This window comes from Eptesicus fuscus, chromosome 11 (genome assembly GCF_027574615.1).
Source record: "Eptesicus fuscus isolate TK198812 chromosome 11, DD_ASM_mEF_20220401, whole genome shotgun sequence".
Taxonomy (NCBI): domain Eukaryota; kingdom Metazoa; phylum Chordata; class Mammalia; order Chiroptera; family Vespertilionidae; genus Eptesicus; species Eptesicus fuscus.
In genome coordinates, this window is record NC_072483.1 from 64,116,642 (window position 1) to 64,240,771 (window position 124,130).

The following is a 124,130-nucleotide window of genomic DNA, read 5'->3' on the forward strand; positions in this document are numbered from 1 at the left end:
GAGGACTAACCCAGGAGAGGACAGAGGCATACATTATCAGTTTGAAAAGGACAGAAGTCATCAGAGGAGTGAATTCCAGGAAAGAAGGGGCCTGGATGACACAGACATTTATGAAACTGTCTGTCTATAGTCCATCTGTCTTTTGGAAATAGCACATCCCTTTGGGAGAAACCTCTTCCCACATCCCAACTCTAACTATTGGGTTCTAGTAGGAGCTACCTCTGCTACTGTTTGCCAGCCTAGCCAAGGGTCAGTAATACAATCTCCAGCTGATTAGAGATTATATTAGTTCCCCAGCACTTTTTGAATGGGAAATAAGGGAAGAGAGCTTTTGTTCCAGGTGAGGGGTTGGAAACATGTGTGTCTGGAGTGGGCAGAGCCATGATTTCTGTACTGCAGAAAAACACAGTTGGGGAGACTAAAGCTGATTTTTTTATTTTATTTTATTTATTTATTTATTTATTTATTTTTAAAAATATATTTTATTGATTTTTTACAGAGAGGAAGGGAGAGGGATAGAAAGCTAGAAACATTGATGAGAGAGAAACATCGATCAGCTGCCTCCCGCACACCCCCTACTGGGGATGTGCCCACAACCAAGGTACATGCCCTTGACCGGAATCGAACCTGGGACCTTCCAGTCCGCAGGCTGACGCTCTATCCACTGAGCCAAACCGGTTTTGGTGTAAAGCTGATTTAAAAAAAATATATTTTTATTGATTTCAGAGAGGGAAAGAGAGATAGAAACATCAATGATGAGAGAGAATCACTGATCGGCTGCTCCCTGGATTGGAAGACTAAATATTGTTATGAACTAAATATGTCATTTCTTCCTAAATTAACCTATACATTCAGGGAAATTCCAGGAGAAATCCTAGTTGGTTATTTTATGATAATAAAATTCTGAATTATGATTCTGAAATTTGTATGGGAAATTCAAATGATTTAGAATAGCCGAGGCAATACTGAATAAGAACAAAGTTGGAGGACTTATACTATCTGATTTCAAGATTTACTATATAGAGCTATAGTAAGTAAGACAGTCTGATGGTGGTGCAAGAGTAGACAAAATAGACAGATGGAACAGAAAAGAGAGTCAAGAAACTGTCCTCACATATATGGGACCTGGATTTATGACAAAAACTTCATGGCAAGTCAGTAAGGGACAAATGCTTTTTTTTCAGTGAGTGATGTAGGTCAAATGAACATTCCTATGGGAAGATTAATCTTGACCCCCTACTTCAAACAATATACATTAATTAATTTGAGATGGATCCTAGTCCTAAATCTGAAAGTTAAAACTGTAAGCGTGACAGGATGGAAATCTTGACTGTAGTGGTGATAACACGTCTGTACGAACTTGTTAAAAGTTTGCCTACTTTGTGACATTCATCCAGCTATATCTTTGTTTTTATGTCTTTTAATCTATGAATTACACTTCACAATAAAATTTATTTATAAAGCAAAACAAAAGTGTTAGAGCATGAAAATGATTGAATTCTTCTGTATTAAATTACACTTTGATAAGAAAATATAAAAACAAAGTAGTAAGGCTATTGGGCTGTTGGGAGGCTAGCTACCCTGACATATATCAGCCACCAACCCCAACTCTATGAACTGTACATCATGCAACCTGTGTCCCCCTGTGAAATTCATTCCAACCCAAGGACATCACGGGAGGAAGTGGAAAGTTCAGTAGGCAGGAAGAAGTCGGAATCGTTGATGAGTATCTGACTCTATTTAGCTTCAAGATTTGATGAGCATGCAGAAGAGAATGGAAAGCCCCGGTGCCTCTGGTCCCCAGGTTTTAGGCAGGAAACTTCATTCTGAGTAAAAACCAGAATGCCAGTGTGAATCATGTATTGAAGGGACGAGCAGGAAGAAAACATTTTTTTTTTCTCCTAATGCCAACTCCAACCTGCTCTTTGAAATGAGCTTGTCTTTTCCTGCTATCTTGCTTTGGGTTTCCCCAGGAACAGACCCGGAGACACAAATTTGAGTGCAAGCAGTTTATATAGAGGCAATCTTAGGTTGCATAGGTAGGAAGTGAGGTAGGAAAGGGAACAGGAGTCCAAATTCCAAGAAACCCAAAACAGTAATTCCAAAGAATATATGCCCTCCTTTGTTTATTGCAGCAATATTTACAATAGCCAAGTTATGGAAGCAACCCAAGTGCTCATCAATAGATGAGTGGATAAAGAAGCTGTGGTACATATACACAATGGAATACTACTCGGCCATAAAAAGAATGAAATCTTACCTTTCGTGACAGCATGGATGGACTAAGTCAGTCAGAGAAAGGCAAATAGCATATGATTTCACATATATGTGGACTCTAAAGAACAAAACAAACCAAGTAGAAATAGACTCACCCAGTCGATGTGACTCAGTGGTTGAGCATCGACCTATGATTCAGGAGATCACAATTCGATTCCCAGTTCAATTCCTGGTCAGGACACAAGCCTGGGTTGTGGGCTCAATCCCTGGTGGGGAGAGTGCAGGAGGCAGCTGACTGATGATTCTCTCTTATCATTGATGTTTCTATCTCTCTTTCTCCCTCTTCTTTCCTCTCTCTGAAATCAATAGAAAACTAACATATATATATATATATATATATTACTCATAGATACAGAGAACAGTTTGACAGTTTTCAGAGGGGAGAGGGGTTGGGGGACTGGGTGAAGGATTAAGCAGTACAAATTGGTAGTTGCAGAACAGCCACAGAGATATAAATTACAGCTTAGGGAATATAGTCAATAAAATCATAAAAACTATGTATGGGGCCAGATGGGCCCTGAAAAGATTGGGGACCACTCTAACCACCATACGGTACAGGAATTTAATATAGAATAATATTGAATGTAAATGTAACTGAAAAATTACACACACACACACACACACACACACACACACACACACATATATGAGTGTGTTTCAGACATCATGGAACTATCTCCCCTGGGGGCTAGGAAGCTGCGGTACTTAACCACAGCCTCCTGTCCCTCATTGGTAGAGAGAGGACTGCTTCCCCACACTTGAGCACTTTCGGTTTGCCTTGCTCAAGGGTTGTGCACCATCTCTAGTCAGATAAAAGCCCTTAGCCAGAGTCGCAGGTACCCTCAAAACACAGCCTTCCTCATAACATCAGTGCCTAGGGGTATGGGGACAACATAACTGCTTAGAATCTGGGAGGGCTCAGTTTTCCAGGCTGTTAGTCACAAGAAAAGACTCCTTGTAACAATGGGAAAATGTTTGATGTTTTGTTCTACTTAAATCCTCTCCCCTGCTTCAGCTGGGGCCTTCCTTCACACTGGATACCAGTAGGAAAATAATCTGATTGGTTTTCTTTGTGACTCAATCTTTTTCCTCCTTTACTATTTGCTCTTTTTGGTCTCTGCAGGGCTAGACTGGGCAGGGGAGGGGAGGTAAGCGGCAGGAAAGGCTTTGCTTGCTGATTGAGTTGTAATTTAATCCTGGTGTTTTCAGCACGGGGAAGAGGCACAGTTGGTGCGTTATTTTCTCTGGGAGCATTTTTTTTTTTTGGGGGGGGGGGCGTGTATGTGTGGGGGGGCGGGAATGAGGCGGGAGGCTCTTCAGGGATTCTACCATTGCTGGGTATCTTGCACCTACAGCTGCCTTGAAGTGGGCAATGTCTCCTCCTGCTGGCAGACTGATACCAGTGCAGGGCTTCCTCTTCTGCTTTGGTTCAGTCTCCTGCTGGACTTCCATGTAGATCTCTTGGGCAGAGTCTTTCTCAAGAAGACCTGTCTGGCTTCCTTCAGCAAGCCCACTTCTGGCCAATGGGGTGTACACATCTGTCTCTGTCCCATCAAGCTCTCAAAGAGTAGGCCATTCCCACTGTAGTCATGCCATCTCCTGCAGCTGCCAGAGTCCTACAACTCACAGCCTTCACATTTTGTGGGTGTGGTTCCAGCCTTGTGTCCTTCATCTCTAATCCCCAAGGGGTTCTCTTCAAGCTCCTCTCACTGGCTTGAGATGGTGCAAACTGCCTTCTGATAACAGCTTGTCATCTAGGAAGCTTTGGGTCGAAGGAATGCAAAATCCAAGTTCAACTGGCTTAAACTATAGCACCTCTAACTGTAGGATTGGTGTGTTTTGGGGCAGACTGGTCTAGTGGTTTAAAGATATCTCTACGGACCCAGCATCTTTGCATTTCTCTGCTTTGTTGCTTGATGTATTGGCTGTCTCTGAAGATGGTGGTTGCCAGATGCAATCCAGGCTGCATATTTTCTGGTTTACATCTATTGGTTTGCATCCTTCTCTGTAGATCACTCTGTTCAACTGTTATAAACAAGAGTCCTGAGAGTCACTCTGATTGGCTAAGCTTAAGATACTTGTCCATCCCTGAACCAATGATTTATGGGTGAGGGGATGGAAGATGTTAATTGACTAAGCCAGTCAGGGTCCAACCCAGTACTGGAGGCAGGTCACTTCCTCTGCAGTACAGGTATCTCCTGTTTTCTGAAAGTTTGTATTGTGCCACTTCACTACACTAACCTGAAATGTTCTCTTATAATGCTCTTTACTCATATGCATTTGGGGGCTTTAGCTGGACTTTCTGTTCTGTTTCATGGGTCAGTCCATTTCTGCTGATGCCAAACTGTTTTAATTACTGATGCTTTATAACATATTTTTAGATACAGTAAGTCTAATCCCCCTATTACTTTTCTTTAAAACAAATTTCTGGGTAACTTATGTATTTATTTTAAATATATAATTGCTAATGACTCAAATATATAAATAAAAATATAACAAGCACCCAGTTTAAAAAATTAAACATTACCATAAATTCTTAACTGGGCAAGTCTTGGTGGGTAGTCATACTCCAGGCCTATAACTTCTTTAGTGAAAGGTTTAAGCCAGTCCCATCTTTCACTGGAAAGAGACTGGCCTGGAGCAGGTTTTCCTCATGCCGGCCTATAGTGTATGGGTCTTGATTTCATGCAGGAAAGATTTCACAACACCAGTCCAGGTGACTCTGAGAGTACATTTATGAAAGCTGGGGACAGTGAAACAAAGGAAGGACTTAGGATATAAGAAGCAACAAGAGAGAGCCTAAGTGGAGCTGGTTGTCCTGTAGAAACATTATAGAAAAGAAGTGAGCCACACAGGACTGTGTGGACTCACTGAAGAGTAAAAGTCACAATGACAGAAGTGAGCCAAGGCAGGCCTTCTTTTTAGCTCATTGAAAAGTTATGCCTTAGCTGGTTTGGCTCAGTGGACAGAGAACCTGTCTGTGGACTGAAGGGTCCCAGGTTTGATTCTGGTCAAGGGCATGTACCTCGGTTGCAGGCTCCTCCCTGGCCCAGGCCCTGGTCAGGGTGTATGCAGGAGGCAACCAATTGATGTATTTTTCTCACATCAATATTTCTCGCTGTCTTTCCCTCTCTCTTCCACTCTCTCTCTAAAAATCAATGGAAAAATATCTTTGGGTAAGGATTAAAAAAAGAAAAGTTAGAAAAAGGAGGCCTTGGAGACAGGCCTAGGGGGTTAGCCCAGGGTGAGCTGCCATTTCCCACTGCTCCCCTGGTCACAAATCTCACAGGGCCCCTTAGAGTTTAGGAGAAAGAGAACAAAAGTACATGCCCGAGAAAAGGAAGAGTGTGGGCATGCTCCAAAGAGAACATCTGCTGACTTCCTTTATCTTGAGGGTTTTTATCTGTTTTCTAAAGATGGCAATTTTAGAGAAGGCCTCAGGTCAGGATCTCAATAAGCTATCAGCTTTCCAGGTGTGCCGTTCAATATGCTGATTTATCAAAATGAGTGTATAAAAGGATCTGGGTCATTCTCCGGTCAGTTTCACCTTCAAAGAGTGTCACGGAAGAGGGACCAGGACCAAGGTAGTCTGCCCCTACACTGTCTGGAATGTATAAACCGTTTGCTCCTAAGTGTCCTTGGTTCGGGAAGAGAAGGCCTTGTGATTTATTAGCTGGCTGACTAGTTTGTTCAGCTATCTGTCTGTTTCCTCATTCCACTTGCCAAGAAATATTCCTAGCTTCTTACTATCCTGCCTCATGTCCATTGTTCTTGTGCCTCTAGGACCGTGGTCGGCAAACTGCGGCTAGCGAGCCACATGTGGCTCTTTGGCCCCTTGAGTGTGGCTCTTCCAGAAAATACCACAGCCTGGGCGAGTCTATTTTGAAGAAGTAGTGTTAGAAGAAGTTCAAATTTAAAATATTTGTCTCTCAAAATAAATTTCAGTCATTGTACTGTTGATATTTGGCTCTGTTGACTAATGAGTTTGCCGACCACTGATCTAGGATAACACATCTTTGAAATACCAGAAGTAATATCCTCAAAGCGGGTCATCAGTCAGCAAGAGAGCACATAATTTTATTAACTATCCAATGCATAACTTGCTTCCTTCCATCTCCATGTACGCTCCTTCCTTAATTTCAAATGCATAAAATAAGCTGCAAAACTGTTGTTCTTCAGAGCGTTTGAGAGTTTGCTTCCTGGTAATGTTGTCAATTTGGCTCAAATAAATACTTATAAAAATTCTCTCCAGGTTGGATGTTTCTTACATGCACAATGGCATCTGCCCCCTGCCGGGCCACTGCCTTTGCCCTATGTTGTGGTTTCCTACGATCGTGCTGACAACATGGCTCAAACCGGCAAAGTGCACAGGATACTTAATGCATTTCGCATTGAGAGGTTTTATCTGATGTTCTTTTTTTTTATGGCAAGATACCCTTTTTACCCAAAATGTAGACACAGTCATATTTCAGAAGTCTCTCTGCTGTGTAAGCTGGCGAGGACATGGATCAAAGCCTCTAAAGGTGAGTGACTGCAGAGGACAGCAGTGATGACAGGGAGCATCAGGCACAAGGGAGACGGCAGGGAAACAAATAAGAACAGTGTAGAGGGCACAGATAGGGCGTTTAGCAGAAGAAAGTCCAAGAGGAGCAAGAGAGAGAGGCTGAGATTAAAGGGAGGCAAGGAGAAGCTGGGACAGAATGAATGAACCTGGGAAAGGAGAGACAGTGGTCTGTGCCTTCCCTGCTCAGTTGAGTTCCCAGGCCCCGTGGGAACTGGCTGGGCTGCAAGCAGGAGGACTTGGAAATTCTGAGCAGTACTGCCCCCAGGGACAACCCAAGCAGGGTGGATTCAGAGAGCACAGGGCACTGCCATCTCCCCCCACATCCATCCTCCAGCTTCTCAGTGTTCCCAGCAGGACGGAGCTCCAGGGGTCCATTCCCTCAGGAGCAGGCCCTTTGTTGGTGTTTTCTTCCTCCCCTGTCCCACATGTGTGTCCTCGTCCGTCTCTCAAGTAAATGCCCTGTCCCCAAGTCCTTGCCTCATTCCCAAGTAGGGGATGCAAAACCTTACCTCTACCCACCTTATGTTTTAAGCTGGGGCTTTTTCAGAACAGATTAACAAGAGCAAAACCATTGTTAACTCAGGCAGTGCACAGCATCCTGTGGGTAACTCAAGCAGGTGGCTTAGAATCCTGGTTCATTAACATCTTCAACAAAGAACAAAGATCTGCAGAGAAATGACAGGACTAAGGAAAGCAGTTTTCAACTTCCAAGGATGGCTACAGCGGGAAGGTAAATGTAGAGGAGGCAAATGGTGGAGGAAGGTGGTTTGCAGGTTCCTCTGGTGCAGATAAGAGTCTGGGCTGATAAGAGCCTGTTTCCAGTACAAGGAGAATTTATATCCTGCCTGTAGGCAAAAAAGGGGAGGGTAAAGAGCACTTTTCCTATGTTTGCTACTTTTTCATTATCTTCAACTCAAATTAATTTTTTATGTCAAAGAGATACAAGAATTCCGAGCAAATCACCTAAAATGGGCCTCTGTGATACGTGGATAATTTTGAGTTCAAGACAACCGAGACCTAAGACCCCCCACCCCCTTTAACTACCTGGAAGAATTTAAATTAGGGGCCTTGCCCATAATAATAGTGATTACCAGAAGTGACTTTTTATGACCTATACTGGGGGTGGGGCAAACTACTAACTTCTAAATATTTGCTCTTCTTATCAACCTGCAATGACCTTCCTCCCCTCTGAAGTCCCAAAGGCATCTTACCTCATCCTTAGCTCAGAGTGTCATATATACCTTGTGAACAAAAAAGGGGTTTTATGGAAAATCACCTCACAGGGTCATCTGATCATAAATTCCTGCCTGGGCAGGTCACGGTTGGTAGTCATGCCCCAGGCATATAACATTTTTAGTAAAAACGTTATCTTTGCCTTAATTTCAAGCACATAAAAGAAATGGCAAACTGTTATTCCTGGAAACATTTTTCCTCAGTCTGTTGAGATCTTGCTTCCAGGTGTACCCTCTTTTTGGTTCAAATACATTTTTATAATTTTTTTTTAATGTTCTTATGTCAACACTCATTTTCTCTGTCTCAGAACCTCTCATGTACCTAGGGTCTCTGTCTCATGTATGTGGGGTTCCCATCTGTATGTATGTAATTAAATTTGGTTATTTTCTCTTGTTCATTTGTCTCATGTACATTTAATTATTAGACCGACTGAAAGGACCTAGGATGGCAGAGGAAAGTTTTTGCCTTCTCCAAAGTCGGTGCTGTGAGCAGGCTATTCACCGGCTGGGCGCTGCTCACCCCCCAGCTGCTCCAGGAGAAAGGTCCTGGGACCACCAATGTGAGCAGGCAAAGATCGGAATTCTTACCAGGTCAGACTCCCGGGTCTCTACCCGCAGAGTTCGGTGGAGTCAGAGTGATGAGAGTCCTTTCTTTACCTTTTAAAATTTAGGTTATATGGATAACAAGGGGTTCTGTAATAAAGCTGACAGGAAGTGCAGTGATGGGAAGTCACCTCTCAGGGTGATCTGATCATAAATTCCTAACTGGGCAGCTCATAGTGGGTAGTCATGCCCCAGGCACATAACTTTTTTTTTAGTGAAATGTTTACCTCTGCCTTGAGCAAGCCCTGTCCATTGTTCTTGTGCATCTAGGTTAACACACCTTGGAAATGCCAGAGTAATCCTCTTTTTGAAGCTTCAAGAGAGCAATTAAAATATGTTTTCTCTTTGTTCTGACTAATTTTATAGTTGGCATTTTTTCTAATTGTGCATACACAAGATTAATTTAGGAGTATCAAAGAATTCTCCTGTTGGCCATCTTATATTAATAGGAGGCTGACTGCCCTGGGGTTTGTCGGCCTCAGAGGCACAATTCCCTGTGCTAATTTTAGTTTTTCCTTTGAGATCTGTAAAGCCTGAACAGACTTCTAGAGAAAACCAGCCTTTATGTGCATGACTCTGGAAGAGCCAAATGTGGTGGAAATTCCTAGGGGACTGCTTCATGTCCTAGAGGAAACTTTTCCTTAGGCAACTCCTCAAAGATTCCTAGTCATCTAAAAAGACCCCAGCAAGGGCCAGCAAGAGCTTATGCTTCGATGCCACCAGAACCACGATGCTTTCCAAGGCATGGGCCCCTCTTTGGGGGTGCCCTGCCCTTCACATAGAACTCTTTCCGAGGAGGCCACTGGCTTCTAGAATTGGCTGTGTTACCTCACTGGATGCCCCACAGCACCCATCTCCACTACTCCGGATTCTGGCCTCTGAAACAACTATCGTCACCCCATTGGTGATTCGGACTGGGAACACAAGTGTTCTTCCTTTTGGGGAGCTAGAGTTTTCTTTCTCATTTAACCAGCAACGATTTTGTTCAGACCCTCAGTAAGTGATCCAATTAAAAAACTGAAATTAAAAGCAGCCACCCTCTGGGAGAGGCCACGCGCCCCTGGGTCCGGGTGAGGCCATGTGTCCCTGGATCCGGGTGAGGCCTCGCGCACCTAGGTCCGGGTGAGGCCACACGCCCCTGGGTCTGGGAGAGGCCACGCGCCCCCGGGTCCGGGTGAGGCCATGTGTCCCTGGATCTGGGTGAGGTCTCGCGCACCTAGGTCTGGGTGAGGCCACGCGCCCCTGGGTCTGGGAGAGGCCACGCGCCCCTGGGTCTGGGTGAGGCCACGTGCCCCTGAGTCCGGGTGAAGCCGTGCCCCTGGGTCCGGCCGAGACCAAACCAGAAGGAGTCGGACCTCCGTTACCACCATTTGTCCACCATCCAGAGCTGAGGGGTCAGTGCTGACATGTACACATAAGGAACTGGTGGTCATTGAAATTGGGTCTCTAAAGAACTGTTGGTCCAGAAAGAAACTCACTACAGACTGATTCATTTGCCTGTCAGCATAACTATTATTGCTCGTCTCACATTCAGTTCTTATAAGTATATCTCTAGTGACACATGATCTCGCTCATCTAGGGGAAATGATGAACAACATAGACTGATGAACAAGAAAAGAACCAGAAACAAGGAGGCATCGATCGGACTATCGGGCCTCAGAGGGAGGATAGGGGAGGTTGGGGGGAGTGGGGAGAGATCAACCAAAGGACTTGTGTGCATGCATATGAGCATATCCAACGGTTAAGTTCAACAGGGGGTTGGGGCATCCGTGGGGAGGGGTGTGGGATGGGAATGGGGGGATGAGGACAAATATGTGACACCTTAATCAATAAAGAAATTAAAAAAAAAATAAAAGCAGCCACCCATTTTTATTGTCCTTTCCCTTTCTCAACCCTTACGCACCTCCGGGATTTTCTACCCAATGTGAAGCAGGGAGCCGGTGGGGGCACAATGGGCCCATGCTGGTACCTGACACTGGGTTACCAAGCTGGTCCTGGGTGGGTTGACTCTGCCAAGTAAATGCTGATTTTGTTTTTCTCTGTCTGTCTGGTATCTCTCCTTTTGTCTTGTTATGTCCTAAGAAACATCCGAGACTGTAAGAAAGTTTTATAATATTTTGTTTGAGCCCAATTGACAGCAATGCAGGGAATCAAAATCTCAGATGCTCCCAAGAATGACAGTTTGTAGTTCTTTTACACATTTGGAATTAAGGAGGGGATGTAAGGAAGCTTAAACGAAGGTGGAAGAAAGCCAGGTGAGAACTGGATTAACAGGATAGTTAACTGGATTATGTGTTCTCTTGAGGATAGTTATGCTTCAGGGGTCTGATTATTCTGGCATTTCAAAGGTGTTTTTACCAAGATGCAAAGAACAATAGATAGGGCTTGTTTAAACAAAGATAAAACTTTTGCTAAAAAAATTATAGGCCTGGGGTGGGACTACCTACCATAACCTGGACAGTTAGGAATTTATGATCAGATCCTTTGTAAGGTTACTTCTATTGGACTTGTCAGATTTATTACAGAATCATTTTTTTTTTTTTTTGGTCCACAATTAGCAGGAAAAAATATTTGGAAAACTAGTTTCTTGGCCTTAATGATTCTTGGTTATTTGGTATGAGTACTCATGGGTTTTGCTAATTTTGTTTTTCTCTTGTTTCTGTCTGGTATCTATGCTTTTGTTTTGTTATGGCCTGAGAGCATGGTCTTTATGATCAAAATCATTGATAAAGTTCTAATGGGACTGTAGTTAAGAATTTAAGAGTTGATGGAATTAAGATAAAAATTTACAGGTGAATTGTTATACTCTGGATAGGCTTTATAGGAAGTGATTGCATCTCTTTTACTTGATTGTAATGTGGAGTAGACATGTGTCTAACTGAGAAACGTTCCCTTGACTAATACTGTAAACAGAAAATATAAATGCACTCTTCAAGCAATATTAATTAGATATGCTAAAGAAAAAGCTTAAATAGCTTCATTGAAAGATAAAAAGTATCTAAAACAGAAGACTGCAAAACTGATTTACAGGTGATTTTCCTTGTATATCTTTTACTCCTTGGTCCAAGGCCAACTTAAGGGCAACAATTAAAGGATTTCTTCAACCCAGGGAGGAATCTGCCTCCTCCCCAAAGTGAAAATAAAACTATATACCCAGAGAAAAAGAATCAAATGAGGGATTGTGTAGTTAGACAGGTAGGTTAAACTATAATATCATTAAATGACAATCCAATTTTAAGAGCAATTTTCCCTATTTTACAAATTTTTGCAAAACCAGAAATGTGGCTCTAGAAGTAGTTCAAATCCTCCCCCTTCCATCTTTATCATTCCCAATTCCTAAGACTAACGAAAATAAATAAATAAATAAAAGGAGACAAGGGTTATTTTGAAAGCACAAACTGCTTCTCTGGCTCCAAATCCCTCTTGCCAAGAACACATACAAATTCTACTTGTCTTCTCCACAAATCCTAATATATAAAAACCCAGGGTCTGTAACCTCCAAAACGACCAAAGGCTCAAACGACCAGAAATCAGTCCTGCAGTCAGTGCTGCAGACACAGCAACCCAGCACTGACTGCTGAGGGGGCTGCAGATCAGGCCCGGAGAGAGGCCTGGAGAGAGAAGCAGGGTCTGATCCATAACCTCCATGGAAACTATTGATCAGCCTTTGCCTCTCTCTTTCTCTCCAGGCCTGGCCAGCAGCCACGCCTCTCTTTCTTTCTAGGCCTCCATGGGGACTGCTGACCAGCCCCGCCTCTCTGATCAGGCCCAGAGATAGGCCTGGAGATGCTGACTGGCATAGAAACCAATCAATCAGAACCAAATCTGGGTGGAGTGCAAGGAGCCAATGGCTGCCTAGGAGGCGGAGCTTTTGATGCTGACTGGCATAGTAACTGACCAATCAGAACCTAATCTGGTTGAACTTCGAAGGCAGAAACTAAGGTGGGGGCTGAGGAGGGGTTTTAAGGGCAACAGCTGTTTCTTGTAAGGTGTAATAAAGCGGTTCAATTTTTTAATGACCAGTTTGGCAGTATAGTGCTTATGGCTGGCTATCAGTCCAGATATAGGGATTATGTATTTTTGTCTGCCAAGAGCATCTCCTCCTGCTGAAAAAAATTTCCCCCCCATTTAAGCAATCCTATCCTATATAATCTATTTATAGGGTAATATGCTAATTAGGCCAGGTTGACCAGCCATCTTCTGGACATCTGACTTCCTTCTGGACAAAGCCATGGTGGTGGGGGCTGAGGCAGAGGCAGTTAGGGGCGATCAGGGCATCAGAGGAGGGCGGCTGGGGGCAAGATCAGGCCAGCAGGGGAGAGCAGTTAGGGGTGATTATGCAGGCAGGCAGAGAGGTTAGGGGCAATCAGGCAGGCAGGCAGAGGCAGTTAGGGGTGATCAGGCAGGTAGGCAGGTGAGCGGTTAGGAGCCAGCAGTCCCAGATTGCAAGAGGGTTGTCCCACTGCTGGTTTAGGCCAGACCCACAGTTGGACATCCCCCAAGAGGTCTCTGATTGGAGAGGATGCAGGCTGGGCTGAGGGAACTCCCCCCTCCCCCCATACAAATTTCGTGCGCTGGGCCACTAGTATTAATATGAAAAAGCCTTAGCCATCTGAGTGGATAAACAACTTATTGCTCATCTCATGGCAGCAATTTTTATTTAATTTTTTAAAATATGTTTTTTAAGTTGAGTTTAGAGAGAGGGGGAGAGGGAGAGAGAGAAACATCAATATCGATTGGTTGCCTCCTGCACACACCCCAACTAGGCATGGGAATCAAAAGGGAGGATGCTCAACCAACTGAACCACAACTGCCCAGGGCTCACGCAGCAATTTTATTTATTACTAGTAGCCCTGTGCATGAATCCGTGCGCCAGTAGCTCTCTGGGGGACCTCGCTGCTCTACACCTGCTGCCCAGAGGTTCTCCATGGTCCAGAGGCCCAGCCATGCTCTGGCCTGGCCAGAGGCCTATCTGTGGCTGGGTGGAACGCTTGCCTTGTCGCTGTGGCGACAAGGCAAGCATTCCACCAGGCCACTCATGCTGTTTGCTTTCAGGACTGGGGGACTCCAGCGGAGCTGAGAGGACTGGGTGCTGCCATCTTGTGGCTATGGGTGACACCATCTTTGTGACCGAGTGATGGTTAATTTGCATATTACCCTTTTACTAGATAAGATTTATTTATATATATTTTTATTGATTTTGGAGAGGAAGGGAGAGAGAGAGGAACATCACTGATGAGAGAGAATTATTGATCAGCTGCCTCCTGCATGCCCCTCACTGGGGATCGAGTCTGCAACTCGGGCATGTGCCTTTGACCAGAACTGAATCCAGAATCCTTCAGTTTGCTTGCTGCTGCTCTATCCACTGAGCCAAACAAGCTAGAGCAATGGCAGCAATTTTAAAATGAAGGCCAGGAGGTCTCTGTGTCTGTCTGTCTGTAGTTTCATGTGTGTTGTATAGTATTTTATACTGCTGGATAATAATGCTAACTTGCTAAAAAGCTTTATTTAATTAGGTTAAATATAAGCGCATATAAAAATATTCTAAAAAAATATGACAGAAACTAACCTAAATGCTTTTCAGGACCATGTGATCTAGGAAAATATATGATATTAAAGCTGGTTTTGTTATCAGAGAAAAACATGTAGGAGTGGGGTTCTTAGAACAAAATTCCTCTTATTCTGAGAACAGGGATTTTCTGAGACTAACATGGGAGGATACGATATGGTAGACAGCTTTATTTCCATGGAATTATACTCCTGGGTTTCCAAAGTCCCATTTCCCTTAGTCCAGTCATAGAAGTGTAGCTGGGGTTTCAGTAGGGCTAAAATCAGAGTCAGTGTACAGAGTTTCTGTTCCATGTTGCAGCTGGGTCCAGTACAGCATCAGGCTAACTACAGTCATTCATCCATTGTGTGTGTGTGGGGGGTGGGGGAAGGGGGAGGGAGGTCTGCATGGCTGTGGGCCACCTGGGAGAATGGCAGGAAGCCAAGTGTGAGCCATGAGCCAAGTGTGCCAAGAGGAACCAAGGGAGTAAACTTCTTTGTTCAGGGATTATATATCCCAAATTTCTGAGTACTTGCAGTGGTCATGCTCATTCTGGCTAACTGTCTCTATCTCCAGGTGTGACTGACAAACAAATACCTTCCCTATGTCATCCCAACTTTACTGAGCATGCGTCTATCTTCTCTTTGTTGGATCCCTCCCCCAGTGTTTTGCAGGGAACATGGCCATAATGTCTGGATCTTCCCTTTGCTCCTTTCCTATCCTACCTAATAATAGACAAATATGCAAATTGACCGTACCTTCGCTATGCCTGCGATTGGCCAGGAGGCGCGGGGGGGGGTGGGACTCGGGGTGGCCGGGGTGGCCGATTGGGCCAGCGGGACACTGAACTTGCGGCGCCAGTGGTGGCTTGAGCTCAGCGTCTGCGCCATGGCTGTGCTGTGGCATAGAAGGGGCCTCTGGGGCAGCGAGCTCACGTCCCACTGTGGACCATCAAAAGCGGGGAGCTGGGTGCCTGTCCGCTCAGGCACCAGGCCTTTCAGAAGCCTCCGGCTTCTGAAAGGCCTGGTGCACCAGCGGACAGGCATCCAGCTCCCCCGCGATCGAAAGCAAAAGTGTGGGAGCTGGGTGCCTGTCCGCGCAGGCACCAGGCCTTTCAGAAGCCTTCGCCATGCCGGAGGCTTCTGAAAGGCCTGGTGCACCAGCGGACAGGCACCCAGCTCCCACGCTTTTGCTTTTGATCGCTGGTGCACCAGGCCTTTCAGAAGCCTCCCCCGTGATCGAAAACGAAAGCGTGTAGGGGACCCTACACGTGCATGATTCAATCATGCACTGGGCCTCTAGTTATTAATAACTAGGGGCCCAGTCCATGAATTTGTGCACCTTGAAAGGAGCTGTGGACTGCAAGGCTGCGGTGGGCACAGGGTTGGGTCTTGGCCCATCCTCTGCGCCCCACACAGCCCCTCCTGCTGCTGTTCAAGCTGCCTTGCAGGAAGCACTCACAGAGAATCTGGAGGGGCAAGCCAGTGGAAGCCAACAGGCTCTGCACTCTGGGGAGGCTGTCCAGGTGCCACCTCACTGCCCTGCAACTTCAGGGCACTCCAGGCTGTGGGGGCAGATGCTTTGACCTTGGGGAGACCTAGGCCCAGTGAGGACCTCAGGTACCCAGGAAATGGGACAGCTCAGAAAAGGGCTAGAAAGAGGCAAACACACAGGGCCTGCCTCACAATTTGAACTACAACTTCTCTAGGTCATAAACCCATTTATGGGCATATGAACTGCCAAACAGGACAACCATATCATGCACCAGTTGTTTATATTATTTCACGCTTAATTGTAAGCAAATATGGTACTTCCAATCTTAATTTTGAACTATTTGGTTAGAGGTTTGAGAAGAGAGTTCTCTTTCTCCCCAGGAAGGGACAACAGGATGAATTCAGAGGGGGAAAGGGGGCAAAATACTTCTACAGGGGACTTGCAATATCAACATTCTGCCACCAGGGGGCAGTGTAGACCATTGTAGAACCTGGAGAGGGGCCTGGGTACAGAGAGAAGCAAACGTTAAAATGCAAATTTGAAATGAAGTTTCACTTGCTAAAATTAGGATAAAAAATAACCCGGTAGTAGAGTCAGTACTTCTGATGGAAACTGATTCTTACTGAAGGTTGTTGGATCCGGTTGCGGGAGGACCCCCTGCCATTAGATTCCTGATTGGGGTGGTCTGTGAGGTAGGGGCTGCGGGGAGGGACATGCGGGAGGCTCTTGAAGGGTCTCGGGGCAGCGGCTATTTACTATCTGGCTCAAAAGCATGTTCATACTTTAATAATAGTATGGCTTTAGTACAGAGAGCGTTGTGCTTGAGGTCAACGACAAGGGGCAGGGTGCTTTGGGAAAGTGGCTGGGCTCTCAGCCAGCTGCTGCTGCCAGCAGCTGACTTCCCGAAAGAGCCCTTGTGCAAGCAAGAGGAGGCCACCCGGTTTTTGTCCAGTGTTTACTGTGGCAACCCACCTCTGCCTGACCTTTGTGTTACCCAACTGCTGCCTGCGGCTTCAGGGGGCCAGCCCCGTCCGGGAAGGGACTGGGACAGATCAGGTTTCCTATCTTTGGGGGAAGAGTGAGGAGCTAGGAACAGGACATCCCGCTCAGTTTGAATCTCTTCACTTTTGTTTTTTGTTAAACTATTCGGTTTAAGAGCCAAACCAGGATGGGGTTGAATTTAGGGCGGGGAGGAGCAGAGCCAGGGAAGCCTGGCTTCAAGCAGACATGTTAGGTCTGCTTGCCGCTGGGTCTTGGCGCGCAGTCGGAACCTGCAGATTAAGTTCAGATGAGGCTCCGAAAAGTTTCTGATATTCTTCATGACATGAGTTTTGTACAAGACCACATTCACCACTAAGCTGAGAGTCCCCCCCGCACCCTTTTACTTTGTGTACTTACCTTTTGGATATGTATTTAGAAGGGAAATTGCTAGGTCATATGGTAGTTCTGTTTAATTTTTTGAGGAGCTACCAAGCTGTTTTCCACAGTGGTTGTACCTCTTAACATACCCACCAACAGTGTATGAGGATTCCAATTTCTCCACATTATCACCGATACAGGTTACTTTTCTTTTTAAAAATATGTTTTTATTGATTTAGAGAGAGAGAGAGAGAGAGAGAGAGAGGAAGGAAGAGGGAGAGAGAGAGAAACATCAATTCGCTGTTTTCTGCATACCCCCTACGGGGATCCAGCCCAGAAACCCCCAGCATGTGCCCTGACATCTTGGTGCACTCAACAAACTGAGCCACACCAGCTAGGGCAATACTTGTTGAAAGATGAGACAGAGGGCCCAAAACCAGGACTGCAGGCTTTATTAGAGGAGAAGGACCCTGCCGGGCTGTCTTGCAGGGGAGAGTAGCAGCACGTGCAAGGTGAACACGCCTTTTGAGGGGAGGAATGGGAAGGGATGGGGCTTAGGGTACTCGGCACGTGCTGATTGGTGGTTTCATATAAGGCACATGATTAGGCACTTAGGTACTTAGGAATCGAGGGCTGAGGGTATTTGGCAGGTGCTGATTGGTGGTTCAATGTATAGTCCATATAAGGTGCCTGGTTAGGTGCTCAGGAATGTCCAGGCCGCAGGTGCAGTTTACATCACACTCCGTCCATCAGTTGGGGGAAGGGAGGATCTATCATTTGTTCCTTTTGAGTGTGTGGGTTTGTTTAAAAAATCTGAAACAAATTTTTATTATAGCCATCCTGTGGGAATGAAGTGATATCTCATTGTGGTTTTGATTTCCATTTCCATCATGAGTCATGATGTTGAGCATCTTTTCATGTGCTTACTGGCTTATTCGCATATCTTCTTTGGAAAAATGTTTCCTCAAATCCTTTGCCCATTTTTGAATAGAGTTGTTTGTTGTTTTGGGAGTTCTTTGTAGACTCTGAATATTAATCCCCTATCAGATATGTGAATTGCAAGTATTTTCTCTCATTGTGTAAGTTGTCTTTTTACTTTCTTGAAAGTGTCTTTTGCTGTACAAAATTTTAAATTTTGATGAAGTTCAAGTTATCCAATTTTTCTTTTGCTGTCTGTGCGGATTTTCCCCAATGTTTTCTTCTAAAGGTTTTATAGCTTTGCATCTTCATGTTAGGTCTGTGATCAATGTTAAGTTAATTTTTGTATATGGGGTGAGGTATGGGCCCAAATGTATTCTTTTGCATGTGGACATTCAGTTTTTTTCGGCATCATGTGTTGAAAAGATTATCCTTTTTTCATGGAATGGTCTTGGCACCCTTGTTGAAAATCAATTGACTATATACATGAAGGTTTATTGCTGGTCTTTCTATTCTATTTCATTGATCCATATTTCTGTCCTTTTGCCAGTACTATACTGTTTTAAATACTGTAGTTTTGTACCACATTTAAAGTTGGGAAGTGTGGGTCTTCCAACTTTCTTCTTTTTAAAGATTGTTTTGGCTATTCAGGGTCCCTTGCAATTCCATAGGAATTTGAGGACCAGCTTTTCCATTATTTGTGAAAAAGGCTGTTGGAATTTTGATAGGGATTGTGATGATTTTGTAGAGTGCTTTGAGTAGCAGTGACTTCTTAACAATGTACGTCTTCCAATCCATGAACATGGGATGTCTTTCTATTCACTTAGGCCTTCTTTAATTTCTTTCAAGGATGTTTTATAGTTTTCAGTATGCAAACCTTTCATGTCTTGGGTAGATTTACTCCTAAGTATTTACTTCTTTTAGATGCTATTGTAGATGGAATTGCTTTCTTTTTATTCTTTTTTTTTTTAATTGTTGAAGAATATCTCTGTGCTGGGGATCAGCTGAAGGAGAAAGCTTAAGTTCTTTTCCTATTTTTTTTTGAGCCTGCATCTGTCTATGGGCATGTGCAATGATTTTCTAAATTGCCTTTTGTGTGTGTGGTTGACATTGAATGTCTAATCTTACATGTCTGGCTTCCAAAAGGGGAGAAAGGGAAAAAATAAAAAAAATAATAAAACAAAGAAATCCAGGTGCAGCTCCTTTTGTTGTGGAGCGAACGCGAGTGAACAACCACTGGAGCCCAGACCAAATTAAAATTTAGGGAGCCTTTATTAGCTGGGCTGGGCGACCGGGCGACTGCTCTGCCATTCTTCACGCAGGGAGTCCAGAGAGAAGCAGTGACCCTTTGTGTAGGACCACTTTTTAAAAAAAATTTAATAAATCTTTATTGTTCAGATTATTACAATTGTTTCTCCTTTTTCCCCCCCATACCTCCCCTCCACCCAGTTCCCACCTCCCTTCTGCCCTTACCTCCCGCCCTGCTGTCCTTATCCATAGGTGTATGATTTTGTCTAGTCTCTTCCCGTACCCCCCACACAGACACCCCTTTCCCTGAGAATTATCAATCCACTCCGATTCTATGCCCCTGATTCTATTATGTTCACCAGTTTATTCTGTTCTTCAGATTTTTAATTCACTTGACTTTTAGATTCACTTGTTGATAGATATGTATTTGTTGTTCATAATTTTTATCTTTACTTTTTTTCTTATTTTTCCTCTTTTTAAAGAATACCTTTCAGCATTTCATATAATACTGGTTTGGTGGTGATGAATTCCTTTAGCTTTTTCTTATCTGATCTGTGAAGCTCTTTATCTGCCCTTCAGTTCTGAATGATAACTTTGCTGGGTAGAGTAGTCTTGGTTGTAGTTTCTTGCTATTCATCACTTTGAATATTTCTTGCCACTCCCATTTGGCCTGCATAGTTTCTGTTGAGAAATCAGCTGATAATCGTATGGGTGCTCTCTTGTAAGTAACTAACTGTTTTTTTCTTGCTGCTTGTAATATTCTTTCTTTGTCTTTTGCCCTTGGCATTTTAATTATGATGTGTCTTGGTGTGGTCCTCTTTGGATTCCTTTTGTTTGGGGTTCTGTGTGCTTCCTGGACTTGTAAGTCTATTTCTTTCACCAGGTGGGGGAAGTTTTTGGTCATTATTTCTTCAAATAGGTTTTCAGCGTCATGCTCTCTCTCTTCTTCTGGCACCCCCATAATTCCAATGTTGGTACGCTTGAAGTTGTCCCAGAGGCTTCTTACACTATCTTCAACTTTCTGAATTCTCTTCTCTTCTTGCTTCTCTGGAGGAGTGTCCTTTGTCTCTTTGCATTCCAAATCTTTGACTTGATTCTTGCATTCCTCTAGTCTGCTGTTGGGTCTCTGTATAATATTTTTTATTTCAGTCAGTGTACGTTTAATTTTTAGTTGGTCCTTTTTCATATCCTTGAGGGTCTCTTTAAATTTATTGGCCTTTTCCATGAAATTCTTGAAAAACCTTATAACCATGGTTTTGAACTCTATGTCCATTCATTTGTTCTCCTCCATTTCTTTTGTTTGGGATCTGTTTCCTTGCCTCCTCATTTTCACTGCTTCCCTGAGTTGGTAGAGTAGCTTTGTGTACTAGGTGTCCTATTGGTTCAATGGGTCAGCCTCCCAGTTACCTGAGGTGGACACTCTTGGTGCACCCCTTTGTGGACTGTGTGTACAGCTTTGTTGTAGTTAAGCCCTGATTGTTGTTGGTGTCACTGGGAGGAATTGACCTCCAGGCCAATTGGCTGTAAGGACCCGCTGTGTCTATAAAGGAGGAATTGCTGTGCTGGAGACACGTTTATGGGGCGGGACTTGTTCCAGCAGGGCTTTGGTGCTCACTGAGTCTGCCTCTTGAATGTGTTCCTTATGAGAGTGGTTGAAATCTGGTGTCGTTTCACACCGACCATTAGATACCCTAATTTCTGGATCTCCAATGGGGTGCAGGTCAGCTACTGTCTGAGGCCACCCAGTAGGAGCTACAGCAAGAACTACAGTTTTCTCCTTTTTGCTTGGGCTTTGGCGGTTTTGGAGCAGTTTGACTGGAGTTGCAGTTTATTTAGTTAATCTTCCACAGAACAGGCCATTTATATGCAAAAGCTTCTGTGTGGAGCCTGGGCGGGTTTGTAGAATGTGCAGGGCAGGGTCTCAGGGCATCACTAGGCTAGGGCGTGGCAAACGGCAATGGCTGCCGTCAGCTGTCTCTGCCTTTCCGCGTCTCCAAGTCCCCGCATCCCGTGCTCCAGCGTAGTAAACAATGATTGCTTGGCGCACCTCTGCAAAAAAGTCACTCTCACTTTCTGAGTTGATGGCTGAGAGTCCAGCTTCTCCCCGTAGGTGTCTGGGTCCCCTGCGTGTCCCCAGAAACTGGATTTCAGAGTGATTGGGAGCTTATCTCCTTTCGGGTTGGAAAAAAAGCCGCGTGCCCCGTTGCCTGCCACTAGCCCAATTCGCGCGCCTCCGTACCTCAGCTTTTCTGCGTTTGTTCTCCTTTCTTTTTCCTTCTTAGTTGTAAATCTACCACTCAGCCAACTTTCCCGTGGTTCTGGGTATTGTTGTGCGCGGTGGCAGTTTAGTTGTTTAACTTTGCTGCCATCTTGGTTCCTCCTGTGTAGGACCACTTTTTTTTTTTTTCAATTAAAAACATACTTTAAACCGACAATGAAGTAATCAACAAAATTGACAGCTGAGTTTAAATATGAATTACACAGTGCCCCAGTTATAAATATAACTAAACTTTAACTATATTTTCTCACATTTCAAATAGATAATACCATAAACTTATTCAATGTAGAGAATCATTATCATTTGTTATTAAGAAACACTTTGGGCCATATATAAATTTAAAAGTGAAAACATACAAGCATTTGGATTAGCATCATTAAATTGACACTCATGTAGAAAAGATTAAATGTTAACAATTCAATCCTACACTTTATTCCTATTTCACTTAAAAATTCAAAATATGGTAGAAGGTATAACTCAACTCCACATACCAAATGTTAAACATTTTTAAACAAGATTCTTCTTATAAAGTTAATCAAAATTGCCCATATTTGGTCATGCTGAAACTGAAAATATTAGTAATAGCTAATAGTTACTGAGTGCTTCCTGTTTACGTGACACTATCCTAAGAGCTTTTATGTAAAATTTTACAACAGATGAAGAACATACTATATTAGATACATTTTATAAGCAAGAAAACTTCAGGCATTAAAAATTAACAAGTCACAAGGTCACATAATTAACAAGTAGCAAAGCTGAGGCTCAAACACCAAAAACATCCCCTCCTTTTTATTTTTTTTGTGTGTGTGTGTTGTTTTTTTTTGAAAATGTTGAAGTAATGCAACTTATCCAGCCACTGAATAGGCTGGCTAGAACTGGCACAAACTCCACATTACTCTTGCATACACTGTCCCCCCTGCCTGGCCATGAGCAGAGTCAAGCAAGGTCTATGGGTATGCCCTGTATAGGACCACTTTTAAGCACATTAACCACATCCTGTTTTTGCAGAACAAGCAACCCAAGACAAAACAGTTTTCCCCAAGCAACGTCAGAGTCATGCCCTTGACGACCATGTTATTCACAGGGTCATCCTGATCTTCAGAAAGCTGACAGTGATCTATGAAAGAAGGCCCACATGCTGGGAAGGGGCCATGAGACTGTATCTCAAGGCCTGGCTTAGTGTCAGCACTGACAACTCTATCTGGGGCATAGTCCATGGCCTCTCAAAAATTCCCACTCTCCAACACTTTAAATCCCCAGAAAACCACCTCAGCCAGTGGGATCGCAATAATGGCTGCCTATCTTTGTGCCTGCACCTCAGAGGTGGAAAGCAGTGAGCAGCAATCAGAAAACAGAGCCCTAATGTTTGGGGGACTGGTTCCTTATTGTCCACTTGGCTCTAGCAAGCCATATCAGGAATTCAAACTCAGCTGCCTGCCACTAGGATGGGGGTGGGAGTGGGGGCGGGGGGAGTAGGTAACCAGTTCAGTACTAAAGGCTGAAATTAGCCAAAAATCAATCACACTTTACCAGTCACGCTTTCTCCTGGAAGTTAAAAGCATTCCAACAGAGTTCCAAAATTGTGACTTCAGACACTTTCTGCGAGTAGAGTTGTTGCCTAAATGGAGAGACAGATTCCTGGTGTTTCCCATTTGGCCATTTTCTGTGATGTCCCCTCCCATTATTAAGCCTTGATATCTAACACCTCTTGATCTCCAATTGTCCTTTGAGCTTTGTGCTCTGGCACACCAATGGTGAATCAGTGTTGGACCTGTATAGGGAGGTTTCATTTATAACGGGCACCTCCCTGAGCAAAGACTATAGCTACATATCTCAGGTGGTTTTTGTGGGGACTCAAGGGGGCCCCACAATAACACCTTATATGTGCTTGATTTTAGAGCCATTTAAGAGAGAGATAAGAAGTCAGGTAGTTGGAGATCATAACATCTGTCTTATTATTAATCAAAATGACAATGGAGGAAACCCGCCCTGGCCAGGCAAGGCCAGCTCTTACAATGACTGTACTTGAAGCATCAGTCCAGAGGCCTACTCTGTACCCCCAGGCTGGCTCCTCTTAGCATGTGTTCCTTCTTCAGAAACATCTAAGAACTTACCTCTCATGGGGAGGAGAAGGGTGCAGGGAGAAACCAGGAGTGTCACACTGATTGATGTCCCCCCGTCCCCCTTCATTGTCCTGGGCAGAAAACATCAGGAGCTGGGAATGAATGTTCCCACCTGAAGTTTTCAGGCACCTGCTCTTTGCTTTCAATTCTCATTCACAGGAGAAAACCTGTGGGCAGTGCTGCTGCCACTGACTTCTGTCTTTGAATTCAGACCCAGGAAGTCTTTTCCTCTGAATGATAAACTGCTGTCTCAGCTCACACTCACCCCTCAATACAGAATCCTGAACTGAAGGCATTTTTGGTGAAGCTTACAGAGACGGTTACCTCAGTGGTGCTATCCCCAGCTTTGAATCTTCCTCTGCTTCGGAGTGTTTGAGGCTTTGAATAATATACTCTGTTTCTGTGGGGTCAGAAGTGTCACATGTCAGTCTTGTTATTACATACTTCCTTCAAATTGATCCAGCAGAATTTTTCTTAGTTAGTTCTGCCTTTGTCTTCTATATGAGGGTCTGATGGGATCAAAGCATCTTTTTCTTTCCCACTCTTCATGACTTGACCGCTAGACCAATACTTACCTCTTGTTATTTCTTCTAAAGCCTTTTTTCTTCACAAACTGAATTCTGAAGATTAAAAAAAATTGAAGTATAATTGACATATAACATTATATTAGTTTCAGGTCTACAACATAATACTTTGACATTTGTATACACTGTGAAATGATGACCACATAATCTTAACATTTAATTTTCTAATTCTATTTGTTTCCTTAGGATGTTTTCAGCAATTCAGCACAAAGAGACAATATCCCATGAAATTCTTTTGACGCACTTCAAGAAAAATAAGGTGGAGATAGCAAATGCAATAACAAAGCCATTTCCTTTCCTTGAGAGCCTCAGAGACCACTCCCTCATCACTGAAGAGCTCTATAATGTAAGAGAAGTGAATTATATCTCTTCATGGTACCCCAGCCTCACATTAATTTATGTTTGGCGTCCTGGATTAAAAATCTAGCCCTTTATAGTTTTCATGGGATGTGGGAAACTACCCGTTGTCTTCACTATCAGAGAAGTGTGGATAGGGATCCTGGAATGCTGGTGACCCTTAAAGCTCTGGCAAAGGTCAGAGCTATGCACCCACTGTTTAGTCAGACAATGGTAGCTGAAGCAATTTCCCCACCAGATAGTCATATAAATCCTTACTGATAAGATAGTCTGCCTGTTACTGGAATTGCCTGTCTAAGGGCTATGGGTGTATTCCAAACCTGAATAAAAGGGATGGCAAGGCCAGAGCAAAGCGGAGTCCTTCCTTGGGCTTCCACCTGGCCCCTAATTTCCAAATTATTATTTCTTGTCTTGTCTCTTTCATCTGCACGCGGCCTCCTCCAGAGCCTGAACCTGAACCCTGAACCACGCGGGATGTAGGACACTGGCAATGGGAAGACTCTATTAAATTAATCATCCTGTAAGGTTGAGAGTGACAGGGCAAGAAGATATCACTAACTACACTTCTATTCTAATTGAAGCCCTTCTCTCCTTTTTAAAAAATGTATCTTTATTGTTGAGAGTATTACAGATGTCCCCTTTTACCCATTGACCCTCTCCACCCTCCCAGGCCTCCACCACACTATTATCTGTGCCCATGAAGCCCTTCTTGTCTGTGGGGCATGTTGGGGTATGTATGTGGGGTTGAGGGTAATGGTGAAATGGTTGGATTGAAACTGATATGCTTTGCAGATGCATAGCAATTTACACAAGATAGCAAAATGAAAGAAAATTAAAATAATTGAAAGAATTGGGACAGTATCCCATTATCACATCCACTTATTTTAAGTGAAATCCACAGGGAATTTGTGCCATTATAAATCAAATTTTGGTCTTGTTGTTGTCTCCTCCAAAGTGTTTAAACTTTATTAGGTGGTTTGGGAGTCTTGAAATTCAAGCAAATTTGATTAGTGGATCCTCTTGGAGACAGAGAAGGAATTTAACTCTTCACCGTGTGATTGTGCTTTGTGCATCTCCCTGCATCCTAAAGTCTTATCAGGACTTCTCATACCCGCAGTTGCTGTGCAAAGATCCATTCTTGAAACAAACAGTCTAGGCAGGATGAAATTACGAAAGTCAAGAGGAAGGCTCCATTTGTGATTTTAAGCAATTGATCAAATATATTAGAAGTTCTAAAATATGACAAGAAAATTATAATCTACACTGAACAAGTAGACTGATTCCTATGCAATTACTTCCTTGATGGTTGTTAACTTTAAAACAATCACTATATATATTTTTTCTCCATTGTGCTCTTTAAAAGGATTCTCAAGAAGCCTGTAAAGACTTGGTTCCTGTAGGAAGAGTGGTGTATCATATTCTCTGCCACCTTGAGAAGATGTTTGATCGGTCACTTCTACAAGCTCTGTTCAGCAGGGTTCATCTGAAGGAGTACCCTGATTTGATTCAGGTTCATAGAAGCTTCAAAAATGGTAATCAATTTTCTTCCCTCCCTTTTGGGGTCCAAGTCTACTTTTCATTCATTCATTAACTCAGTCACTCATTTAGCAAGTATTTATGAAATGCTTATCGTGTCCCAGGACCTATGCTAGCCACTATGAATGGAAGTAATTGTGGACAAAACTGCCATGTAAAATAACCTGCCAAGTGACTACTGTGCTAGGGCTTAATTTGGGTTTAATAATGTTCTTTTTTCTTCTTCGGGAATAACTAGCTCTCTTACCGAGAAAATTCCTCTGTTCTTCTCTAAGGTTTGTACAGTTCACAGAGACATTCCACTTATAGCATTTATATTGAGAATGCTTTTACTCCTCTCTGATCATCTTGTTGGGTGGTTAATTACTTTAGTAACTTTTCCAGTTTCACCACCATCCTTAAAACCCAAGACTCATCACTGTAGAATTTCAGTGTTGTTTTCCCCCATTCTTCAATGCCCCAGGGAGAGGGATAAGCAACACCAAGTCAGGAACCACTGAGATTCACTGACCCAAGGGCCAGAAGTCCCCCCATTCAAAGACATGGATTCATGGCTGACCCAGATATGTAATTATGAGGTGGTGTCCCTAATTACCTACCTGCAACCTCTAATTAATTTTTTCCCTCTGTTCAGTGATCGAAGACAAACATTTTTCCTGGGAATGTGATAGAGAAGAGACACACGAAATGCCCAGCACTCAGCCAAGCTGTGAACGAGGTAATTATGAGAAGACACAAACTTTGCTTTCTTATGACTAAGAAGAAAAATAGATAAAGGAATCAAAAGGAGATGGTGGTGCTGGGATACCAGGGGAACATGGGGTGAGTAGACATGTGTTACTTTGAGTCGATTCCAAAATGACCTGATTCTGTGTGGAATCTAAGGGTATTAGTAACCTGGAGGGTGGACTAAGATCTCAAGTATAAATTATGAGTTTCCATAGGAGACCGTCAGTGTGAAGCTGTGAAGGGCTAAGAACTATGGGCCCATAGTCAACATCAACCTTGAGGATGGAAGAAGGGACAGATTTAAATGTGGGGGATGTTATTTAAGAACAGAAATATGCAAGAAGAAAGGCTGTCATATAGAAAAAAGAGGAAGTCGTAGGGGTGTGGGAAAAGGGATGTGGGCACTTTGAGAGAGAGAGAGAGAGAGAGAGAGAGAGAGAGAGAGAGAGAGAGGAAATGAAAGACAGCAAGAAGGGATAAAAATAACATTATTGAGAGCTCATTTGATTGAACGTCTATCTGGTAGTTGTGGATTTAGTGCTCACAGCTGCATTTAAAGGTTAGTATATATATTTTCTTTTTATTTTATTATTTTTATATATTTTTATATTTCTTTATTGATTAAGGTATCACATATTTGTCCTCATCCCCCCATTCCAATCCCAAACCCCTCCCCATGCATACCCCACCCCCCTGTTGTCCGTGACCACTGGTTAGACTTATATGCATGCATACAAGTCCTTTGGTTGATCTCTCCTCCTTACCCTCACCCTCTCCTACCTTCCCTCTGAGGTTTGACAGTCTGATCGATGCTTCCCTGTCTCTGGGTCTGTTTTTGTTCATCAGTTTAAGTTGTTCATCATTTCCCCTAGATGAGTGAGATCATGTGATACTAGAAATCCTATCTAATAATAGACAAATATGCACATTGACCATACCTCTGACACACCACAAGCCACGCCCACCACCCAATCAGAGCGAGTATGCAAATTAACCCAAACCAAGATGGCTACAGCCACAGAGAGCGAGGTTTCCTAGGTAACAGAGGAAGCCAAGCTTTCCGCCTGCCCTTGCCAGGCCTAAGCCTCCACTCAAGCTACAAAGTTTCAATTATAGAAGGTAAACAAATTCAAACAAATGGCGGCAGAATGGAGCTTGAGAGAGCAGGCCAGGGTTGCCGCCGGCAACAGGGGAAGCAAAGCTTTCTGCACACCCTGGCTGGGCCCACCCGCTTAAGGCAACAAAGTTTCAATTATAACCCCAACAGAAATGGCTGCTGGCCTCAGAGGGAGCCCCAGGCTTGGCTCCGCTCCAGGCTACAAAGTTTCAATTGTAGAAGGAAAATAAATTCCAGATACCAGGGCCTCCACTTGGGTTGCTAGGGGGCGTGGCCGGCCTGCAAACCACCACAGGCCCCTCGCCAAGGCTGCCCCACACCCCAAGGGAACCCCCACCTGATCCGGGATGCCCTTCAGGGCAAACCAGCTGGCCCCCACCCCTGTACCAGGCCTCTATCCTATCTAATAAAAGAGTAATATGCAGATTGACCATCACTGCAACACACAATATAGCTGCCCCCATGTGGTCAAAGATCCTGCCCCATGTGGACACAAGATGGCCACCACAAGATGGCCAGCAGGAGAGGGCAGTTGGGAGGCACCCGGCCTGCAAGGGAGGGCAGTTGAGAGGGACCAAGCCTGCAAGGGAGGGCAGTTGGAGGTGATTAACCCTGCAGGAGAGGGCAGTTAGGGGTGACCAGGCCAGCAGAGGAGGGAAGTTGGGGGAAAATAGGCTGGCAGCAGAGTGGTTAGGGGGTGATCAGGCTGGCAGGCAGAAGCGGTTAGGGGCAATCAGGAAGGCAGGCAGGCAAGCAGTTGGGAGCCAGCAGTCCTGGATTGTGAGAGGGATGTCTGACTGCCCGTTTAGGGATCTGACTGCCCACCGGGATCGGGCCTAAACGAGCAGTCGGACATCCCTCGAGGGGTCCCATATTGGAGAGGGTACAGGCTGGGCTGAGGGACAACCCCCCTCCGTGCACGAATTTCGTGCACCGGGCCTCTAGTACACTTATAAGAACCGAAAATGAGACAAGCAATAATGGTTATGCTGAGAGGCAAATAAATCAGTCTGTAGTGAGTTTCTTTCTGGGCCAACAGTTCTTTTGAGTCCCAGTTTCAATGTCAAACATTTCCTTATGTGTACATGTCAGCAATGATATTTCAGTTCTGGATGGTGGACAAATGGTGGTAATGCAGGTCCGACCCTGTCTGGTTTGGTCCTGGGCAACCTGCAGTGATGCACAGCTGCTGACTGCTAGTATGGCAAGGTGTCGTCAGCATCTTCCATCTCTGTACTGTTCTTCTGTCTTCATGGCTGGAGCAGTCCTGTAAAAAACAAACAAACAAACAAAAAGGTTAATATCACTTACGTGCCTATTATGCACATAAGAAAACTAAAATCTCAAGAGACCATGTATGTGATTGGCCTGGGTTCAAATAAGCAAGGATGAACCCAGGCATTCTGAACCCAGAGCCTCTGTTCTTCTTTCCTTTTTAAATGGAGGTAAAAGTCACATAACATAAAATCAACCACTTAAAAGTGTGCAACATTGTGCAAGCATAACCTCTATCTAGTTCCAAAATAATTTGATCCCCTCAAAAGGAAACCCATATCCTTTAAGCTGTCACTTCCCATTGCCCTCTTCCCACTGCCAGAAGACAGTGATAAAAATAAAAAGTGTATCTTTTGTTTCTGTGGGTTAAGTGGGGAAAATCACAAAGACAGAGAGAACAGGAAGGGAGCCTGACATATAGGTGGGGAGGTGCAGGGGAGGATACCTGGGAAGGAAAATAGAGATATCAAGGACTGAGCTGGAGAGCATCACCAGAAAGAAGAAGACAAAATCAGGGACAGGAGAAGCCAGGGAGACAGAGGCCAGTGGCAGCCAGAAGCAGAGATACCTTCCTAGATAGAAGCAGCAATGCCTGGAGATTGGACCCTGGTAGAAAATTGAAAAAGGAAGAGAAAGAGGTAAAAAGGGGGCTTGGTTGGATTTGAGGTGGCGTTCTTGGAGCGGTAGTATTTCTTTTATTTTTTTTTTCTGTTTTCTTTTTCTTTTTAAATTTTATTTTATTGTTTAAAGTATTACAAATAGTAGTACATATATCTCCTTTTTTCCCCCCATTGACCTTCCCCCAGCCTCCCCTACCCCTGTTGCATGCCCTCATCTAACTCCCCTCCAGTGTCTTGTGTCCATTGGTTGTGCTTAAATGCATGCATACAAGTCCTTTGGTTGATCCCTTTCCTCCCCTCCCCAAAACTCCCCAGCCTTCCCGCTGTAATTTGACAGTCTGTTTGATGCTTTGCTGTCTCTGTATCTATCTTTTTGTTCATCAGGTTATAATGTCCTTTATTTTCCATAAATGAGTGAGATCATGTGGTATTTTTCTTTCATTGCCTGGCTTATTTCACTTAGCATAATGCTCTCCAGTTCCATCCATGCTGTTGCAAATGGTAAGAATTCCTTCTTTTTTTATAGCAGCGTAGTATTCCATTGTGTAGATGTACCATGGTTTTCTAATCCACTCAACTGCTGATGGGCATTTAGGCTGTTTCCAAATCTTAGCTATGGTGAATTGTGCTGCTATGAACATACGGGTGCATATATCCTTTCTGATTGGTGTTTCTAGTTTCTTGGGATATAGTCATAGAAGTGGGATTACTGGGTCAAATGGGAGTTCCATTTTTAGTTTTTTGAGGAAACTCCATACTGTTCTCCACAGTGGCTGCACCAGTCTGCATTCCCACCAGCAGTGCACGAGGGTTCCTTTTCCTCTGCATCTTCGCCAACACTTGTCATTTGTTGATTTGTTGATGATAGCCATTCTGACAAGTGTGAGATGGTACCGCATTGTCGTTTTGATTTGACTCTCTCAGATAATTAGTGACTTTGAGCATGTTTTCATATGTCTCTTGGCCTTCCTTCTGTCTTCTTTCGAAAAGTATCTATTTAGGTCTGTTGCCCATTTTTTTAAATTGGATTATTTATCTTCCTTTTATTAAGTTGTATGAGTTCCCTGTAAATGTTGGAGATTAAACCTTTATCGGTGATAACATTAACAAATATGTTCTCCCATACAGTGGGCTTTCTTGTTGTTTTGTTGATGGTTTCTTTTGCTGTGCAAAAGCTTTTTATTTTGATGTAGTCCCATTTATTTTCTCTTTAGTTTCCATTGCCCTAGGAGCGGTATCGGTGAAGAAATTGCTTCAGCATATGTCTGAGATTTCGCTGCCTGTGGATTCCTCTAGTATTTTTATGGTTTCCCATCTTATGTTTAACTCCTGTATCCATTTTGAGTTTATTTTTGTGTATGGTGTAAGTTGGTGGTCTAGTTTCATTTTTTTGCATGTATCTGTCCAATTTTCCCAACACCATTTATTGAAGAGACTGCATTGTATGCTCTTGCCTCCTTTGTCAAATATTAATTGAGCATAGTGGTTTAGGTTGATTTCTGGGTTCTCTATTCTATTCCATTGGTCTATATGTCTGTTCTTGTGCCAGTACCAGGCTGTTTTGAGAACAGTGGCTTTGTAATACAGCTTGAAATCTGGTATTGAGATCCCACCTACTTTGTTCTTCTTTCTCAGGATTGCTGCAGCTATTAAGGGTCTTTTTTTTATTCCAGATGAATTTTTGGAGAGTTCTTTCTAGGTCTGTGAAATATGCCGTTGGTATTTTAATGGAGAGTGCATTGAATCTATAGATTGCTTTGGGTAGTATGGATATTTTAATGATGTTGATTCTACCAATTCATGAACATGGTATGTTCTTCCATCTGTTTATGTCTTCCTCTATCTCCTTTTTCAGTGTCCTGTAGTTTTCTGAGTAGAGGTCATTTACCTCCTTAGTTAGGATTATTCCTAGGTATCTTAATTTTTTTGGTGCGATGGTAAATGGGATTGATTTTTTAGTCTCTCTTTCTGTAAGTTCACTATTGGTGTATAGAAACACCATAGATTTCTTGGTGTTAATTTTGTATCCTGCTACATTGCCGAATTCATTTATTAAGTCTAGTAATTTTTAAATTACTTTATTGATTAAGGTATCACATAGTTGTCCTCATCCCCTCCATTCCCATCCCAAATCCCTCCCCACAGATGTCCCCACCCCCCTGTTGTCCGTGATCACTGGTTAGGCTCATATGCAAGCACACAAGTCCTTTGGTTGATCTCTCTCTCTTATTCCCACCCTCCCCCACCTTCCCTCTGAGGTCTGACAGTCTGATCGATGCTGTTCTTGTTCATCAGTCTATGTTGTTCATCATTTCCCCTAGATGAGTGAGCTCATGTGATCCTAGGAATACACTTATAGGAACCGAAAATGAGACAAGCAATAATGGATATGCTGAGAGGCAAATGAATCAGTCTATAGTGAGTTTCTTTCTGGGCCAACAGTTCTTTTTTTTTTTTTTTTTTTAATTTCTTTATTCATTAAGGTGTCACATATTTGTCCTCATCCCCCCATTCCCATCCCACCCCTCTCCCCACGCATGCCCCAATCCCCTGTTGAACTTAACCGTTGGATAGGCTTATATGCATGCATACAGGTCCTTTGGTTGAACTCTCACCCTCCCCCCACCCTCCCCCTACCCTCCCCTATCCTCCCTCTGAGGCCCAATAGTCCGATCGATGCCTGCTTGCTTCTGGTTCTGTTCTTGTTCCTCAGTCTATGTTGTTCATCATTTCCTCTAGATGAACGAGATCATATGTCACTAGATATATACTAATAAGAACTGAATGTGAGATGAGCAATAATATTTATGCTGACAGGCAAATGAATCAATCTGTAGCGAGCTTCCCCCTGGACCAACAGTTCTTTTGAGACCCAATTTCGATGTCCAGTAGTTCCTTATGTGTACATGTCAACACTGACCCCTCAGCTCTGGATGGTGGACAAATGGTGGTAACGGAGGTCTGACTCCCTCTGGTTTGGTCTCGGCTGAACCCAGGGGCACGGCGTCACCCGGACTAAGGGGCACGTGGCCTCACCCATACCCAAGGGGCGCGTGGTCTCACCCGGGCCTGGGACCCAGCCTCACCCGGATGGATCCAGGGGCGCACGGCCTCACCCGGACCCAGGATCTGGCTTCACCCGTACCCAGGGACGCTTGGCCTCTCCCAGACCCAGGGGCACGTGGCCTCACCCGGGCTTAGTTGCACAAGGCCTCACCTGGATCCAGGGACACATGGTCTCTCCCGGACCCAGGGACGCTTGGCCTCTCCCAGACCCAGGGCCACTTGGGCTCACCCGGGCCTAGGTGCACGAGGCCTCACCCAGATCCAGGGACACATGGTCTCACCCTGACCCAGGGACGCTTAGCCTCTCCCAGACCCAGGGGCACGTGGCCTCACCCGGGCCTAGGTGCACGAGACCTCATCCGGATCCAGGGACACATGGTCTCACCCGGACCCAGGGACGCTTGGCCTCTCCCAGACCCAGGGCCACTTGGGCTCACCCGGGCCTAGGTGCACGAGGCCTCACCCAGATCCTGGGACACATGGTCTCACCCGGACCCAGGGACGCTTGGCCTCTCCCAGACCCAGGGCCACTTGGGCTCACCCGGGCCTAGGTGCACGAGGCCTCATCCGGATCCAGGGACGCATGGTCTCACCCGGACCCAGGGACGCTTGGCCTCTCCCAGACCCAGGGCCACTTGGGCTCACCCGGGCCTAGGTGCACGAGGCCTCATCCGGGTCCAGGGACACATGGTCTCACCCGGACCCAGGGACGCTTGGCCTCTCCCAGACCCAGGGCCACTTGGGCTCACCCGGGCCTAGGTGCACGAGGCCTCACCCGGATCCAGGGACACATGGTCTCACCCGGACCCAGGGACGCTTGGCCTCTCCCCGACCCAGGGCCACTTGGGCTCACCCGGGCCTAGGTGCACGAGGCCTCACCCGGATCCAGGGACACATGGTCTCACCCGGACCCAGGGACGCTTGGCCTCTCCCCGACCCAGGACCACTTGGGCTCACCCGGGCCTAGGTGCACGCGGCCTCACCCGGATCCAGGGACACATGGTCTCGCCTGGACCCAGGGGTGTGTGGGCTCTCCCAGACCCAGGGGCGCTTGGCCTCGCCCGGGCACGGGATCCAGCGTCATCTGGGTCCAGGGGCACTTGGCCTCACCCGGACCCGGAGTCCGGCCTCACCTGGACCCAGGGGCATGTGGCCTCACCTAGACCCAGGGACTTGAGGCCTCACTTATACCCAGAGGCGTGTGACCACACCCGAGCCCAGAGGCGCGCAACCCCGCCCGCACCCGGGTCTCAGCGGGGCCCCGTCTTCCCGATCCCAATTCCTGCCGGTCAATCCCCCCTCAGCAATTCCCCTGGCCATCCTTCCAGAGCTCCAGTATGGCTGCTGCAGAACTCGTCGGGCGGCGGCTCGGCGAAGCTCCGGTGCACCCGGTGCATGGCGGTGGGCCGGTCTGACATCGCTGCGTCGGCCCTTGGGTCTGCATCGGTGGCCGGTCGCCGAGCATGCGCACCTGGCCGCTTCCGGTGCGTTGAGATTCTTGACGGACTCAGAGGTCAGCAAGCGCGGAGTCTCCCACCCCATGTCTCATAGGGGCTCGTCTGTCCGTGCTTGGCTGCCAGTGGAGCTGTCCCCTCAGCCGGAGACTGCCGGGGGAACTGCGCCGAGCACGTTCCAGGCCGCTGTTGTATCGCCTGAGCCATAGTTCTTTTGTGTCGCCTGAGCCGTAGTTCTTAAAGTGTGGTCTTTGGGTCACCGGCATCAGCATCATCCCACATACCCCTCTTTTATTCTAGTTGTAGAGCATCTACTCAGCCAGCCCTATGGTGGTCTTGGATGGTGTCTGCTCTGCTCTCTTGTCGTAGTCTCAAAGTTGTTGTGGTAGGCAACAATCAGGCTTCCGCCCTATGCCTCCATCTTGGTCCTCCTTTGTATAGTTAAGTCTTGATTGTTGTTGGTGTCACTGGGGGGGCTCTCTTTGTCTATAAAGGAAGAGTTGCTGTGCAGGAGACATGTTTATGGGCCGGGTCTTGGTGCAGCAAAGCTTTGGCGCTCACTGAATATTCCCGTTGAATGTGTCCCTTATGCACGTGGTTGAAATCTGGTGTCATCTCCCACAGACCACTAGATGCCCTCGTTTCTGGGTCTCCAATGGGGTGTAGATCAGCTACTGCCTTAGGCACTCAGCAAGGATTACAGCAAAAACTGTAGTTTCTTCCTCCTGTCTGAGTGGCCCTGGAGCAGTCCGACTAGAACAGCAGATCATCTGGTCCGCTGCCAGAGGGCAGGCCACCCACATGTATAAGCCGTTGCTTGGGGCGCAGGTGTGCCTGCAAGACTTGCGGGGCAGGTCTTCAAAATGTGCGGGGCGGGTCCCAGGGTGGGGCGGGGTCTCAGGGCGCCAACAGGCCATGGTGCGGCGAGCCGCGATGGCTGTGAGTCTGGTCCTTCTGCCTTTCACGTATCTAAGTCCCCTCGTTCCGCACTCCAGCGCAGCAAACACTGATTGCTGGGCGCACCTCTGCAAGAGTCCCGCCTCTCCCCGCAGGCATCTGGGTCTCCCGGGGTTCGCCAGAAGATGGGTTTCAGGGTGATGGAGAGCTAATCTCCCTTAGGTTTGGAACAAAAGCCCCTTTCCCCCGCCACCAGCCAGACCCATGCACCTCCACACCTCATCCCCTCCGATTTCGCTGGGTGCGAGGCAACAGAACAGCCTTTAACCTCCGCCGCCATCTTTTTCAAACTTCTCAATTTGTACTTCTTAATCCCTTCATTTCAGTCAACTCTACTGAAGTCTAGTGCCGCCGGGAGGTGCACGGAAAGGGCGCCCGGGCCTCCGTCCGGTGCGCGGTGCGCGCGTCCCGCGGAACCAGGCGCGCGAGGGCTGCGCGGCTGGGACGGGCGCTGGGCGGCCGCCGAGCTCCAGGCACCGCCATCGCCGCGTTCCGGACGTCGCCGCCGCGGCGTCCCCCCAATTTATACTTCTTAATCCCTTGAATTCAGTCAACTCTACTGAAGTCTAGCGCCGCCGGGAGGTACATGGAGAGGGCGCCCGGGCCTCCGTCCGGTGTGCGGGGCGCGCGGCCCGCGGAACCAGGTGCGCGGGGGCTGCGCGGCGGGGACGGGTGCTGGGAGGCCGCCGGGCTCCGGGCGCCGCAGCTGCGGCGGCGTCCCCAGCGTCCGGGGCCGGGCGGCCTGCGGGGGCGGCGGAGTTGCGAAAGTGAGTGAGTTTCCCAGGGTTTCGCCCGGAATGGGGTTCAGTGCAATCGGAGCCGGTGCTCAGCGCACTCCGGAGCCTTTATCTCCTTCCTGCCAGTGAACGCCGGCCAGGTCATCAGCCGCCCCCTCCTCTCCGGTTCCATCCTCCCCGCAGGCGCGTGTGCTCGTGTCTCCGCCCGTTTCTCCATACCTCAGGCTTTTACGGCTTCCCCGACTGTCCCCGTGGCCTTCTCCTTCCCCCCAGCTGTGGGCATTTCAGTCCACCAACTTTCCTGTGGTTCTGGACGATGTCCGTTCTGACCTCTAGTTGTATTTTTGAAATTGTTGTGCCCGGCTGCAGGTTAGGTGTTTAACCTATGCCGCCATCTTGGTTTCTCTCTGAATGTGTTTACTTAGTCCCAACAGTTCTTTTGAGTCCCAGTTTCAATGTCAAACACTTCCTTATGTGTACATGTCAGCAATGATATTTCAGTTCTGGATGGTGGACAAATGGTGGTAATGCATGTCCGACCCTCTCTGGTTTGGTCCTGGGCAACCTGCAGTGATGCACAGCTGCTGACTGCTAGTATGGCAAGGCATCATCAGCGTCTTCCATCTCTGGACTGTTTCTCTTCTGTCTTCATGGCTGGAGCACTCCTGTCAATTTCTCTCTGTTGCAGGAATCCACATGGTCTTGGAGTTATTTTCTGAAAATATACAAACATATTCTCCACCAAAAATTAATAAAGGAATCTTTTTCTATAAATTTGACTTGCGATCCTTTTTCATTTTTTGCCCAAACGATTTCCTTTGGCTTGTTTTGACACCATGTATGTTTTACATGGGTGTCTTGCTGTTAGCGTTACAAATGAAAGTTAATTTTCTAAAGTAAAAATTTTCTAGATGTAATTTACTTACAGGATATTTTTCTTTACATGATATTCTTCTACTATCCCCCATTTTTTGATTTAAATATTAGGAGGCTTTTGGAAATTTTATACTGTAATCTTGATAGCTTTTAAATTTTAATTTTTTGCACTAAAATGTGACTGCTTTAGGTTCATTACATGTTATGCAATTTTACCATGAGATGAACTACCAATAAAAATTTTAGTTTTTACTGTCAAATTTAATACTCTAACAACCATCTTATTTTACCCTGTAAATATTAGTGGAAAGGATTATTTGCCTTCTTGAGTAGGCCCTGAGCATTCCTGGTGCTAGGCTGGGTTTAGATATTAAAAACCCCAGTTCCCCGCATCATGGGTACAAGACATCTCAATCAAGTCTTGTTGCAGTGAGAGGGCATCTGCTGTTGGCCAAGTCTCTGTCTGTTACCTGGGTCCCGATTTGAGCTGTGCATGGGAAGCTAAGCAGCCATGGGGGCAGGAGACCTCCCTCAGCAGGGGTGAGGGTTCAGGCCCCTGCAAAGTTGGGGGGGGGTGAAGGTCTGTGTCCCACCTCTGTTGACCCCCAAGTTCTCTCCTGATGGCCCCTTTGCAACTGTGCCTGTCTTAGGTTGTTCCTTTCCTAAGGAATCTTACCCATCTCTGGCTAACCAGCCATCCTCTGGGGCCAAGCAGGGTGATATGAGGTTCAGTTCTGTCTCCTTGGTAGCCTACGCCCCCGTGGCCTCCACGCCCAGCACCTGCCTTGGGATCCCCTTGCCTGCTGGCAGGGCCCCAGCACTGATCACATATCTTGTGAAACCCAGGTTTCTTCTTCAGGGAGGGCCCAGCTCACTCCACTGGGCAAGAGACAGATCCATGGTACCAACCATTACGAGGCTTCAACCTCAGCATGAACAGAAAGCTCAGTCAACAGCTGTGGACAATTAGATTGTGAGAAGATGGTCCCTCTTGGCCAAAAGGGCAAGAGGGGCCAATATAGAATGCTCAGGTGCCTTCCCAGGGGGCCCTCTACATAGTGGAAGGGATTAAATCCTTTCATGTCCTTTTCAAATTGCTGCCAGACATTCAAAGAATTAGTTTGTAAGTTTGTTTGGGATAATTGTATATTATGCTGTTGTAACTCTAAAATGTCTAGAGATGTGTTACCTTTATCTCCAATCACCAAAAAGATGATTTTTTAAATTGATACCCAAGGGTGTGAGGTACCATTATAGGTAATGGGGATAACACAAATCTGGGAAAAATTATAATGACATTGTAGAATAATATTATGTAAGGATATTCTTTGCTCTAGGCAATGGCAATTCCATTTCAAACTGGCTGCCAATTTCTTTTTGTATAGACAAGATCTTAGTTACATTTACTACACCTTTCCCAGGAGCAAGTAGTGATAGTCCCTTTCTTTGGTATCCACACAAGCCAAAAACCTCTCTTTAATTTTATACACAAAGGAGCAATGGTTTGATTTTGTGTCATACAAAAGGTAAGCTGGGTGGAGACCCCTGTGTAATTATTCTAATAATTTTTTGATGGAGTCTTTCGGGATTTTTATGTACAACATCATGTCATCTGTGAATAAGAACAGTTTTACTTCTTCTTTTCCAATTTGGATGCCTTTTATTTCTTCTTGTCTAATCGCAATGGCTAATACTTCCAGTACTATGTCGAACAGGAGTGGTGAGAGTGGGCATCCCTGTCTTGTTCCTGTTCTTAGGGGAAATGGTTTTAGTTTTTGCCCATTGAGTATGATGTTGGCTTTGGGTTTGTCATATATGGCTTTTATTATGTTGAGGTATGATCCTTCTATTCCCACCTTGCTGAGAATTTTTATCAAAAAAGGGTGTTGGATTTTGTCAAATGCTTTTTCTGCATTAATTGATATGACTATGTGGTTTTTATCTCTCAATTTGTTTATGTGATGTATCACGTTTATTGATTTGTGGATATTGTACCATCCTTGCATCCCTGGGATAAATCCTACTTGGTCATAGTGTATGATCTTTCTGATGTACTGCTGGATCTGATTTGCCAGAATTTTGTTGAGGATTTTGGCATCTATGTTCATGAGGGATATTGGCCTGTAATTCTCTTTCATTGTGTTGTCTTTTTCTGGTTTTGGTATTAGGGTGATGCTGGCTTCATAGAATGAGCTTGGAAGTGTTCCTTCCTCTTGAATTTTTTGGAATAGTCTGAGGAGGCTAGGTTTTAGTTCTTCCTTGAATGTTTGGTAAAATCCCCTGTGAAGACGTCTGGCCCTGGGCTTTTGTTTGCTGGAAGCTTTTTGATGACTGCTTCAATTTCTTTCATAGTTATAGGCTTATTGAGCTTTTTAGATTCTTCCTGATTGAGTTTTGGACGGTTGTATTTTTCTAGGAATATGTCCATGTCCTCCAGGTTGTCCATTTTGTTGGAATAGAGTTGTTCATAGTATTTTTTAACAATCCTTTGTATTTCTGTGGGGTCTGTTGTTATTTCTCCTCTTTCATTTCTGATTTTGTTTATTTGGGTCCTCTCTCTTTGCTTCTTGGTGAGCCTGGCTAGAGGTTCATCAATCTTGTTTATCCTTTCAAAGAACCAGCTCTTAGTTTTGTTGATCTTTTGTATTGTTTTTTTTTTTTTTTTTGTCTCTATGTCGTTTATCTCCACTCTGATCTTTATTATTCCCTTCCTTCTTCTTACACTGGGCTTTTCTTTTTGCTCTCTTTCTAGCTCTTTGAGTTGTAGGGTTAGGTAATTTATTACCATTGTTTCTTGTTTTTTTGCAGGAGGCTTGTAGAGCTATGAACTTCCCTCTCAAGACTGCTTTCGCTGTGTCCCATAGATTTTGGATTGTTGTGTTTTCATTATCGTTTGTTGCCATGATGTTTTTTATTTCTTCTTTGATCTCTCTGGTAACACAGTCCTTTTTTAATAGCATGCTATTTAGTCTCCAGGTGTTTGTTTTTTTTGGATTGTTTTTATTGTAGTTGATTTCCAGTTTTATGCCATTGTGATCTGAGAAAATGTTTGATATGATTTCTATCTCCTTGAATTTGAAGAGACTTTGCCTGTGACCCAATATATGGTCTATCTTTGAAAATGACCCATGTGCACTTGAGAAGAATGAATATTCTGTGGCTTTGGGTGAAATGTTCTGAAGATGTCAATTAATTCCACCTGATCTAGTGAGTCATTTAGCATTGATGTTTCTTTGCTGATTTTTTTGTTTAGAGGATTTGTCCAATGATGACAGTGGGATACTAAACTCCCCTACTCTGATTGTATTGCTCCCTTGATATCCTCCATGAGTTTTTTTTTTTTTTATGTATTTGGGTGCTCTTGTATTGGCTGAGTATATGTTTACCAGAGTTATTTCTTCTTGTTGGATTGCTCCCTTTAGTATTATGAAGTGGTCTTCCTTATCTCCTTTTATGTCCTTCACTTTGAGATCTAATTTGTCAGATATAAGTATTGCTACCCCAGCTTTTTTTTTTCTTTTCCATTCGCCTGAAAAACATTTTTCCATCCCTTCACTATCAGTCTGTGTGCATCTTTTTTCTGAAGTGGGTTTCTTGTAGACAGCAGATATATGGGTCAAGTTTTCTTATCCACTCAGTTACCCTATGTCTTTTGGTTGGGGCATTTAATCCATTTACATTTAAAGTTATTATAGATAGGTACTTGTTTGTTGCCATTTTTATTCTTTACCCCTGTGTTCCTTCTTTGCTTCCTATTTCTTCTTTTTATAGCAGGTCCTTTAGCATTTCTTGCATTGCTGGTTTGGTGGTAATAAACTCCCTTAGTCCTTTTTTGTCTGTGAAGCTCCTGATTTCACCTTCAATTTTGATTGGTAGCTTTGCTGGGTATAGTATTCTTGGATTCAGACCCTTCCTTTGCATGACTTTGTATATATCATTCCATTCCCTTCTGGCCTGATGTGTTTCTGTTGAGAAATCAGTCGCTAGTCTGATGGGGGTTCCTTTGTAGGTAACTTTCTGTCTCTCTCTGGCCTCTTTTAAGATTCTTACTTTGTCATTGGTGTTTGCCAATTTAATTACAATGTGCCTTGGTGTCAGTCTTTTGGGGTTCATTTTGTTTGGGACTCTGAGCTTCTTGGATTTGTGTGAGTTTTTTCTTCCCTATATCAGGGATGTTTTCTGTCATTATTTCTTCAAACAGGTTTTCTATTCCTTGCTCAGTTTCTTCTCCTTTTGGCACCCCTATTATGCAGATAATGCTTCATTTCGTGTTGTCCCAAAGTTCCCTTAGTTTCTCCTTGTGCTTTTTAATTTAATTTTTTTTCTAGAAGCTGCTCTGCTTGGGTATTTTTTCCTACCTTGTCTTCTAGCTCACTGATGTGGTCCTTTGCTTCTTCTAGTATACTGTTGATGCTTTCTATTGAGTTCCTTATAGCAGCGATGTCATTTTTCATTTCTTCTTGGTTCTTTTCATTTCCTCTTGGTTCTTACACATATTGTTGAATTTTTCTTCCATTCTTTTCAGCCACCTTATGACCATTTATCTGAATTCTTTCTCTGACAGGTTGCTTGCCTCCATTTCATTTACTTCCTTTTCTGGTGATGCCTCCTTTTCTTTCATATGTGGGCTGTTTCTTTGTCTCCCCATGATCTCTTTTCTCTGGGTGTCTGGTTATGTAGTTCTCTCTCCTTTTGCTAGGCAAAATCTGACCTTTCCGTGAGAGGGTGCAGAGCTCCTCTGAATCCGTGTGTTCACGCTGCTTGGGGACCAGTGTTCCTGGGTTTGCAGCTGTTCGCTGGGAGTTGTTGTTGTAGATTCCCAGGGTTTTTAGGCTTTTGATAACATCCACTCTCCCCTTCAAGATGGCATGGTCTCCGCATCAGAGCCGGTTGCTCTGGAAGGGATTTCAGCAGCAGTGGAGGCTGCCCGGTCAGGGGAACCCTGTCTGGCAATCCCCAATAGTCCCTTGGAGTATAGCTGTCTCTCAATGCACAAATAAACACTCCCCATGCAATCACACACTTTCCTTTCGTTCTCTCACTCACGCACTATCTTGCAGTCTGCCTTCCTGTCAGCAGCCATCTTCAACTCCCCGGGGCACTATTTCTTTACAAGGTGCAGCTGACTTTAGTTTCAATCTCAGAGCTCAGTATAGTCACACCTTAACCTTTTTCCTGGCCACTGGCCCTAGTCTCTCCTTTCCTTTGATATCTCTTAAGTGCATGGTAAATCCAAAGCTCTTGGATTACAAAAAGAGAGTCATAAGAGTTGCTCAGCTTACTGCTGAATGGTGAACAAGGTAACTGTGATTGATTACTGGTTAAGTCATGTGGAGGGAGGAGGGGCCACACACACACACACACACACACACACACACACACACACACACGTGGGTGCCCAGTCTCTGGCTACTTTCCAAGGTGTGAGGGAAGCAAGCAGGCTGAGAGATGTGAGAGGCTTAGGGCACAATTTTTTTTTTTTAAGTTAAGGAGATTGTTTTATTCAGGCTATTGCAATAAGGAGAACATCCTAATATATAAAAACCCTGGGTCATAATGACCAGTAATGACCGAGGCTTGACCAACTGGAAGTCAGTCCTGCAGTCAGCGCTGGGTTGCCGTGGCAACCCAGCATTGACTGCTTCCACTGCAAGTGCAGTGCCCAGCACTGACTACTGAGGGGGCTGTGAATCAGGACCAGAGAGAGGCCTGAAGTGAGAAGCAGGGACTGATCCATTGCCTCTGAAGCAGCTTTTGATCAGCACTTGCCTCTCTCTTTCTCTCCCAGGCTGGCCAGCAGCCTTGCCTCCATTTCTCTCCAGGCCTCCACCAGGGCTGCTGATCAGCCCTTCCTTTCTGATCAGGTCCCATTGAGAGGCCCAGAAACGCTGACTGGCATAGGAACCGACCAATCAGAACAAAATGTGGGTGCTGTGAAGAACCAATGGCTGCCTAGGAGGTGAAGCTTTTGACATTGATTGGCATAGGAACTGATGAATCAGAACCAAATGTGGGTGCTGTGAAGAACCAATGGCTGCCTAGGAAGTGGAGCTTTTTATTTTTTTAAAAATTTCTTTATTGGTTATGGTATCACATAATTGTCCTCATCCCCCTATTCCCATCCTGAACCCCTCCCCACATATGCCCCCCACCCCCCTGTTGTCCATGACCACTGGCTAGGCTTATATGCATGCATACAAGTCCCTCGGTTGATCTCTCCCACTTTCCCCCACCTTCCCCCGCCTTCACTCCGAGGCTTGACAGTCTGGTCAATGCTTCCCTGTCTCCAGGTCTGTTTTTGTTCTTCAGCTTATGTTGTTCATTATTTCCCCTAGATGTGTGAGATCATGTGATACTAGAAATACACTGATAAGAACCGAAAATGAGGCAAGCCATAATGGTTATTTGCTGGGAGGCAAATGAATCAGTCTGTAGTGAGTTTCTTTCTGGGCCAACAGTTCTTTTGAGTCCCAATTTCAATGTCAAACATTTCCTTATGTGAATATGTCAGCAATGATATTTTAGTTCTGGGTGGTGGACAAATGGTAGTGATGCAGGTCTGACCGTCTCTGGTTTGGTCCTGGGCATCCTTCAGCGGCGCACAATTGCTGTCTGCTAGTATGGCAAGGTGTTTTCAGCATCTTCCATCTCTGCACTGTTTCTCTTCTGTCTTCATGGCTGGAGCAGTCCTGTCAATTCCTCTCTATTGCAGGAATCCACATGGTCTTGGAGTTATTTTCTGTATGTTCTCAGAGCACTTTGTACTGGCTGTTGGATGACACTCACACTTCATTGTGATAATGCAATTAGTTTGTGCCATCCATACTGTGATTTTGAGCCAGGGATCTCATCTGTCTTGTACTTGCTGTGTCCTCTGACCTGAGAATGGTGACTGGCACATAATAAGAGCTCAATTAAGTCCAGCCAGTGTGGCTCAGTGTTGAGTCTTGACCTATGAACCAGGAAGTCATGGTTCAATTCCCATTAGAGCACATGCCCGGGTTGCAGGCTCGATCCCCAGTGGGGTGTGCAGGAGGCTGTCAATCAATGGTTCTCTCTCATTGATGTTTCTCTCTCTCTCCCTCTCCCTTCCTCTCTTAAATCAATAAAAAAAATGCTCAATTAACATTTTTCAGGAAAGTCCTCATATTTCTGTGCTCTAAAGGGGATCATGTGTTTTAGCAAGCATTACATTACTAATATATTTACAGAAAAACTTTACAAAATAGTTCTCAAAATTATATATATATATATATATATACATATATATATATATATATATATATATAATTACATATATATATATGTAATAAGCTACCTTTGTGGAAAAGAACCTAACCTATGAATAAACACAAATCCAGCCAAGATTATTATCAGTTAGTGAGTGAGAATAGCAGGTAAAGGGAAAAGAGAAAAACCAAAAGGTAGATTTAAGGTAAAAAGAAAAGCACTTGAGAAATGGAGAGAGAAAGACACAAATACAGAGGTAGGCAGTAGGTGAGAGGTGAGATTCCTCATGAGAGTGAGCCTCTCAAGGGACACGGGGAGAGAGGGAAGAAAGGGAGCTACAAGGCTCTTTGAGGGAGACAGATGAAGATTCTTCATTTTTTTAAATTTTTATTTTTTATAAATCTTTATTGTTCAGATGATTATTACAGGTGTTCCTCTTCCCCCCCCCCCATAGCTCCCCTCCACCTGATTCCCCACCCCACCCCATACCCTTACCCCCCCGCCCCGCCACTGTCTTCATCCATAGGTGTAAGATTTTTGTCCAATCTCTTCCTGCACCCCTCAGACCCCCTTCCCCCTGAGAATTGTCTGCCGCCTCCCTTTCTATGTCCCTGATTCTATTATATTCACCAGCCCATTCTGTTCTTCAGATTTTTTTATTCACTTGATTTTTAGATTCACTTGTTGGTAGTGAAGATTCTTCATGACTCATTATTTATTTTAGGGGCAGAGCTATCCACACATGAAAATCTAGTGCAATCTTGTGCTGTGGGTCTGATGGATATGCAGAAGACAATTTCATCTTGTTCCCTCGAGATGAACAAAGGAGGCCAGCAAGCAAGGCCAGCATGTGACCAAGCACCTGAAATAATTGGTAAGGCTGGCTAAGGGAGTCTGTCATGTGATGGCACTGTGTATGTCACAGCGGATATGACAGGAGGTGGTCGAGGGAGCACGGGGGTGGAGTGGGGTGAGGTGGTGATGGTGCAAGAGAGGGAGACTGGTGCTCAGTGCAGGGAGCTTCTACCAGTGAGAGTGACTGAAGCACCATTAGCCTTCAGGCCACAGGATTCCCTGGGAAGACAGACCGTCTGGTGCAGGGACATTCCTATCTAGAAGTTCTGCAAGCTGCTGGGTCTCTCCTGGAGTCCCTTTATTATAGGGTTTTCTGCTGCCTCATGGACCCCACCTGGAGACACCTCAGGGGTTTTGTTCCTTTGTGCAGTGATTAGCAGTGAATCCAGTGGGCAGGAAGTGCCTCCAGAAGCCCAGAGATCAGCACGGAGATGTGGACCTGGTGAGGAGTGTGAGGATGGCTTGCCTGGGCCTGCAGAGCATCTGGCATCTGAATTCAGAGCTCCTGTTTCTTGATGTGTTTTACTTTTTTTTTTTAAACAATGTTTTTTTAAATTGATTTCAGAGAGAAGAAGAGAGAGAGTATCATTAGTGAGAGAGAAACATCAATCGACTGCCTCCTACATACCATCCCTACTGGAGATTGAGCCCATAACCCAGACATGTACTCTGACTGGGAATCAAACCAGCAACCTTCTGGTGCATGGGCCGACCCTCAACCACCCGAGCCACTCCAGCTGGGCTTGATACATTTTATTTTGAGTGCACTCCACAGACCATGGTTCACTTAACCATGGGAACCCATTCTTGGGAAATGTGGGAGGCAAGGCTCTGTTTATTGCACATGTGTTGTATGTTGACATCAGAATAGAAACAAGATAGCATGCCTATAATAAAAAAATATGTATTTGGCCTTTGTTTCTAGTTCCTGGCACAGAGTTCTCCAAAACCCAAAGTTCACTCCTACAAGTGTTCTCTGTTGTTTTCAGTACCAAATAAGTCAGGACTTGCTAGCTTGTGTGGTGACAATAAACAGTCTCAGTTCCACTGTCTTACACAAATAAGTTTACTTCTTGCTTACTCAAAGCCCACAGTGCACCTGGGAGCCCCTCTGAGGTGCTAGTAAATACATGTACTGGGCTGTTTCAGTCTCGGGGCTCTGTCCTCTCAAAACCAGGCTCCCATAATCAACGTGCTTGGAGAATTCTCACTGCTCTCCTATGAATTAGTTTGCAAATGACACATGCCACCTCTGATCATAGCCCATTGGTAAGTGTATTAGTCACTCAGCCAGTCCTAATGCAAGGGAATGGAAAAATTTGGAGGATATATGCAATATTTGGTGAACAATACCGTCTCTGCTACAAATAATAAATGATAGACTGGAAAAACCACCAATTCTAGATAATGATGCATCACTGAATCCCCCTAACCCAACAAAGCACACAAAAAGAAGTTAAAAGGGGGAAAAAAAACCCCCAGTCAGAATTTAGACTGTAAACCTAAGTAAAAAATATAAATTGATTAGGAGCTAAAGGATTGAAAATAGACTATGCTACAAGAAAGAGCTTCAAGGATAAAATATTTTGCTTGGTCTGTGATGGAATTTATCCATTTTTCTAGATAACTGTAGTCCCAGAAAGAAAATGTATTCTCTGGCAGGATCTCTGAGCATTTTACCTATTTAGGTGACCATCCTTTTACAGTCATAACATCAGTAAAGGGAGACAGAGCTCCAGACATGTTTATTTTTGAATCATCCCTAAATCCATCAATTATAATAAGAAATGTTTTTGATTAAATCGACTATGAGGTAGAAATTGCATTTAACACCTAACCTCTTCTGTTAGGTCATTATGGCATTTCAGGCCTCTAGAATGAGCTGAGGATTCTTGTTCAATAATCCTTTAAGGATATGGGTATTTTCCTTTTCCCAGAGCACCATTAACTTGGAAAATAAACATTGGTCTCTTTGGGAAGGGCTAGGAAACATATCAACCTTGGTTTTTATGGCCTTCATTTGTTTCCATTTCCATCAACTAGATCAGTGATGGCGAACCTATGACACGCGTGTCACACTGACACGTGTAGCCATTTCTAATGAGGATGAAACATTTGCTGCTCCTGAGGATGAAACATTTGCAAAATAATGTTTTTTCCTCAAAGTGACACACTACCTGAGTTATGCTCAGTTTTTTGGCGAAGTTTGACACACCAAGCTCAAAAGGTTGCCCATCACTGAACTAGACGAATAGACAATGAGAATTGCTGCCTTTTGCTTGAGTTAACATTTTAAATACAGAATCCCTACTATGTGTAGCCACGATGACACATTCATTTGTTTCAGACATGATTTTGAACATTTGACATTCATAAATTCATTTAATCTTCATAATTTTCTATTCCAATAACAAAATATTATTATTGAATGGTGACATGGTGTATTGGGGACTCAAATTTGGAGCAAGCTGGAGACAATAATTTCTGAGGCTGGAGACAATAGTTTCCATTTATTTATTTATTTATTTATTTTTGGGGAGAGTGGAAGAGAGAGAGAAAGACAGAGAGAAACATAGATGTGAGAGAAACACATTGATTGGTTGCCTCCTTCATGAGCCCTGACCAGGGCCTGGGCCAGGGAGCAGCCTGCAACTGAGGTACGTGCCCTTGACTGGAATTGAACCTTGGACCTGTTGGTCTGCAGAGGTACTTTTCTGAATGGTATAGTGTATATTCTGAACCAGCTACCAATATGTGGTATTCTTTTTCCTATAACTGGAATATTTTGGGTCTGAGAACCTGTCAAGCAAAGCTAAAAGATTTGACTGGTAAAGAAATGATACACTCTTTTACTATTCAGACAGTTTGATACTTACATAGACAACAAAAGGAAGAAAAGCAAAGGTACCAGCTTCACATGTCCTCTGTACCATAGGATTGTACCCAAACAAAGGGATTGTGGATGCCTTATGGTGCAACATGAGTGATGGTTCATGTTGCAGCCAGCAGTTGTATAGCCTACAGCTGTGCCCTAAATAAAGAATCAGAAGGCCTCAGACCTCATCAGAACTTGGAACGAAAGGAGAGAGTCATGATAGCGTCTGGAAGATAAGGCGATGAATGGAAAATGGCTTTGTAGCAGCTCCTCACAAGTCTCCCACGCTCTCCATGTTTTGGAAAAATCACTGGGCATTCTTCCAAGGCCTAAAGCAGAGCAGCTGCATTTAAGTCTTGCCTATGTGGGCCGTGTGGAGACATGCAAGGTCACCAGGATGTCATGGCAGAGCCATTCCCCAACAGAACCAAGAACCATCAGAGGTTTTAGTGCGTGAGGAATGCTTTTATCAGCTGTACCAATTAGGATTCTGACTCTATGAATTAAATGTTGGAAACAGTATGGTATACTATGTGCTTCCTGATGCCATGGGGTAAAGGCAAAAAGGTATTCATTACGGTAATCAGTAACCAAAATATATAAATAACACTGGCTTTACCAAAATATAGAAATAACAGTAGTTTTCTATAACAGGCAACAATAAGTAAGAAACTGTAATGGGAAAAAGGTCACTTTCATAATAATAAGAAATAGTATAAAATACCTGACAGTAAAAAGAAAAAGCAAGAAATGAGTAAGTTCTATGTCAGGAGGAGGAGAGGAGAGAAAACTTTACCTAACAAAATAATAAATAATTTAAATAAATGGAAACAGATGATATAGTTCTTTATAGAAAGACTCAATATTGTTATTGTAAATTTCACTCCAATTTATTTAATAAGAGATCTGGACAAAGCAATTTTACATTTTCTTTAGAAAAATAAATGAGCTGAAATAATGACAAAATAAGTTTGAAAAAAGAAGTGTGATATGATTGTTTTTGCATATCATTAGGCAGAATGGTTAGCAGGACCACGGGCATTTGACCATGTAATATTGGAGGCTCTGAAGGGGGAAACAGAAATGGACAAAAATCACAAAGTAATGGGCTTGGACTGAGAACTGTTCTTGCTGATTTACTGAATTCCAAAAATGTATTTGAATTTTCTTTCAAACATGGCCTCTACTTGTATTCCCAGCATAATGAATTTGTGGTCCTGAAAAAGCAAAGAGAAAAACAATATTAGCCATTGCCAATGAGCTTAGACTCCCAAAGTTTCAGGTAGCCAAGATCTTCATTTTAGGTCACCCCCAAATGTCAAGTGAGTCTTTATCCAGTTAAGAATAGCTAATGTTCTCTGATAGCTTGATCATTTTTTCTTTATCTGGAAGACAGAGAAACAAAAATAGTACTATACTGCAGCCTAATTCTTCACCAGAAATTGATTGATTGATTTAATTTGACAAAATAGAAGTTATTTGAGTTTTGAGCAAAGCCCATATTATTTGCAACAATATAGTGGTATGGAAATGTCTACAGTAAATTTATTGTGCCTTCTTCTCCCTTCTTTCTCGCCCCTTGAGGCAATCCTTGTTAACGTGTGTGTGTGTGTGTGTGTGTGTGTGTGTGTGTGTGTGTGTGAATCCTCACCTGAAGCTATTTTTTCCACTCGAGTATATTTTCCCATTTATTTATTTATTTATTTTTGGGGAGAGTGGAAGAGAGAGGGAAAGACAGAGAGAAACATCGATGTGAGAGAAACACATTGATTGGTTGCCTCCTTCATGAGCCCTGACCAGGGCCTGGGCCAGGGAGCAGCCTGCAACTGAGGTACGTGCCCTTGACTGGAATTGAACCTTGGACCTGTTGGTCCGCAGGCTGACGCTGTATCCACTGAGCCAAACAGGCTAGGGCCTTGTTAACTTTTTGACACAGCACTAGGAGATTTGGATGTAAAAATATCCAAGGTTTTGAAATTTGAGAAATTTGATTTGGTATCTTCCTTTACAGAAGACAAACACTGGTTGCCTTTAAAAAGCACTCTGTTTCCTGTGGAAGGGACTAGATCTGCAGTCTACTGTTCTCTGGGAGAAAATTGGCTATCTAGCAGTGAGCAGACTCTGAGGTCCTAGGACAGTGTTTGCAATGACACCTCTGGTTGATTATTATATTTTCACCTCTGTAGACCACAGGGCTTTTAGAATCCTTCTAGAATTTTTACTTGTGTGTGCTTGCCACATGATGAGGGGAGTTGTAACATTTACCTGATATAAGAAGAGGAAAGGCAAAGTGACTTAATCGAAAGAAAAAGGGATGCAGGGACAGCCACTTACCTTGTAAACTGACCTGTGGTTCTGAAAGATGAGGCGCATGTCCTGCACAAACTCCTTCACTTTGAGGTACAACTTGGAAGCCAGCTTTTCTCTGATTTTGTTTAACCACATGCACTTCTTTAGGCTCTGAGGTGGCTTTTTACTCTGTGGATGAAAGTGTCAAAGGGCAGGCTATTGGCATGATTCCAAGTCTACTTTCTATAGACTCTCACTGCTATGACTGTTTATGTCCCCTCCGCCTCCCCCAACTCAGATGTTGAAATTCTAACCCCCAATGTGATGGTATTAGGAGATGGGGCCTTTGGGAGATAATTAGGTCAGGAGGGTGGAGTGCTCATGAATAGGATTAATGCCCTTTATAAGGGGACCCCAGAGAGCTCTTTCCCTGTTTCTACCATGTGAGGACACAACATGAAGTTGTCAGTCTGCAACCTGGAAGAGGGCTTTCATCAGAATCTGACCATGTTGGTACTCAGATCTTGGACTTCCGGCCTCCAGAACTGTGAGAAACAAATTTCTGTTGTTGAAGCCACCCAGTCTGTGGTACTTTGTTATAGCAGCCTAAGCTGCTAAGGGCTGACTAAGTTGACTGAGATATCTATCAACAAGGCAATGACAATGACAACCTATTGCAGTCATTACACAAATTTGACAAATGTCAGTTTGGGACTTTGTTGCTGTTACTTACATAATATGGTTTTGGGGTAAAAAAGGAGCTTTTTGACCAGGCACAGACATTCAAGAGGAGTAACTCACATTTCTGCAAAAGATATAAGAGATCTTAAGTGAAAAGCAGCTTGGAGAGAATGAATTGCTATGCATGTTCAGGAAGAATGCACAACACCCAAACCCATGGACTCGGAAACAAACACAGAACGGGGATTTCCTTTGGATACACATTTTGGTGTTAGGTGTGATCAAAGCACAGAGAAAAAAGCACAGCAGCTTGCCTCTGGGCACCATTCCTCCAGCCCCTGCAAGACTGATTCTTTTCTCAATTCAACAGAAAGGAGGAGGCTTCAGCTTCCTGTTGCAACTCACCAACTGCTCCTCATGCAGCATTTTCCTTTCTAGGACTTCCGATTCCACAGGACATGGTTGACTTTTTGGGCACCTTTCCTGAATAACCTTTATCTGGCACAAGATGCAACTCCATGGGTTCCTGAGAGGCAGGACATGAAGTGAGCAGGGGCAGGTTCTCTGGGAAGCAGCCATTGTTCCTGCAGCTGTTGAAGTCCTCAAAACGGCCACCTTGAAGCCAACTTTTCTCTTGGAAACCCTTCCACACTAGAGTCCCATTTAGACTCAATTGCCAAAGACACCCCTCTGCTGAGTTAGGTGCCATAGTGGGTGATGGACTCTCATTCACTTCAAAACTTAGGGTTCCCAATTGAGCCACTGTAAGTATGGTAATGATCCCTGTCTGCCACAGTTGAGTATTGGCAACCAGTACCATAAAGACCAAAGTATTGGGCCTTGATGAACCATCAGGCCATAGGAAAAGTCAGAAACCAGCTGTTGTCTCTCAATTTTGCTGAATAAGCACAGAGTACAAGCGATGAGCATCCTCCCCAGTGGCATGGCCATATCTATACCTAGAATCTGTGCTGCAGAGACTTCTTGGGAAGGAACCCTACACACAGAGTGTCAGATATTCTATTTGCCTCTAGAGCCCTCTCTCCCAGGTTCTCTGTGCTGGGAGGATCTCCACAATCAGGTGGATACAATGATTCATCTTAGAGATATCATTTAGCTTCTCCCCTGGGCCACTTCAGTCCTTTCTCAGAGGCCCCTTACAAATTAATAGGTACAAACTGTCAGTTATAAAAACAGTCATGGGGATGTAAAGTATAGCATAGGGAAAAGAGTAACATTATGTTAACTATGTATGGTGCCAAATGGGTACTCGACTTAGTTAGGATATGAATAGGTAAATTATATAAATGTCTATTTACTATGTTATACACCTAAAACTAATAATATAATGTTGCATGTCAATTGTAATTGGAAAAAAAAAGAGGCCCATTACACAGTGTCCATGGTTCAGGGATGGGGACTATCTGTGGGTTCAACAAAAAAGTGCATCTACCTTCTGCCTCTGCAGACTGCCTGACTGACTAGAGAGGTTTATGCCAAATCCCTGAGGTGGCACCACTGCCTGGGAGCTACCTGAGAGCAGCTGGGTTACGTTAGATTCTTCCCATTATGGAGGGCAATGCTCTGTCCTCATGGGGATACACACATTCCAGGTAGACATCCTCTGCCCACACCACCACTTATAGATGCCTTACCAATATCCATGTTAGCCTGCGTACCATCACCTCTGACCAAGGATGCATTTTACAGCAAAGGGAATGCAGCAGTGGACTCACCCTGAGGATCCATGAGTCTTATTATGGACCCTGTCACCCAGTGTCAGCTGATCTGGTAGACCGTGGGGATGGCTTTCAGAGGACTCATCAGAGCCCCAGCTTTCAGCTTTGAGATGTTCCCAAGGCAGGTGGTATATGCTTCCAACCAGCAGCTAATGTATGGTATCATCATCCCATCAAAGAGCATGGGTTAGGGAACAAAGCAGGGGAGGTGGTGGTGACACCTCTTTCTATTCCACCTAAAAACCACTTGAGGAATTTTCACTTCCCATGAATCTACTGCTGCCAGCACAGTTAAATAGCTCTGGATCATATTTCTGGATCCTGATACTTAAGGACCCTGCTCCCTCTGCATCAAGACACATACAACCAGATAAACTTTGTAGGCTGAGTGTGGGCGGTGGGAAGAGCTCTACCACAAGAAGGAAGGGCAAGAGGGGCCAAGTGTCACTAACCTGTCAGGATCGATATGTTGGATGTGGCATGTCTCATGAAAGGATCTTGAACAAGTATCACAGCAAAATAGCGTTCCTCCTTTATGGCATACCTCACATATATTTGAGTTTTCTGGCTAGAAAGGGAGATAATGTAGATATCACTGGGATCAGTGAGATTCCAGAAGGACAACATCATTGGACTCTAGAACACACAGATTTTGCTTGTACCAAGGTGAAACTTGTAATATTAAAGAATAATACTGAGCAGAGATTTTAGAAGAAGACATTCTGGTCTGCAGTGAGGTTCAGGAGGAAGTGGCTGTATTCAGTCAGAAAGTTTTCCTTATGGAGACAGAGATTCGGCTAGCAACAAAAAGGGTGAATTAAAGATAACCTGAGAAATTCATTATTCTTCTGGAAAAATATGGTTCAGAAATACAGTGTCTTATCTGGTTGTCTACATTGCATCATGTAAATTGCCTCATCAAAGAGTGACTTACAGAGAATTTAATATGATGGAATAAACTCCTGAGATATCACTGCACCTCATTTTCTCAACCATAAGTTCCCCATGAGTTTAAAGGCCAGGGAAGGTATTACTGGACTATGGATTCTGTGCTTGGAGGGCCCCTGGGCTTGTGACAGTACCTCTGGGTTGGAGAGACCCTGGGCATAGATGACCAGGTAAATGTCAGGCTATACCGAGCTCTTTAGCTCTGGGAGGCTGGGGAAGATGCCTCAACTCAGCTTGGCATGAAAGGTGTGGAGGTGCCATCTCTGAATGGCCAGGGAGTATGATAATGACAACCACTGGGTCCATGGATGATCTGGTGCTTTGTTCTATATAAGAAAGATGGAGGAATCCACAAAACTGAATGATGCTGGGTCTTCCACAATTTTAATATGCAGGTCCTTCAGCCAGATTTACTTTCATTTAGTGAAGTCAATAATTTGATAGTGTTTGCATCTAAGTATTGTGAAATGAAAAAACACACACTGAAGATGGTAGAAATTATAGACAAAAATAAGAATTGGTCAAGGAATGAGTCCATTGGAAGGTGAGAAAAATCATGTTTTTCATTGTGTGTGTGTGTGGATGGTAATCTATGTGGCAATAACATGTGAATCTTTACATATTAAATTTCTATGTATGAGGGTCATGTGTCTGTGATGGAGAAATGTCCAGAAGTTTTTGGCTCCACCTGAGTAGAAAGATAACTGTTTGAGGAGAACTCTGTGGTGGGGGAATGTCTCATTCAATGTGTTGGTAACAGCTCTACATTTAGATGAAAATATCTTTTCTACACAATGGGTTAGAAGGAGGAATTAACATTCTCCTGTGACAGTGTAGGTATAAAATAATGCACAGACTTGAGGACTGGCTCACTCAGTGATAGGTGGTTTGAGATGCTGGCGGGTGATGAGGAAGTGGGGAGGTGACAGGAAGTGCCATTCCACTTCTTCCTTCTAGAAACACTATGCTTTGTTCTCTGACTCTCTACTTCCTTGGATTCCCGCCCCCCCCCTCTCTAAAACTCTGCCTCTTCTTGAAGGCTCTTCACTTAGAATGTTGGAATTCCTTGGGGCTCTGTCCTACATCCCCCACTCCTTCACTGCTCCCATGACCATGCTTACCTTACTTATCTTAGACTTTAAAACCTGTGTCTCTGGTCTCCTTCCCAGGCCCTAAACCTCCACACTCTATTTTCCATAATCTCCAGATAGAAGTCTTTCATCAAGTCTAAAATCCACCCTGTCCCTAACTATATTCCTTGTCTTCATGTCTGTAATCTGCTCCTCTTTTAGCTCCCATCTCACCAAAGAACCCATAATTCACCCAGGAACCCAGAAGTGAACATGGATTCTGCTTTTTTCCCATACCTAGATATCCAATCCATCAACAGTGTTGCAGATCCCAATTTTTAAATATCTCATCTCATTCTCAGTGCTTCTGTGAGTTCCACTGCTATAAGAATGTAGAGACCTTAATCACAATACCATCTTATTAGAAAAAAAAAAAAAGGTCTGCTACTAAAGTTACAAATCATAACAGTCCGAATATCATCTCTGGGTCCAATGAGCTTAGGTGAATTGGGCTATACCCCAGTTTGTAAATTCTCTGCATTTATAAATTTAATATAAGAAGAGACACAAAAGCCACATGCATGAGGAAATTCTAAGCTGCAATGTGTCTCTTGCCCATGTTCTCCCTTACAATAGGAAAACTTATATAATGCCTCATTAGGGACATCCTTGGGCACATCCCCACATGTGTCTTGCTGGCTCTGTCATGGGGCCATGTAACTGTTTATCCTTTTTGTCATAACAAATGAGACTCATGGATGCTGATCACTATTGTTAGGCTTTTGGGTCAAGGTTTCTGAACCTTAGGTATCGTTGGAATGAATTGATGTCCTTCCAGTCTGGAACAATGACTGCCTCAGCTTTTACCTCCAGCCCGGAGCAGAGAGCATGGACAAACTACCCAGTTTGATCCAAGGCATAATGACCTGAGAGGTGACAATGTCACCACCTGCCTCTCTGAGTGTCCTAGGAACCCCCCCCCCCCATTAGTTATTTTCCCATGTTACACAATGAAGTGGATCCATAAAGGATTCTCTTGCCCTGAGTACATTTCTCTGCAGGACTCATGACAGGATGTACACCTTGAACTTACCAGCCTGGTGAGGCCTGTTCCTTTTGTTTGATGTATGAAACCATCTTATCACTGCCTGCACCATGGAGTGGATGTTTGAGATTTTCCTTCTCTTCCCTTCTGCTTTCTTTAAAATTCTGCTATCTTCTCGAATTTGCTCCCTACTCCTAATCTTCAGGCCAGCCTTGCCTATTTCTACTCCAAGACCCATCTCTAGAGACCCCAGTGGTTTAGAGCTCTGCCTCTCATACTAATAGGAAAACAGGATGGTTTCCACCAAACAAATGGAAAGGATGCTTTCATATTGAGACACCCAACTCCAGAACCATCTACCTGGTGTGGGTATTGCATCTGCTGTTCTCTGCTCATCACACATAGTGACATGTTCTAACTGAGTGTGAGCATGCTTCAGGGAAAGACGACAATGACAGAGATAATGTACTGAAAAGGCCTGGATTATTTTTGGGTTACAGGTGGCAGTACTTACATATGGGTCAGTAATGTTATCACTGTGAGACTCTGGTATTATCTATAGAAAATAGAATAAGATTGAGTGACAATATTGAATACAAGTTTTCATTAACCACACATTTGAGCATACTTTTTATACAAAGGATTAATGCTTTCCCTTTACAGCTGCTTTTGTGAGTCTATATTTCTAATTGGAGAATAAAAAACATTAAATTATGTGTCAGTGATGGTTTTGCCCAATGCAAATTCCATTCTGTGGAACTTAGACCCAAGGTGGCTTTAAGCCCTGTAGGGAGGGAGGCTGGCCCTGGTTTTCACAGATGGAGTTGGAGCTTAAATGAGAGGCTTGTACTGAGAACTCATCCACAGCCCCCAGTGACCATAGGGCCCAGAGTCCTGGGTGCCATACAAATGTTTTTTCAGACTCCACAGCATTCTGCAGCTCTCCTGGGACACAGCTCTAAAGATAAATGGGTACAAAGTCCCAGTTCTGCATCTTTTCTTGAAGGTGAGTACCTCTCCACTTTTTCCTGAATCCCAAGGGCTTGCATTGACCTTGGGTATCTGTGAAATGACTGGGCCTCCTTTCAGCCTGGGGCAATGACTACCTCAGCTGGGGCAGAGAGGCTATAGAGAAACCACCCAGTGGACCCAAGGCATAATGACCAAAGAGGTGGCCATGTAACTGCCTGCATCTCTGGGTGTCCTAGAACCTCACCCCACCCCATGAGTTATTCTCCATGTTAGACAATAAAGTTGAAACAATCATATAAGGTCAGCTCTGACTCATTATCTATTTTAAAGGCTTATTCTCACCTCTATCTCTTATGTTTTAATGCTTAAAGAAGTTCTGGTCTAGATTGATGACAGAGAAACATCTATCAGCCACCTCTTGCACACCCCATACTGGGGATGTGCCTGCAACCAAGGTACATGCCCTTGACTAGAATCAAACCTGGGACCCTTCAGTCCACAAGCAGACACTCTATCCACTGAGCCAAACCAGTTTGGGCCAATATATATATTTTACACGCAATTTAAAAAATAATGAGAGAAAAAACCAAGATGGCAGCATAGGTAAACACCTAAACTTGCTACCTCGCACAACAACTTCAAAACCACAACTAAAAGACAAAACGGACATCATCCAGAACCACAGGAAGGCTGGCTGAGTGGAAATTCTACAACTAAAAGGGAAGAGAAAAGCACACTGAGACTCAGAGGAGCTGTGGAAGTAAAGTGCAGAGGTATGGAGGTGCGCACGCAGAGAGGGCTGGCAACTGAGTACACAGCTGGCTTTTTCAATCCGGAGGGAGAAACAAGCTCACGATTGCTCTGAACTTCAGTTCTGGGTGAGACTCTGGGGACCCAGACACATATGGGGAGAAACTGGACTGTCTGGCATCGGGCAGAACTCTAGGGAAGCTTTCTCTTAGAGGTGCTTGCAGTGATTACCAAGGGACACTGAGACCCGAGGGCCTCTTGGGGTAGGGCTAATAGGAAGCCATTGCTGTTTGCTCCACCCTGAGACTCCACCCCATCCAAGCTGTGCGAAGAGGCTTTTGCAAATGAATGGCCTGGTCCTTTGAAATTTAAACTTACCTAACAAAATGCATCTGAGTCAGTGAGACCAGAACATCCAAAAGAAGGCCCAAGACCCCACAGCAGCCTGCATTGCTTCACAGCTAGGCCTCATCTGGGCACCTCCAAAACCCAAACAAAGAAGAGGAATCTGCAGATCTCTCCGTAGCTCCTGCTGGGTGGCCTCAGGCAGAGGCTAAATTAGCACCTCCTTGGGGATCCAAGAGCCAGTGTACCCAGGGGTAAGAGTAGGACCATCCAGATTATAACTCCTCAGATCCATAGGGACACACTCAGGGGGCAGGCTCAGTGAGTGCCAAAGCCCCACTGAAGCAAGCATTGCCTCATAAGGGTGTCTCCAGCACAGAAATTCTCCCATCATAGACACAGCTGATCCTCACAGCCAATTGGCCTGGAGTTCAATTCCTCCCAGTGATACCAACAACAATCAAGGCTTAACTACAACAAGACTGTGCACACAGCCCACAAAGGGATGCACCAAGAGTGTCCACCTCAGGTAACTGGGGAAGCTGAGCCACTGGGCCCTATAGGACACCTAGCACACAAAGCCACTCTACCAACACAGGGAAGCAGCCGAAATGCGAAGACAAAGAAACAGGTCACAAATGAAAGAAATGGAGGAAAGCAAATGACTGGATATAGAGTTCAAAACCACGGTTATAAGGTTTTTCAAGAATTTTCTAGAAAAGGCCAATAAATTTAGTGAGACCATTGAGGATATGGAAAAGGACCAACTAGAAATTAAGCATACACTGACTGAAATAAAAAAAAATATACAGATTTCCAACAGCAGACTAGAGGATCCCAAAAATCAAGTAAAAGATTTGAAATACAAAGAAGCAAAAAACACCCAACCAGAAAAGCAAAATTTAGAAAAAAGAATCCAAAAATATGAAGATAGTGTAAGGAGCCTCTGGGACAACTTCAAGTGTATCAACATCTGAATTATGGGGGTGCCAGAAGAAGAGAGAGCAAGATACTGAAAACCTATTTGAAGAAATAATGACAAAAAACTTCCCCCACCTGGTGAAAGAAATAGACTTACAAGTCCAGGAAGCATAGAGAACCCCAAAGAAAAGGAATCCAAAGAGGACCACATCAAGACACATCATAACTAAAATGCCAAGACCAAAAGACAAAGAGAGAATCTTTTTTTTTTTTAAACCAAAGCTCCATTTTCTTTATTTTTTTTTAAAAAATATATTTTATTGATTTTTTTACAGAGAGTAATGGAGAGGAATAGAGAGCTAGAAACATCGATGAGAGAGAAACATCGATCAGCTGCCTCCTGCACACCTCCCACTGGGGATGTGCCCACAACCAATGCATGTGCCCTTGACCAGAATCGAACATGGGACCCTTCAGTCCGCAGGCTGACGCTCTAACCACTGAGCCAAACCCTTTTCGACCAAAGAGAGAATCTTAAAAGCAGCAAGAGAAATACAGTTAGTTACCTACAAGGTAATACCCATACGATTGTCAGCTGATTTCTCAACAGAAACTATGCAGGTCAGAAGGGAGTGGCAAGAAATATTCAAAGTGATGAATAGCAAGAACCTACAACCAAGATTACTCTACCCAGCAAAGCTATCATTCAGAATTGAAGGGCAGATAAAGAGCTTCACAGATAAGAAAAAGCTAAAGGAGTTCATCACCACCAAACCAGTATTATACAAAATGCTGAAAGGTATTCTTTATGAAGAGGAAGAAGAAGAAAAAGGTAAAGATAAAAATTATGAACAACAAATACATATCTATCAACAAGTGAATCTAAAAATCAAGTGAATAAAAAATCTGATGAACACAATAAACTGGTGAATATAATAGAATCAGGGGCATAGAAAGGGAGTGGACTGACAATTCTCGGGGGGAAAGGGGTGTGGGGGTGTGGGAAGAGACTGGACAAAAACCGTACACCTATGAATGAGGGGGGGGGTGTAAGGGCAGAGGGTGGGGTGGGAACCGGGTGGAGGGGAGGTATGGGGGAAAAAAAGAGGGACAATTGTAATTATCTGAACAATAAAGATTTATATATAAAAAAAGAAGTTCTGGTCTAGATACTGTAATGTTTGAAAGCAGCAAATGCAAAAATCCCCATGTTATAAAATCAAACTTTACTAGAATTAATGAAGTTAGGAGCTATAGAATAAGGCCAGAGCAATGGAAAATCAACAATATGATAGGTGAGATATAGGCAGAAAGTCATGCGATAATTACCTTTCTTCTTCTTGGTGGGTCTGGTAGAATTTTTTTCTGAAAGAGAAATGAGATTAATGCTATGAGGATTCTTTGTGTCCTCTTTGTACTTCTGTACTTTTTCTACTGTTTTGAGCTTGGTATTTCCAGCTGCTTCCCAGATATGTTACTATGCTACTTTATTGGTCCCCAAAGCCTAAGATGGCCTCCTCTGCCCCCCCCCATCCCCCTATTTAAATTACTTTCTTGTGACCATATTACACAGTGGCAACTACTAGTGACAGAGTCAAGACTACAATTACTGTCTACCTTCAAAGAGAGAAGAGTTCATGCACTTAGAGGATTACACTGTGATAAACTGGCCAATATGGGAGTGGAATGTTAGTTAGTAATAGCATGCATTGTGACCTGTGCAAGGGAAGTCATGATGGTTTTCTGAACATCGATAAAGCTTGGAGTTTGTGAACTATGACACTCCATCCTTAATGGAAGCCCTTTGTCATTAGAATACCTGAATCAGGCATTTCAGGGGATATCCACCGCAGCGTACACTCATCTTCCAATTCTTGGACCTTTCGTGGTTTCCTTCAATTTCAAATTCCTTGAGGGTGAGCTGCTTCCCATTCTCTGTCCTTATACACTTTGCCGAGATTCCTGTGAGACCAGGCAAGACAGGCTGAGCTCCCTTTGTTGCCAGTGAGTGCCCCTGACTGTGAAAACCCCTAAAGGGGTCCTCAAACTTTTTAAACAGGGGGCCAGTTCACTGTCCCTCAGACCGTTGGAGGGCCGGACTATAGTTTTAAAAAAATTATGAACAAATTCCTATGCACACTGCACATATCTTATTTTGAAGTAAAAATACAAAACGGCAAACACACCCGCATGTGGCCTGCGGGCCGTAGTTTGAGGACGCCTGCCTAGAACTTGGCCTCCTATCACCCATTTGGGGCTTAGAATCAGCAACACAGGAGAGCTGAGTTCCCTCTCAGGGGCCCCACAACAACCTGAAGAGCGGTGATGGAAGGGACTTCCTACCTTGTGTGCACACTTTCTTTGACTGTGCAATGAGAAGGGCAATAATTATTACTAACATTTGCTTTTACAAAGCATTTAATTATATTCAAAAGAGAGAGGGAAAAAAAGAATAACTCTAAAAAAAAAAAAAAAAAAAGAAGAAGACCAGGATTCTTTCCCTTCCCTTCTCTGAGACTCAGGATAGAGCCAGGCTGAATTTCAGAGAAGACAGATGAGGGCACACAGGCGGCCATGTGGCAGCTGTCACCACAGCCATGTCTGTCTAGTCTTGCCCAATGATGATCATCCAGTTAATGGAAGCAATTATTTCTCATATTTTGGACTCATGGCTATTTTATGCGGAAAGTAATTATGGAAATGTTATGTAGTAGAAAAAGTTAAATTACTCACATGCAATATAGTCATAGGGCACACATTTATACTTGTTGGTGCCTAAAGAATTCTATTTTGGGAGGGGGAATCAATTGTGGCTGCTAAACATTTGTGCTGTACTTCAACAATCATAATTTGTAAATTATTTTATACCTGTTATTTCATTTTTTCTCATAATAATATGGTAAAGCAAGTTTTATTACTATTCCCATTTTGTAGAGGAGGAAGTTTAGGATGAGAGAGAAGAATAGCTTGGTCCAGTTGCAACAGACACTCTTGGTATAGCTGAAACTTGAAGCCAGGTATCCTGATTCTAAAACCTGTGCTCCTGGCTAGCATAAGGTGGTATAGGTGTCGAGATGCTGTGCAGAAAAGACCTAACAGAGAAAACCTGAGACAACTGTCTTCTAGAAATGTCTGCTTCCAAGGCTGCTCCTTGGCTGACATCTGAAAGTCTGGATTTTGGAAGGGGTCCCACCGTTCCCATGTGGCATGTGCTGAACACTTGCTTTCCTTCTGGAAGTCTGGAATTTTGGCAGATGCGAGGTAAAGTGTACCTATGTGGCTAACTCCTGGTAAGAACCCTGTGACTCCTAGGCTCAGGGCAGCTTCCCTGAGAGACAACATCTCACATGTGCTGTTATGATTTGTTGCTGGAGAATTAAATGTGTCCTGTATGACTCCACTGGGAGAGGACCCTTGGAAACTGGCACCTATTTTCTTTAGACTTTGTCCTATATGCGTTTTTCCTTTGCTGATTTTGCTTTGTATCAACTTAATAAATCACAGCAATGAATTAGATTATATGCTGAGTCCTGTGAGCCCTCTTAGTAAATCACCAAACCTTGGGATGGTCGTGGAGACCCTGACACAGGTGTCTAGCCCCTGAACAAAATAATATCCACATGGGTGGTTTCTAGTTGAAAAGTGTAGAAGACCAGGAAACTTACCTTGTTTCATTTTCTCTTTATATAACATCCCCTTTGCTGGGCCACAGGTCACGGGAAGTATAGGGAGTTTAAAGTTTATATGTTTATCTCTGGGAATTCTTGGACCTGCAAGGAAGCATTATTATTATTATTATTATTATTATTATTTTCATTCCACCTTCTTCTAACTGTGCCCTCTTCCTTCTGACCCATCTTGAGAGCCTTCTTTTATAAATCAAAATGTATTAGAGGGAGTTTCCCCATGATCAACGTTTTTCTTTTATGGCAGGTTAGACACACAATGATTATATCATCCTCCACTTCTGTTCTCTGAAATCCTGCGTAACAGCCTCATGTGAAGGACCTGAATTCCCAAGCTTGTTGGCCACAACTACCTATTGCACAATGATTTTTCTCCTGTTTTTTAAGGAAGATTTCTAGCCATATTATTACTTTGAATTATGTGGATGGAAAAAACCCCCTCAATTTTTAGAGTTGTCTCCCCATCTGAGGCCCCGCTGGGGGAACAGAGAACAGGATGACAATGGGGAACTTAGCAGGAACAGTCTGCCCTCCCTCCTTGCTCTCTGCCTTGTTTCACTTCTCTTTCATGTGAACGTTCTGTATGGCTTTCACTCTGTGATTCAGGGCCGGGTGCTCTAGAAGAAACTGCAGGTCCCCCAGGAAGAGGTCCGCTGTACATCCTTGGGGTGGGGCACTGGCTCTGATTCTGCTGAAGTAGGGGTTGAAAGTCTTTTAAAAAATATATTTTTATTGATTTCAGAGAAGAAGGGAGAGGGAGAGAGAGAGGAACATCACTGATGAAAGAGAATCATTGATAGGCTGCCTCCTGCATGTTCACCACTGAGGATCGAGCTGGCAACCTGGGCATGTACCCTGCCCAGGAATCGAACCGTGACCTCTGGTTCATAGGTCGGCGCTCAACCACTGTGCCACATCAGCCAGGCTGAAAGTCTTAAAATGAACTTTAGTAGCAGCAGCACCTACTCCTGTCCTTCTGGCCAACATTGAGGGGGATCCATGAAAGATATACACAGGCTTCTGTCTGGGACGGGGAGGGTAGGTTGTCCCTGGTCCTTTCAGAGTCAGTTCTTTTAAAGCTGGAGAGGGCCTAGGAGGCCACTCAGTTGAGTTCATCTGCCACTCACCCATTTACAGAGGAGGAAATTGAGGCAAAAAGAAGAAATGACAAGCCAAAATTACATAATCAAAGGAATGTTAGAAATTAGGACACAATTCTTATATTACCACTCAGGGCCCCCCTTGGTGGGCAACCGATGGGTCTCTATGTGATCAAGAGAAGGGTCAACTAAACAGCATGTTAGTCACACACTTCATATTTTTCTCCTTAAAAGTTATCAGTGTAGTGAAGGGAGCCCTTCATAAGCCCAAGGAGGCTTGTGCTCTCTCACAGGTCAACTGATCAACATTAATAAAGTGGGTGTTATCAGCAACCTGTTGTATTGTTGAAATTGCCAAGGCCGATGACTACCCTGACGTTTGTTACAGGCTCTATAAGCCAATTAAGAAATTGATTGGTCACTCAAAAAACAGAGCATGAAATAAAAATTTAGATGCTTAATTACTAAAAGATATTAATCACTTCTTTTTACCTCTTTTTCTGCTTCTTTTCAAAGGCCTGGTGTTGACTGCTTTTGTCCCTATGGGAGAAAAATAACATAAATGTCTCTTGTTTATAAAATTGCATTGCAAATAGTAGTGTTTTAGAAAAACAACCCAGCTGTATTTCCAACTAGAAGGTTAGCAGTTCAGCAGAGCTGGCCCTGCCATGGCCCCTGGGTCCTGGGTTCTGTTTGTGGATTCATTACCAAGTTACTTGTTTGCAGTGTTATCTTTCAATCCCTGATGCATTTTGGAATTGACTAAATCTGATATATTCCTCAACAGTTAGTATAATTACATAAAGTGATTAGGGAAATAGGTTTGTTACTTAAAGCAAAGAATATAGCCCGAGAATTTAGGTGTTTAGTAATTGAAAATGTATCTTTAAAATTTTTGCCTTTTAGTTTGCTTCTTTTCCTTGGGACTCTGTTATTCAGAGACTGGATTCTATCTCTGCCTCTGTTTCTCACTGAAAAAAATAAAAACAAACACTGAAAAATCACATTGTATATAATAGTGCTTTTTAAACATTCCATTTTACTGTAACTTTTGAAGAGCCCAACATATAAAGAAAAATATATAACCCATAGCCTTATATTTACCAAGCCTTAAATGTTTAAGCAAGTTTAATTTTAGATTTCATTTTCTTTACCCTCTCATTAATCCTAATTTATTTATACTCACATTAATTAAAAAAGGAATTTAAGACAGAGTTTAATTTGCATCTCAAGGAACACTGAGAATAATAATAATGAGAGCTAATAGTGAACACATGCTTATTATGTGCCATACATGAATATATGGTGACAGAAATACTCAGAAGAAATGGGCAGGTTCTTCCTACCTGTTTGATGAAAGAGAAACATATTATGTGATTTAGGCCACTGTATTTTGGGGTCTCTTTTTTACAACAATTCAATATGTACTCTAAATAATCCATTAACAATGAAGCCCATAGGCTATTTCGGGGCTATGGCAAAAACAGGATCTGGCAGGAAGACTAGGTCTGTAGTAAACAGGATCTGGCAGGAAGACTAGGTCTGTAGTAAGGTGTGAATCCTCACATTTGTTCTTACCTTTTTGGAGACTGTTTTTTTTACTTATGTGCTTTCTATTTTTTCCTTTAAACAGAAAATAAAATAATCATTTAGAATTATAGAGATTTACAAGCTTTATATATCAGTAACCTTCAAATATTTTATTTTTGTCTATCTTTTTGTTGTTATTGTTGTTGTTTGTTTGTTTTTGTTAATCCTCACCAAAATTTAGAGGATACTTTACCACTGGTTTTTGGATAGAGTGGAAGGGAGGGGAGAGACAAAGAGAGAGAAACATTGATGTGAGAGAGACACATTGATTGGTTGCCTTCCGCACTAGCCCAGACTGGGTATGGAGCCTGCAACCAAGGTACATGCCCTTGACCAGAAGTGAACCCAAGATCCTTCAGTCCACGGGGTGATGCTCTGCCAAATTGGCTAGGGCTATTTTGTCTTCACTCAACTTTTGTGGGGCTAAATCTCCAGGTACCAATACACCATCTTGGTTGCGATCACACTGAAAACAATAATAGCAAAAAAAACCACCTATCTTTACACAGTACCAGTTGTTTTTAGTATGCTTTTGCATAGTCATATGAGGTTTTCTTATTCACAATAAGGAAAATATAAGAGCAGCTGAAATCAGGAAGAAGCTGACAGCAAATAAAAGGGAGTGTCAAGGAGATCAAGGAACAACAGATCTCAGACATCACCAGCAAAGTGTACATCCTGTAATTCAGAGGCTTGCCTTGAAAGCTAGCAGAGGTTGGTTCCTGAGATTTAAGGAAGGAAGCAATCTCCATAACAAAGCAGTGCAAGGTGAAGCAACAAATGCTGATGTAGAAGCTGCAGGAAGTTATCCAGAAGATCTAAGCTAAGATAATGAATGAAGGTGACTACACTAAACAACAGATTTTTCAATATAGAAAAAACAGCTCTATATTGAAAAAAGATTTCATGTAGAACTTTCATAGCTGGAGAAGAGAAGTCAGTGTCTGGCTTCAAAGGATAGGCTGACTCTCCTGTGAGGGACTAGTGCAGCTGTGACTTTAAGCTGAAGCCAGTGCTCATTTATCATCCTGAAAATACCAAGGCCCTTAAGAATTATGCTAAATATACTCTGCCTGTGCTCTATAAATGCAACAAAATAGCCTGGATGACAGCATATTTGGGTATAACATGGTTTACTGAATATTCTAAGCCTACCATTGAGGCCTACTGCTCAGAAAAAAAAAAATTCCCTTAAAAATATTACTGTTCATCAATAAGGCACTTAGTCACCTAAGAGCTCTGATGGAGATGTACAATGACATTAATGTTGCTTTTCATGCCTCTTAAGACAATATCTATTTTGCAGTCCATGGATTAAGGAGTAATTTTGACTTCCAAGTTTTATTATTTAAGAAATATATTTCATAAGACTATAGCTGCCATAGATAATTATTCCTCTGGTGAAATAATTATCTATGGCAGCTATAGAAAAGTAAATCTTCAGCATTATAGATGCCATTAGGAATATTCTTGATTCATGGGAAGAGATCAAAATATCAACATTAACAGGGAATTTGGAAGAAGTTGACTCCAACCATCATGGTTGACTTTGAGGGGTTCAAGACTTCAATGAAGGAAGTAATTGTAGATGTGGTTGAAATAGCAAGAGAACTAGAAATAGAAGTGGAATCTGGAGATGTGACTGAATTGTTGCAATCTCATGATAATTTTTGTTGTTGTTAATCCTCACTTGAGGTTATTTTTCTATTGATTTTTTTTTTAAAGAGAGAGAGTGGAAGGGAGTGGGAGAGATAGAGAAGAAACATTGATATGAGAGAGACACATTGATTGGTTGCCTCCTGCACACACAACAACCAGGTCTGGGGAACCTACAATCAAGGTACGTGCCCTTGACCAGAATCAAACCTGGGACCCTTCAGTCCACAGGCCGATGCTCTAACCATTGAACAAACTGGCTAGGGCTCATGATAAATTTTTAACAGATGAGGAACTGCTTCTTATGGATGAGCAAAGAAAGTGGTTCCTTGAGATGGAATCTACTCCTGGGGAAGAAGCTGTGAAAATTTTTGAATTATAATAAAAGGTTTCGATAGTAAAAGAAATTAGTTGATAAGGCAGTGGCAAAGTTTAAGAGGATTGAATCCAATTTCGAAAGAAGTCCTACTGTGGGTAAAATGGCATTAATCATATCCTATAGAGAAATTATTTATAAAAGGAAGACTTAATAATTTCAGCAAACTTCATGGTTGTCTTATTTTTTAAAATTGCTACAGTCATCTGAGCCTTCTGTAACCACTACCCTATTCAGTTAGCAGCCACCAATATTGAGGCAACATCCTCCACTAGCAAAAAGATTATGACTCTCTGAAGGCTCAGATAATGGGTAACATTTTTTAGCAATAAAATATTATTAAAAAAATATATTTTGCCCTAGCTGGTTTGGCTCAGTGGACAGAGCGTCAGCCTGCAGACTGAAAGGTCCTGGGCTTGATTTTGATCAAGGGCATATACCCTGGTTGTGGGCTTGATCTCCAGTGGGGAGCATGCAGAAGGCAGCCTGTCAATGATTCTCTCTCGTCAGAAGGCAGCCTGTCAATGATTCTATCTCCCTCTCCTTCTTCCTTCATCTCTGAAATCAATAAAAATATATTTTAAAAAATTTACTTCCAGTGAGTCATCAAGATGGCGGGACCCCTGGATCAACTTTCTTTTCTGTAAATCCTTCAATTGAGGGACAAAAACTAGTAGATAGACAGGTAAAGGCACTGTGCGATCAAAGAGGTGATTCAAACCATGATGTAATAGTGGAGGGAATATTTAAAGATTCCCATCTCACATATACACAAAGAAGCAAAACTCAGCGATTATAGATGCACACATGAAAAATGATCAAATATTTCAAACACACTAGAATTAAATATAGAATAATGCTTTTTAAATCTTCAGCTAGAAATGGCTGTTGTAAATATGATAGTATTAAAGAGGAAAAGATGAGAAATTTGACTACCTACAAATTTATAACTTCTCTCAGGCAAGATTATATTAATAAATAAAAAACAAAAACACGTGGGACAACATATCATCAACATTTATAACCAATATTTAATACATATCATATAAGAATTTCTGTATTCATTCAGCATAGTAAGAAGACAAACACCATAACAGAAAGCACTGACATAACATTCCATGACAAAGAGTTCTACGAAGAAGTAAAACAAATAAAAAATGTTCAACTGCACTAAAAATGAAAATAGTGCATGTTAAAGCCCTTAAATAAGACTTTTTATAGCTATTAAAGTATTAAATGTTTTTATTGTCTACTAGAGGCCCAGTGCATGAAAACTCATGCACTGGAGGGGAGGTCCCTCAGCCCTGCCTGCCCCCTCTCACAGTCCAGGAGCCCTCAGGGGTGGGAGGTGACCCGGTGATCAGGAGAAGGCGATGCCCCATCACACCTCTGCTGCTGCCACTGCCGGCAGCACAAGCTTCAGCCAGCCCTGGTTACCTGAGCCTTAGGCGGTTCTGGGCTGCTGGGCAGCCACCATCCAAGGCTTGCCTGCACCTAGGACTGGCCCTGGGTGGCTGGGGGTATGAGGGGACTGGGGGACTCTGGATGCAGGTGCGTGGAGCAGCTGGGGGTGGGCCCAGCCTTGCTGTGCACCTGCCGCCCCAGCAGGGCTGAGGGGACTGGGCGTCACCATTTTGTGGCTGTGGCCACCACTATCTTTGAGGGTGTGACAGTCAATTAGCATATTCTCTCCTTCCTTATTGGCTGTGGGCGCTGCCATCTTTGTGATTATGTGAGGGTCAATTAGCATATTCCATCTTTATTAGATAGGATGTATTACATATTAATTTTAAAAAGCAGGAAAAGGAAAGGTATGCATAGAATTAACCTATTTAGGTAAATAAAACTATATTCCAAAGTCTACTAATACATGCATAGAGAAATTCTGGAAAGACATACACCAATGTTTATAAAACACATATACTTCAAAATCAGAATAAAAACCAACATGAAGATATGAGCATTTTGAAAAAAAATGTTACTTTAAAGGCATTGTTTTTTTGCTTTATGAAAGTTATAGAAAATAATGATAATAAATGTTAGCATTAAAAACCAGTTAATTTGTAACATAAAAATCAAGTAAATTCTTATTCACTCTTACTTCTTTTCCCACTGTGTTTTTCCAAAATAGAACTGCTTCCAATATCCATAGTATCTAGAAAGTAACAGGTGGTAGTCAGAAAACTATAATTTATAAATAAAAATTACAAATGTACAAAAAAATTAGAAATCTTATGACAATTCACATTGTGGAAGGCTTGAGTTTATAAGGATGTCTGAGTATCTAAATGAATTAAACATACAAATTGATATCTAAAGTGTTGATTTCTCTGAGGCTTTGAAAAAAACCCTCTTCACTACTTATATGCATCAGTTTCCTCATTTATGAAATGGGTAGATAGGAAAATTATCCTGTTCAGGCTTTAGATTAAAAAAACACATGTTTTTTATTGATTTTAGAGAGAGAGGAAGGCAGAAGGATAGAGATATAAGCATTGATGAGGGAGAGACATCGATCGGCTGCCTCTTGCACACTCCTGGACTGGGGATTAAGCCTGTAATTGGACTTGTGATGGAACCTGGGACCTCATGGTTCATTGATCGATGCTTAACCAGCCACTCCAACTAGACAAATAACAAAAGTTAATGAGAAGTCACTATATAAATCAACAGTATGCTGGAAGGCAGCCTTTAAAACTATATGTTGGTCTTAAGAATAGTTATCTGAGGTATTTTTCCTGACAAGTAACAGGACCATTTATTTGTCTTTTGAGGTTTTTTTTTCAAGGTTGTGACCAAGTGACACTATTATCTAGCAACAGAACACTTGGATTTCTTTGCTCCATGAATAAGGGTGGAAGTAACTATATAAATCCAACACTTTGCTATTGATACACTAATATAGTACGCAAGATACTGTGTTTTTAAAAAAATCAGTGTATTTCTACTATATCAATCCATGTAAAATCAACAGGACCCATTTGGTAATCATGATCTGCTGCCTTCTTGCTGTTCTCAAAATGGTCAAGTCAAGCAAATATAGAGAATGAGATTCTGACATGGACTGGACCCCTTCCTTATCAAAGTGTCCTCAGCATCAAGGAGAGCAGGAAACAGGTACTCTGACTTCAGACTCCTGACATCCTGCAGCCTGAGTTCTGTGACTCTCACCTTCATAACTGACCTACTCCCTGCTGGTGAGATACCTCATGTTGTCCTTGAGCCCTGATCACCTACCACTGACATACCAAGGGTCTGTAGTATCTGCTGAATCACCACCACCCCAAGTCCTTGTGTGGCCTTACCCATCACGTCAGATGCTTGGCTACATTTATTTTTTTATTTATATTTTATTTTTTAATAAATCTTTATTGTTCAGATTATTACAGATTTTCCTCTTTTTTCCCCCCATAACTCCCTTCCACCTGGTTCCCACCCCACCCTCTGCCCTTATGCCCCCCCCCCACTGTCCTGATCCATTGGTGTATGATTTTTGTCCAGTCTCTTCCTGCACACCCCGACACACCTTCTTCCCCCCTAGAATTGTCAGTCCACTCCCTTTCTATGCCCCTGATTCTGTTATATTCACCAGTTTATTCTGTTCATCAGATTTTTTATTCATTTGATTTTTAGATTCACTTGATGATAGATAGGTATATGATGTCACTTTGTTGTTCATAGTTTTTATCTTTACCTTTTTCTTCTTCTTCATCTTCTTAAAGAATACTCTTTAGCATTTCATATAATACTGGTTTGGCAGTAATGAACTCCTTTAGCTTTTTCTTATCTGTGAAGCTCTTTATCTGACCTTCAATTCTGAATGATAGCTTTGCTGGGTAGAGTAATTTTGGTTGTAGGTTCATGCTATTCATCACTTTGAATATTTCTTGCTACTCCCTTTTGGCCTGCATAGTTTCTGTTGAGAAATCAGCTGACAATCGTATGGGTACTCTCTTGTAGGTAACTAACTGCTTTTCTCTTGCTGCTTTTAAGATTCTCTCTTGGTCTTTTGCCCTTGGCATTTTAAATATGATGTGTCTTGGTGTGGTGCTCTTTGGATTCCTCTTGTTTGGGGTTCTCTGCACTTCCTGGCCTTGTAAGTCTATTTCTTTCACCAGGTAGGGGAAGTTTTCTGTCATTATTTCTTCAAATAGGTTTTTAATATCTTGCTCTCTCTCTTCTTCTGGCACCCCCTTAATTCGGATGTTGGTATGCTTGAAGTTGTTCCAGAGGCTCCTTACACTATCTTCATATTTTTGGATTCTTTTTTTCTTTTTGCTTTTACAGGTGGGTGTTTTTTGCTTCTTTGTATTTCAAATCTTTTACTTGATTCTTGGGATCCTCTAGTCTGCTGTTAGATCTCTGTATAATATTTTTTTTTATTTCAGTCAGTGTAGCTTAATTTTTAGTTGGTCCTTTTTCATATCCTTGAGGGCCTCACTAAATTTCTCGGAGGTTTCTAGAAAATTCTTGAAAAACCTTATAACTGTGGTTTTGAACTCTATATCCAGTCATTTGCTTTCCTCCATTTCTTTCATTTGTGACCTGTTTCTTTGTCTCCACATTTTGGCTGCTTCCCTGTGTTGGTAGAGTGGCTTTGTGTGCTAGCTGTCCTATAGGGTCCAGTGGCTCAGCTTCCCCAGTTACCTGAGGTGGACACTCTTGGTGCACCCCTTTGTGGGCTGTGTGCACAGTCTTGTTGTAGTTAAGCCTTGATTGTTGTTGGTATCACTGGGAGGAATTGACCTCCAGGCCAATTGGCTGTGAGGATCAGCTGTGTCTATGATGGGAGAACTTCTGTGCTGGAGACACCCTTATGAGGCAATGCTTGCTTCAGTGGGGCTTTGGCACTCACTGAGTCTGCCCCCTGAGTGTGTCCCTTATGGATCTGAGGAGTTGTAATCTGGATGGTCTCACTCTGACCACTGGGTACACTGGCTCTTGGATCTCCAAGGAGGTGCAAAGTCAGCCACTGCCGGAGGTCACCCAGCAGGAGCTACAGAGAGATCTACAGATTCCTCCTCTTTGTTTGGGGTTTGGAGGTGCCCAGATGAGGCCCAGCTGTGAAGTAATGCAAGCTGCTGTCCAGCCTTGGGCCTTCTTTTGGAGGCTCTGGGGCTCTCTGACCCAGTTGCAGTTTGTTTGGTTTTAGATTGCAAAAGGCCAGCCCATTCATATTCAAAAGTCTATGCGCACAGCTTGGGTGGGTTGTTAATTGGGTGGGGCAGGGTCTCAGGGAATCACCAAGGTGGAGCAAACAGCAATGGCTGACTGTCAGCCCTGCCCTGAAAAGGGTCTCTGTGTCCTGCGGCACCATGCAGGAACAATGATCGCTGCAAGCACCTCTGAGAGAAAGTCGCCCTTGTGTTCTGGCCCGATGCCAGACAGTCCAGTTTCTCCCTGTATGAGTCTGGGTCCCCAGAGTCTCACCCAGAATTGGAGTTCAGAGCAGTTGGGAACTTGTATCTCCCACTTGATTGAAAAAGACAACAGCATACTCAGTTGCCAGTCCCTTTCCGCACATGCTTCTGTACCTCCGCACATCACTTCCATACCTCTGCACCTCCTCCCAGTCTCAGTGTGCTTTTCTCTTTCCTTCTAGTTGTATAAATTCCACTCAGCCAGCCTTCCCGTGGTTCTGGATGATATTCATTTTGTCTTTTAGTTGTAGTTTTGAAGTGGTTGTGCATGGCAGCAAGTTCAGGTGTTTTCCTATGCAGCCATCTTGGTTCCCGCTTGGCTACATTTAGACCTTGCTTCTTGGTCTCTTGGCACAACACTTGGTGAACACATGACACAGGAACACTTCTGGTTTCCAAGTCCTTGGAGCTTTGTTCCTATGTTATGATTTGTAAAAAACTTTAATTTGCAATTTTAATTTGCGCCCCTGACCTGGAATCATCCTCCTTTCCCCCTACATCAAAGGATGGCTCTATCTCTGAAATCTCTTTACCTATTGTTTTTCTTCATTATCTCTGTCCCTTCCTTTCAATCTGTTTTTTTTTCTCTATTTTCTTTGCCCCAAATCTGCATCTTTGGCTTACTATTTTTTCTTTATGTGCTTCTCCCATCCATTCCTCAATGACATTTTTTACAAACATTTGTATTTATTTAATTTATTATTAATTATTTATTTTTTAGGTTTTGTTTTTATTCAAGAGTATACTCACAGGCGGTGCTTAAAAATCAGGCTTTTAAAATAAAGGCCAAAACTGAAAAAAAAAATTTTGCAAATGTGACACTGATAAAAGGATGATTGTCATAATTTAAACCCTAAAATGTCCTGTGGAGTCAAAGGCTTTATACACAGAATGTGTTAGATCATTTAAAATAAACGATCAAAAGAGCACAGATATGGGCAAATTTGTCAATGAAGATAAACATCAGTTTCAGCCTTCCGGAGTATGAAAACCAGCAATTAGTTCATCCTGTGACAGAATACACACTGTGCTTCACATTTTGGACTTTAAAGATTCTTTCTCCAGCAACAAATCAGCATATCTTTGCTGAAGTTCCTTTTCTCTTTCCTGTTGTCGCTGTACATCTTCTTTAAGACACTCTAGCCTCTGGGGAATCGCAGAATCTTCATGTTTCTTGAGTTCTTCAAAAGTGCGTAACTCTAAGTAAGCCTGTTCAATTTGGTCCCATAAGTCATTCAATTGTTTCATGAGCCCCATAGCTCGAGACTGGGAACCACCAAGCAAAATTTTCATCTTCTTTTCCATCTTTGCAGCTCTCTTGGCTTCTGTCATCATGTGACCCCTGTTTATCTCAAGCCTCTTTTCAAGTGACTCAATTCTGTCCTTTTTGCTTGCTAGGTTGGCCCATGTGTAGCGGTTCTGCCTGGGGAGATACAAAACTTGACTGTAGCATTCTTCCCACACCTGATTATAAGCTTCACTTGAGAGTTCTCCATGGCTCATACCTTGTTTTACCACTTCCATCTCCTGTACCAGAACATCTTGGGCCTTTTTCAGCTCTTCTTTAGCGAACTTTTCATAAGGGTTATGTTCCAGATAGACAATGTGCTCTGAATTATTGGTAGCAAATCTTACAGGTTTTCCTTTTTTACTTCCAGATGGTTCATAAGGGTGATGTAGAAGGTCATAATGAAGCATTGTGATCATTTCTTTTTTGATTAGTTCTTCACTTTTCTGTAAATCTATTAATGGTGGTTCTACATTTAAGGGTCTTAGAATAGTTTCATTTACTTCTGATGGTCTTGGAAGATCTTTCTGGACAGCTTTATGCATTCGCTTCATTTCCTTTACATGCTCTGCATCTTGTATGGCCTGCTTTCGTCCATCCACGTCAGCAGCATCTTCAATGTATGTATCATCTATTTCATGCTCTTCCAGCTCCTTCTCAGCATTTTCTGGTAGAACAATTTCAAAGTCATTCTTAGGGGCAGGAAGACCCATCAACCCTAAACGGAGGTGTTCACGAGACTCTCTTTCCATCTGCTTCACATAAGAGGGATCATTGTAGTCTGCCATTCCACCCTCTGGACTAATGTTTAACTTGTCTGGAAGAGGAGTTCTACCCGGGGTGGAATTAACAACTGGTTTGGGAGTTGTCTCACTCTGGGGAGTCAGCCCTTCCGATCCATGAGAGGAAGTCCTGAATGGGGTTGAAAGAACTGTGTTTGGAGTCTGTACAACCTGCCGCTGTGGAGTCACACCTGAGAAGTCACTGACGTGCAAAGATGTGTTAAGTCCACCTTTTAATGGGGTGTCCACATTGGTCAGGGCCATGAGGTTCTGGGCTTCCTGCAGAATTCTGTCCTGAGAAGCTGGCGTTTGTGGTGTTCTAAGGGCGATGCTGTTGTTGGTGACATTGTACTCAGACAAAAGAGTACTGGAAGCCGAGTTTGTTATGCCAGATGCCTCAGCTGTTTGATGTGCAATTTCACTTGCTTGGCCTACTTTCACAACTTCCTGGAGTTCTGCATCTGAAATCTGAGGGGCAGGAAGTACTAGTTTGCTTCTCTTTTTAGTAAATTCAGAAACACCACTTGTTTGAAGAATAGCTGATGGTAAATCAGATTCTTTTTTCCTTTTCAAATGCTGCTTGTCTTTTTTTCTATCTCTTCCTTCTTTTTCAGATCTTAGCTCACCATCAAGATCCTGTTGTCTTAACTTCCTGAAATCTGCATCAAGAGCCTTGTAGTTTTCCTCTGAAGTATCATAGAAACCAAGAGCAGGCTTTTTTTCAAATGGGATTTCAGCATTATAATCAACTCCTCTCTTCTTTTTTCTCTTCTTCTGAATTTCTATGCCAGCTGCTCGAAGTTCTCTTCTCTTTTGGCGGGCAGCAAGACGCCTTGCTTCTTCCAATTGTTTCTCTCTTGCTTTCCTCTTGGCCTTCTTTCCCTGAGTATTAGCCAGGCGGGCTCTAGCTTCAGAAAGTATCTCAGGTTCATCCTCGTCCATATCAATTGGATCAGGCCGTGCTGGTTTTGTTTCTGGATTTGGGTCTGTTTCTCCAGGTTTAAGTTTTCGTGGATCATCTGTTGTTTCCTCTTCATTGTCTCTTTGGGCCGCTTTATCCAGAAGAAATTCATAGTGTTCCAAGCACTGGGCAGCTGTTCTTCCAATGATTGGAGCGATGGTTCTCCACTGAGTTGGCATCAACTTGGCCAAGTGTAAGAGTTTTTCCTCTTCTTCTCTGGACCATTCTGTTTTCTTAATGCTTGGATCAAGCCACTCATACCATCTGGCTTTGCATTGCTTTGCTGATTTTCTATGCAGCAGTGAGGCAATCCTAGACCACTGGTTTTTCCCATATTTCATTACCACTGCTTTAAGAATTTCATCCTCGGTATTCTGCCATATGCCCCCTTTAATCATAATTCGAGGCATCTTGGTGGCCAGGTGTCTTGGCGAGTGGCCTAGAGGAGCTTCTGAGAAGTAGCAACGTTGCTGCGGCCACGAGACTCCAAGTTTCCACTTTCTCCAGGCGCGACCTTCTGTTACACAAAAGCCATTTGTATTTATTTTTATGTGATGTTATTTTTCCCCCAGAAATACTGTTACATTTATATGTCTATACACATATATGTATAATTAAATTATTAAAATAGTTTTTGTAAACATTCCATATAGATGCTCTAATAAACTAACTTTGGCCAGACAAATTTCCAAATGTTGGAATACAGAGACTAAACAATTATTTTCATTCACTAAACACATTTGTTAAACTTCTGTTATGTGCCAGGTGCTGAGATGGACACTGATAACAATGTAGGACATATGACTACTGAAGTGTCAGTGCTTGTCAACTTAAGAGCAACCATGACATTGAAACATAAAGAAGTGAATATATTGAAAGTTGAAGAATGTTAGAACACAGATCACACAGAGTACTCTAGAAGGAGGGGAGGGTACAGCAGGAAAAACTAGTGCATTTGAGATAAGGGACCCCTTCCAGAGTATGTATAATGGAAGCAGGAGTTAGCCAGATTATGGAGGAAAGGGACCAAGATAATTGCCCCACGTGGATGGAGAAGCATGTGCAAAGGTCTACATTCAGTGAATACAAGTAACCAAGAGAAGCTTAAGGATGTTTGAACATGAAGTAGGAAAGTTAGTGGCAATGATAACGATGGAGAAAGAGGCAGGAGCCTCAAGGTAGGTGACTTTGGGGGCCACACAAAGGAGATTTAACTTAATCCTAAAGGAAAGTGAAGGACAATGGATTTTATGTAGAGAGCAGCATGGACATATTTGCATTTTTGAAAGACCAATTTAGCTAAATAACTTAGAATATGTTTGGTGTGAACAAAATTAGAAGCAGGAGGACAAGCAGGAGCCTGTCACTCTAGTTCCAGTGAGAAGTGATAATAGACATTGATTAAAGTGATAGCTTGGTGATGGAGATGCATGGACAACCTGGAGACATTTAAAAGGAAGAATTAATAGAGTTAGGTTACAGAGGGCTATACTGATGACTCTGAGAATATGAACTTGAAAGAACTGGTAAATTAATAGTGTGTTTTAGAGCTGGAGAATACTGGGAGCAGGTGTTGGCTTTAGAGAAAAAGATGATGTGCTCAGTTTTAGAAGAGTTGAGTTTCAAATGGAAAGACATCTAAGAGGAGAAGGCTAAGGCCTTTAAGACCTTGACCAGAGGTCTTGCTGATAGTTGGATCAATGAGTTTAGAAGACAGGTCTGGACTGGAGATATATAGGAACCATTAGGTTGTGGATGGTGATTAAAGCCATAAGAATGAGTGAAATGCCTGGTGACATCTCTAATAGTCTGGGTGAGTTACACGGATCATTTTGATACCTGGAGACACCTTACTCTGAAAACTCACTGCTGGTGTGAACTACTCCTTGTGCAGACATTGCTTTTGTTTTATGGTCATCTCAGATCCCACAATTTCTCCATCTCTCTCTCCCTTTCCCACTGCCTCCATCTTCTCTACCATTTCTCTCTTATTTTAACTCTTTCTCTACAGTTCTTTTTGTGCCTCATCTAATTCCTCTCCATTGATTACTCCCTATATACATCTCCTTCCCATCTATTTTTCTATGCTTCTGCCTCTGGATATGGTTTCACTATTGAAGTAATCCTCTTTCCACTGTCACTTCCCTTTGTTTTTCTTTGCTTCTTTGCTTCCTTCTCTGTCTTATGTTGATCTTTTTGCTGTTTTTATAATTGCAAACTTTGTCTTTACATTTTCTTCATCGATGTTCAGCTTAGTCTTACAAATTACTAATTTTATCATCACTGACTTCACTATTGACCACTATTTCTTTTGCCAGTTTCCTCTGATCTGTCAGTCATAAACTTTATTACCATACTAGAGACCCAATGCACAAAATTTGTACAAGAGTAGGCCTTCCTTCCCCCGACTGCCAGCACCAGCTTCCCTCTGGCACCCAGGACCAGGGCTTCCCTGGCACCCCGGCTTCATCCGGAAGTTCATCTGGAAGGTTGTCCGGTCTAATTAGCATATTACACTTCTATTATTATAGATTTCTGGTAAACTTTGAGACATATCTTTGAAGTCATCCTACTCCGCCCCATAAAACCCACAACTGGTGATATTTGGATCCCATGTCCACTTAGAAAACCTTGAAAATTACTCATATACCTTTTCATTTGATGACTTCAGCCTACCTTTTCCATTCTCCTCACATTATCTACTCATTGACCCCTCCCTCCATTCAGGAGCCCTGCTCCTCTTTCTCTTTGGTTCCCTCAAAGTGGAGGATGTAGTCCTAATCTGTGCTCAAGTCTGTCTGTATATTAGTGTGTGTTCATTTGTGTGCACATGTGAGGCAATGTTTTGGGGGAGAGGTAGGGAAAAGAAGGAAGAGCTTTTCCTCTGTGCAGACAGGAAAACAAAGATAACTGATAAGTAGTATCACAATTGGCTTCTCCACCACAGTCTATCAGGCTGGCATCTCTTCTGACTCTCTTCCTCTATTCATTTGAAGACAGGACACTGGACACTGAAGGGAAGTAAGAAAATGACACGTAGTACATGATGACCAGGAACACACTTCAATGTGGTTATGCTGAATTATGTTCACAGCTCAGATGAGCTAGGGAAAAGTACGCCTACTCCAATGACTACACCTCACATACAACAGATACCTGTTTCTTTTTCTATCTAGCCATACCTCATTTTCTTATTACTTCTCAGTTTTTTTGCTCATTGCTCTGCCTTACACTTTCTGTCTCCATCCTGTTGATTTTGTGAGTTTCTCTGTCCTTGATTTCTCTTTTTAAACCAATGATACTGTTAATCTCTGTTTATTTTTATTTCTCTGTCCATTCTTTTTAGTTTTATTATTCTAGGTGTTTTGTATACCATAGAGCTAGTTCTATTTTTACCTCTCTGATTCTTTATGATTTTCATATTTTTGTCTACATCAAGATATTAATATATTAATATCCATACCGATAGTTGTTTGCTAAATAAGTTTTCTTGTATCAGGCACTGATACATTTCCTTGTGATTATGCCAGGTCCCTTGTACCTCCTCTTTGGACTTCGATCATTGAAATAGCCCTTATTTTCCTGCCTGTTACATGCAACACTCATCCTTTTTGACCCTTATAAATTTGTACATCAATTTCCTTATCCTAAAATGGGGATAGAAAGAATTAGCCTGCCTAGCCCTAGCTAGTTTGGCTCAGTGGATAGAGCATCGGCCCACAGACTGAAGGGATCTGGTTCAATTCTGGTACCTTGGCGTGGGAGACAACCAATCCATGTGTCTCTCTCACATCGATGTTTCTTTCTCTCTGTCTCTTCCTCTCTCTCTAAAAACCAATGGAAAAGTACCCTCAGCTGAAGATTAATAACAACAGAAGAATTAGTCTGACTAAGTCTTAAGGATTTTGTGATGACAAAGTAAAATCTCATTTGCCAAAGTACTTTAAAATAACACCATATAATCCAATTACAATGTGATGGAAATCTTTAAAAACTATTCTAAAGGTTGAGAGTGGTTGATCTGAAACTTTTTATTTCTGTCTATTATTACATAGCAGGGCAAGTTCTCTTTTACCGTTACAAATGACATTAATGTGAACCAATGTAAATCTAAGATCTTAGTATTGGTGGGTATCACAGTAGGTATTTAAAAAGATGTTATCATTTTGCTATTTATTTCTTCTAAAACAGCAATGTATAATTATATATGTTTATTCAATAGGGCTCATCCTGTTAAACATGACTTTGTAATAATTTCCTGCCTCCTCCTATTTTCTAAAATGCTGAAAGGAGTTGCCAGGATTAACTGGATATAAGTTCTTCAAGATGCTCAGAGCAAAATGCATCTGGAATCAGTAGCTTTAATTTCAGATTCCTGACATTCGCAGACCAAGGCTTGGCATCTTAATCTTCGTTACCTGACCCATTTCTGAGGTCTGAACTAGAAGTTTCCTGAGGCTCTTCTCCGTTACTCAATTCTGAAGAGTCACCACTGCTGATCCCTGCAGAAAAAAATAAAATTCCATAACAGTCTCAGTCTGCGTCCTAGGAACCAATCCAGCATGGAATCTTCAAAAGAAAAATTGGAAAAAGAAAGCTGTGTAAGAGGGGTAGGAACATTCCTACTGGCAGGCCACCCTGTGGCTCCATCTGACCTGTTGGTTAAGGTTGTTCCTGGAACCATCCCCAAGGTCAGGGACGACTTTGCCATGGAAGGCACTTCTTTTTGTCATCATTTCTTACATTTCTTAACCTTCCACTTATCTGTACATCTAATTCTACTCTGTTTTATCCAGGGGAACCATGTAAGCAACATTTTCTAGAAGTCAGAGCCTCCATCAGCTGGTTCTTAATGATCATGTGGGCAGAGTATCCCTCCACCATAGAACTACTTTGTCCTTTATTTGAGTGAAGAATATAAACTTGCATTGCTCATAATGCCATTGAACTTTTATACCAATTAGCTCCGTCCACCCAATGCAAAATGTATCATGTATATCACCTAAAATCCTAATAGTTTTTTTAAATGTAAAGGATATAACAAAAAATTGGCTGAAGCTTTTGTAGCAAAGAAAGCAATTTGTTACATCAAGAATTTTGATTGTTCTTACGTCTTTTCTTATTGCTCATCTTCCAAGCAGATTGGTTTCCAATATCTGGAGAATCTAGGAGGTAAGGGGAAACACAACTAGTACTCCATAATGGAAAGAGTTAAATCTTATGACTCCTCACATTGTAGAAGGTTTTGGAACATAAAGACGGGATGATTTTTATTTCCGTTTCTTCCCATCTAAAGGAAAGAGAGCAATACCAAATGGAGAAAAGACCCACGTGCAAAATCAATGTTAGAAAACCAACATTTTTTCATAGGCTGGCAGCTAACTAATTTGGCAGTGAATCTGGACTTAGCTGCCATGAGTCTATGTAAACTATTTATCACACTTGTGATTTCCCATAATTGTGAAGCTATTTCAAAAAATATCACTCTGTAGGCTAATATTGGGGGTCATCTGACAAAAGTTATAAATGGGATTTGATGGCAATAGCCAGAAGCTGTTCCTTCTGTCAATAGAGAGTATGGCCAGAGTCCATTGAGGTTTGAACAAGTTTATGACAAAACTGAACAGTAGCGGACTGTCCCACTTTCTCTGCTCTGTGCAGAATAGCTGGTGAGTATGAGAACATCACAATGTGATCCACCACACTTGGGGGTCACATGTCTGAGAACATGGAATAAGATGAACTGCCATCCAACAAGAGCCATCCTTTTTGGTTAAGCCAGAATTATAATGTTTCCTTTCTTTGCAGTTTTTAAAGTGGCCACATGAGACCAAGGCAGGAGTGGGCTCCCTGGGCCACGGTGTGTGCTCAGAGAAACGGGAACCCTGAGCTCAGACTCATGATGTTCTGGAGCCCAGCAATGGCAGGCCTCACCCTCCTCATCAGGACCACTCCTCGCTGTATAACTCCTGATTGCTGGGGGCGTCTCGTCTGCACCGAACTCAGAAGCCTCTTCATGATTTCTCCCTGCAGAAGGAACAAATGTCCCTTTGAAGGTCTCAGTGTATGAAAAGGAACCTAGAGAGGAAAACCTGGGAAGCTCTGAAAACCCAGGGCTAGAATGACCCTCCCTGAAACCTCCATGACCTGCCTTTTGCATTCATGTGACCTGTAGGTCAGTATTTTATCCCTTTCCTCCTCTCCTCTCCTGAGCCTGGGACTAAGTTATTTCACCCCAGTGGGCATCTCTGCTTTCTCTTGACCCTCTGTTTTCTTATACTGGATTTGCTTTCTCCTTTTACTTGTCTCTTTATGGATTTGTTGTTGTTGCTTTTTTTTTTTTTTTAAATCTGTATTCACATTTATTTTTAGCTCTGCTCCTCTCCCAGGGCTGTCTTGGAAATCTGGTATTGAAGAAGGCAGATCTCCCCATGGTTGCTTCCCAGAATGACTTTGTGAAATAGAGCCCTACCTGTATACCATCGAATCCTCCTAGGAATGTTTACTTGAGAAAAAAAATTCAAATTCTATTGTGTTTGAGTCTTTGACTCTTTGTACTTATATGTTATAGCCATTAGCCTAACTTATACAAAAGTTAAAATCCAAGCCAGCTAAAATTAAAGCAAATTTATATTTTACTTTGAAGGACATAAAAAAGTTAGAATGAATATTTTGTAGAAAATACTGTTCATTTATAACTATGAAGAATTCTTATTTACTCTTACCATTTTCCGAAAGTCTTTTCATGCATGTAGGTGATTTTCTCAAATCCAGGGGCTCTGTAAAGTAGGAGGGAAGAAACAGCTATTTGTACAACAAAGTCTTACAAATTCTATGACAAGTCACATAGCAGATAGGGTTTATGATAATATTGATGTTGAGATGATCATTTTCCTCTTTTCTTCAATTGAATAAAGTTCTGGTGCTCATGATCATAATGCTGGGCTCCTGCCCGGCTCTCCTTTTTACACTCCGTGTGAATTTATAACCGACCCTTAAACTTTTTATGTCCAGTGTTCTCATCTATAATGTGGGGATAACTTAGTTACTCTATCTCCCAGTTAAGGTATTTGTGAAAACAAAACAAATCTTTATTCATAAAAGCCCTGTAAAAAATCACAATGTAAGCCCACCACTAAACTATCATTTGGGTTTGAGAGTAGTTGGGCTGAAGCTATTTTTATGTAAATAAATAGCAGCACAAATTATTCTTTGAAGACTTTCTAAGTTGGGGACTAATGACAATACTGTCAACAAATACAAAAATGCTGTGCTTACTATGCTCTGTAGAATATAAAGCATGTTGGTAAAGACTACGTTTATTATTTTAATTTTTCAGCATTAATAGATATGATAGTGTGTAGTAAAAAAGACAGTCATTTGCTAGTGTATTATTTCTACCTTTTCAATATATCAATTGATTGGGCTCATCCAGTTAAACAACAGTTTATAATGCCTTTTTGCCCTCTTTCATATTCCAAAGGGTCAAAGAAGTTAAAAGCAGAAATTGTGCCCTAGAAGTAATAGAATCAATGCATATAGAGAATGTCAGAATAAGATTTATTAGGAAATAGAGCTCTGGATTTAGGCTCTGGATATTTTTCATCCAGGAATGCAATCCGAACATTCTTACGTGATGCAATCTCAGGTGCTGAGCAGGTGGTTTCTTGGATCTCTCCTTCCTCATTTGATTCTAAGGAATCAAGGTTATTGATCAGTGCAAAAAAAAAAAAGTATTCTTTAGATGTCTCACTATGTGACCAAGAAACCAATTCAGCAGGAAATTCTCTAATACAACTTGAAAAATCTTGAAAACCCATGTATACCATGGCCTACACACAGGCTCACCTGGTCTGTCCCTCTAAGTCACCTGCCTTGTAGGTTAGTGATGCTCCATTCCTTGTCCCCGGAACAGAGACAAGTCACTAGCAAAGAGCCCCTCTGCTCTGTTTGAACCTTACTTTCCTACACCTCTCTCCTGCCTCTTACCCCTTCTCTTGTCATTTCACACTTCCTTTATTTGTTGTTTCTATGTGGGGAGAGCTTGGAAATCTTGTGCTAAAGGTAGAGAGCCTCTGCACACCCAGATGCAACTTGAACTGTTTACAAGGCTGAGAAATAATCTTCTCTTGTGTCTGAGACGTAGACCCATATTGAAATGGCCTTTTAGAGCAGTTTGCTTACACTAACACATAAGTTAGAACGCATACTCCCTGAAAACTGAAGTACATTTACATTTTACTTTGATAAATCTAGTGATCAGTGGAATGAACATACTATTTGAAATACTGATCTTTTGTAACATCAAGACCAGGTAACATTTTTATTTGTTCTTAGATATTTTCCTAGTGTGTTTTGCTAAATATCCTCTGAGAATGTAGGAAGGGAAAACCAATCACCAGCCTGTGTACTAAAGAGCTGTAGTTTGTGACCATTTGTGCTGCTCATGGGATTGAGGAAACAACATTTTGTTAACCATTTTGAGCTCTTAATTTACAAAGGAAATAACACAGAATCCAGTGGCCTTGTCTTTCCCTTAATTTTCATGAGGCTTTGTAGATGAGCCCGAAAGGTTTATGTGATAGCATTTTCTCATCCAGTAACAAGGATAATAGTGTCCTTCCTCCTTAATCCCAAGGCTGTTGTAAAGGAAAAACTAAGACACTATTTGTAAAGGTCCTTTGAAAAATCACTCTATATATCATGACTTGCTGAAAACCTCTAAAATACACTTTGGGTTTCAGAATACTTTACTTGAAGTATTTATTTCTGCTAACATTAGAGAGCTGGATGAATTGCCTTCAGACATGATTCAAAGTTTGTAATCAGATGACAACATGACTGTCCAATTAAGAAATATGAGGTTTCTCTTCTCTATAGAAATTACTGTAGAAATCCAACAGTTTATAGTCCTAACAACTAGTTAGTCCTAGCTTATTTCTACTGTACAATCAATATAGAGTACATATGTTGACTATTAGGACCCATCAATAGATTTCATCCTCAAAAATACATATATTTTTATTTAATAATTATATATATCTAACTATTTCTTATCTTCCTGCATTTCCCAAAAAGGTCAAGGTATAATGAATGCAGAGAATGGGATTGCAGGATAAACTGGATCTGTGGTACAGAATAAACTCAGAACTGATGTTTCAGGAGACAGTAGCTCTTAATTGAGGTTCCTGCAGCCCCATCCTTGAGCTCCCACCTCCTTACCAGGCCCCCTTCTTTGTTCCGAGGTGGAGGCTTTGGGGGACTCATCTTCATCACTGCTGATCACTGCATAGAAGGAGAAAAACCCCTTAGTGTCTCCAGGATGGGGCCAAGGAGCCCATGGACAGAAGACCCCATAACGAGAAGCTAAGTTAACTCAGGTCTCCCTGGTTTGTACCCAAATGTGCAACCTGCAGGTTGCTCCAAGTGCTACCCAGAAGGTGGTGAAATTCATGCACAGAGAGCAGCTTTGCTCATCCTGCAGCACTTCTTTCCCCCATCCTTACTCTATCTCCTACCTCTATCCTCAATCTACCTCCAATCCCCACCCTCATTCCACCTCTTCTTTCATTCTCATTTTACTTCACTTTCCTCTTGGCTCAGCCCATTTCTCTTAATTATGCCTGTCTTTCTGGGGATGCTATCACTTTATACCTCTTTTTTTCTTCATGCATTTCTTTCTCATTTCCTCTCAGAAGTATCTTGGCTCTGATTATTTTTTTCTTTTAAAAAATCTTTTGTTTTCTTGTTACTTCATCTACCACCATACATTACTCTCTTATTTTAGAAATAGTTTCTCAGACATCAATTCTTATATATGCAATTTCAGTCTTTTGGCATTTTTTCAATTCCTAGGAACACTCTTCTGCTAAAATCACTGGTAAGGTGCTGGTTCCCTCTTCTCCTGCCTCTGCCCAAGGTTACCTGAATCTCCTCGGTGGACCCTGGTGACATGTCCCAAACCCTTACACAGTATCTGGGATTCATATCACACATTCTTTCAGTCAGTCTTACCTATTATGTCAGATTTTTGGGTTTCCTTTTCAACATTTGGATTAAAAAATGGCTTTTCCTTCTTTATATCCACCAGACGTACAGAACAGGAATTTATTTGGATTCCATGGTTGGGTAGTTCTGCTCCTGAACAAAATTATAATAAATGAAGAATTTTATTTGTCTCCCACAAAGGGAGTGAGCACCGTCACTACAATCAACAAGCCCTTCTCCCTGTAATTCCACTCTAGGGAAAGTTACTCTTATCCCTCTCCTTTCAGCTGCTTAACTCTGTCTTTCCTTTATGCATCTCTTAACTATCATTGTTTTTTGTTTTACTGACTCGTCTCATTATTTGATGATGATGATTTTTTTGCTTTTTCAAAAATCCTATCTAATAAAAGAGTAATATGCAAATTAACCATCACTCACCACACCCACAAGCCACGCCCACCAACCAATCAGGAGCGAGTATGCAAATTAACCTGACCAAGAATGCTGCAGCCATGGAGTGAACAGGAGGCTTGAGTTGCCCCCAGTGATGGAGGAAGCTAAGCTTTCCACACACCCTGGCCAGCCCAGGCCTCCACTCAAGGCTACAAAGTTTCAATTATAGAAGATAAATAAATCCCCCCAAAAATGGCAGCAGCCATGGAGCTGGAGAGAGCAGGAGGCTTGAGTTGCCCCTGGTGATGGAGGAAGCCAAGCTTTCCACACACCCTGGCTGGCCTAGGCCTCCACTCAAGGCTACAAAGTTTCAATTATAGAAGATAAATAAATCCCAGATACCAGGGCCTCTGCTTGGGCTGCCAGGGGGCGTGGCCAGCCTGCAAACCACCCCAGGCCCCTCGCCCAGGCTGCCCCATGCCCCAAGGGAACCCTCACCCTGATCCAGGACACCCTTCAGGGCAAACCAGTTGGCCCTCACCCGTGCACCAAGCCTCTATCCTATCTAATAAAAGAGTAATATGCAAATTGACCATCACTCTAACACACAATATGGCTGCCCCCATGTGGTCAAAGATGGCTGCCATCATGTGGACACAAGATGGCCACCACAAGATGGCCAGCAGGGGAGGAAAGTTGGGAGGGACCAGGCCTGCAAGGGAGGGCAGTTGTGGGCAATCAGACCAGCAGGGGAGGGCAGTTGGGAGAGACCAGGCCTGCAAGGGAGGGCAGTTGTGGGCAATCAGGCCAGCAGGGGAGGGCAGTTGGGAGGAACCAGGCCTGCAAGAAAAGGCAGTTGGGGGTGATCAAGCCTGCATGGGAGAGTAGTTAGGGGTGACCAGGTCGGCAGAGGAGGGAATTTGGGGGCAACTGGGCCTGCAGGGAAGGGCAGTTGGGGAGGACCAGGCCTGCAGGGGAGGGCAGTTAAGGGTGACCAGGCCTGCAGGGGAGGGCAGTTAGGGGTGACCAGTCCTGCAGGGGAGGGAAGTTAGGGGCAAACAGGCTGGCATGGGAGCAGTTAGGCATAAATCAGTCTGGCAGGGGTGTGGTTTTGGGGTGATCAAGCTGGCAGGCAGAAGCAGTTAGGGGCAATCAGGAAGTCAGGAGGCGAGCAGTTGGGAGTCAGCAGTCCTGGATTGTGAGAGGGATGTCCCAGATTGGAGAGGGTGCAGGCTGGGCTGAGGGACACCCCCCACCCATGCATGAATTTCGTGCACCAGGTCTCTAGTAATAATAATAATCACTGTAAACATACATGGATAAAAATGGGTAAATCATGTATTTTGAATTATTATAGAGGAAGCATATCTGAGTAACCATAACTTTGGTAAAGTAATAGAAGATTGACAACACCCCGGAAGCCTCTTAGTGATGACTGTCATTAACTGTTCCTTCCAATCTTGCTCAAGTTAACCATTGCTTTGACTTTCAATATTATGGATAATTAAGTTTGTCAGTTCTATAGTTTATATAAATTTGTATAAATGGAACCATGTCTTCTCTATGTCTCTGCCTCTCTGCCATTTAGTTGTGGGGATTTGACTTATTTTTTCAACATTATGTGTGTTAAAGTCATTTGTATTTACTTTGCATATTTATTTTCACTGCTGTACAGTATTCTGTAATATAAACTATCCATTAAAAATAAAACCATTAAAAGATTATGCCAAACTGTTTTCCAAAAGCATGTGTAAAGGCAGAGATTTAGTTGTGAGAGCATGGCAAATTCAAGTAACTAAAAGGAGTTTTGTTTTTTTTTCAATGGGAAGGTGGCATGAAAAAAGGGGAAATATGAAGCTGTGGTAGGTGTCCTTTAATCCCCATAGCTTGCAGTATTGACCTAATACTGAGGGTCACAAGATAATATTGGGTTTTAAACAGTAGAGCTATATGACCTTGTTTGAATTTTTGAAAGGTCCATTGAGCTGAAGTGTGAAGAATGAATCTGAAGGAAGCAAGATAGGAAAAAGGAGCCCAGCAGGAGACTGTTCCTCTACTGAAGTGAGAAGTGAAGGGGGTCTGGATTAGAGTAGTGTGCTGGGTATGAAAAAATGGAAAGGTTGGAGGAGATTTTTAAAAGTTGGAATTGACAGAAGTGGCAAATAAAATCATGGTTATTTTAATCCACTACGCTTTGGAACTGTTTGTCACTCAGCAGTAGATAAGTGATACAGCCTCCAGTAGAGATGTTCATTAGATCTTCCTATCAAGAGCTTCAGGCACTTGATCAAATGAGCATAGGTCAGGTCTGGGTTGGAGATGTGTGTTTGGAAATCAATAGATCATAAATGGTGACTGAAGCCATGGAAAGAATGAGATATCTGAAAAGAGGCCATTAAAAAAAATATCTTTTTAAATTAAATCCATACAACTCCACAAAACACTGTCCTCAGAGAGACGATGTATTAGATACTAAACTGATAAAAACAGATACTGCACTTGATCTTAGTCAAAAGGCCAAGAAGCGATAGGAGGCCTATTTTTATCTAAGAATGTTCCAGGGCCCTCTTGATAATTGTGGACACCTTAACTCCTCAATGGTATTATGAACAGCCTCTGGTATCTTTTTACCTGTGACTGTCTCTCAAATAAAACAATATCTTGATTTGTCTGCTCTCTCTCTTTATTTGGTCATCTTTCTACCAGTTTTTTATTCATTGTTCTTTACTCATTCTTTACATAGTTTCATTTGTGTCTCCCTCAATTTTTCTATGTACTGGCATTTCCTCTGTGTCTTTCTTCATATTCTTTTCCTTTATATTTTTATGTCTTTCTCTCAGGGCCCAGCAGGGTCTAGGCTCTAGGGTGATGCAAATGAGGTGCTCAAGACACAAGAAGGTACTGAGTGAGATCCTCCTTATCTGTCACCTCAGATTTCCCTTGCCTCATTCTAGACCTAGCCCTGCTATCCTCTAGCTCAGTGGTCGGCAAACTGTGGCTCATGAGCCACATGCGGCTCTTTAGCCCCTTGAGTTTTTAGCAAAGGCCAGCTTAGGAGTACCCTAATTAAGTTAATAACAATGTACCTACCTATATAGTTTAAGTTTAAAAGAATTGGCTCTCAAAAGAAATTTCAATCCTTGTACTGTTGATATTTGGCTTTGTTGACTAATGAGTTTGCTGACCACTGCTCTAGCTGATTTTTTAGTTCCTACATTCTCTGTTTGGTTCCTGCTTTCTTCCATTCTATCCCTGTTTTTAATTGGTAATGGGACCTGTGTATGCCTCTTCTGTATCAATTTTGTCTTTCCATGTATTTCCCTCATCTCAAGCATTCAAATCATCACCAAAGTTGTCCCCTATGATTTTGTGCACTGCATAAAATCCCTCCACCTGCCACTTCATTCTAAAGGTCCTTTACCTGGCTTCCTTAGTTGAAGATCTAACCAGCAGCATTACCCATGACTTCCATGTTTCTGTTATAAATTCTAAAAGTGAAGTGCAGACACAGGGGCTTGAGGGCACGAGAAGGAGGGGTACGGGGGGTAATGGGGGAATAAGGACACATATGTAACACCATAATAAAAAAAATTTTTAAAAAAGTGAAGTGCAGCTTATTTCTTTTACACCAACTCCACAACATGGCACTGGTTGGATTCCATGTCAATTTATGTGAACTCTATCTCACTCTTATACATTGTTGTTTGGTGTTCCCAGTCCACCTTCTCCATAGTTTCTCTCTTTGCATTTTTTTTCCAGGGACAACCCTTTATCAAAGAACTGCGTTCTCTTTCTCCCTGGCCTTTCCCACCTGTTAAAAACAGCTAGAGGCTGTGCACAAGGCTGTGTGTCTTGCGTGGTGTTAAGATGGGTGGGGGAGCTGGTTACTATGGGAGAACAAAGGAAAGCTTTTGCTCTCATAGAAAAACAAAGATATACTTAGATCATTGGTAAGGTAGGTAATAATTACTTTCTTCATCAGAGGGCAATGGGCTGGGTATCTCTAGTCTTGCATTTCCATTATTTCCTTGGATGGGTACTTGCTCGTAGGACTCTGAAATAAAAAAAGACAACAGCTGAGCTCCCACAGAGCCTTACTCTGCCTATTACCATTTTGTTGCACCTCACCAACTTCTCCTTTCTTCTCCTGTTCCTACTTACAGCCTGACTGCATATATTGCCACTTTAACTCAGTGAAAGTGTTTGTATTTCATTGATTCCACGGTAAATCTCTCACTGACTTATTTTGACTTTTGTTTCTGTCTATCTTTCCCATGAGGCTCTGCAGCTCTTCTCCCTTTGTCTCTTATCTTAGTATTTCTCTTTTTCTCCAGGTCTCTCCTATCAATATATCAGGATCCATTTCTGCACTCTGTGTGTCTATGTGATTTCCCTCTTTTTGTTAATAAGTGTCTCCTTGAGTCATACCTTACTTCATTCTCTGCCACCAGCAAATGCCCCTTGACCTCTCCACATTCATCAAATCCAGCCATTCAGGCTTACCTGCTGACTCAGTCTCTTGGGCACATTGTTCATTCTCTTGTTGGCTTTCTAGTGCATCATTGTTGTTACTGGTTGTAACTGTTTCATTCACATTTATCTGTCCTCTTTCACAACGGTGCTCTGACAGTCCATTTTCAGGTGGAGATGTACCTAAACCACGTTTTGATTAATAGATATTTTATTTGCTTCGAGCATCAATCAGGGTCCAACAGGAAAATATAAAGCTCTCTAAGCCTTTGGAGCAGAGGGAATTTAATCCAGGTGGTTAGTTATACACCTGGTGGAAGAGCTGGCAATTCCAAATTGAAGAAGAGTCAACAGGGACCAAGGGTGAACTCATGTGTCCAGTCACTGGGTAGGTAGAAGCTGGACCATGGCTGGCTTGCTTGGTGGGAGGTAGAGTCATGGGAGATGCAGCTATTGAGAGAATTGCTGCCCAAGACAGTGATGGGGAAATACCATGCTTCTCCCTTGCTTTCACTTTCCACTCTCTTGCTGGTGTCTCCCAGTTTAGGAATCCAGCAGGAAAACGTAGCAAGAGACCTAGTAAGCAAGGCTGCAGGGGTCTGTGGCCAGAGATAGAGGGCAGAGCAGAGCAGAAGCCCATAAGGAATGAGTCTCTGAGTAAACCACCCAGAACCAGTGCACCCTCTTCCCTATGGTGAGCCTCCTTGGTTCATTATTGGTTCCATTGACCAATCCCACTCTGTTCCTCCCAACCTCAATAGTTGTATGAATTGGTAAATATTTTTTTTTCAGTGCAGTTTGGATTTTTTCATTTAGTGCTATTTTCTAAACAAAGTAATTTATGTAAAGGATGATTTAAAAATAATTCCCTTAATTTTAATACAGAATGTGAATCCTGGTGCATTTTAATGCCACATCTACAGTTCCTTAGTGCCTCCTCCTGGGTTGGTAAGCATGAGACACAGCCCTTCCCTTGCCTATGCATGTCACAGTCAACCATCCCTGCTTATTGTGCATCATTTGGGTTGTAGGTTGAAATCCCTCTCTTTATTTTTATTTAAAAATTTTTTTTAGAATTTATCTTTGAAATTGCTCTCTTTATACTAGTATACATTGTTCCCAATCATTAAGATGCTCTGGGATTTTATTTCCAAACAAGTTTGCCCTCAGACCACATTGGGGGTCATAATGTCATTGCATCCTCCCCCGACATCCTACACACGCACACACACACACACACACACATGCACACACGTGCACAAATGTATACACACACAGAATCCCTTCCCTGCTCATTACTCCTCATAATTCTTTCCTTTCACCCTTCCTTTTCCCACCAGCAGGATTGGTGGCTAATATGGATTCATATACTTTAAAAGATATTTTTAAATTCAACTTTTTGAGCAAATATGATTTGCTAAGAGTATAAATATGCTTTCAAAAATAACCCTGAGAAGTTTTTCTTTTATAAAAATGTATTGCTAATTTGAATATCCTTTCTTAAATAACACTTCCCACTGGAAGCTACACTGCAATGCCTTCCATAGTGAATTTTCCTGAATCTCCTCCCTGTCACTCATTTTCAAAGGAGAGTCATGCAACAAACACATGATACTTCTTATAGACTAGTGTGCTCTAGGGTACAGAACCTGAGGCCCTCAATTTATTTTCCTGGCCCTGAGATTGGTATTACTGTTATCACTGCTTTTACAAATATCCTAGTTTACTGTAGTAGTTAAAAGGTTAGACTCTGGCACTAGATACAAATAATAATGATCATTAAACATAGTGATATTAACACATGCATGGAACACTGATGAGTACCAGGCATGATTGTGAATACTTTACATGACATAACTTGTTTAAAATCCATCACCCTGTGAAGTAGGTACTATTATCACCTCCATTTTTATTTTATTATTATTATTATTATTATTTTTAATTTAGAGAATCATTGATTGACTGCCTCCTGCATGCCCCCTACTGGGGATTGAGCCCGCAACCTGGGTATGTGCCCTTGGCGGGAATCAAACCTGGGACCCTTCAGTCCACAGGCCAACACTCTATCCACTGAACCAAACTGGCTAGGGCAATCACCTCCATTTTATAAATGATGAAACTGAGGTACAAAGAGGGAAATCCACCTCCCAAGGTCACAGGGAAGAATTTGAAGCCAGCTGTGGGTCACCAGAGTTCCTGTTCTGACACCACCCTAAGGCAGAGGTCAATCCCTAGTCTCAGTGGCCAAACTTGCACAAATAGCCAAAGTCTCAGCTCATTCTTTGTTCTCTGACAAATGTGGTTGATACACCATCACTGTATTTTTTAAATTCTCACCTGAGGACATGTTCATTGATTTTAGAGGGGAAAAAAAGGAGAGAGAGAGAGAGAGACTGAGAGAGATTGAGAAAGAAATTGGTTGCCTCCTGTTTGTGTCCCAATTGGGAATTGAACCCTTGACCTTTTCATGTACAGGATGATGCTCCAAGCAACTGAGCCACACTGGCCAGAGTGATGTACCATCATTTTAAGTGTTTGAGAAGTTTAAATAAAATATTGCCTATATCACTATAAGGGATATTATGACTGATCAGAAAATTAACTCTTTATGATTAATATCTTACATTTATAATATTTTAAATCATTTAATACCATTATTAAGAGTGTTATAGATTAAGGGGAGGTCAAGAGTTGTAAACAGTGGCTATTGATTGCTAAATTACCAAAGTACTTTTTTAGAGGCTGGTCAGGTGTTTGGAGGGCAGCTCCAGGCCTGCTGCCCCAGAGATGATGAGGGAGGGTTTGCTCAGGAGGCACATGGCATCCATGGTCCTGTGTGAGGGACCCAACAGGTGAGAGGCCCTGGCCCAGAAGGAACACACTTATCACCCCTACCTTACCAACCTTGCTACAGTGCTGGCCACAGCTGGATGTGACATCAAAGCAAGCCTGCAGCTAGATTCAAGCAAGACAGAGGCAGAAAACTGTGAAGCCAGGTGCATGGGCAATAGGTCCAGGCCTAGGTTGTCAGGAGCTGGCAGTAAGTGCATTTAAAGAATATGGAAGGAGCAACCTTCCCAGGCAACTAGGAAAATGAAGACTCTGTTATCTAAATCCTTGAAGAAATTGCAGAAGCAAAGATGGACAATTCTGGGTGATCAGTACTAAAAAGAAGCAGCCCTCCCACCATAGCACCTGACAGATGGGACAAGAAGTGCAAAGGGTCACAGAACAGTCAACAGGAACAGACCATTGTAATTTGAGAGACGTGAGCAGATCCAGGTCAGGTTTTGATATGAGTTTTCACCAGTGCCTGTGGGGGAAAAATGGGAAGTTTATTTCAGAAATGCCATTTCCCCATAATTCCCCTTTAATTGTTATAAAGTAGGAATGGAAGATGCCCTCCCTCAGGTATCAATACAGTGCCCACCTGGACCTGGAGGATTCCACCCCACTCTTATAGTCAGACCCAAATCCCCCTTTGGACTGGAAGTGCCTTGGCCAGTCCATCTCACTAAGTATTTTCCATGAGCACCTTAGGTGACTGGCAATGGCTTTTCATGTCAGCCATGGCCATAGTGAACCTGTTTTTGTTCCCACAGCTGCCCCTGTCTGGTGGCCTTGCTGTAGTTCCTACAAAATCCTGGTGCCTCATTGCACCCTCTTTGCACCATACCCTCCCTCCCCATGTCTGTTTCTCTCTTGTTGGCCTTTTCATGAGGTTCAGTGTCTGACTCTCCTGTACTCCTTCCAGCTCCTAGTATTCTTCTTTCTGTGTTTCTCTCTGCATATATTTTCCTATTTTTGTTTCATGCTTCTGGTTTTTCCATGAGATTATCTGGGTGTGTGCAGGGTTAAGAACACAGGCTCTGGGTTCAGAATGCCTGAGTTCATCTTGCTCATTTGACCCCAGTCCAACTACACATACAACCAGCCAACTACACATAGATTTTAGTCTCCTAATTGCAGAAAGAGTACATACATAATACTAACTTCTAATGGCAGCTGTGAGCACGAAGTCCACAACTGTCAGAGTAAATGTTCAATAAGTGAGCTCTTAGTAATATGGTTGTTTTATTGTGTCCTTTACCCCTTTCTTCTGCCTTTCATTTTCCCTCCTTCTTCTTCTCTCATAATATGCACATTTCCTATCTTCTTTCTATTACTGCCCATCTCCTTGAATATTCCTGCTCTTGAACAGCATCCCCCACGTTTGAATCAGCCCCTTCTTCTGTCATTATCAAGGATATCCTCTGTGATGTTGACCTGGGGTCCATAGTTCCTAACCCTATATAGCTTCACACTCATCTTCTCCTACAGGTTCTCTCTAAATCACAATTACTTCCAGGTTAGCATTGTCTTTAAATCTGGTTTCCTGACACATTGTGTTCCTGTTCATCTGTCTTGTTTATTGAACCAACGGTATCTTGTCATAGCTCCTCCTCCAGGATCAGTATCTGGTAAGATGTTCATATAAACAGCACTCCCTGCCTTCTCCAGGCTCCTCAACAGTTCTTCTCTTATTCCCAAATTCCAGCAGGACTCAGGGCCCATCTCCCATTCTCCTTTCCACTTCAGATGAGAATCAGCTTTTATGTTTGCAATCACCTTGTTCAAGACTTAGTTGGGTGTTAGGGTCCTCCACACTCTCTTCTCCATCATTTTCATGGAAACAAATGTTATCATGGATTGCTGAGAAGATGGAGAGAAAAGACACTTAGAGATTTCCATCAGAGACCAGGGACATCATCCCAAATTTACGTGTTTAAGAATTTCTAGCCCTTGGGTCACTCAGAGCTCAATGGGACTCCATCCTCATGGTAAAGTTCTCCATCATTGCTGGGACAGAAAAAAGAACCCCAACAAGCAACTATATTTCAAATACAGAAAGTAGCCACTCAAATGTCAGGAAAAGGAATTGTGAAAATATAGTAAAAAAACATATGGTTGGGAAAAAATATCAAAATAAATACTGGAAGTTAAGTGTGTTTTCTGAACTGTTCCAAGTGTAATGAAGAAACAGAGGGGTTTCTCAGTAGAAGGACTAGGATCCTAGAGAGATCCTTGTGATGAAGAAAAAGCCCAACAGCTTTAAAGATGGGCTTGAAGAAGAGAAGGGTTGGACTTAATTGGGTCAGGGAGGATGTTTTTCCCAAAGAGATAGACCAGAGGACACTGGTGGAATTAGACAGACCTCCTGGGGGATTGATTTCAGAAATAAAGGAAGGACACTGAAACTGCAAGCAGGGAATGAAAATTTCAGCACTGGAGGATGCCTCTGATTTCTGGACCAGGGGCAGGAGGCTGCAGTGAGGAGGGACTAGAGCATTAACCTAGGGCCCCTGCATGTAGATGATAAATAAATGTAAGGAGGAAGTACATAAACCAATAAGTCTGGGTGTGAGTGTCTATGGGGAGTCCAGGGAGGGATGAGGCACTGTGGAAGGAAATGAAGGCTAACTTAGGCCAATAATGGGAGCTCCTATTGGGACCATGCCTGTTGGTTGGTAGATGAACAAGACAGTGGGAACCACAGATGCTTTGTCATTCCAGGACATGGCTATAAATCCAGGAAAAATCAGATGGAAGATAGGAAGAGAACATAGGGCTTAAAGCCCAGAAATGGTGAAGGTAACCTATGGGCAGGTGTTTTGATAAGGGGTTGAGCGGATCTCTGAATGGATGAAGTTCATCATCTCCAGGCAGCAGGAGAGTGTCACACCCCAAACCACAACCTTTAGCTTCTTGAATTTTGGGTTGTTGACCTGTAGCTACTTGGGCAGCAGAATATGTGATGTGGAAGCTGCAGCCTTCCTCAGAGGCAGGTGGGCAGCTGCTGGTGTACATGTGGGTCACCCCAGAATGGGGAGCCTTAGAAACCGAGGCATGTGATTTGGGTGCTAGGCCCTGGGGAGGGAAGTTCCTGAACTCCATGGAGAGGATCAGAGACCCTAAGATGTAGGTAGTAAAGGTAACTGCCATTCCTGTCTTACCCATGTCTTGGGACATGGTTACAAATATAATATTGACTTGAAATTTGTGACTAGGTATTTGACATCCTTTATCTCTTTTCTGACTAAATGACACTGTAAAAACAACTTTGTTCTTCATTACATAAGACTGCTATTGATACAATTCAATAAGCCACATGCTTCATACCTACTTTAAAGTATTTCCTTATTTACAAACCTCTTAGTATCTCTTTATTGCCTACTTATAAGCTTCGAATTGCTTAGCTGTATATACTAAACTTTGTAAAATCATCTTCAAACTTATCTCTCTTGAATTAGCTCCCACAGTATGCTTCTCACTCTCTGATTGAGCCAAATCAAATTTGTCCTTGTTTTGAAGACATACTAGTCCTTTTCACAATCATGTCTGATCCCATAGTATCCACCCTCTTAGGACATATGACCATTTTTCTTGTAATATCTCTATCTCTTATCTGGAAAACTCCATTGAGCCTACATCGGAATAAAAAGTTCACTTAGGTAAGTAAATTCTATCTATCTATCTATCTATCTATCTATCTATCTATCTATCTATCTATCTATTATCTATCTATCTATCTATCTATCATCTATCTATCTATCTATCTATCTATCTATCTATCTATCTATCATCTATCTATCTATCTATCTATCTATCTATCTATCTATCTATCTATCTAGATACAGTAGAGAATTCTCTTAACTGGGTACCATTAAAAAGTATAAATTATGTCTTCTTAGAAAATCATACCTCCTTGAGAATCATACCTGTAGTGTTATATAGCATCAAAAGTAGTCCCTGGGAGAGCAATAGGTTTTGTGATTCTATGACTAATGTGTGTTTCACCCATTGTGAAGAAAATTAATAAAACCATTTCTTGTTCTTTAAGAGCAAATTTGACTTTGGGTTAAATTTCTTGCTTATTACTCTGGACTCTTGATGAAGGTGGCCTCTCTTCTGTGTCACTAGGCCAAGACTGAGCTTATGATAAAAAATGACCTGTGACTGTAGGTAGATAAATTATATGTATACTAGGAAGGACTATATGTGAACTATAAGCCATTTATGATCTTCCTTCAATGTAGTGACTCTTATAACTCAGCTCTTCTTTGTGGGGTCCCTGAAAGTTACAACTACAGAGTTGTTACAAGAGACGTTGACTACCATGGGCATGATATGGCCAAATCACAGTGGATCCCACAACTAAGCTGTCACTAGTGGTGGGTGGTAGTCAACTTGGTGGCCTGCTGTGTGGACAGCTTCAAGGGGTCCACAGAAGAGCAGCAACTGATGCTGCCCTGTTGGGATGCTGAGTTTCCTGTCATTTGTCTTTCTAAGTAGGTCTCGTGCTACCATGGCTCTGGTTGTCCTGTGACCCTAAATGCCTAGTTAAGCAGACCTGCAGATGGGTGTTTATATTGTAGCCATTTTATAAAAAACTTTGAGAGGCTCATGATATGTTTGTTTTCTTAACTGCTACATCCCTACTGCCCAGCACAGTGAGTGGTACATAGTAGGAGCTAAATATATACTTGTCAAAAAAAAGTTATTCCTGTACAGCAAGAGGTAGAGAATAAATCTAATTACCCTTTTCAAAGCTTTTATAAATGTTATTTAAGTCAGGGTATTCCTGTTTGTTGGTCTCACTGAACAATGCTTCCAGGAGTGGCAGGTTAAATGTCTTCTCCAGTTTTTCGAGCACATTGTACACCACTCTCTGTACAGGGACCAGGTTTCTACAAGATTCTTGACAATCCTAAAAATAATAAATGGAGAAAATATAAATATGAACTTCAAAGTTACAGAAGAGCCCTAGAAAGTGATTTTTGTTGTTGCTAATCCTCACCAGAGGATATTTTTTCCCCCATTGCTTTTCAGAGAGAGTGGAAAGGGTGGGAGGGATGGGGAGAGGGAGAAAGAAAAAAATCATTGATGAGCGAGAGATACATCGACTGGTTGCCTCCCGCAGGAGTCCTGACTGGGGCTGGGAACCTGCAACCCAGGTACGTGCCCTTGACCAGGAATCAAACCTGCGACCCTACAATGAATGCTCAGGGAAACACTCCAACCTTTGAGCCAGTCAGGCCAGAGCTAGGAATTGATTTTGTTGTAAATGCGTTACAATTTCCCTGCATAGGTATTTTCTCATGTAAAATTTAGAATTGCTATATATTTGTACGGCTACTAAGTCATTGTAACATAATAAACCTCACTTACTTCATACATTTTATTGGTGATGAGTTCACGGTCACGAAGAATCTGAAGGAAAGGAAATTCCTTTTTTATTGCTCTTGAAATCTCCACCTTATGTTTTTTGAAGTGCGTGAATATAATATTGTAGATAAAACTGTCTATGCTCTGATCTTCTGTGGACATCCTAGGGAGAAGGAATACCATGTGAAAATGGTTATCAAGATTCTGAGATGCTTGTGGAGGCGGTTAAGAGAAATATCACACTGCGTTATAAAACTAGTTCATAACTGAAAAGTTATGGTTTGATAATGATATAGAATAAATTTAGTATTTCACAAGAATATCACCATTTCTTCTGGGACTTCTGCTTTATGTTGTTATAAATCTACCTCTGCTTTGTTATATATGTGAATTTTTTTATGTATCTAAACTTCAGAAATTGTTGTTGTTTCCAGTGAAAGTAATTGTAAACCTGAGTCTGTAATTCTGGTTCTTAGTTGATCATTTTATTACTATGATAACAATGTTTTAATCAATATCTTATATTTCTAAATGTTATGAAGACTCATAACATATTTTTGTCAAACCAGAAAAGTACCCATTAGGCATATACACGTCAGGTAATAATAATGTCACATTATTGTTTTAAATTCCTGCAAGAAAATGTTTTTGGTTAAGGATGGGAGATGAAGAGAAGCATTTGTCTTCTCTTTTATTGAAAACCCTACTAAAATTATAATGAAGGAATGTAGGTGAAGGATACTCCTAGCAGTCAGGAAAGCAACTGCATGCCCCGTGGGATCCTAAAGGCAGTGGAATTTGAATGGGAGACATGGTGCTTAATACCAACATGTCATTTGAAAAATGAAGAGCAGAGCAACCCCACAACCCACAAGCTGACCTCCTGGAGCCAGGCAGCTTCTCAGAGGCAAACATTGCTGTCCTTTATCAACGTATGTTAATGTTGCCTGTTACTGGATTTGTACATACAATAATACATTGTGCATGCTTATGTGTCTAACTGCTTTTGTTCATCATCTACGTTTTTGGGTAATTAGAAGTTAGTTCCTTTTTATTGTAGAGAATACTCCATTGGATGTTTTCACCACAATCTGCTTACTTATTTTCCTGTTGATGAACATTTGGATTGATTCCAGTTCTAGTGTAAATGAAGCTGCTCTACTTTTTGTGGCGAGATGTTTTCATTCCTCTTGGAGAAACAGCTAAAATTGGAATTGTAAGGTCATTGTGTAGCAGTATGTTTAACGATTACAATATCTTCCAAACTGTTTTTCAAAGTCTATAAGAAATAGCCTTTCCAATTTTAGTCATTCTAATGTGTGATGTGCTATCTCAAATAGCTTTAATTTGTATTTCTTTAATGACTAATACTGATCACATTTTCATATGCTTATTGGTGATTCATGTATCTTTATGTATTATATATCTTCATGTAAAGTGTCCGTCCAAGTCTTTGTACTATTTAGATTATTGTGTTGTCTTTTACTCCTTATTGATGTGTAGGAATTTGTTATATATTGTGGAAATAAGTGGTTTTCTTTTTTTTTTTTTAGTTTGTTTTTTTTTTAAAAGAGGTTATATGTCTGAAATCCCAGAGAAAATATGCTAAACATCCTGCTTTTAGCAATTAAAAACTGCACAACCTCTACCTCAGACATCCACCCCACCCACTACCACAAACATACACACACAAATGTTCACTCCATGGCCCAGTGATCTGTCAAGCTGCCTTCTCCCATCATTTGGAAATGCCAACTTTGGTTCCAGCTTATATCCTTTCTAAAGACTTAATTCTTCCCTCACCACCAATTTCAAGAGCACTTCCTCTATTCCTTTCCTATGGCACTATACCCTTCCACCCCTTTTCACAAATCCTAATTTTCCCCACTGGTCTCAAGTTAATTGGAAGTCTATTTGGTTCATCTGGGCCTACAGAATGAAATGCAGGGCTTGGCATGAAGCAGGCCCACAAATAATCCTATATAATAAAGAGGCAATATGCAAATTAACCCTCATGCACTCACAAGATGGCTGCCTATGATCAGGCTGGCAGGGGGCTTAGTGAGGGATGACCAAACAACTGAACAGCAGGCTGCGTGGGGCAACCAGGGTGGCGCGCACGTGTGTGTGTGTGTGTGTGTGTGTGTGTGTGTGTGTGTGTGTGTGTATGTGTGTGAGGGGAGACCAGGCCGGCAGGGGAAGCAGTTGGGGGCAACCAGGCCAGCAAGGGGGGGGGCAGTTGGGGGAGCAGTAAAAAGCGACCAGGCTGGCGGGGGAGGGGGGCAGTTAGGGGTTATCAGGCAGGCACACAGAGGCAGTGAGGTGCGACCAGGCCAGCAGGGGCGGGGGAGAGTTAGGGGCGACCAGGCAGGCAGGCAGGCGAGCAATTAGGAGCCAGAGGTCCAGGATTGTGAGAGGGATGTCTGACTGCCAGTTTAGGCCCTATCCCTGGGATCGGGCCTAAACTGGCAGCCGGACATCCCCCAAGGGGTCCCAGATTGGAGAGGGTACAGGCTGAGCTGAGGGGATCCCTCCCCGCCCTGTGCACGAATTTCCTGCACCAGGCCTCTAGTTGATGAAATAAAGCACCAAGGATATTTTTCCCTAGAGGCTCAGCTGACAAAATCTAGGAGGAATTTCCTGTTAAAACCTTCATAACTGCACATGGGCAAAACTGTACAATTTGATATGAAGAGGGGTTATGAGGAGGGGTGAAGAAGGGAAAACAGGTACAAAGTAATTGGAAGTGCCTATGAATGTGCGTTATTAGGTAAAAATAACCTGAGGAGTTATCCATCCCCATCTCTTGGGCTTGGAACTAGAGCAATGAACTGACAAAGGGCTGGGGCCAGAAATTAAGTAGGAGGGGGGGGCCTTATCACATGCCTTCCCCCCTCCCGCAACCCGCCCAACTTCAGCTGAAAAGAGTTAGATCTGTCAGCTTCATTGGGAGGGCCTCAAGGGGACAGTGCAGAGATGAGTCAGGGGTGCACTCGAAAGTCATAAAATCTTATGGTTGCACTCTGGCGGCTGTTACCAAAGGATGGAAAAATATGTGGGGTGGGAGGAGCATGCTTGAGGCCAAAGCTTAAGGATGCAAAGCAGATGGTGTTCAGGGCCCATGGCTCTTGGGAGCCCATGGGCCCAAGGTCCAGAAGCTGGGCAGAGTCCTCTAGCCCCACCCGATCCTGGGCTCCAAATCCGGATCTGAAAAGATCCGAGAGCCCAACCCCAGGCTCCCTCCCCACACTGGGTTTACACCAATGTGCCAATAATAAGGAAAGATTATTTTGATTTTCTAAGTCTTTTGGCTTCCCACATATCTTTTATTTATTTTTATTGCTTTTTGTTAATCCAACAAGTGTTTATTGAGTGCACTGTCCTTTTGAAAAATATTATTTGTATTGGTTTCAGGTGTACATCACAGTGATTAGACAATCAATCATATAATTCACAAAGTGTTCCCCCAGATAATGCCAGTACCCATCTGGCACAATATCTTTTAAAATCAATTTGTCGTGCTCGCTTCAGCAGCACCTATACTAAAATTGGAACAATATAGAGATTAGCATGGCCCCTGAGCAAGGAAGACACGCAAATTCGTGAAGCATTCCATATTTTTGTTAGGAAGAACCTGGAGAAGGTGGCCTCATTGCTGGAGTACACCTCCGACATAGACACTGACCCCCTGCCAGGGTAAATACAGCTGGCGGGTTGGGGTGTCTTTCTGGCGGAGATGTCAAGGGGACTCAGGTGGGCTCGGGGGAGGGCTGTGGGGTCTGGGATGAGACAGAGTCACCAGAGTGGAGCCCCCTGAAAGTGTCCCCTGGAAGCCGTCACCATGTCTTGATCCTTATGCTGGGAAGTTGTATCCTTATTATTCTGCTGGGGATGGACGTGACCATGGTTGGGGGTTGGCATTTGAAAGGCCAAGGGTGGGGGTTCATATTGACTCAGTGATGGGGTGGGCATACTGAGCAGAGGGAGACACAGTGATGGGTGATGGTGGTGAGTGTATCCGGATGGGTGACTGAGCATGGATCCCCGGCACATCCGGGAAGGCCAAAGGTGACAAGGGGAAGCAAACCAGCTTCCCCTTGTCACCTTTTGTACTATCCTACCTAATAAAAGGGTAATATGCAAATAACCATCACTCCACTACTCCCACGATTGGGCCAGCGGGAGGCTGGGGGGCGGGACTCGGGGTGGCCTATCGACCATTGAGAAGATCAAGATGGCGGCACCCAGTCCTCTTAGCCCCAGCGGAGTCCGCCCAGTAGCAGCAGTCCAGGATGTCCAGCTGGGAGGCACCAGCGCCCAGCGTGAGCCACGGGATCGCGGGCAAGTGGCGGCAGTTTGGGGGTGGGGGTCTCCGCTGCCCCCAAGCTGCAGGATCCCCTGGCAAAGCGGGCGGCTTGGGGGTGGGTGTCTCAGCTGCCCCCAAGCTGCAGGATCCCCTGGCAAGCCGGGGCGGTTTGGGGGCAGGGGTCTCAGATGCCCCCAAGCCGCAGGATCCCCTGGCAAGCTGCAGGATCCACTGGCAAGCCAGGGCGGCTTGGGGATTGGGGTCTTAGCTGCCCCCAAGCCGCAGGATCCCCTGGCTGTGAGGACAGCTTGGGCTGGGGTCTCAGGCCTGCAGGGCTCGGCACCCCCACTGCATGATCACCCAGCCAGTGGCAGCAGCCTGGGCTGGGGTCTCAGGCCGGGAGGGCGGTGCACCCCCACCGTGCTATCTTCAGGCCAGTGAAGGCAGCTTGGGCTGGAGCCGTGCACCCCCACCGGGCTATGCCCAGCCAGGCTGAGATGGCAGCCTGGGCAGGGATCTCAGCCTGGCTTGGCTGAGGCGGCAGCCTGGGCTGGGGTCTCAGTCTGGCCAGGGCTCGATCCCCTTCCAGTGGTGGCAGCCTGGGTTCTCAACCATTGAGTCACACCAGCCAGGCAGATATGGAGGAATCTTAAACGTTTTTTTTTTTTATAATATGTATTTTATTGATTTTTTACAGAGAGGAAGGGAAAGGGATAGAGAGGTATAAACATCTATGAGAGAGAAACATGGATCAGCTGCCTCCTGCACACTCCCCACTGGGTATGTGCCCCCAACCAAGGTACATGCCCTTGACCAGAATTGAAACTGGGACCCTTGATTCTGCAGGCCAATGCTCCATCCACTGAGCCAAACCAGTTAGGACTGTCCAATATGCTAAAGAAAAAAACCCTATCTAATAAAGAGGGAATATGCAAGGGAGGGCATTTGGGGGTGACCGGGGTATCAGGGGAGGGCAGTTAGGCATTGATCGGGCTGACAGGGGAGTGGTTAGGGGGTGATCAGGCTGGCAGGCAGAGCGGTTAGGGGCAATCAGGAAGGCAGGCAGGCAAGTAGTTGGGAGACAGCAGTCCTAGATTGTGAAAGGAATGTCCAACTGCCTGTTTACAGGCAGTCAGACATCCTCCAAGGGGTCCCAGATTGGAGAGGGTGCAGGTTGGGCTGAGAGACACCCCCCCACCCCCCATGCACGAATTTTGTGCTGGCTGTCCTGGCCCCCGACACAAGGGGACAGGGTGGCCTCTGTCCACCTACACACTCAGGTGTCCTCCCTGCAGTGTCTTTGTTATACCTTTAGCCAAAAAAAATTTTTTTTGCATCTTTTTGTTTTAAAATGTGATAGTTGCTGAGGCTGAAACCCCTGGCTCTTAGAGGGACATTGGCCCAGAGGAGAGGGACCATCTGACATGACAATTCCTGCCTCCCTCACACCAGCTCCTGGACCCTAGTTCCATTGTCCTGGCAGCGGGGACACTGGGCCACCAGCCTCTGGACCAAGGTGGAGGGGCCCCAGATACGAATACCTTGGAGTCCCCATCCCTCTGTAACTGTCTTGCCAGATCTGTCTCAACTTTGTACTGTTGATGCATTTCTGAGTCTGGGATCTGCACCTTTGTTTACAATAAATGCAGACATTTGGAAAAAAAATCAATTTGTCAATTTTTACAAGAAAAGCTTTTTGGATTTTTATAGCCTTTTGCATTTTGAAACTATAGAGAAATTTGATGAGAACTGACATTTTAACAATATTAAACTCCAATCATCTCCTATGCTCCCAATCCCATAACCTAGGCTCTCTTTTTGCCATGTCCTTACTACTCCTTAATATATTAAGTCAATTATTTATATATTCTATGTTGTTTTTATTGTCATATTCATTGTCTTCTCTCAAAAATATATAAGCTATAAGCATAGGGATTGTGTGTTTTGTCCTTTTATTTTTTTTGGGGGGGTAGTTGATACACATAAGGAGATAATCAATATTTATTGGTTAGATGCCTCCAAGTACAAAAGTTTTTGTTGAGGCAAAATATAACCATAACAACATAACACTGATCCACCAAACCTGAAAACAGTTTGATGATTCATTCAGCTAAATGGTTGAGTAAATTATGGTAAATTCATATTGCTGGATACATAATTATTTACTTCTAGTATTTGAATGGAAAGGTATAGTTTTATTGATGAATGAAAACATAAATTTCATATTAATATGTTACGATTACATTTTTATACAAATCAAAATAATAAAAGTCTTTTATTTGTGTGTAAAGTTTGGAGCAAATGTTGGGAAAGGGATGCAATGTTACACCCAGGCTGTTAACATTGGCTTAGTTCAGAGTGTCAGGATTTCACCCCAGTCCCTTCAGTTCCTTGTTTTATCATTTTTGGTAACATAAGAGGAAATAGGAAATAATAGGGCCAAAGTAAGACTTTAGAACAAGTATATTTAATATCCCTATAGCTTATGAGATAATATTGTTTTTGTAAAACAATTGGTTGGGAAATTTAGAAATTTAAAAGTTGATTTTCTAATTAAAAATAAAGGTAGGAAAAAAGAATAAAATTTTTAGGAATAAATTTAACAAATGGAACACAAATCTTTGTTGTTGTTAATCCTCCTCCAAGTATAGTTTTCCATTCATTTTTAGAGAGAGTGAAAGGGAGGGGTAGAGACAGAGAAACATTAATGTGAGAGAAACACATGGAATGGTTGCCTTCCACATGTACTCCAACCCGGGCAGGGCATGTACCCCAACCCGGGCTGGGGATTTGAGCCTGCAACAAAAGTATGTGCTCTTGCTTGGAATCAAACCTAGGACCAGTCAGTTCCCGGGCTGACGCTCTGTTCACTGAGCCAAACTGGCTAGGGCTGGAACACAAATCTTAACTGCTGATAACATCAAAACATTGCTAAGAAAAAATTAAAGATCTAAATAAATGGAAACATTCCATGTTCATGGATTGGAAGACTCAACATATTTAAGATGGCAATTTCCTCTAATTGATTTATAGGTTTAATGCAGTTATCAAAATCCTAGCAGGTCTTATTGCAGAAATTACAAAGCTGATCCCAAATTTTATGTGGAAATGTGAATAGCCAAAACAATTTTGAGGAACCAAGTTGAAGGACTTATACTTTCTGATTTCAACAGTTATTATAAAGCTACAGTAATTGATACAGTAATAATACTGGCAGAAAAAATATATGGATCACTGGTACAGAATTGAGAGTGAAGAAATAAACTATGTTATTGGTCAATAGATTTTCAATAAGAAATGCCAAGACAATTCAATGAGGAAAATATAGTCTTTCAATAAATGGTGATACGATATTTGGATATCTACAGCAAAAATATTAATTTATACCTTTACCTCACAGAATATACCACAATCAACTCAAGATAGATTGTAGACCTAAATGTGAGAGTAGGGCCAGTATACTGGCATGCGTCTATGTGGTCACACAAGGCACTGTGTTTGCTCTAATGCTCTGTTTTTACAGTTTTAAAATTCTCAATGATTTGTTGCCTGTGTGTTTGGTGTCAAGTCCAAGAAATTATTGCCAAGAACAATGTCAAAAGTTTCACAGATTCAGGCTAAACTAGAGAACATTATGCTAAGTGACACAAACCAATCACAGAAGGATTAATACTACATGATTCCACTTACATGAGGTATCCAAAACAATCAAAGATAACAGAATAGTAGTGTCCAGGAGTGGGAGAGAGGGAGATGGGAAATTGTTTTTCAGTGGGTATAAAGATTCATTTATGAAAGATGAATATGTTCTAGAGATCTACTATAAAATGGTACCTATAGTTAACAAACATAAAAAAGTTTTTGGAGATGATGAATATATTTAGTACCTTGGTTGTGGTGATGGTATCATAAATGTATGGATATGTCCAAATTCATGAAGATGTATACATTATGTGCATAATTTTTGTATTTAAATAATGCAATAAATCTTTAGAAAACATAGTAATTACATGTTTTACATGATGTTATGGGGAAACTAGCAAAAGGCAAGCCAATTTGGGTTTCTGAATTGTGGTTCAGGAATCAGAGGCATCATTACTTCAGAAGACAGGTGGGGAGGTGAAAAGCAAAATTGGCATATTGAAGCTCACAAGTCATCTAGAGGCATCCATTAGCCCTAATCAGGTGTTCATGTCTCATTTCTAAATGTGGCTGGACACCCAGTGGATGCCTGATGGGATCTTTGAGAACAAAACAAACAATGGGTCAGGAGCTGGGGGAAAATGAACTCTTAAAAGAACCTTGGAAGATACAGATGAATTAAAAACATTATCATCCTCAGTAATAGAGATAAAATATTAGATTTATTAAAAAAGAGCATGATATAACCCTGGCTAGCATGGCTCAGTGGTTGAGCATCATCCTATGCATCAAGAGATCACTGATTTGATTCTCAGTAAGGGTACATGTCTGGATTTCAGGCTCAATCTTCAGTAGGGGGTCTGCAGGAGGCAGCCTATTGATGGTTCTCTCTCATCACTGTTTCTCTCTCTCTCTCTCTCTCTCTCTCTCTCTCTCTCTCTCTCTCCCTCTCCCTTCCTTTCTCTTTCTAAAACCAATGAAAACACACACACACACACACACACACACACAAGAGATTGTATAGGAGAAACCAAGATGGCAGCATAAGTAAATACCTAAACTGCTGCCTCGCACAACAATTTCAAAACTACAACTAAAAGACAAAATGGACATCATCCAGAACCACAGGAAAGCTGGCTGAGTGGAAATTCTACAACTAGAAGTAAAGAAAAAAGCACACTGAGACTCAGAGGAGCTGCAGGAGGCAGAGGTACTAAGACACGCACGCAGAGAGGATTGGCAACTGAGTGCGTGGCTGGCTTTCTCAAGCGGGAAGGAGACAAAAGCTCCCGACTGTGCTGAACTCCAGTTCTGGATGAGATTCTGGGGACACAGACTCATATGGGGTGAAACTGGACTGTCAGGAAAGAGAAAAGCACATGGAGACTCTGAGAAACTGCAGAAGGCAGAGGTACTGAGGTGCGTGCACGGAGAGGGAGGGCAACTTAGTACGAGGCTGGATTTCTCAAGAGGAAGGGAGACAAAAGCTCCCGACTGCACTGAACTCCAGTTCTGGGCAAGACTCTGGGGACCCAGATTCATTTGGGGAGAAACTGGACTGTCTGGCAGCAGGCGGAACTCGAGTGCGGCTTTCTCTCAGAGGTGCTTGCAGCGATTACCACGGGACACTGAGACACAGGGGCCTATTAGGGCAGGGAAACCAATGCTGTCTGCTCCGCCCTGAAACTCTGCCCCATCCAAGATGAGCACAGAGGCTTTTGCAAGTCTTGTCTCATAAGGGTGTCTCCAGCACAGAAGTTCTCCCAGCGTAGACACAACTGATCCTCACTGCCAATTGGCCAGGAGGTAAATTCCTCCCAGTTATACCAACAACAATCAAGGCTTAACTACAACAAGACTGTGCACACAGCCCACAAAGGGGTGCACCAAGAGTGTCCAACTTAGGTAACTGGGGAGGCTGAGCTACTGGGCCCTAGAGGACACCTAGCACACAAAGCCACTCTGTCAACTCAGGGAAGAATCCAAAATGCAGAGACAGAGAAGCAGGTCACAAATGAAAGAAATGGAGGAAAGCAAATGACTGGATATAGAGTTCAAAACCATGATTATAAGGTTTTTCAAGAATTTTCTAGAAAAGGCCGATAAATTTAGTGAGACTCTCAAGGGTATGAAAAAGGACCAACTAGAAATTAAGCATACACTGACTGAAATAAAAAATATTATACAGAGATCTAACAGCAGACTAGAGTATCGCAAGAATCAAGTCAAAGATTTGAAATACAAAGAAGCAAAAAATACTCAACCAAAAAAGCAAAAAGCAAAAAGAATCCAAAAACGTGAAGATAGTGTAAGGATCCTCTGGGACAACTTCAAGCATACCAACATCCAACTAATGGGGGTGCCAGAAGAAGAGAGAGAGCAAGATACTGAAAACCTATTTGAAGAAATGACAGAAAACATCCCCCACCTGGTGAAAGAAATAGACTTACAAGTCTAGGAAGCACACAGAACCCCAAACTAAAGGAATCCAAAGAGGACCACACCAAGACACATCATAATTAAAATGCCAAGAGCAAAAGACAAAGAGAGAGTATTAAAAACAGCAAGAGAAAAACAGTTAGTTACCTAGAAGGGAGCACAGATACGATTTCCAGCTGATTTCTCAACAGAAACTATGCAGGTCAGAAGGGAGTGGCAAGAAATATTCAAATGAAATAAATGTCATAGTAAGTATGAAAAAAAAAAAAGAAATATTCAATGTGATGAATAGCAAGAACCTACAACCAAGATTACTCTACCCAGCAAAGCTATCATTCAGAATTGAAGGTCAGATAAAGAGCTTCACAGATAAGAAAAAGCTAAAGGAGTTCATCACCGCCAAACCAGTATTATATGAAATGCCGAAAGGTATTCTTTAAGAAGAGTAAGAAGAAGAAAAAGGTAAAGATAAAAATTATGAACAACAAATACATATCTATCAACAAGTGAATAAAAAATCTGATGAACACAATAAACTGGTGAACATAATAGAATCAGGGGCATAGAAAGGGAGTGGACTGACAATTCTCAGGGGGAAGGGCTGTGGGGAGTGCAGGAAGAGACTGGACAAAAATTGTGCACCTATGGATGAGGACAGTGAGGGGGTGGTAAGGGCAGAAGGGGGGTGGGAATCGTTGGAGGGGAGCTATGGGGGAAAAAAAGAGGAATAATTGTAATAATCTGAATAATAAAGATTTATTAAATTAAAAAACAATAAAAGTAATAAAAAAAGAGAGATTGTATAAAGAAACTAGAAACACCAATGAGAAAGGATATATGCACCCCTATGTTCATAGCAGCACAATTCACCATAGCTAAGATTTGGAAACAGCCTAAATGCCCATCAGCAGATGAGTGGATTAGAAAACTATGGTACATCTACACAATGGAATACTATGCTGTGGTAAAAAAAAAAAAAAAAGGAATTCTTACCATTTGCAACAGCATGGATGGACCTCGAGAGCATTGAACTAAGCGAAATAAGCCAGGCAATGAAAGAAAAACACCACATGATCTCACTCATTTATGGAAAATAAAGGACATTATAACCTGATGAACAAAAATATAGATACAGATGCAGTAAAGCATTGAACAGACTTTCAAATTACAGTGTGAAGGCTGGGGAGTATTGGGAAGGGGGTGGAAAGTGATCAACAAAGGACTTGTATGCATGCATATAAGCACAACCAATGGACACAAGACAATGGGGGGGGGGTGGGATGAGGGCATGCGACAGGGGGTAAGGGATGCTGTGGGAAGGTCAATGGGGGGAAAAAAGGAGATATATGTACTACTATATGTAATACTTTAAACAATAAAAAAATAAATAAATAAAATGAAAAAAAAGAGATTGTACAAAAATGGAGAAACATAAAAAAGAGCTGTTAGAAATGAAAAATGTGGCAAAAAAGAAAAAATTATCAAAGATTGCCAAGAAAACACAAAAACAGAAAGCTTGTAGAGGATCAACCCAGGAGACCTAATATCCAACTATCAGGAATTCCAAAAAGATAGAAGAGAGAGGCAGAAGGGAAGAAATTATTAAAGAAATATTGAAGGTAAAATTATGTGAATTGAAATGAATCAGTTTCCATTTGAAAGAGCTCTAAAGTATCCAGAATAATGATTAAAACCAACCTTCACACCAGAGCAAATTATCATGAAATCAAGTGATTAAAGAACCAGAAAGTCTCAGAGTCAAAGCAAGTAACATACAAAGAACGAATCAGAATCAGAATGGCAGCAGAGTTCTCATTAGCAATGCTGTAAACTGCAAGACGATAGATTGAATTCATTTCTGGAATAGGCTTTTCCTTACCAAATTTTCATACAAGTGTGAGGTCAAAAATAATCATTTAAAAAAATCCATGAATGATCTTAAAATATATGCATACCTTCTATGATATTATTCAGGAGGCTCTGGATAATGTGCTACTCAAAATGAGGGAGTAAAATAAGAAAGCAGAATACTTATAATCCAAAAAACAGGATGCAACCTGAGGGAGATCAAGCTTCAGAAGGTCAGCCCTGGTGGCCCAAAGCAATCAGAAGTAATTAGATCAGGAGAATAAAGAGTTTCCTTACTTAGAAAATAAACAGAACTGATCAATTATCTAATGTGTCTCACCATACTGAGAAGAGTTTTATAGCTCTGTAGAGTGTTTGGGAAGAATTGGTAATGAGGATATACAAAATCCAAGTATATGTGTGAGTGTGTGTGTGTATGTGTGTGTGTGTGTGTGTGTGTGTGTGTGTGTGTGTGTGTACATTCTTATAAAAGACACAGGAGGATAACATTGGCAAATTGGAGTACATACAATTTTTTAAATGTAATTTTTGAGTAAAGTGGAAGAGTAAAACTAAAGATTAACCATATATATATCCATGTATCTCTATATCTCTATATCTCTATATCTCTATATCTCTATATATAAAATGCTGAGTTACTGACCGTCCATCCATCTGACCGTCTGACTGATCAGCTGGTACATATGAAGCTCACTGGCAATTTGAAAATAAATGTTGACTCGTGCATGCGCGATATTTGTCCCCATCTGACATTGGTCTCCTATTTAAATGAATTCAAAGACAGTTTCCTGTGATGCCAGCATTTGCGATGACTATTAATAAATCACAAGGACAAACTCTAGACAGAGTAGGAATATTTCTACCTGAACCCCTTTTTGGACATGATCAGTTATATATTGCTTTCTCTCGAGTTCGAAGAGCGTGTGATGTTAAAGTTAAAAATGTTAAAGTTCATCACAAGGGAAATTAGTCAAGCACTCTGAAAGTGTTTTTACTCTTAATATGGTATACAGGGAGATATTAGAATAAATTTAATCCATTTATCAGTCTTTGTTTTTTATCAATGTTGTTTTTATATCATGTTTTTTATATCAAGTCTTCGTTGTTATTTATTTATTAATCAATTTATATGTTATTTTCATATACATTTTACTAATTTTCTTTCATCTCTGACACTTATATTATAGAGGAAGAGTGAATAGTGATATTAAAATATTTCTTCTAATTAATTTCCTTTCAATGTGCATGAATCCATGCATTGGGCCACTAGTAATATAATAACTATGTCTGGTGATAGTTGCATACTGAAAATATCAGTGGGAACATTTTGTAAAGTATATGATTGTCTAACTACTATACAGTACATCTGAAACTAATACACAGTAATATTGAATATATATTATAATTTAAAAATTAAAAAAAGTTGCAATTTACAAAACAAATGAACAAAAAAGTCTGTGGTTTAGTTAACACTGATGTACCCATGTTGGCTTTTCAGTTTTGAAAATAATACCATAATAGTGCAAAAGGATAACATCACAGGAAATGAAAGTAGGTGTGCAGTATACAGAAAGTTCTGTAGTAACTTCACATCTTTAATGTAAATATAAAATTATTCCAAAACAATCATTTATTTAAAAAAATGTTTGCAAGTGAGAATAGCAGAAAAAATAGAAAACAGGATGAGAAACACCTCAAACATTGAAAATACCAGATGCCAACTACAAAACTTTAATCTGTGCAAGTTTCCATATTAAAAAAGAAAACCCACAGCAAACATTATCCATAATGGTACAATGAGAAAGGCTTTCCCTTTGGGATTGTGCTTAAGGTACAGATGATTACTATTATTACTCGTATTCACCATAATACTGGAAGTCCTGGCCAACACAGGCAAGAAAAAGAAATAATAAGTGTTCTAGTAAGAATCACATTTGTAGAAACAAAACTGTCATTATAAGGATATTATGTAAATTAATATGTATATATTTCTCCAAAGTCATTAGAATTAGAAAGAATTTGGCAAAATTTTAATTTATTTTTATATATTAATAACAAACAGCTAGAAAGCTCAATTTATTAAATTGTGTAGATTTAATAGCCTAAATATATCAAGTATTTATAATAAATCTAGCAGAAGGAAAAAAATATAAATTTTATCAGAAAATATTTTTAATTAATAGTATACATATGCCATATCAATGAGATAGAATACACAATATTATACAGATGACAAATCTCTTTTAATCAATCCATAGAATCATTACAATCCTAAAAAAAAATCCAAATAAGATTTAGACATGCTGATTTGGAGATGCAAAGGGTCATGAACTTTGAAGAAGGAAAGAGGATGGGGAGATGTACTCTACCAACTGTCAAGAGTTCATGTGGAGCTATGACAGTCCGTGAGGCACAAGGAGAGACACTTGTGGGCCAATGGCAGAGAAGAGAGAGCGCATAACAGACTCTGCTCATGTGGCCCCTGGGTAATGAAAGGGCAGTAGTGCAGAGCAGAGGGGAAAAGGATGGTTAACGCAGATGAGGACAGTGCAAACTGGGGAAGAGGGGAGAGCTGTCTAAGTCAAGCACGACTGAAATGGGCTATAAAACCATGGCAGGCACATGAGAAAGAGAGTGTAGCAATACAAGTGTGGTGATTGGGGAGTGGGGTATTCAGGGATGGTTGGAGGTGAAGAGGACATAGAGGGGATAAATGGTGATGAAAAATAAACAAACAAACAAATAAATAAATAAATAAATAAATAAATAAATCTATATAGATAAAAACCCAGTGGCCATAATGCTGTAATGACCAAAGACTGGCATGGGTGGGCGGGGCCAGGTGATTTCGTGCGCTGGGCTTCTAGTAAATAAATAAATAAATAAATAAATAAATAAATAAATAAATAGAAGGAAAGTGAAGCAACACAGGCACCAAACTGCAGACAGGGTCAATCTGGAGGAATAACCCAAAGGGTGAGGAAGACATCACCAAAGCACTTAATATCACAGAAACAACTAAATAAAGTAACTGTGCACCGATGGGCTGATAAAATAACGTGTGGTTTATAGTCAAGCTTGCATAACGTTAAAAAATAAAATTAGTTCTGTGACCATTAAAAACTAGAGCTTGCAGAGCTATTGAGGGAAATTAAGACACCCCCTCAAAAAAAATCCAACCAACTTAAAAAAATATCCTATTTAATAACAAGGTAATATGCAAATTGATCGAACGGTGGAACGACTGGTTGCTATGACATGCACTGACAACCAGGGGGCAGATGCTCAACGCAGGAGCTGACCCTGGTGGTCAGTCCACTCCCACAGGGTGAGTGCCTCTCAGCCACAAGCCAAGTTCATGGCTGGTGAGTGCAGCGGTGGTGGCAGGAGTCTCTCCCACCTCTGTGGCAGCCCTAAGGAATGCAGAGTCCTGAGGGCTGCAGACTATGAAAGGGTGCAGTCCGGGCTGAGGGACCCCTTCTTCCACCCCTCCCCAGGTGCACAAATGTTGAGCACTGGGCCTCTAGTTAGATATAACAAGAAACAAAAAAATAACTAAAAATTAAATAACTCTTATAGAAGAAACGTTTGAGACAACAGAAAGTAAAGAGAGAAAGAGAAGATTTATTAGGAACAGGTAAAGCTGTGAAGGCTAAAGTTGCACCAATGGAAGAATAGTTTTGTCCCAAAATTAAATAAGAATACATTTTTGAAGATAGTAGAGAAAAAACTTTCACTGAAGTAAAGATAGAGTTGACTCTGCCACCTTAAGAACATGAGAACTATGGTTGAAGATGGTGTGCATGGAATTCACCAGTAACTTTCAGCATCACTTCTATTTATTCATAACTAGTAGCCCTGCGTATGAATCCGTGCGCCAGTAGCTTTCTGTGGGGCCTGGCTGCTCTGCACCTGCTACCTAGAGGCTGTCCACGGCCCAGAGGCCCATCCATGGCCGGGCGCAGAACACTTGTCTCGTAGCCGCTCACGCTCTCAGCAGCAACACTCCCTCCTCCCCCGGGGACTCTGGGGAACTCCGGTGGGGCTGAGAGGACTGGGCACTGCCATCTTGTGGCTATGAGCACTGCCATCTTTATGATGGAGTGACAGTTAATTTGCATATTACCCTTTTATTAGATAGGATAACCAGGGTGTATTTATCTTATAAAAAACAATATTATAATAAGTCTTCAAATTTCAAGCTTTATAAGTAGAAGTCACCATAAACAAAATTAAAGAAAAGGAAAGTAAATTTGTAACTTTCATAATATTTAACAAACCCTCCCTTATCATCAAAGAAAGGACAATCTCTTCAACTAATAGCACTGGCAATAAATAAGCCAGCAACTCACATAAGAGGCAATTTAAATGAACAATAGACACAAAACACCTCCACCTCCCATGTAATCAGAAAATGCAAATTAACTAAATGAATCTGTGAAAATGGGTGTTGGGAGATGATTCATTTCATTCGCTATTGCTAGCAGAATATATTGGTTTAGTTCCTTAGAAAGGCAGCTTGGCAGAATATGTAAATACATAAGTATTAGTATTCTTTGCCTCAACAATTTGATTTTTTGGTTAGTGACACAGACAAATTCATATATCTATAATAATAAAAGGGTAATATGCTAATTAGACCAGACATCATTCCAGACGTCATTCCAGACGTCCTTCCAGACAAAGCCAGGGCCTGAGGGAAGCCCGGGTCTCAGGTGCCAGAAGCCTGTGCCAGCAGGGCACCTGAGGGAAGGAAGGCCCATTCTTGCACGAATTTTGTACATTGGGCCTCTAGTGTATATACACGCAAAAAAGAGAAATACATAATTGCTGTTATAACAGCATGTTGAAATGACCTAAGTATCTGTCAATGGAAGAGAATGGTTTAAAAATTATGCATATTACTGTGGAAAACAGTATGGAGTTTCTTAAAAAAATTAAAAATGGGACTCCCATTTGACCCAGTAATCCCACTTAGGAATATAGCTTAAGAAATCGGAAACACCAATTAGAAAGGACATATGCACCCCTTTGTTCACAGCTGCACAATTTACAATAGCTAAGATTTGGAAACAGCCTAAGTGTCCATCAGCAGATAAGTGGGTTAAAAAACTGTGGTACATGTACATAATGGAATACTATGCTGCTATAAAAAAGAAAGAATTCTTATCACTCGAAATAGCATGGATGGAACTGGAGAGCATTATGCTAAGCGAAATAAGACAGTTGGAGAAAGATAAACATCACAGGATTTCACTCATACGTTGAAATAATGAACAACATAAACTGATGAACAAAAATAGCTCCAGAGACAGAGAAGCATTGAACAGAAAAGCATCAAACTTCAGAGGGAAGGCAGGGGAGGGAGGCCGGGCATACGAGATCAACTAAACAACTTGTATGCATGCATATAAGCATAACCAACGGACATAGACACTAGGGGGGTAAGGATGTGTGTGGGGGGTGGGCGTGGCTGGGGAGAGGTTAATGGGGGAAAAAGGAGACATATGTAATACTATATGTAATACTTTAAACAATAAAGAATTTAAAAAATTAAAAAATAAAACTTATTTAAAAAAATTAGGGCATATTGATTCCATGGAGTAGTATGCAGCTTTAAAAAAGAAGGAGGAGATCTGTATGTTCATTCACGTGAAAAAATCTTTAATGTTTTCACTACTAAAATAACAATGCAAAATAGCATATATAATATAATCCTCTTTGTTAAAAAACAAAACACAAATTATGTATTTAGGAAAATCAGTTATATGTGTAAACACAGAGAAAGAGACATGGAATTCTGTGCCCACAACACTCAAAAGACAGGGACTGACAGCTTTAGGCAGGTGGCAAGTGAAGGGGACTTTCCCCTCTACACACTTACATGTCATTTGAAATTTTATGAGCAAGAATGTAAAATGTAATTCTTTTCTATTAAAAAAAGGTTAAACATATTAAGTAATGTTATTTCTGACCCATTAATAGAGAAAAAGATAGGATTTCTGGCCTTTGCCTTGTCAGAGGTATAACCCATTACAGAGCAGAAATTGAAAGTACAGATGAAAATATTCAGCCTGCACTAGTCTTTCATGTCTTGGCCCTTTCTTTTTCTTTTACTCCCTTAGATCAAGATCCCTGGAGGGAGAGTCCAGAGCCCCAGCCAGAGATGGGAATAGGCCTGGCACTGACCCGTCCTTAGCTCAGGTATGAGACCAAGGCACCCAGAATTTTATATTTTCTAAAGTACCCTGTTTGAAAAAACCTGAAGGCAGAGGGGTCCGGAGGGAAACGAGAGGGTTCAGAGTTCATGAGAAAATAACAAATTGCATCAGAAAGGACAGTCGAGTCCAGATGGCCCACAGCTGAGCAGTAGCTGTAAGACAAGAGTCCTGTGAGTTGTGGCAGCTGCACTCATACCAGCAGCTGTCCCTTTGCAGTTAAAACTTTGATTCCTTCACTAGTATTCCTGCATTTCATTACATTGCACGTCAGTGTTCTTGTAAAGCAAGATGAGGTCAAGGTTTAGAGGAGTGTCCAATGACACACACTAAAGCAGCAGTACAACCTGAGAGAAAGTTAAAGGAAGGGAGACAGAGACTGACCTGGTGCTGAGGTCTGTGCCCTCACTGGCCATCGTCTTGCCCTGGGCCCTTTCTGGGCCTGGAGCCTTCCTGTGTCCCCAGCCTGTGTCTAGTGTGGCTGCCCAGCCCTGAGCAGGAAGTGTGTACTATCAATCACCCGGGGAGAGCTCCTCCCCAACAGGGAAATTAGAAGTGAAACTAACTTTCTGAGTGTTTTCAGACATGCCTCCCTCCTTCTGCAGCCCCACAGTAGTTCTCAGCCATCAGGACATGTAGCAGCAGGAATGGAGGACAAAAAGGGACAGTCAGGACCAGGAGGCAAGGGGAGGAGGACCCATGGGGAGGGGCAGGGCCAGCCCCCAGGAGTGTTCTTGTTTGAGCACTGACTCCAAAAACAGGAAAATAGCCTAGCTACAGTGCCTGGAAACCTGGAGAACAGGAGAGGTAGTGACTGAAAAGGGATAGGGGGCAGAGAACACAACCAGGGACTGGCTTCCTTAGCTTTACCAGGAGGAGCTTCCATTCAGACCACACTAGTGGGCTGAGTCTCCAGCCTGGGAGACCCTGTGGGGACAGGGTTTGTTTCAAAGAGCAGGCAGAGAGTCCTGGACCCAAGAATTTAGGGGCAGGAGGAATCGGAGGGAACAGCATCAGCAGCCACTGGCCCAGAGGATGAAGACCTGGCACCTCTGCGGATGCAGAAATGGAGAGGAGGGACATCTGGGACCCAAGTGGGAGCACTCAGGCCCCACACCAATGTCCCTTTCTGGGAGGTGGACCATCAGTCAGCAGGACTCCTGGCCCCCCTGCCCTCCCTTCTTCCTGGGGAGACTCTGAGGCTGGGAGTTCTGTGAAGGTGAGTCTGCTCCTTGGTGCGTCTCCCTGGGCTCATCCCACTGGAGGGGCCAGGGCTCTGTGCTCCTCTGAGCTCCCGTGCACAGGGACAGTGGTCTGGGGTGTGGGGAATGTGTGTGGTTGATTGGAACAGCCTTGGGCCTTGTGGATAAGCCCAGTTCTGGGGTTCAGATTGATGAATTATTTTTTGACACACATCCAAACCATGTCCCCAGCTTTTATGAAGGAAGAAAGCTGGTATTTTGCTCCCCATCTGTCTCATGCTTTTGTCTGTCAGTTGGTTTGGAATTCAGGTGGAAAGGCATGCATTTTGGCGAAGCGGTGGGGGGTATGAACACCTTGAAAGGAGTCAAGCACCTGGGTGTATGTCTTGCTCCCTGAGTTCTTGTCCACTTGTGCCCTAGATGGGTAAAGAGGTGGGCAGTCATACCCCCAGCAATTGCATGTTTGTGTAGATTTGATGGCACACAAGTCTACAATATTTGAGCCTTTAGGCACTGGGATGCTGTGGAGCCCCCTTCTCCCACTTAGTAGAATCTTAGTGACTGGGTTCAGCTGTGGACTCCTGAGTCTTCCTACAAAACTGGTAAGAATCCAGATTGGGAGAGTGGCCTTTTCTAGGAACTTATCAGCACCACCACCCAGATAGGCCTTTGACACTGCCGGTGACCCAGCAGTCACTACAGCCAAAATCCTGCTGCCCTACCTGCAGACCTGTGGACCCTGGGACCTCCACCTCCAAAGGGGCACCAATCCAGCAGCAGTAAGTGCAACTTCCCCCCTCCACAGTGGCAGAACTCTGGACACCACATTCACGCGTTTCCAGTGTGCAGGCTTCCAGGGCACACCACTCCGTAGGCAGTGCCTGGAAGCCACTGGGAGCCCCTGCTGGGTGTGATTTTGTATAGACAAGGGTATGCTGCCCTGCAGTAGAAATTCTGAATTCCCTCTTCCTGAATAACTGCCCAGAGACACCCCAGCTGCGTAACTTCAATGCCAGGGCCCCTCAGAGTGTGTCAGAGCTCTGCACCAGCAAATGCACCACCACAGTTACACATTTCCAATGAGAAGGCACCCTGAGCCCATCTATCCACAAGGCACTAGTGGGAGCTGCTGTGAGTTCTTGCTGGGTGTGATCTTAGACAAAGAGGGACGCACTCCTCCTGGCAATAGAAATTCTGAATTCACTCACCTGGATACCTGCCCACAGACACTCTAGCTGTGTAACTTTAGAGCCAGGGCCCTTCAGAGTGCGTGAGAGCTCTGCTCTGGCAAATGCAATGCCCAGTAGCACATTTCCTACGGGCAGGCACCCTGAGCCCATCTATCCACAGGGTGCTCTGGGGAGCTGCTGTGAGTCCCTGCTGGGTGTGATTCTTTACAGACAAGGGCGTGCTGCCCCGCAGTAAAAATTCTGAATTCCCTCTTCCTGAATAACATCCCACAGACACCCCAGCTGCATAACTTCAACACCAGGGCCCCTCAGAGTGCGTCAGAGCTATGTGCCAGCAAACGCACTGCCACAGTCATGCATTTCCAACAGGAAGGCACGCTGAGCCCATCTATCCACAGGGCGCTCGTGGGAGCTGCTGTGAGTCTTTGCTGGGTGTGATCTTGGACAAACAGAGACACACTCCCCCACAGCAGTAGAAATTCTGAATTCACTCATCCTGGATACCTGCCCACAGATGCCTCAATTATGCAGCTTCAGTGCCACGGCTCTTGAAGTGCTTCAGTGCCCCTCGCTGGCAAATGCACCGCGGGTGCCCCTGTGAGCCACCACTGAGAGCGTGCACCTATCCACCACAGGTGCAGCAGCAAAAGCTGAGTCTGCCCACCCCACAACTACAGAACTCTGGACACCACAGTCACGCCTTTCCAGAGCGCAGGCCTCCTGAGCCTCACCCCAACAGACGGTTCCCCACTGTGCACACACAATTTCAATCAAGGGCGCAAGACAGCTAAAATTGAGACACCCGCCCCCGCCCCCCTCCCACATGGCTACTGACTTTTAGACACCACAGTTGTACCTTTCCAGCTTGCAGGCCTACATCAAGAGAACCCAAATAGCTCAAGTAGGGAGCTACACTAGATTACCAAGCCCAGGAGACCTGAGAGATCACACCAGTAACACCATCCCCAAAAGAACCTGGGTAGCAAAGCAATTGGACCTACAATTAAAACATTACAGCAAAACATAGGGAAGACAAAAAAGCAATCCTCAAAGGAAAGAAAAAGAGGAATCACCAGAAAGGGAGTTAAATGAAATTGAGGCTAGCAAAATATCAGAGAAAGAATTCAGAGTAATGGTTATAAGGATGCGACTGTGGGTTGGGACAGGCCATGTGGCCTTGTCCAGCCTCCTTCCTCTTTGGCCTGACGAGGGGTGTTTCTCATGCATAGCCCTAGACCTTCTGAATGTGACCTTGATAGGATTACTGTGCTCCCCTATAGTCTCCTCCTCTTCTGCACACCTTAACTTAACCTCACTCCTTAACCTCTTCAGCTGGGTAGCCCTTTCCTCCCAGACTTGACTCCAGCCACGTCTGCACTTCCCTCAATTGGTCGTGCATGGTATTACTGCCTCCTTAGAACTGCTTCTGGTTGCCTGTTTAGAGAAACCAAAACTAACAATCCCTTATCTCTCAAGATTGTTGGACCACTGGTGGTCCATGAGGTCTGAAGGGGTCACCATGATTAGTAATGGATGAAGGGGGAACATGTTATCCCTGTTCTCTCAAGTTCTAAGCCCTCTAAATTAGCAATAGAAGCACCATTATTTCTATCTAAATAAAGGTGAGATGACGTATGGATTTGATTTTGAGATAATGTTGATATTTGGCAGTTCATGAGCACAAAAACCAGCTTATGACTGGACAGAGAAGTCTGAGTTTAAAATTGAGGGGGGTCCTGAAACTGTGGCCCCTCCCACCCCCTCAAAGACCCTCTGTTTCCCAGAGAGGTTCATTCTGTACTGAAGCTCCACAGTGACCTTGCCTTCTTCACCTTCCTGGAGACAGAACTATTCAAACCTACTCCTCCTTGGCTTGAGACTGGCATTCCTAGGGTGCACACAAAAGAATCATCCTGACATCCCTCCCAGGCATGTTAATTTTACTAGATGGTGAGCAATGTGGAGCAATTAAAATTATTAAACAAGTTAAAAAATGAATGACATAGAGTGAATGATGAAGAGAAAATGTGAGATTTCAAGGAAGTTTTGGAGTTTCATATCTGCCATGCCCCAACCCCTGTCTCCCTGGGGGATTGTCTTCACCTTCCTCCACCATTAGGGTTCTCTGCCTCCTGGAGGATCTGAACCTCAATGTCTTAGCCTCACCCAACTCTTATTGACTCAGATGCCCAACGGCTTGACTAAAAAATCAGGTTGACCTTTTACAGGGTTCATGACATTTAATCCTGGGACTCCTGGTGGAATCTTGCTGCCTTCACTGGGACCAGGCATTTCCACATCAGACTTGCCTCATAAGAAAAAAGCAAGGCTGTAGGTGTCAGTTCTGCCCTCAGGAAGGGGGGAGGAATGTTTCTTGGGAGTTACCTTGACTTGGCATCTCCCAGCGAGTCCCGGAGTGTTAGCTGGGCTGGGCACCACAAGAAGCTGGGATGTACCAGCAAAGGAGGCCATTGAATGAACAGTGAAGCCCCACTCCTAATATTTCTGCAAGTTCCCTCTTCATACATTACTAATCATGGTGACCCTTTCGAACCTCATGGGCCATCAGTGGTTTACGGACCACCGGTTGATGACTGCTGCTCCAAAGGTTTCTTTAAATCAGCGGTCCCCACCCTTTCAGACCTCATGAGCCACCAGTGGTCCACGGACCACCGGTTGGTAAATGTCCTGAATCTTAAGATCGTCAAGTGATGCATATGTAGCAAGAAAAGTCGTGCAATTAGCCCATTCTTTTTTTTTTTTAAAGAGTTTAAGGAATATATTTGAACCACATAAACAAACAAAAAGGTATTATATAAGAAAAAATAATGTAGCAATTTATGTAAGTACCTAACATATGATAAGCATGCTCTTACATCTAAAACGAAAAAGGTAACATTGGTACTATATATATATATATATATTTGACAAGTGTGCATTAAAGAATTCTCTAATATAAAACATTTAAAATGTGGAGGATACTTTTTCAAGATACAGAAACAATTGTTAAGATAGACACACCCACAATTCTTATAAAAACATGCTGGCGGAAGATAAAATTCATCTGAGCACTCACTTCTCAGATGTGCAAAAGCTATGAAGTTGTTAATCACTGGATATTGGCTCCCACTTTGCATGGTTTAAGTTTCAACACTGATTGGTATGAATTACGAATTACACAATTAATTACTGTTATTTTCAGTGTTTTTGCCAAGATTCCATATAGAATATATCTACTTAATATGAATACTTAAAACAGCAACATTATTTATTTGTAAAAGTAATTTCCTTTGTTCTTTTTTTTCTCAAAAAAGGCACTATATTTAGAAAATAGTGCTTTGTAAAATCTGAAACGCTAAGTCAATGTGCTCCATCAACCATAAGTAGATCTTAGCCCTAATTAAAAAGAATGTAGAAAGCTGATAAAATTTAAAGATTATAAAAACTGTTTTATTGTAAAAGCATTTCAAGAATATTCAGTTAAAAATCTTATCCCAATGCTACCCATAACAACCAAGAAGCAGTTAAACACTTTTACATTAGGAACAAGGACATAAAACAAGAAAGACCATACTGAGGCTGTGAAAGAGAAAGGACTCAGGTCTCCCTCAGGTCAGTACAGAGGGAGACAAGGTCAGAGCTCTGTGCCTGTCTCGGACCACAGTGCTGCCACGACATTGAGGTATCACTGGGCAAATGAAAGTTGGGAAATGAAGAACTCAATAGTCTCATTTTGTGGGTGTACTGAAGTGATTGAAATTTTAGAAACAGCTGCCTTCAATGACAGCAAGATGCAAGGTAAAGTTCTTATGAAGAAAAAGGTTACAAAGTTCTCTATCAAAGTCCCACTAAGTCTTCACAACCCCCTCCCCGCCCCTCCCTTACCTAGAGCTACTCTGCTGATATATAAGATATGATCTTGACTTGCTGCTTACTGGCAAACTGTAGGCACTCCTTCCAAATAGCTTTATTTTCTACACGTTAAAAACCCAACATGCTATATCACCCATATACTCAATTATGCATTCTAAGTAGAATTTCATTATTGCTCTAAAAAAAAAAAAATCAATGTATCTGCACAGTGGCCACTTTCCCCCAGACTTATTTCAAGATTTAATCTTCCTGGTGTTTTCTTAATAAAAAGCCTTAGAGTCAATTATTATGAGTGATTGAACTATTAATCCTTATATATAACACCGAGATTGCATTGTTTTTGAGCACTGAAAATATTTAATATGAAACTTTACTTCCAACTTTTGAACTTCTCTAAACTGAAGGGTCAAAATACTTAGATTTTGTAATTTTTTTTGAAAAAAAAAATCTATCTTCCCAAGCTGAGGCTTTTCATAACAGGTTTAGCCAGGAAAAGAGATTTTATGCCTGTTATAAACCCTTGAAAATAAGGGTTACTCTAGGAACACTGAAAGACCCTTAATCACAGAGGTGCTAGCTGGTGCCACTACAATTCATACCCAACTATTCCTTCATAGGTTATACTGAAGAGTGGATTCATGCTCATTTTTTTCCTTTAAAAATACTCTTTGGAAACCATTATTACTCCTGTAGACACATACTCTAGTAATATCTCTTCCTGTAAAAATAAAAGTATACTCACGATTATCACTATTTCTTTCCTAAAGTCAACTACCAATATACATTTATTAATCTGACTACTTTA

General features: G+C 42.6%; 2 protein-coding genes, 2 non-coding genes and 1 pseudogene across 5 annotated transcripts; 1 reads left to right on the forward strand and 4 right to left on the reverse strand.

The window, feature by feature from the left end:
• Nucleotides 1–22,346: 22,346 nt before the first annotated feature.
• On the reverse strand, nt 22,347–22,482 carry LOC114229217 (small nucleolar RNA SNORA58). The gene has a single exon (XR_003615296.1). It is a non-coding gene; the product is annotated as a small nucleolar RNA SNORA58 (small nucleolar RNA).
• A 26,307-nt stretch (nt 22,483–48,789) lies between these two features.
• Nucleotides 48,790–117,540, reverse strand: LOC103303198 (nuclear body protein SP140-like protein). Of its 2 annotated transcripts, none has more exons than XM_054722783.1 (27): nt 117,445–117,540; nt 98,590–98,749; nt 97,960–98,128; nt 94,990–95,073; nt 93,632–93,694; nt 90,415–90,564; nt 89,882–89,965; nt 85,546–85,671; nt 84,754–84,816; nt 83,165–83,224; nt 82,257–82,310; nt 81,466–81,558; nt 80,643–80,696; nt 79,950–80,033; nt 69,182–69,235; nt 65,037–65,081; nt 64,358–64,429; nt 63,951–63,998; nt 62,338–62,442; nt 60,492–60,634; nt 60,002–60,037; nt 56,199–56,240; nt 53,074–53,189; nt 51,288–51,408; nt 50,935–51,006; nt 50,260–50,390; nt 48,790–49,129 (listed from the first exon to the last, which is right to left on the reverse strand). In XM_054722783.1, exons 1-27 carry the CDS (start codon nt 117,474–117,476, stop codon nt 49,096–49,098), a joined length of 2,295 nt encoding a protein of 764 aa, XP_054578758.1. In that variant the 5' UTR covers nt 117,477–117,540; the 3' UTR covers nt 48,790–49,095. The 2 variants fall into 2 exon arrangements, with proteins under 2 accessions (XP_054578758.1, XP_054578757.1); XM_054722782.1 differs by having other exon boundaries at nt 50,247–50,390.
• Nucleotides 73,219–76,076, reverse strand: LOC103303188 (cell division cycle 5-like protein). The gene has a single exon (XM_054722781.1). It carries the CDS (start codon nt 75,939–75,941, stop codon nt 73,533–73,535), a length of 2,409 nt encoding a protein of 802 aa, XP_054578756.1. The 5' UTR covers nt 75,942–76,076; the 3' UTR covers nt 73,219–73,532.
• Nucleotides 88,324–88,440, reverse strand: LOC114229215 (U2 spliceosomal RNA; annotated as a pseudogene).
• LOC114229218 (U6 spliceosomal RNA) lies at nt 102,105–102,208 on the forward strand. Its single transcript, XR_003615297.2, has one exon. It is a non-coding gene; the product is annotated as a U6 spliceosomal RNA (small nuclear RNA).
• Nucleotides 117,541–124,130: the final 6,590 nt, after the last annotated feature.

Excerpts from the sequence above, each read along its gene's own strand:
- LOC103303188 (XM_054722781.1), bottom strand. The coding sequence starts at position 75,941 with ATGCCTCGAATTATGATTAAAGGGGGCATATGGCAGAATACCGAGGAT.
- LOC103303198 (XM_054722782.1), bottom strand. The coding sequence starts at position 117,476 with ATGGCCAGTGAGGGCACAGACCTCAGCACCAG. Across the intron at positions 85,672-89,881 it reads ATTGCCCTCTGATGAAGAAA|GAGCAGAACTACCCAACCAT; the intron begins GTAATTATTACC and ends AATTTTGTTCAG. Across the intron at positions 53,190-56,198 it reads ATAACATTACTGACCCATAT|CCAGAAAACTCAAATATATG; the intron begins GTAAGTACTGCC and ends CTCCCTTTCTAG.